At 37.5% G+C, this 144,179-nt stretch overlaps 2 protein-coding genes, 1 long non-coding RNA gene and 1 pseudogene across 3 annotated transcripts; 3 read left to right on the top strand and 1 right to left on the bottom strand.

Moving 5' to 3' along the window:
• The first annotated feature begins 11,478 nt into the window (after positions 1-11,478).
• Positions 11,479-12,378, top strand: LOC110217926 (gap junction beta-6 protein-like; annotated as a pseudogene).
• A 26,036-nt stretch (positions 12,379-38,414) lies between these two features.
• On the bottom strand, positions 38,415-76,434 carry LOC110217907 (uncharacterized). The gene is made up of 4 exons (XR_002327171.2): positions 76,277-76,434; positions 73,364-73,623; positions 52,124-52,305; positions 38,415-38,584 (listed from the first exon to the last, which is right to left on the bottom strand). It is a non-coding gene; the product is annotated as an uncharacterized LOC110217907 (long non-coding RNA).
• A 12,419-nt stretch (positions 76,435-88,853) lies between these two features.
• On the top strand, positions 88,854-95,048 carry LOC110217937 (uncharacterized). Its single transcript, XM_078155301.1, has 2 exons — positions 88,854-89,187; positions 94,621-95,048. The coding sequence occupies exons 1-2, from the start codon at positions 89,149-89,151 to the stop codon at positions 94,714-94,716; spliced, it is 135 nt and encodes a 44-aa protein (XP_078011427.1). The 5' UTR covers positions 88,854-89,148; the 3' UTR covers positions 94,717-95,048.
• Positions 95,049-95,063: 15 nt separating this feature from the next.
• On the top strand, positions 95,064-103,447 carry PTP4A1 (protein tyrosine phosphatase 4A1). Its single transcript, XM_021000497.2, is given in 6 exon segments — positions 95,064-95,168; positions 97,269-97,338; positions 97,341-97,360; positions 97,884-98,014; positions 100,370-100,444; positions 101,961-103,447. Coding segments are annotated over 6 exon segments (519 nt in total). The 3' UTR covers positions 102,079-103,447.
• The last annotated feature ends 40,732 nt before the right edge of the window (positions 103,448-144,179 follow it).

Genomic DNA, 144,179 nt, shown 5'->3' with positions numbered 1-144,179 from the left:
CTAAGCCTGTACACTATCATATATCATTCCCTTAAATGCTCTTCTTCACTAATTGTTGTCAGAAGGTGATTTGGGGTAAGGGGTACAACCATCATAAAGTAAAGAGGACATAAGCACAATTTTATATTACTAGGGTTGGGAAACTTTGCTATAATTACAGCTAACCTTGTTAAGAGGTTTATGTGCTCGTGTGTGTAATTGGAGAGAGATTCAGTTAAATTCAACAACCATTCACAGAGTGCCAATTAAGGGCTAGGTACATTGGGAATACAAAGACCAAAAAATAATATAAAATAGTTCATCATCTTGATGGAGCTTGAATTCTACATTGGGGACATGCCATAGAGAGTAGAAAGCATCTCCTTTTCCAAAATATTTTACCCACCACTTACACAACCATCTGAAATTCTACTATTATGGACTCACACCTTTGTGTATTGAAGTCTTAAATCAAAATGCTTCAGGTGAAAATGAATTTTTGGAGAAGGCTGACCATCAAAAACTAGTCAACTTTCTCATCATTCACCTCTGTTGAATTGCTAATAGGGTTGTGACTCACAATGTCCTTTGCATATGTTCCTCCAAAATTAGGTAAAGAATGTGGATTCTGCAGGACTCCCTGACTGAATTTACTCTTCATTTATTTTTTTTTTAATTTAGACCACAATCCAGTCCATCTCAGAAGTGCTTTGGAACTAATCTAAGATGGGTTCATGCCACTATCATTAAATTCAGAGTCTGTCACAGAAAGTCCAGAGGATATATGGACTACTATAGCATTGCCATGTTGGTCAAATATGAAAACCTTCATATTTGGTATAGAACACAAACTAAATGGACCATATCCTCTGTCACCAAAGCCGCAAAAAAAATGATAATCTATCTATTGAGCTACTAGATAGTAGAAACCTGGCGTTCTATACTCAATACCATAAAAGAATAGCCTCACAAAAGGCTACAACCTTTCTGGTTAAGAAACTACACAGGAGGGGCAGCTAGGTGGCGCAATGGATAGAGCACCGGCCCTGAAGTCAGGAGTACCTGAGTTCAAATATGGCCTCAGACCAAACACTTGACACTTACTAGCTGTGTGACCCTGGGCAAGTCACTTAACCCCAACTGCCTAAAAATAAAAAACTACATAGGAGAAAAATTTATGACCAAACAAGAGATAGAGAACATTATGAAATGCAAAATGGACAATTTTGATTACATTAAATTTAAAAGATTTTGCACAAACAAAGCCAATACAACCAAGATTAGAAGGGAAGCAGAAAGCTGGGAAACAATTTTTACAGCCAGTGTCTCTGATAAAGGCGTCATTTTTAAAACATATAGAGAACTGAGTCAAATTTATAAGAATATCAATCATTCCCCAATTGATAAATGGTCAAAGGATATGAACAGGCAGTTTTCAGAAGAAGAAATCAAAGCTATCTATAGCCATATGAAGAAATGCTCTAAATCACTATTGATTAGAGAATTGCAAATTAAAACAGCTCTGAGGAACCACATCACACCTATCAGTTTGGCTAACATGACAAAACAGGAAAATGATAAATGTTGGAGAAGATGTAGGAAAATTGGAAAACTAATGCATTATTGGCGGAGTTCCAACCATTCTGAAGAGCAATTCTGCACTATGTCCAAAGGACTATAAAACTGTGCATACCCTTTGACCCAGCAATACCACTTCTAGATCTGAATTCCAAAGAGATCATAAAAAAGGGAAAAGGACCCATGTGTACAAAAATATTTATAGCAGTTCTTTTTGTGGTGGCCAAGAATTGGAAATTGAGGGAATGCTCATCAACTGGGGAATGGCTGAACAAGTTGTGGTATATGAATATAACAGAATACTATTGTTTAGAAGAAATGATGAGCAGGTGGACTTTAGAAAAACCTGGAAAGATTTGCATGAACCGATGCTGAGTGAAGTGAGCAGAATTAGGAGAACATTGTACACGTTAACAGCAACATTGTGCGATGACCGACTTTGATAGACTTAACTCTTCTCCTTAATACATGGATGTAAAACAATTCCAAAAGACTCCTGATGGAAAATGCTATCCACATCCAGAGAAAGAACTATGGAGTCTACATGCAGATCGAGGCATACTGCTGTCTCTCTCTCTTTTTTTTTTCTTCTTCTTTCTCATGGGTTTTTCCCTTTGGTTCTAATTCTTTTTTATAACATGACTAATGTAGAAATGTGTGTAATATGATTGTACATGTATAGTCTATATCATATTGCATGCTGTCTTGGGGAAGGGGGAACAGAGGGAGGGGGAGAAAATTTAGAACTCAAAATCTTATAGCAGTGAATGTTGAAAACTAAAAACAAATAAATAAATTTTTTTTAAAAGAAACTACATAGCAAAAACACAAATCTTCAACCTTGTGTCAGAATTGCCCTCCTTACTTAACTTGTAACAGGCACCCACTCAGGGAGCAACTACTAGCTATGCCCCACCTTCACAATATCTCCAGTGCCTTTTTGAGGTTGAAAACAGCACCAATAGGAGCAGCTAGGTGGCGCAGTACATAGAGCATCGGCCCTGGATTCAGGAGGACCTGAGTTCAAATCTGGCCTCAAACACATAACACTTACTAGCTGTGTGATCCTGGGCAAGTCACTTAACCCCGTTGCCTAGCCAAAAAAAAAAAAGAAAAGAGCACCAATGTCATTCTCGTGGTCTAACAGCTGCTGCAGAGAAAAACATGGAACGGGAAGACAAGTAGGGGAAGAAAGTGAAAAGAATTCTTCAAAACCCCTAAGATTTAGTGGAAGATGCTGAGAGAGCTGGAGTATCTCCCTGATCCCCAACACATACACACACAGAAATGGAGAGTAATGGGGTACGTGAGAAAACTCATCCTTAAAGAGATAAGAGTGAAAAATGGGAACTTTCAGGAAAGTAGGCACAGAAAACCTCATTTGGTAGTGGCCCATGAGTGAATTCAGGTTTAATAAATGCTGCACACCCCTGTTACTTATTTCAGCCTTTCCCTCCAGTGAGGTATATCCAGTAGAGACCTGGAGCACACTAGGAGAGGAGCATATTGCTAGTGTGATAGCAACACTTTTGCTTCTTTCGATTTTTAAAAATAATTTCTTACCAAAATTGATGGTATCCATCAACTAAATGCCGTTGCTGAATCTCTAAAACTATAAGGGGAAAAGTAAAAGTGAACACAGAATAAATCTATAATTAATATGTTACAATCTGTCAATAGTTCTATCAAGAATTATTTATTAAGTGCCAGCTATGTTCCATACAGGCAGCCAGATGAGGCAACGGATTGAGTCCTAGGCCTGGAGTTAGAAAGACCTGAGTTCAAATTCAGTCTCAGACAGTAGCTGTGACACTCTTGGCAAGTCACTTCTGTTTGCCTGTAAAATGGAGGTAATAATAGCACCTACCTCTCAGGTTGTTATGAAGAATAAATGATATAATAATTGTAAAGTGCCTTAGCACAGTCCCTAAAACACAGTAGATGCTTAATAAATATTTGTTCCCTTCTTTCTCTCTGCCCTCATGTAGATTTCATTTAAGCTGAGTGTTTAAAGGAAAGAGATTCTAAGAGGAGAAGAGGGAGAGAGTTGAATCACAAATGTACTTAAATGAGCTTTAAGAAATCAGTCACGAGGTCTGTGCTCTACAGATATCCAAGAGCAGTCATTTAACAGCTTTCCTAAGCATTGCGGCTACTTAATAATCAATAAGAACATTTATTTTTGGCATAGGTCATTACTCTGTGCTGTTTTCTTGGTGTCTGATATCCAGGGTCACATCTCTTAAAAGACACCTCAATAACTTTGGCAAGATTTGATGTGGTATAAAAGTCAATTCTCAAACAATGAGATAAGAAACCTAAGCCTAGGTCTTTGGTCACCACAATAAATGTAATCTATGCACTTATTCCATATGCAACCTAAACCTTGAAGATGATCTAGGGATATTTTAAGATGTTTCTATGTTATGGAACAAAATTACATGGTTTCACCCTTAGGAAGCACACATTTCACCCTACGTTTTTGCTCTATAGAAAAGAGGTACAAATATGCGACATTTGAAGAAAATCCAATATTTAAAAATGCTCATTTACAAGGGTATACATTAAGACTGAATTAACAATAGTCAACAAAATCCTGTAAATAGCAATACCTCTAGTATGTTTAACAGTATATTTGCTGATCATTAAATATTTGACAAAAGATTTTTTGTAGGTATTTTTTTTTAGGAAAAAGAAAGAAAGAAGAAAAAAATGTCAAAGCTAGAGTATTAAAAGCCACTAATACAGGATCAGAGCAAGAAGCTGCCTTCAGTGTTAGACTCATTCATTAAAGACTTACTGGGCATCACTAGATTTAAGAAATAGTATTTGCTGCCTAATGAAGTTTCTGGAATTTCATGATCACTTTATATCAGTTAAACTTCTTTGCTCTGAGAGATTGTGTGGCATAGTAGATGGTAGGCCCACCTTAGAGTTAGCAAAAAGTAAGTTCAAGAACTTCTTCTGTACCTGTGAGATGATGGGAAAGTCATTTAATCTCAATGGTGTCCCACAGAACTGTCTAGGACTATAAATTGCAGATGAATTGAAATCTGTATTGTTGGGCACAGCCGTTATGACTGTGTGAAATGTTTTCATTTCATCATTATCCTTTCTTGTGATTAATTGTTAATCTTGACCTTTGTGTTAATTATCTGATATTCTAATATTAAAGAACCTTATCAATGAGATCCACAGATCCCTCCACTGATGAAATCATAAGTCTAAGAATGCAAAAGCTAATGAAATCACAGGTCAGTATCAATGTCCTCACTTAAATCCATTTCCCATTTTTCAAAGTAGGCAGTGTGTTTAAATAGGTTGGGCTGGAATTATAAAATTTTAGCATTGTAAGGGACATCAGAGGCATCCAATCCTACTCATTCCTGAAAAAGAAATCATACTGCTACATGCCTAACAAGTACATTCAGCTTTGCTTGAAGACCTCCACTATCTCATAAAATATCCCACTCTAATTTTGGATAGCTATAATTATTAAAATGAAGGTTTGGGCTTTTGTTCCACAGCAAGTCTAAATTTGGTTCTTCTACTCATTGCTATTTGTTTTGCCTTCTAAGGCCAAACTGAACAAGTCTAATCCTATTCAAATACTTGAAGGCAGTAATCATATCAACCCTGAGTCTTCTCTTCTCCTAGCTAAGTAGCCTTTCTTCAACCAATCTAGACTCAAGGCCTTTCACCATCTTGGTTGTCCACTTTTGAATGCTTTCTAGCTTATCAGTGTGTGTCTTAAACTGTGGTACCCAGAAATGAACTACAATACTTCAGATGTTATCTAACCACAGCAGAATACAGAGAGATTGTCACGTCCTACAGCTTTCTCTTTAAAACACATATATACATACATATACATATATATGTGTATGTGTGTGTGTGTATATGTATATATATGGATATATGTATGTATATGTATATGTATATGTATATAAAATTTACTTCATTAAATATCTCCTAATTACAATGGGAAAGTTTTTAACATTCATTTTTTTTAATTTCAAGGTCCAGATTTTCTCCCTCTCTCCCTCCCTCCCTCCCTTGAGAGGGCAAGCAATATGGTACAGATTATACATGTGAAGTCATGCAAATCATATTTCCATATTAGCCATGTTTCAAAAGAAAGCACACACACACACAAATAAAAAAAAAAGTGAAGAAAGTATATTTGAATCTGCACCCAGAGTTCATCGGTTCTTTCTCTGGAGGTGGATAGCATTTTTCATTATGAATCCTTTGGAATTGTATTGGATCAAAGTAAAAGCTATATCTTTCTTAATGCAACTAAAGATTGTAATAGCTTTTTTGGTGGCCATATCACATTATACTTGCAGTCCACCAAACCCCCAGATCTTTTCAGATAAACTGCTATCTAATCATGCCTTCCTCATTTTTGTAATTTTAGAATTGATTTCTTGAACCCAAGTATGATTTTACATTTATCCATACTGAATTACATTTTTATTATATTCAACCCAATGCTGCAGATCTTTCTGGATCATGATTTTGTCATCCAATGTATGAGTTCTACTTCCTAGATTCATGTCATCTGTAAATTTTATAAGTATTCCATTTATTATTTAATATTAAGTCATTAATATATGTTAAATAGCTCAAGGTCAAGCACAAATCCCTGGGGCACTCCATTAGAGACTTCTTACCAACTTGACATCAAACCATTAAAGACTACTCTTTCAGTTCAGCCATTCAACTAGTTCTGAATCCATTTAATTCAAGTTCTTAGATTTTGGGGGTCATGGGCCATTTTGGCAGTAGGAAGATCCTATGGACCCTTTCTCTTAATAATGTTTTTAAATGAAAAAAATAATACCTGGGATTTATATAGGCCTTTAAGAAATGCTTTACAAACATTATCTTATTTTATCCTCACAACAACCCTAGAAAGTAGATGCTATTATTATCCCTTTTCACACATGAGGAAACTGAGGCTGAGGAAAGTTTAAGTGGCTTGTCCAGGGTCACACAGCTGAGGCTGGATTTGAACTCAGGTCTTAATGCCTCCAAACCCAATACTATATGATATGCCACCCAGTTGCCTCAATACCTAAGGTAACAAAAGAAGCCAGTTACACTGACATGAAGACACATTTTTTTTCACATACACATTCATGAGCCACCTGAAATCTGTTGCAATAGCCTGTTGGTTTGTCATACTGCCACAAGTCTCTCCTAACTTCAATGTATTCTCCACTCAGGTGTCAAATTGATCTTCTTAAAGCATAGATATGAGCATGTTACTTCCCATTCAACAAAGTAGGGGTTTCCTATCATCTCTAGGATCAAATATTAAATATTGTATTTGGCATTCAAAACTCTTCATAATCTGGCTCTTACATCTAACTCACCCCTTCCACATACTCTTTAATCCAGTGATGCTAGCCTCCTTTGCTGTTCCTCATACAAGACACTCCATTTCCAGATTCTGTACATTTTCACTGGCTGTCCCCTAATGCCTATAATTCTCACCCTCCTGATCTCCATCACCTGGCTTCCCTGACTTCCTTCAGGTCTCAGCTAAAATCTCATCTTCCACAAGAAGCCTTTCCCTGTGACTCCCTATATTGATGATCTCCAATTTATCTTGTATATAATTTGTTTGTATATAGTTGCTTGCATTTTGTTCCCCTTGCTAGACTCCTTGATAGCAAGGACGTCTTTTGCATTTCTGTGTCCCCATAGCTTAGGACAATCCTGGCACATAAGAGGTGCTTAATAAGTGCTTATCAACTATCCATAAATTCCTTGGGAATTGGGGCAGCTAGGTGGCGCATGGATAGAGCACCAGCCCTGGATTCAGGAGGACCTGAATTCAAATCCGGCCTCAGACCAAACACTTAACACTTAATAGCTGTGTGACCTTGGGCAAGTCACTTAACCCCAATTGCCTAAAAAAGAAAAAAAATTCCTTGGGAATCCATGGAGCCCAGGCTAAAAATACCTGATCTAAATGTACTTTAGTTGAACTTATATCTCTCTTCCATAAGAAGAAAATGAGATGCTTTATAAAGTTGTTGCTTAAAATGAGGCAAACTATATCTGTAGTATTCTCCTTTTCTACCTATCTAGCAGTCTTGTAAAAAATAAATTGAAATAAGGTTAGTCTGGCACGGCCTGTTCTTGATGAATCTATGCTAGTTCTGTACTAACCATCTCAAAATAATCTGTTCTAGAATTTTCCCAAAAATCAAAGGCAAGATCATTGGCCTAGAGTTTGCAGACCCTTATTTTTTCCCTTTTTGAAAATCAAGATATTTGCCTTTCTTCGGTTTTGTAGTATCACTCCTATTCTGTTTTTTTCAAATATTACTAACCCCAGTTTAACAATCTAATCTATTAATTATTGTTGCTGTTGTTGTTTTAAGTAACCAGTGATATAGTTCATCTGAACCAGGTGACCAGAATTCATTAAGGGCATCTAAGTTCTTTCCTATAAACATCTTATTTATATTTATCAACTCCTCATCAAACATTCCTATTTTGTCCTTTCTAGTCCAAAAATCATTCTCTTGGGCAAAGGCAACAGAAGCATAATAAGAATTAAGTACCTCTTCTTTCTCTCTATTGTCAATTATTATCATCCCTTCCACCTTAAGCATTAAGCCTACCCTTTTATAAAAATTCTTTCCCCAAATATAACCAGCTTAACAAATATTTCTGTTGCCCTAAGCTTTCCTTGCTAGTCTCATCTTATTCTGTGCTTTTGCACCCCTGACATATTATTACAGGGCAGAGTCAACATGAAGGCTTTTGTGATCAGCCTCAGTTATTTGTCTTTGCTTTAATTTTCTATACATATCTTTTTTTTAATTTAAATTTGTTTTAGTTTAAAATTAAAATGAAACTTTACACACTTAAACATTTTTTGTTTGAATATTTTAAAAATATTTGGTTTTACATTTCCTAAATTTCCCCTTCTATCATTCTTCTCCCTACCCCAAGAACCACCCTATATAAGAACAACAAAAAAAAATTGTAAAAGAAAAAGAGGAAGAAGAGTAAAAATCAGCCAAATATATCAATGCATACATAAAATCTGGCAATACATGAAATGTTCCATACCTTTCTAAAGCAGTGGAGAGAGATACTTTCTCATATCTCTTCTTTGAAGAGATTCATAGTAATTCTTAGTAATCTTGCAACATTCAATTTCAGTTGTTACCTGGCAGTACTACTTTGAGACTTCTCTGACTGACTTCTCCACCATGCTCCAAAAAGCTCATTATTGAATAACCTCATTGTTCTGCAAGATCTCATCAGCCTTGGTACCCCACCTCATCACTACAATCTGCCTCTTTGATTGGAAGGTGGGACCATGAACTCTGTTGTTGTTTGTTGTCAATGACATCAGAAGGGTGATGTCTTGACTTGCCAGTGAATTGGAGTTAAGTGAGGCAGGGCTGTGCAAAGTCATCAGCTTCACTCTTTCCTCTGAAGCCATCTGGGTGCAATGGCCAGATATAGAACAACTGGAGATAGCCCTGGATGCATCTCCTCATTCTCATCTGACTGCAGTGTGTATCTATGAATCACAGACCATCATGATATCAGAAGAATCAAAAAATTGTAGGGGACTTGAAAAACAATATAAAGACATATGATGAGTATGAAAAGACTGGAAAAGACATTGCCAACAAGGCAAGAAGTAGGATAAAAGATGTCATCAAATGATACTTAATACTGTAAAAAAGGAGGTGGACAAGTCATGTTTAAAGAGTGAGAGATAACTCAATAACCTAAGTGTTGTACTAATAACCACAGAATATTAAATTTTTAAAATTAATGTGAACAATTATTAAATATTAATGTTGTTGATTATTAAAATTCCTGGGCTAGTCAATAGTTTGTGTGGGAAAATAAATAAGTGATTTACTGGAATAAGAACTCTATATGATTATGAAAAAACAACAACAAAAATTGTGGCCTCACTTTCCTCCTTGTCATTTGTCCTTCGTTCTCAAAACAGACCATGACATGAGGAAGGAAATGTCGTAACTTGCAAATGAATTGGATTTAAGGGAGGGAGGGCTGTGCAAAGACACCAATCTCATTCTCTCCTCTGGAGCCCTCTGGGTCCAGTGGCCAGATATAGATTAGGACAACTGGAGATAGCCCTGGATGTAGTGGGAGACCATGGTCTTTTTAACTTAAGGTCTTTCCCAGGTCTCAATTTGACTGAGGCAACACCCATTCAGCGATTAAGGCTAGGTAAGAAATGAGGCATAGAATGGTCTTTTTTTACCTAGTTTAAAAAAAATCAGTCTGTGAGGGAAAGACCTCAGGGTTTCTGGCCAAAACAGAAACAATTGCTATTTATACTCGCTCTGAGCCATCAGGGCCCAATGACCAAGTAAGGCTTGGGCTGGGACCCAATGTTGGCCAATCAATGACAGCCAAAGTGGTTTGGGTTTAAGACATGGTCCTTTAGAAAGAAATTTAGCCAGTAAATCCCAAGATATTCATAGAAAGAAGTTAGACTAGGTGTCCTGTCAGGTTCCTATCAGCTTTAAATCTATGATCCTTGGCCCTAAATTCTCAACGAAGCTTTCTTTTATGAGCCAGCAAAAAGAGCTGATTTCTCTAACAAGAATCTCTTCTTTCAACACTCTGGACCAGCAAATTCATCTTGGTGCAGCCTCCATTAGGAAAATTCATTTTCCAAGACACACTAAAGGGTATGCCTATATTCTCAATAGGGATATTCAGTCCAAACTCCTGACAAAAGCTTCTCTCCCAATAAACTCCAGTCCCAAAAACTCACCTTACTATAAACTTAATTTGATGGAGGAGCTCCTTTGATTAACCCTATACAAACTGCACCATAAACGATCATGCATATAAGGAATTAAGAGAAACTTGGGAAAATTTGTATGAACTTTTGCAGACAATATTGGTACAAAATTGTTTGTTTGGGTTTTTTGTTTGTTTGTTTTTATATTTTTAAAGGTAGGGACAGGGTCTATGACTTCTAAGATCCCTCCCAGCTCCATTTCTGTGATCTTTGTTGTTGTTCAGTCATACCCAACTCTGTGACCCCATTTGGGGTTTCCTTGGCAAAGATACTGGAGTAGTTTGTCTTTTCCTTCTTCACCTCATTTTACAGATGAGAAACTGAGACAAAATAACTTGTCCAGGGTCACACAGCTAGTAAGTGTCTGAGGCTGGATTTGAACTCATGAAGATGAGTCTTCCTGTTCCAAGCCTAGCACTAGGCTTGGAGTTAAACTGCCACCTAGCTTTCTGGTACAAAATTATTGAAGTTAAAGTGCAAACTTTCCTTTCTCTATCAAAGAGTAAACTATGCAGTTGGAAAATGACATACTCGACCAATTGCAATCGCTCTAATAAGTGACAATGTTAAACAGTCGTCAAGGAATTACTTTGTGAGACAGCTATGTGTGCTATGTTGAGACAAAATGTAGCAATAAAAACAAAATAAAAAATTACATAATCCTGGAAAAGAGGTAAGTGATTCATTTAAATATATCTAATCAGGGACAAAAAGGAGCAGACGGAGTTTACAAAAAGACTTCTGGGGGCCCCTTAGTTTGAGGTGGCCGCTGGGTATCAGTCCCCAGGAGTAAAAGCAAACTCAGTATGGGAAGGTTCAGGTCCCTCACCCCATCACATGTTGCTTAACTGACACCCTTTCTGTCCCCCAGTGTTCCTCTCCCCTTATCATCCCTTCCTGGTCCACTTCCTCCATCACTCATGAATCACCCACATTTCTGCCACACACCACTGACATAGATGCAATAGCCTTGAATTCCTGAAAACAGAGTAAAGAGTTACATTATGATGTAGCTTGGAACTTCTGGGCAATTCTCTGGCATAGAAGATTGAGACTCCCACTTGATCTAATTATCTTCTCTTCACCTCACCAATAAGATGAATTGACATATACTGCATATCTTAATTGAAGTTGTCAATAAACTCTCCACCAGCATAAGGAAGGTCTGGATCACTGTCCTCTTCATTTGGGGGAAGGGTCATGATCTCCATTGTAGCTACTGAAGAAGTGTGGAGAGATGAGCAAAAAGATCTTGTCTGTAATATGCTGCAGTTAAGATGCAAACACATGTGTTACAACCACTTCTTGCCTATTTCTCATATCAGACTTTGGACAGTCAGCTGATCTTTGCCTTTACTCTGGCACTCCTAGAAGCAAGGCATGTTACTTACAATAGTCATGAGAATACAAACCAGTTTAGAAAAGAAAAGAAAGTGAATGAATATAAAGACCTAGAGGACATGAAAGCACAGAGGGTTTGAATAGAGGGATCCTGGTAGTGGACTTAAACTAAAAATATTTTCTTTAGAATTATCTTCAAAGAATCCTTTATATATGTGTTTTACTTTCTTTTTGAAATGGCTATAACCTTCCCTGTGTGGTAGAATTTAGTATTAATCCTCATCCCAATATTATGGACTGCTTTATTTTGAGAACCACTGAAAAGTGTTTTTATCATTTTCATAACTGCTATAGCACCCACCTCCTAGGGTTGTTGTGAGGATCAAATGAGATCACAATTGTAAAGTACTTAGCACAGTGCCTGGCACATGGTAAGAACTATATAAATGTTTGTTATTATTATAGTATCTCTGATTTGCGTTCTGTTAAATGTGGCTTTTATATTAGTTGCTAATGAAACTGTATTTGAGAAGGTCCAAAAGAGGACAGGCTTCAAGAAATCACCCTATTCATCCATAAAAGAAAGTAAGCAAAATGAAATGAATGAGTTAATTTCAGGCAGTGGAGGAAATGCAATCACAGGTTTTCTGAGTTAAAGATTTTAAATTAGTCTAACTACCAATGACAGACCCTTGTTTTTCAATGAAAGATGGATGTCAATGCTAGTCAAAACTAGTCTTTAGGCTGATTTTTTGGGATGGAGGAGACAGGGGTGCCAATGAAATTCATAACAAAAAGAGACTCAAATGAAATCTCTTGGAGAATTTATAATCTAAATTATCAGTCAACCAATAACCATTTATTATGCACCCATTATGTCCCAGGCACTGTCCCAAACACCAGAAACACAAAAAGAGGCAAAAGAAAGTTCCTGCCCTCAAGGAACTCACAAACTAACGCAGTGAACAATTCTGTTTAAAAAAAATGGAAAGAATAAGTTGTCATTTGTGTACTAAAACATCTTTAAATTTACTTTGAGTAGATATTCAGGTCAGTCTCATCCTCTCAAGGATTATGTTTCCTTAAAATTATTAAATATTCAATGGCAAGGAGAGAGAAAAATATTTTGTTTAGATATTAATATTATTATTATAAATTCTTTTTAATAATGTTTCTTCTTTTAGTTCTGAGGTCTAATTCGCAAGTCATGGCATCATCTTCCTGATATCATGGTCCTCTTCAAGAACAAAGGACAAACAACAATAACAATAACAATAACTATTTTCATAATGCCAGGTATTCCATGCTATTTAAGTATGACATGGAACACAACTGAATCTTGAAATTTGCTGCAGTTATTCTTATCTGGGACGGGGGAGGCAGGGTATAACACATGGGAGTTTTAATAACGATGCTGTAGGTTGGTTGGTTGGTGTTGTCCTTAGTGTTCAAAGAGGATCAAAATGACATCACTATGTTAGAGTCAAGGTGATGTGGGCACGCCACGCTGGGCAGTCTTTTGCCAGAGTCTCCCATGTCATACAATTGATTCCAAAGTTCTTCAGAGAGACATTGAGAGTGTCCTTCTATCACTTCTTCTGACCTCCATGGGAGTACTTGTCTTCTCTGAGATCTCTGTAAAATATTGTTGTTGTTGCTGTTGTTTGTCTTTCATTCTCGAAAAGGACCATGACATCATGGAAGTGATACCATTACATGCAAGTGAATGGGATTTAAGTGAGGAAGGCTGTGTAATAGTCTTTTAGGCAAATGTATGTTTGACACCCTAACAATGTAGCCAGACCAAGAGAGTTATACTCTGCAGTACAGTTTGAATGTTTGGCAGTTTAACTCTAGAAAGAACCTCAGCATCTGTACCTTATCTTACCAGGTGATCTTCAGAGTCTTCTTAAGACAATTCAAATGGAAACGTACAACACAGGCATAAAATACAACATACACAGACATACAATAATGACGTCAGCGCAATGATTCTGTAGACTTTCAGTTTGGTAGGCAGACTAATACCTCTTCTCTTCCACACATTCCTTCAGAGCCTCCCAAACACTGAGCTAGCTCTGGCATTAACCTCATTACCTGTATGGACATCCCTGGAAAGTATGCTGCCAAATAAGTAAACTTATCCTTAACATTCAATATTTCTCAATTTGCTGTAACTGATGGTTCCATGTGCGGTGTGGTACTGGCTGATGGAGAACCTGTATTTTCTTGCTGTTAATTGTTAGGCCAAAATTAACACGAGCAGCAGAGCAACCCATACTTCATTGCATGTCAGTCTTAGAGGCTCCATTGAGTGCACAATCATCTATGAACAAAACCATGCACCAACTCTTCCTCCATTTTAGTCTTGGCTTGTAGCCTTTTCAAGTTAAATAATTTACTGTCAGTGCAGTAAATGACCTTGATGCCTTTTTCATCCTCATTGACAGCATCTGACAACATTGCTGAAAACATCATAAGGCAAGCACACATCCCTGCTTCACTCCATTGGTGACTGGGAAAGTGTGAGAACATCATTCATAATCCAGAACCCATGCAAACATGCCATCATGAAACTGACCTGCAATACTGATGAACTTCTCCAAGCACCCAATTTTTGCCAAAATTTTCCACAAGCTCTCAAGACTGATTATCTAAGACCTTGGTCAGATTAATGAACTTTGTGTACAGACCCCTGTGTTCTGCCCCTGGCATTTCTCTCAGAATTGTTAGGTAGCAACCACCATGTCAACCTATCTTTTGCCCTTTCTAAAACCACACTGGCTCTCAGGTAGATGACCAACTTCTAGTAAAGGATTAGCCTATTAAGAAGGACTTTGGCAAGAATCTTGCCAGCAATGACTAAGAAAGATATTCCCCTATGATTGTCACAGGATAATCTATTTCCTTTACCTTTACAGAGATTGACAATGTAGGCATCCTTGAACTCTTGGGGACAACTTTTTCTTGCCATATGACCTGGAAAATGTCAGTCTGCTTTTGTATGAGCAAAGTAAATCTGCATTGTAAGTCTCAGGTGGAATTCAGAACCAGGCACTTTGCCACATGAGAGGACTATAATGGCATTCAAAGCCTCTTCTTCAGTTGGAAGTTTGGCTAAAAGAGGATTAACTTCAACCTGTATATGGTCAATGGCTTTAACATTTATTGATGACGGCCTGTTGAAAACATTATGGAAGTGTTCAGTCCATCTCTTTAGGACTATATCCTTATCACTAATCAATGTGGCTCTATCAGCACTGAGAAGTTGAGATGTACCATACGTCTTTGGCTTGTAAATAGCCTTCAGGGCATCATAAAAGTGCTTTGGATTGTTACTATCACGTAAAACTGAATTTCATCTGCCTTCATACTGATCCAAGAATCCTGCATCTCTTTAAGCTTCCCTTGTACTTTACTTTTGATGGAGTTAAAAGCTGCCTTCTTAGAGAAGGATGACTTGTAAGACTGGTAAACTTTACGGAGTTCTCATTTTTTGTTCAGCAGCTTCTGAATTTTCCCATAATTTTTGTCAAACCAATCTTGACATTCAGAAACATACTCACAAGTATTGTGGCCTAGATGAGTAAATGCAGTGCTGTACACCAAATCTCTGAAAGCTGCCCACTCCTTTTCTGCTCTGCAGTTGCCAGCTGTATGTTGACTCAGCTCTCCCTCCAAGTTAGCAACAAATGTTCCCACTAGAAGTGCTCTAATCTGTTGATATTAAGTCTTCTGGTAATCATCTTGCCTTGGGGCCACTGCTTTTGTTGAATGCCAATATTTAGCTTGGAGAGGATGTCTATGATCAATCCAACACTCTGCACCACACATCTCCCTCATCACTCTCACATCCTGTCTTTCGCTTCTCCTTACAATGACATAGTCTATTAAATGACAATGTCTGCTGCAAGGGTGCATCCATAAAGTTTTGATGCATTTAGGTGAAGGGAAGACAGTGTTATGATGAGAAGGTCATGAGATGCACAAGACTTTTAGTAAGTGACTATTGCTGTTGCTGTTTCCAGCTCCATTCTTCCCAAGTACTCCCTGCCATATCTAGTAGTTGGTACCTACTCCTGGATTAAAGTCACTCCAAATTATAATCTTGTCCTCTTTCAGCACATTGATGATGAGGTTCACTGAGTCTTCATAAAATTATTCTTTGATCTCATCAGGGTTCATCATGGCGGGAACATAGGCACTGATGATGGTGGCATGGTGCTTTCTTACAAGTGGTGATCACATCGTCATGAGCCTGTCATTCACTCTTTTTGATAAGCATACAAACTTGTTAACTAGATTTGTTTTGATTGCAAAACCTACACCAGCTTCATAGTGCTCTCTTTCACTGTGGTCACTCCAGAAAAACATGTATCAAGCTCTGATTTCAGTAAGCTTCGTTTGCAACCTTGTTTTACTCAGGGCTGCTATTTGGATGCAAAACCTGCTTAGTTCTCTTGCAACAAGAGTTGTTCATCTTTCAGATCTACTGGATTTTGTGTTGTCCATAAGCGTGCACACATTCCATGTCCCCAGTGGTGAGTAGAATCATCCTTGCAAAAGTTTGTGTACATTTTTTTGTGTTTCAACCACAGGCCAGATTGGGTGAAGCAGACAATTTTAGCCCCTTTCTCATTCCAGGAGATGAGCAGTGTGGTACTTCAAAAAGGTTGCTCAGACACCCAGGGAGCCAGTGAATTCCACTGCTGTTTCAGTTCAGTGAGAAGACAATGGCCTGGGTCATCTGTGCAGGGTTGTAACTATGGCTCCCAGTGTATCCACACCTGCTGCTTTGTCACTTGTCTATTGTCACAGGACTTTGAGGTAGGTTAAAATGATAAAATGGTATGAGTGATGTCTTTTGATTTACACATAAATTGGATTTAAGTAAGGCCAAGTTACATGAAGTCATGGACTTCACTCTGTCTTCCAGAGTCACTGAAGTCCATGGCAAGACAAAAATCAAGACAACTGGTGATAGCTCAGGATGCAATGAATGACCTTGGCATCTTTGATGTCTGACCAAGCTCTAAGCACTACACAGCACCTGCTTCAGCTGCCTTCATGACTTTTGGAACAAATTGTTCTCATCCCCCCATTCCACCAGGAGAAATCTTCACATGTTTGGGGTAGACCCCACCTAACTCACTGAAGGGTTTAAGACCCCTCAGTTACCTTCAACCTTGTTTAGCCTGTCTGCTAAAATTGTTTACTTGGGTGTGGCTGCTGTGTATGCTACAATTTCTTGGAGCCACACATAAGAGTTGGGTCATTCAGGTGTATATCAAAGGTGGAAAGCAAATCTGAAAAGATCTCAGTAGACTTCATACCAGAGGTACCAGTCTTCCCTGAACACAACCTACACCCCACACTGTAGGTATCTAAACTTTTAAATTAAAGAATATTTGTTTTGTAAATGCAATATATTACATGTGATGACCATATAAACAACAGCTATACTATCAAATGGGGCGTGGGGGGGGTGGAGAATGTGATGGCCAGTGTATGTGTTCTCCAACACATTTGAAATGCTTTGCTTGTTATATAATGTGTATTCATTGCCAAGGTGTACCTTTCAGAAGGTGGATGTCTTATATGAACTTGGGTACTTTTTAAAAATTGGCTTGGAAACTGGATTTAAACCATTGTGAAGAATTGAAACATGAATGTGGTCACCTGAGCAAAAGAAAAACTCTATTGCTTAAAAAAAAGACTGCTACTTCTTCATGGGATCTTTTACCCAGGCATAAACTTCATAGGACTGGGACACACTGTCAGTTATCATGTTGTATATGTGATCAACAAAAATCCTAGGAAAACATATAGGAAGTCATGAAAAGGCTCATGAAATTGACCACTAGACTTTTAGGGTAGACAAAAAAAATTCCTAACAAGTCTTATTTAGACTATTATCTGCTCCAAAAATGTAAAATTCTCCTTTTTCTATTGCTATTTCTCCATATTAGCAAACAGCAGTGTTGGCATGGGTACCAGCAGATAGAATAGACTCATCTGGTATGCTGAGCAATGTCCTGGGATTAGATAAGTATATTTTCAAAATAAATCACTGCTCTTGGGGTCAGCAGATCCTGAAATACTAAGTTCATGAATCACAAAAAAAACTGCAGATGTGTTATATCAATTAAAGAGCATAATCTGATATATAGACTTGGTAGTCATTTGCACAGATTTTTTTTTAATACTGGGTCCCCCTATCTCTCCCAGGCTAAAAGTGAAGGTGATAGATTTTTCAAGGGCCTGAACCCATTACTGACTGACACAGCATCTTTTACCGGCTCTATTTCTGTCCCAGGACAGTTTGCCCATCCTCAAGCAATTTGGTTCTCCTCTAACCTTCACTTCCAGGGGCTCACTATATTTACTGATGCTGAACTTAACTGGGCACCCAATCAGCATAGCTGCCTGCAGCTTGACACTACTAAACATGAGATCCACCAGACTCAGTCTTCCCAGTAGTTGAGATTAAAGGCACGCACCACCACACTGGGCTGGAGCTATCTACATAGAGTTATTTGAATCCATGAGAGCTAATGAGAGCTTCAAGAGGAAACATTTGAAGGCAGACACCTGGGAAACATTCATATTAAGGGACCAGGAAATGGATGATGATCCATCAATATAAATTTCTTAAGTTCCTGGGCTATTTTTCAGGTTTTTCCTTTAGACACTCAATCTCAAGCACAAGACCTTGCATATAGTATGTGTTCAACAAATCCATTTTCAGTTAAATTGAAGGATCATTCAGACAAGTTGGATGAACAGTATTAAGGAAGTCAGCTAAGAAGAGAATGACCAGGATGGGTTGTGAAAAGCTGCAGAGGGGTCAAGGATGAGATACATGGGCTTTCCTCACTGAACACTGTACTAGTAGCTTAACAGTAAAATGCCATGGTTTCAGCCACAACCAAAGATGGTTGATCACATTACTAAATTAATATAGAAAAGTTAGCACCTATTTGACCATAAATATTTTTAACTAGGTTTTATTTTATTTTTCTGGGGTGGGGGGAATGGAGAGATGGAAGAGAGAAAATAAATGCTTGTAAACTTAAAAAGGCAAAATCTAATTAAAAGAAAAAGAGAAATTAGTGGCTACCTCCACTAGGCTAGGAGAAATAGAATTAGACTAAACATCTCAATTATATTTTACTTTAACTATGACTATAGTAGAAAAATCACTTCATTTCTCTAGGCCTTAGTGTTCTCATCCATAAAATTAGAGTATTCAGCTAAAAATCCAAGATTCCTTCTAGCTTTGATGTCTGATGATTCTATAACACACTGTAAATAGGCATGGCTAAACCCTTCAATAATTGATTATTCAAGTATTCTACAACAATTCCTAGCTTAGGGTCCAAAAGGACCTGGCATAGTCTATCTTACTCCCTTGCTACTGTCTCAGCCAGTGAATTCAATTCAAGGATGGGCCATTCAACTCTAAGAAAGATATCCACTCTGCTTGAATTCTCAAAGATACACCTCCACAATATTCAACAGGAAGCTGTTTCCCTTAAGTTATAAGTAGCCCAGCAAGCAGCTTCTTGCACTAGGATACAAAGACTACCTTTGCCTTGGCTGTTTATGGAAACAGATCCATAAACAATTTGCACTGTTGCAAGACCCAAGAAGGTCCCCTACCACTTGGTGAAAGAATCTGGATAATTATCTCTGTTTCTGGAAAGCAGGATAGCCCCCTTCACCTACTCTGGAAACCAATAATTTGCTTCCTACAATGTCTCAAAAGCTTACCAGAGTAAATCCAGTTCTTTGGAGGTCTGCTCCTCGTGGCCGTCTGTATATTTAGCTCCCAAGTCTTTAACTAGAAGGCCTCAAAGGCAGAAAGCAGCTCTGCCATGATATGATTATCATGTGACAATAGGGGTTGTTTTAATTTGGAGTATAAGATAAGAATATTGGGATTTCTGTCTCCTAAGAGAATAGAACCTGTGGATACTGGGAAATAACTACAGTTGGGAGATGGGGAAGGGAGAGGAATATACTTAGGGGAAAGGGACATGATCCAACCCATGAATAATCCAAGAGAATAACCAAAATTCTGTACAGGAGTCAAGCCAAAGATGTCACTGTTATCAACAAATCCAGGTCCCTAGTCAAGAGATAAGAACGGAGTTCAGTCAAAGTTGGGGAGAGGAAGAGGTTCAGCACAGAAATGAACATTTTTCAGTAAGGAAAAATAGCACAGAGTGATAGCAAATACCAATTTGTCTTATGCAACATCTCCGCCCAATACAAGTGGGTACTCTCCTCAGTTGCATTGCCACTCCAGTATACTTAGACGTATAGCATCTACATCAACTTGCTTTTTGGGACCTGAAAGAACCTATCATATATTGCAATAAAAGCTGTCTTTTCAATCAAGTAGCACATGCCATAGCACTACCTCTACTAGTTACTCCTTATTCTAACAGGTACAGGAGCCTGGAGAAAAGAAAGAGGCCAGAATGCTGTCCCCTTGAAATGCATCTCCAAACAGCAAGAATATAACAAGGTGTTGCATGTTTTATCATTGACTTGTTTGCTTTTTAAGTAGTCAGGAATCCAACACATGTTTGCAAAATTCTGACACTATTATACCTTTCTGTAACAAAGAGTTTACTAGTAGGCCCAATAAAAATAAACAAATCCAATATGGAATAACTCTTTTTAAAAAAAAGTTCTTATAGACATTTTTATCCTCTCTCCAGGACCTAGGACTAGATTTGGTAAGGTCAGAGGAAAAGGATAAAAATCACTGAATGATTTATCATAGAAGGCATGAAATTTGTTAGTTTCCTATGAAGTTTTTTTATAGAAAGCAATCTTAGTAGGAAGCAAAGCTAGAGAAATTTTATTAAACATTTAGAAAGAGCAATTAGAAGGATTTTTTTCATATAAAGACAAATTATGTCTGAAAAGCTTTGAGTGTTTTCATTTTTTAGAAAAGACTGAATTGCTAAAAGGTCTGTGTTTCTTTTGTTGAGAAAAACAGTTAGAAATTTAATGGAAGGAAGCCAAGTGTTAAATCTTTCCACTGCAGATTTTTCAGTGACTGATTGCATGTCCCCAGTTTCATCTTTAGGCTATAGCAGGTGCAAAGAATAATGATGTTTTGAAATTTTGGCCTGACTGTTTAGCAGGTTACAAATATACAGAATGTGGAAATACAGGGAAATAAACAGTGAAAGACCCAACAGGCTGATCTCTTAAAGATGGATTGAAAAAAATAATTTGCCTTTTTATTAGAATTGAGTCTTGGATAAATTCTAGAATATGAAATGCAAGGTCTATTTTTAGATAGCCTATTGTTAAACTTTAAAAGGCAATACAGCATAGTGGATAGAGGGGCAACCTTGAAGTCAAGAAAATCTAGATTCAATTCCTGACTGACACAAAATTGTATAAGCACTGGCAAGTCAATTTACACTTCAGTGCCCCAGATGACTCTAAGACTATAAGCTGAAGGTGGGTTACTGATTTGCATCAGCAGAGATGATTACCAAGAATTCTCTATAATGGTAAAATCACAAGCTAGACCACCATAAAAATTGTTAGGTATATTATTTAAGTTCAAAAAGTTCCCATTTTTATTACTTCAACCAAGTACTATCTTTGTCCAAATAGCTCCTAAACTGAGAGGGAGAATTATTGATTTTTATATATATATAAAACTAAACACTTCCATGACATGGTAAGTCAAGCTAATCCTAACTTTCAAAGGACACATTTACAACCTCGTCATTTTGCTATTGACCAAACATCCAATTATAAATAAAGGCTATGTCCTCATGAGCTCAAAACTGTCTCCCTCAATAATTACTATGTTGAGTCAATAAATCTTAATTTTATCTTCTAACATTCAAATGATAGTTTTAAAATTTTACAAGAAAAGTTAAGTTCTAAAACTTAATGAACATTTTAATACTATAGCAACTTTTGCAATTAATTCAGTCTTGATGTAATTTATTTTAAAATCTTGTGCCTGTTTCCCTTTCATAGAACCTTCTCCACATAAACTCTCATTTTTGTTTTTATTTTTGTTTTCAAGTTTGAATCTTCTTAAACTACCTGAAGGTGGGAAATGAGTAGAACATACTAATTAGTTACTGTTCTACCAGATCCTCTACTACTAGGATGGGGAGCACAATGAACATAGGATCACAGACAGAGATCTGGAAGGAACCTCAGAAATCAACCAATAAAATTCCCTCATTATACAAATGAGGAAACCAAGCCTAAAAAAGTTAAGTGATTTTTCCAAGTTCACATAGATAGTAAGGGGTATGGTCAGAATATGAACCCAGGGCCTTTGACTCTAACTCCAGCACTCTTTCCACTGTATCATACCATACCATTGAACTTATAACTTGCTTATAAGCGAGACAGATCAAGGTTTGGGACAGTGGGTCAAAGCCAAGAAGTCATATCAGAAGACTAGGGGATAGAAACACAGGAACATCAAGATACAAGGAAGCTAAACCCTACTTGCACCCCCATTCCCAATCCCCAAAAACTCAGTTTGGACCATGGAGAGTACCAATTAGACTAAGAAGAACTATCTGAGAATTATTAAAAAAAAAAAGTTTGGACTTAGCTCTGAACAAAACAAGACTTCTTTATAATCTGGTTCATCTTCATTTGCTGATGAGGCCTACAGTTACTTACTATAGGTTGACATTCTTCTTTTTAAGCAAAGACTCCAGGTCTGAAGTAGAGAGGTTTGTTGTGCAATCTGTAACACAAATACTTAAAGATTTGAGCAGGGAACTTATTAGTATACCATAGTGTTGCTGCAGAGTCTTAATTTGTCATCTGTGAGGCTCAGAAGCTGAGATCGTCATGGTATCTCATGGCAAGTACTGATAGACCTTAAGGATCATTTTCTGTTTTGAGGGTACCTCAAGAAGGATTTTTGAGAACAGCACTACTCCTACTCATGGAGAAGTCGTGATCTGTACTAAACTATTCCCTGAAGTACATTTTCCACTTGCTCTACATTTTCTTGATAAGAGATAGAAGGCAAGATATCAAGTACTAAAGAATAAAGTACTCAGAACTAATGATTATATGCAAAAATTATGTTATGGGATTTCATTCTAAACTCACCTAACTGGGTCCTCAACTATTCCACCTTTTCAAAGAAGGCTATCTGAATTATTTAGACAACCATTCCAACCATCATTATGGGCTTGGGACAGAATGGGCTACTTAATTTTACCCTATTAAAATTCTATGTCTGTCTGTCTGTCTCTCTCTCTCTCTTCCTTTCTTTCTTTTCCTCGGTTCATCTAGGTCTTCCTATCTCACCCAGGTTAGAAGTACAACAGCCACTCACATTCCTGATCCCCCTACTGATGAACACAGAAGCTTTGATTTGCTCCATTTCTAACATGTATAAGTTCACACCTCCCCAGTCAGCCTGGTGGGCTCCCTGCTACTCTTGGGGATTCATTATATTGGTGCCAGAATTAGTGTAGATATCTGATCTTCTTAGCCTATTGCAGCTCAGCTAGTTCAAATGATCAATAAGCATCAGCTTCCCAATATTGGGGATCACAGTGGTGGGTTGCCATGCTCAACACTGATAAATTTCCATACACTCTTCAGGAGAGAGGAACCTTGCAGCCTGGAGGCCACATGTGGCCCTCTAGGTCCTCAAATTTGGCCCTTTGACTGAATCCAAACTTCACAGAACAAATCTCCTTAATAAAAGAATTTGTTCTGTAAAACTTGGACTCATCAAAGAGCCATTCTTGAGGCCACATGTGGCCTCCAGGCTGCAGGTTCCCCACCCCAGAAACCCCTTCTCAACTTTGCAAACATGTTTGAGCTCACAGTAGCACTGCTTTCAGCTGGCAAGGAGTGGGACATGACCTGCTGACTACCTCCTTAAAGAAACACAGCCACAGACAAATTTTTCATGTGAAATAAATCATCTGTAGCCAATTCCCCATCTTTCTCTTTCAATGTGTTTGCCTAACCTTGATCCGTGCAGACCCATCCCTGACCTCCCACCCCCACCAAAGTTTTGGACCTGTTACTCCAAGATTCTGACCACATTCTCCTACCTAGCCATTTGGACTTGTTTGCCTTTCTAGATTTTTACCACAGGACTGATTATTATTGACTACTCAATTGGAGATCACTTTGAACTCTGTTCCTTTCCCTCAGGCTTATTGATTATCTCAGACTGTTAATCACCCACTAATCCTAGGTACCTGCTGATTTCCCCTCATTTTCCCCCTGAAAATCTCCCCATCCATCCCCAGTGAGGCACCTAAATCTCATCTGATCCCACAAATAAAACACTCACCAATATTCCAGATACTCTAGGAGAAAGCTGTAGAACTACAGACCCAGAAAAATATGTTATTCTAGTGATAAATGAGGAATACTACAGAAGATCTTGTAAAGCTTTCAATCAACAAATATTTACTAAGTAGAAAGGCAGCTAGATGACTCAGTGGATATAGTGCTGGACCTGGAGTCAGGAAGACCTGAATTCAAATCCAGCCTCAGATACTTACTAGCTGTATGACCCTGGGCAAGTCACTTAACTTCTATTTGCCTTAATCGACTGGAAAAGGAAATGGCAAACCACTCTAATATGTTTGCCAAGAAAACCTCATGGATAGTACCGGTCTACAATGGTCCATGAGGTCACAGAGAAACTGAACAAAATTAATACTTGGACACTGTACTAGATGCTGGTGATTCCAAGCCAAAAGAAAAAGTTTCTACCCTTAGAGAGCTTACAACTGATCTGATAAAAGCAAAATATACAAATATAAGTATGATGGAGATCTGGCACATGTCCAGATCACTGAAGATAGAGGTGGGAGACCATTGGTTACATAGCAGAGACTGCCCAGATCTTTAAAATGACCTGATTTGATAGACTTGCCCTCTCTTTCCAGCACGTCCAGGGATAAAGGACTCATTCACTCTCAGCAGGTGACACCATGCAGTAAGGGGGAGGGGGAGAAGAGGTCTGAGGCCATGTGGCCACAAGAAATAGGCTCAGGCTTATTCTGTTTCCTTTGTCCCTTTCACTTTCAAAGAGTGAAGTCTTCAATCCAAGAGCTCAAACCTTGGGGATTTTAGGCCCTAGGATTCCAAATATATTACATACAGTTCAACTGATAAGTCAGGGTCCCAAGGTGCTAGGCCAGTGGAACTTTGGACTTGTACTCAGTAAAACTAATATTATGTATTGAGTTGAGCTAGGAGCCTAATTCTCTGCCTCTCCCCAGAGACTGAGGTATAGGGGATTTATAATTATACTCCCAAGGTGTTGGGGAAAATGTTGTTTTTACTATATGTTTGAAGTAAATATTCCACTGTGAAAGCTAATCCGCTGTTAAGTGGTTTGATGGAACTCAGGGGCATGGACCCCCAAAACTGGGAAACACAATCAGTGGGAGCTCTAGTCAATGGCAGACAACTAAGACTTCATTCCTCAAGGTACTGAAAAGCTTTGGGGAATGGATGGAAGGTAACCCACCCCGCCCTCTGAGAGTAGGATCACAACAAAGCCTATCATAACAGGTTTATGCAAAATAGATGCAAAACAGAAACAAGGTAATTTTAGAGTAAGACACTAGTAGTTGGAAAGAACATGAAAAGTTTCATATAGAAACTGGTGCCTGAAATGAGCTTTAAGAAACTAGGAATTCTAAAACATGGTGGTGAGGAAGGAGTGCATTGTAGGCATAGAAGACAACCAGTTCAAAGGCACAGAGACAGAAAATTAAGATTATAGTGTACTTGAAGGGGAATAAGCCTTGTGAAAAGCAAACCAATTTCTCCAAAACAAGATGGAGTCTTCAACCCTACCCATAAGCAGCACAGCAAGTATCCCAGATTTCTTCACCAACACAGGATTGCTCATAGTAATCAAATAATGTATGTGTTTGAGTTGCCCCTCGAATTTAGACTTGTCTGAATCTTTTCAAGATGAATTACCCCCAGCAGAGGCAGAAATGAGCATACCAGCATTTATCTGATGGCTTTCTCTGGAGTCCCACTTCTGGTCACACTCCATGCTGCTATGCTCTCTCCAGCATTCTCCATAACTTCCAGGCAGAAGTAAAGCCTCAACATGGAGAAGCCTATTCAGCTTGAAGTAGAGGATACTACTGCTAGTTTTCTTATTTGTAGAGGGTGGGAAACAAATGGATCTTACTAACCCTATCACCACCATTATATGGGCCACAAGTTCAAACAAGAGAAACTGACAAATCATGGATTGAATAATTCCAAAGAATATGGAGAACAGAAGACCAGATGACTCAGCCCATCTAGCTCTTTAAACAAAAAGGCCCTTCCATACTACTAGGTCTCATACCAAATGAATCCTACACTCTACCCCACACTCCATAGAAGGCTACACAGTTCTGGCTTTTGAGTTTGAGGTTCCTAATCATTGGGTGTTTGGGATTCCACCTTTCTTACACTTGGAGACCTATGGGAAATTTATGGGTTCAATCTTCACTCAGAAGACTAAATTTCCCTTTAACTTCATATAGCAAGATCAATCAATAATCACTTTTTACCCAATCATTATTGCTATTCCACATTCCAAATCAGTCCTCCAATGATCATGTGCAGGAGAAGCTTTGCCACTCAGCTCTGAACTCTAGCCCTGGGGTGATGCTTCCTTTTTAAAATTTAAAAAAAACCAACTTTTTTTCAATGAATACGTATTCGTTTTCCTTTCCCTCCCACCCCACCCCACAATGGAAATGAAAAAGGAAATCTTTGTAACAAGTAAGCATTGTAAGCAAAACAAATTCCTGCCTTGGCCATGTCCAAAAAACGTAAGTCTATCACCTAACTAAGGTGGGTAGGTTGGGTAGCATGATTTTTCACCCCTGCCATCTTTCACTTTGCCCGAGTTGATACTCCATTCTCCAAACTGGACCTCCTAAGAGCATGAGGCTAGGGATGCTAGGCAACCAAGTGATGCCATGGATAGAGTTCCCAGATTGAAGTCAGGAAGATCTGAGTTCAATTCTAGCCTCAGACACTTACTAGCTGTGCGACCCTGTTTGCCTTAGTTCCTCATCTGTAAAATGAGCTGAAGAAAGAAATCGCAAACCACTCCAGTATCTTTATCGAGAAAACCCCAAATGAGGTCACAAAGAGTTAGACAGGACTGAAATAACTAAATAAAAGACCATGCATGGGAGGTACTGAGCCATTCAGCTCTGAGCTCCCTGGGACCATGGCTTATTCACCCTAACCATTTTCTGAACTCTCCAGTGCTTGCCCCACCCTCCCTGCTTTGTAACTCTTGTTCTAAAAACTATAATCAAATCAATGATACCATTGTCTATAGAATGTTGGTTTGTCCTTTGTTTTCCAAGAGGACCAAAATGACATCGCTATGTTAGAGTCAGGTTACAATGATCTGACTATGGTTGAGCAGACCAATGCAAACTCAGAATGCTCCACCACAGGTTGGACATAATTTACATGAACATTTGGGGTGAATTCTCTAAATTTGTGCATCTTGCATTTCTTCTAAGCTACTTCAATTCTGCCTTGTTCATAGAGCACTGCACTATCTCTGATGAGGGTACACCATGCTGGGTGGTCCTGTGCCAGTGTCTCCCATGTCACACAATCAATTCCAAAGTTTTTAAGACAGACCTTGAGTATGTCCTTGTATCACTTCTTCTTTTTTCCCCACTTAATAGTATTTTATTTTTTTCCAATTACATGTAAAGATAGCTTTCAACATTCACTTTTATAAGATCTTGAGTTCCATATTTTTTTCTCCTCCTTTCCCTCCTCCCCAAGATGGCATGCAATCTGATATAGACTATATATGCAAAATTCTATTAGCCATATTTCCACTTTAGTAATATTGTGAAGGGATATCAGAACAAAAGGGAAAAACCACGAGGGAGAAAAAAAAGAGAGAAAATGGTATGCTTCAATCTGCATTCAGACTCTATAGCTCTTTCTGTGGATGTGGATAGCATTTTCCATCACAGCATTGCTGAGAAGAGCTAAGCCTATCAAAGTTGGTCATCACACAATATTGCTGTTACTGTGTACAATATTTTCCTGCTTCTGCTCACTTCACTCAGCAACAGTTCATGTAAGTCTTTCCAGGTTTTTCTGAAATCTACCTGCTCATCATTTCTTATGGAACAATAATATTCCATTATATTCATATACCACAACTTGTTCAGCCATTCTTCAACTGATGGGCATCCCCTCAATTTCCAGTTCTTGGCCACCATAAAAACAGCTGCTATATATATTTTTGTATATGTGTCTCCTTTTCTCCTTTTTGTGATCTCTTTGAGATACAGGCCTACTAGTGGTATTGCTGGATCAAATGGGTATGCACAGTTTTATAGCTTTTTGGACATAGTTCCAAATTGCTTTCCAGAATGGTTGGATTAGTTCACAGTTCTACCAACAATGCATTAGTGTTTCAATCTCCAACATTTATCATTTTCTGTTTTGTTATATTAGCCAATCTGATAGGTGTGATGTAGTACCTCAGAGCTGTTTTAATTTGCATTTCTCTAATCAACAGTCATCTAGAGCATTTTTTAAAATATAACTATAGATAACTTTACTTTCTTCATCTGAGAATTGTCTGTTCACATCCTTTGACAATTTATCAAATGTGGAATTACTTGTATTCTCATAAATCTGATGAAGTTCTTGATATACTTTAGAAATGAGACCTTTATCACAGACACTGGCTATAAAAATTATTTCCCAGTTTTCTGCTTCCTTTCTAAGCTTGGTTGCATTGGCTTTGTGCAAAATTTTTTTAATTTAATATAATCAAAATTATCCATTTTGCATTTCATAATATTCTCTATCTCTTGTTTGGTCATACATTCTTCCATTATCCATAGATCTGACAGATAAACTATTCCTTGCTCTCTTAATTTGCTTATGGTATTACCTTTATGTCTAGATCATGTACTTATTTTGACCTTATCTTGGTATACAGTGTAAGATGTTAGTCTGTGCCTAGTTTCTGCCATACCATTTTCCAATTTTCCCAGCAGTTTTTTCAAATAGTGAGATCTTATCCCAGAAGCTGGAGTCTTTGGGTTTATCAAATAGTAGATTAATATAGTCATTGACTACTGTGTCTTGTATACCTAACCTATTCCACTGATCTACTATTCTATTTCTTAGCCAGTACCAAATAGTTTGATGATAGCTGCTTTATAATACAGTTTTAGATCTGGTTTAGATCAAACTTTCCTTGAATTTCTTTTCATTAATTCTCTTGATATTCTGGACTTTTTGTTCTTCTCTAGATTAATTTTGTTATCATTTTTCCTAGCTCTATAAAATAATTTTGGTAGTTTGATTGATATGGCACTGAATAAGTAAATTAATTTAGGCAGAATTATCATTTTTATTATATTAGCTTGGCCTACCCATGAACAACTGACATTTTTCCAGTTATTTAGATCTGACTTTATTTGTCTGCAAAGTGTTTTGTAATTGTGTTCATATAGTTCCTAGGTTTGTTTTGGAAGGTAGACTCCCAAATATTTTATATTGTCTATAGTCATTTTAAATGGAATTTCTCTTTCCATCTCTCACTGTTGGGCTTTGTTAGTAATACATAGAAATGCCAATGCTTTTTGTGGGCTTATTTTATATACTGAAACTTTGCTAAAGTTGTCAATTATTTCAAGTAGTTTTAATTGATTCTCTAGCATTCTTTAAGTATGCCATCATATCATCTGCAAAGAGTGATAGCTTTGTTTCTTTTTTGCCTATTCTAATTCCTTCAATTTCTTTTTCTTTTCTTACTGCTAAAGACAACACGTCTAGTACACTATTGAATAACAGCGGTGATAATGGGCACCCTTGTTTCACCACTGATCTTATTAGAATGCTTCTAGTTTATCTCTGTGTTTGCTGATGATTTCAGATACATGATACTTATTTTAAGGAAAAATTCCATTTATTCTTCTGCTCTCTAGTGTTTTTAAGAGGAATGCATGCTGTATTTTGTCAAAAGCTTTTTCTGTATCTATTGAGATAATTATATTATTTCTGTTAATTTTGTTATTGATGTAAATTATGCTGATAGTTTTCCTAATATTGAACCAGTTCTGCATTCCTGATATAAATCCCACCTGGTTGTAGTGTATTATCCTCATGACAAGTTGCTGTAATCTCTTTGCTAATATGTTATTTAAAAATTTTGCATCAATATTCATTAGGGAAATTGATCTATAATTTTCTTTCTCTTTTTTGACTCTTCCCGGTTTCAGGCATCAGCACCACATTTGTATCATAAAAAGAATTTGGTAGGACTCCTTCTTTGCCAATTTTTCCAAATAGTTTATATAGTATTAGAATTAATTGTTCTTTAAATACTTGGTGGAATTCACTTGTAAATCCATCTGACCCTGGTGATTTTTTCTTAGAGAGTTCATTGATGGTTTGTTCAATTTCTTTTTTCCGAAATGGAGTTAATTTAAGTATTTTCCTTCCTCTTCTGTTAATCTGGTCAATTTATATTTTTTTAAATATTCATCCATTTCACCTAGATTTTCAGATTTATTGGCATACAATTGGGCAAAATAACTCCTAATTATTGTTATAATTTCCTCTTCATGGGTGGTAAAATCACCCTTCCCATTTTTATACTGGTAATTTAGTTTTCTTCTTTCTTCTTTCTAATCAGATTAACCAAAGGTTTTATCTATTTTACTGTTTTTTTTTCATCAAACCTGTTCTTTGTTTTATTTATTAATCTAATAGTTTCCTTAATTTCAATTTTATTAATCTCTCCTTTGATTTTTCAGAATTTCTAATTTGGTATTTATTCAGAATTTTAATTTGTTCTTTTTCTAGCTTTTTTAATTGCATGCCCAATTCTTTGATCTCCCCTTTCCCTATTTTATTCATGTAAGCATTTAGAGATATAAAATTTCCCCTAAGAACTGTTTTGGCTGTGTCCCATAAGTTTTGGTATGTTGTCTCATTATTGCCATTCTCTTTGATGCTGTTATTGATTGTTTCTATGATTTGTTGTTTGATCTATTCATCCTTTAGGATTAGATTATTTAGTTTCCAATTAATTATTAATCTATCTTTCCATAGCCCTTTATTGCATGTAATTTTTATTTTATCTTGATATGAAAAAGATGCCTTTTAATTTATTTAATATTTCTGCCTTTCTGCATTGGAGTGTGAGGTTTTTATGCCCTAGGACATTGTCAATTTTTGTGTAGGTGCTATGTACCACTGAGAAAAAGTTATATTCCTTTCTCTCCCCATTCAATTTCTCCAGAGGTCTACCATATCTAACTTTTCTAAAATTCTGTTCACCTCAATGTCTTTCTTATTTATTTTATGTTTAGATTTATCTAGTTGTGAAAGAGAAAGGTTAAGGTCCCCTACTAGTATGGTTTTGCTGTCTATTTCTTCCTGTAACTCACTTAACTTCTCCTCTAAGAATCTGGATACTATACCACTTGGTGCATATATGTTTAGTACTGATATTACTTCATTGCCTATGGTACCTTTTAGCAAGATGCAGTTTACTTATCTCTTTTAATTAGATCTATTTCTGCTTTTTTTTTTGTCAGAGATCAGGATTGCTACCCCCCACTTTTTTCACTTCAGCTGAAGCATAACATATTCTGCTCCAGCATTTTACCCTTAATTTACATATATAAAATTTCAAATGTGTTTCTTGTAAACAATGTATTATAGGATTATGATTTTTAATCCACTGTGCTATCTACTTCTGTTTTATGGGAGAGTTCATCCCATTCACATTTACAGTTATGATTACTAACATTTTTCTCTCCATCCTATTCCCCTGGCTCTGTTTATGCTTTTCTCTCTCCTTTCACCTTTTCCCTCCTCAGCAGTGTTTTGCTTCTGACCACTACCTCCCTCAATCTGCTTTCCCTTCTATCAGGCCCCCCCTCCCTTTTCTTTCCCCTTTCTCCTCTTACTTCCCTATAGAGTAAGATAGATTTCTATAACCAACTGAATGTTTATGTCAATTCCCCTTGAACCAGATCTGATGACAGTAAGGTTCAAACAATGCTTACCCCCTATCTTCTTTCTCTCTACTGTAATAGGTCCTTGTGCCATTTCATGTGATGTAATTTACCCTATTCTGTCTCCCCCTTTCCTTTTCTCCCAGTACAATCTTTTTTTTATCCCTTAATTATTTTTATCATCACCTTAAAGTCAACTTATACCTACACCCTCTGTCTATGCATACCCCTTCTAAATGCCATAATAAAGATACAGTTCTTATTATAAGCACCATCTTCTTGTGTAGGGATGTAAAGTTTAACTGCATTGAATAAAATGGTTTTTTTTTTCTGTTTATCTTTTTATGTTTCTCTTGAGTCTGGCATTTTAACACAGAATTTTCAATTCAGCTCTGGTTTTTTCATCAGGAATGATTGAAAGTCCCCTATTTCAATTGAAAGTCCATCTTTTCCCCTGAAATATCATGCTTAATTTTGCTGGGTAGTTGATTCTTGGTTGTAATCCAAGAGCCTTTGCCTTCCAGAATATCGTATTTCAAGCCCTCTGATCCTTTAATATAGAAGCTGCTATATTCACCACACTGAAGCATGTGGTGATTCTCCAAGCTGGAGTCTGCCAGTTCCCCTGGCTGTGCACATGGGGGATCCTAGTGTTGTCATTTGCCTGCTCACCACCCTGGGGCTCAGGATCTCCAGCTGATTTGCTGAGGCGGGGCTTGCTGCTGCCTTACTGGGGTGCTTTCTGTCCTGGACTGTGCTCTCCTTTTACCCAAGTGACACAGACCTTTTTTTGCCAATCCTCCAAGTCTCCCAGGCTAAAAGACTGCTTCATCCCATCTTTCTGCTCACACCACTGTTCCAGAATTTGTTCTAGGGTGCTATTTTATGGTTGTTTGATTATTTGGAGGTGAATGTGGGAGAGGGACCACAAGTTAGTGCTTGATCTGCCATCTTGGCTCCCTGAAGTCCTCCTATATGGCTTCTTCTGACCACCATGTTTACATTCTATAGAACATAAATACCAGATAACTTTCCTATTTTCAGCATTTGGGTTTCATGGACCAAAATCTCATTCCCTGGACAATACTCTCCTATACATGTTGTCTCCCTCTATTATAATATAAACTCCTTGAGATCAGGGACTGTCTCAGTGTTGTATTCTATCCCCAAGGCTTAGTTTAGTACTTTTTACCTAGTATGTACTTAATTTCTTTTTTCATTTATTAAACACTTGCTCTGTACCAGACACTATGTTAGACACTATGTATGATACAAATACAAAAGACAACCCTGCTCTCAAGGAGCTTACATTCTTTTAGATAAATAAGGGCACCACTTTGTTAGAACCAGTAAATCAAGAGACTAATACCCAATAGACTCAGGTTGGAAAGGAGAGGATTATAAATTTCTTAGCTGAATATCACCCACATACTCTTTTCTCAATTGTAAATTAATACATTGACTAACACTGTTAATCCAGACCTGGCTTTGGAATTCAAGAAAGGCTACATTCTACTCCCTGAACTTCTATAAATATTGCTTCAAAAAGTATATATTTTGGTCAAACACAGCCCCCTTGACAGATCCCAAGGCTGTATTCAGCATCATTAAGGCAAGTTCTTGCAACTACTTCTACATCAATTAGAAGTGCCAATTACAGCCAGGGGAATATACTCATCAATTAGTCACAAGACCATGCTTTTCATGAATTTCTGAAGAAGAATCATCAGAAAGAGTTGATCTTACTCTCTTCCTCTTCTTTGAGGGCCATGGTACTCGTTGTTAAGAAAAGTATAGGCCCTCTATGTAGAGCTCTTACCAGCCATTAGACTAGGATGGAGACTGGCAGCATCCCCATATCTTAACTATGATAGGAACAATATCCTTAGGCCCTGCCCCATGTACAGTAAGGTAGGTTTTCTCCTTAAGAGGTATCAAAAGCATCCTTGGTACTTAATTGGCTCGGGGACTAAAGGCTAGGGTCCACGATATAACTTACTGCTGCCTAAGTACAAAAGTCAGAGCGTGAGTGGCTCCTCCCTCAAGCTTCTGACTGTCAGATAGCAGCAGCACCAATACCAGCATAAGGAAGTTTCTATCAGCTGAATCAATGCTATAGTTTTAATGAATATCATTCCCCTTCTTTGGTTAATTAAACTTCCTTTTGTTAATTATCAGCTGTTCTATGAGCACATTATTTCATTCAACTTCAAGCCTCAAGTACCAGACCAACCTGTACCAGGCCTGGCCTGCTACATGGAGTAAAGGGGTAAGGGGGGTGGAACATTTGGGCAGAGGTTTGAGAGATGGAATAGAATTATTTGCTTGGGAACAAAAGATTAGAACCAACTACATTGTCACAGTGATCTTTATGGAGGAATTATCCAGAGAAAATATATCCAGTTATTATATATCCTCAAGGTCCCAGATTCTGACTTCAAAAACACAACAAAAGATGGGCTCATTTTATAGTCTCTAACAATATTTACCAAAGTCTAGCTGTGGAATACCAGATCTGTGACCATATGACTTAGAAGATAAGTAAGACTGATCTTTTTTCTAGGAAAATTCCTTCACTATTTTAACTGGCAAGCATCAGAATCCCTAGCAGGAATGTAACCCAAATCTGATGAGTGAAAAAAGGTATACAACAGACTCAGAGAAGTGGTGAAGAAATGGTAGTATACCATGATGTGGATAATAGCCACTTAACTTTCTTTACAACTAAAACAAAGTATAGTAGGTTGGAAAATTTTAAATTGGTTGTTAACATTCTGAATGCTATCCAACCACAGCTGGATATGAAAGATATTAAAGGATTTAACCTCCTATTAGATGAGAAGTTGAAAAATCTCAGTAATAGTTTCTAACATTTGATGGACTTCTACATGATGGACCCTGATACTTTACTATATAGTACAGAGTATTTTTGTTTTCTTTTCTGAAGTATGTTCTTCCATGGGACTAACAGGAATGCTACTTCTAGTATATCTCCCTTGGTTTAAAAAAAAAAAAGGTATTTTGGAAAATGAATACTTCAACTTGTGAGATATTGATGGATTCTATTGTTTCAGAGTATAGCACTTATCAACAAATTGAAACTGGCATCAACCTAATAAGCCCAATAGATGAAATATTGTCTCTTTAGATAAAGAGCAAAGCCAAAGAACTACAAGTCTAGAAGTGGATGTATGGTACAAACAGCCAAATTGCTGTAAATGCCTCTCCAAATATATTTAATGAACAACCACATTCTAAATTAAAGTTTATATACAAATTAAAACATAGAAAATTTAAAATCTACATATTGATGCTCCTGACATTCAAAATACCTGACAAACTAGGCATGGTTTCTATTGGCAATAAATTTTGCCAGAACAAAACCACAATGTTATTAAATGCATTACTTAGAGCAGCGGTGTCAAACATAAGGTCCATAGGCTTCATGACATGTAGCCCACAACACTCTGTGAACCAGATTAAAATGTATTTGGGAAATATTTATAAAATAAAATACAATAAAACACAGATAATGAACATGTGGTTTTCTAAGTCAATATGAACCACAGGGCCCACAAGGATCTATATTTTCAGTTTATTGCTCTTATTTCTTATTTGAATTTAACATCACTGGCTTAGAACAGTTCCAAAAGACCATGGAATCTCCCATGTGAAAAGTCAAAATAATGTTTTGGTTAAATTTTTTTTTAATTATAAATGTTTAAAAAAATAAAGGAGTAGGAAATATAGACTCTGTCACAATTTTGGGTCCCTAAACAACATTACCAGTTGAGACCAAGTAGTGTCTGCCCCTATTTCCTAACCTCTTCTACAAGGTAAGTGTAAATATTCACTGAAATAGAATTCAGGCAGGTCATGGGATCATAGAACTTTAAGAGAGCTCAGTGGCCACGTAGTTCATCTCCCTCATTTGCAGATGAGGAAGCGGAGGTTCAAAGAAGTTAAATTTGCCCAATATCTGAATCAGAGGTGGGATTTGGGCCTAGAAGTCTTCTATCTGCGTAAGCTAGTGTTCTTTCCACTATACCACACTCTCTCCTTGTTATATAATCTGATCTGGAAATGGGAAAGTGAGAATAACTTATATTGATGTAATTTTATATACAAGTGTCATTTTCATATTTATTTTAAAGATGAAGGGGCAGCTACATGGTGCAGTGAATAGAGGACCGCCCTGAAGTCAGGAGGACCTCAGTTCAAATCCAGCCTCAGACCAAACACCTGACATTTACTAGCTGTGTGACCCTGGGCAAGTCACTTAACCCCAACTGCCTAAAAAAAAAATAAAATAAAGATGAAGAAACTGATACTCAAAGAAGCAAACGGATTGATTGGCCCATGGTTAAAAAGCTAGTAAATAGCAGGGGCACAATTCAAATTCAGATCTCCTGACTCCAAGTCAGAAAATATTCCAGTTATACCATGCTGCCTTTCAATGGAAAGTAGAAAACAGCTTTACAGACCTGGTATGGCCTATGTGGTAAGAAGGAGGAGGAAGAGGAGAAAGGTGATAACTAGCATTTAGAGAGCACTTTAATATTTACAAAGAACTTTACAAATATTAGTGTCTCAGGTTTGACTTGAACTCAGGTCTTCCTGACTCCACATCAGAACTGCAGGTCAAGCACTTTATCCACTAGTATCATGTTATGCTGTTTGCTTTGTGCAATGCACATGTGGTCTATCAGGTTCATGAATTCTATATCCTCAGAACTGCTGGGCCAAGGGCTGATGATTTGTTTCATTAATATTCTTTTCTATTCCCAAAAGACCGCTGAAAGATTTGTTCAAATTGTGCCAAATTGATGTGGCCAGTTTGCCAGTCTCTTTACTATCAATAACTATTTGCAAAGCCAGAGAAGTACCAGTTCAAGAGAAAGGAGATGAAATGCCTGAGGCACATAGTAGGCCAGCAGGGATTATTAATGGATCTGCTTAAAGTGAAGACAACATTTGAGAAATGAAGGTATCAGGAATAGCACTAGTCAGCTATACAATTAATCAGCCCTGAAGCCCCAGCCTAACAAATGGGCAATGGCAATTTGGGTGGGTGAAGTCTAGCAGACAAGATTGTTTCCCCAACCGGCAGTGCTGTACTGAGAGTCATGGGCATAGGAGGAGAGACACAGCTTTGAGAAGGAAGAGAAAGTGGAGAAGGAAGGCCTGGAGGTGAGTAATAGAGCAACCAGAAGTTGCAGGGTGAGTACTACATAGGGACAAAGAAGTTGCTATCCCAAAGTGTTGGCTTTTCTTTTACCAATGGTGAAAATAGATTATTATTAAAATAACTGACAAAGCTGTTCCATTTTCCATCAATTTGTTTACCTCCTTCAGCTTCAATTTTACATGCTCTTGAGATGTGGCTTAGTTGGGATTCAAACCAAGCTTTCTATAGACTCTGTATGTGTTTGTACTTTTTTTTTTTACCTCTATTGGATTTCACTGTTTTATGAGATAACACTGCTTAAGATATTCCACTTTACTTCTCTATAGTGTTCCTAATCAGTGTGTATGGTATATTAAAGAGAGTGTTGGAATTGAAGTCAAATGACGTTGGTTCAAATCTCAGTTCTTCTACTTACCAGCTGTTTGACTTTAAGTTCACATGAGGTCTCAGTTTCTTCATCTAAAAAATGAAGACTGTTCTTCTTAGACTACCTGACCTTTCTTATCTCCAGTTTCATCAGCTGTAAAATCAGGAGTTTAGGCTAAATTCCTTCTAAGGTCCCATTCAGCTCTCAGTCTATGATTTTCTATGATTTTTTTTTAATCATACAATCCCTTGGCAGCTAGGTGGTACAGTGGTTAGAGCTCTAATCCTGAATTCAGGAGGATCTGATTTCAAATTGAGCCTCAGAACTTGCTGTGTGACTGTAGCAAGGCATTTAACCTCTTTCTGCCTCAGTGTCCTCAACTGTTGTTTGTGAGGATCAAATAGAATATTTGTAAAGCATATAGCATAATGTCTGACTCATAGTAGGCACTTAATAAATGCTTATTTGCCTTCCCTGTCTGACATTTCACTTCACTTGACCAGAAGATCAAATGTTTGCTGCTGAGAGCATTTCTTGGATTACTTTGCATCAGTAAAAGTTTTGCAGGAAATGGTAATTGCTTTCCATTTTCCATTTGTTTAAATAGATCAGGTTCAATTTACTTCAACACTTATTAAGCAACTATTAAGTCTATTATGTGCAATGAATGCACTGTGTTCAGTGCTAGAGATACAGAGACAAAACTATACATAGTCCCTGCCCTCAAGGAATTCACATTACAATGGGAGGAGTTTTTGGTTGTGTTGCTTTTTTTGCATCAGTGTCTTTTTCTCAGCATTCTCCTTTCTTAAAATTCAATGTTGATTTTGATCTTTGCTATGATTAGTGGGCTATTTACATAGACATAGGATTCTCATATGACTCCCACATCAGTAACCAATTCTTTACTGGCTTCTAATTTCAGTGTGTGTGTATGTGTGTGTGATAAATAATTCAGAGTTCATCATATAAGTACCTTCTAACTCTCTTCTTGAAGAAAGTATTTGCAATAAATAAACATGACATCTGAATAAGTTACAAGCCATTGGCTTCTCTCATTTCTTAAATTTAATCAGATTTTTCAGTCTCCTCCCCTGGACCCACTTTCACATTGAAGTCACCAAGTATTGTGTATATATGTATGTATGTATATATGGTCACTTGCCTTAGAGGACCTTGTAAACTTCTTCACAGTTTTCTTTACCTCTTTGTTCTCTAAAGTAGATACTGATTCATTGTGCTCTTTTGGCTCCTGCTTGTCATCAGCACTACAAGAGGAGAAGAACAGTATCTCATGAAATGATATTTTTACTACCCTTGGACAAATCAACTCCACCAATTTCTTGGTTTACTTCTATGAGAAAAATCTAAGAACCACCTGTGTGTTTGCATATGACTTTTTTTTTGTTGCCAAGTTTTACTGTCATGAGAATTTCAGCATTGATGTGGTTCACTTTTTTCTAAGAATATATCAAATCACTGATCTTTGAACAAAGAGCTCATATTTAAAGTAGAAAATCTGAGTTACAGTTTATAGAATATTCAGAATGGTGACTCTTAGTACTATCTGTCCCCATTTCCACTACTTCATCACTGTTACTGGGGAAGCAAAAGGCCTAGCCAAGACGGAGGACAACTTTTTAAATTTCCTTTCGTTTCATTAGGTTCCCATCATCTGACACCTAACCTACTGGTAATGAGCTTCCCCATCCTTAGGAGGATTGGTCTTCAGAGAGAAGTCAAATTTTGTCTTCTCAATGTTATCCTTCCAGCATGGAAGAACCAGACAAAGCTTATGTGTCATTGACATAACCTTTAAGAAACAAGAATCACCTCCATGGACAACTGGAGTAAGACTTTGGGATGACATATTTTTTACATTTAAAAATATTCAAATGATTTTGTGTTACCAGTAGGGGGTGATTCTTCTAACAATATAGATTGCCATTCATTCCTCTTTGTTCAGTTGTTCAGTCATTTCAAACTCTTCAGGACCCAATTTGGAGATTTCTTGGCAAAGATACTGGAGTGGTTTGCCATTTCCTTCTCCAGCACATTTTACAGATGAAGAAACTGAGGCAAACAGGGTTAAGTGACTTGCCCAGGATAGCAGAGCTAGTAAGTATCTGAGGCCAGATTTGAACTCACCAAGAAGAATATTCTACACTCCAGGTCAGGCACTCTGTCCACTGCGCCACCTAGCTGCCCTCTTAGTGTTTTTAGTGAGTACTTTCTAAATCTCCTGCACCAGGCCAAGAAAGAAAAGTTTCTTTTATGGTGTGGAAAACAGCTTATCAAATATTAAAGATTCAAACAGCTGTTGGCCTTCCCAGAATAATTTTTATAACATTAGAAAAACTGTTTAAAGTTCAAAAATAAAATTTATGTTCTTTTTTAAACTATAAGTATCACCACCAAAGTATTTTTCAAAGGTTCATTTGTTTTTTGCTACACGTAAATACACAGTAAAAATCCCTTCCAGCTGAAATAGACATTTCTTTTTTTCAAAAAAAGTCACATTGGGCAGCTAGATGGTGCAGTGGATAGAGCACCAGCCCTGAAGTCAGGAAGACCTGAGTTCAAATTCGGCCTCAGATCAAACACTTGGCACTCACTAGCTGTGTGACCCTGGGCAAGTGACTTAACCCCAATTGCCTAAAAAAATTTTTTTTTTAATTTTAAAAGTCATATTTATTTATTCGCTTCCATATCAACTAAACTACCAAGAAGAAAACAGGTTTCCAATTTCTCCTCTACTCCGATATCTTCAAAATTAGCACACCAGCATCCTTTAGTTTCCAAAGGTGTTTGTGCCTCATATACCCAGGGAAATAAAAAAGATTTTAACCCGAGGAGGAAAAGTTTAAAAGTTACTATAGATCAGTTAGGCCTGGGTCTATATGCCAATGCCTCTCATTACAGAGAATTAGATTTTGAACTTTCTTTGTTCCTTGCATTTGCCAATTGATCCTTAGTCTTTAGTATTCCTTAGTCAGGCAATGCCAGTCTTCTCTGGAATGATACCATTCCTATATCTTCCAGTGCTTCAAATCAGGGCCTCCTCATAGGCAGAGACCCATCTCTAACTTACAGCATTAAACTCAAAAGATGCACCTTTCTGTCAGGTATGACCCTAGCAGTCCTTAATCTTCCCAGTCCCCAAACAGTTATTTTATTTATACCTTCCAAATTATAAACTTTAACACTCTGAAGACAATTAAATGAAAGTGAGCTGGTGGTTCATAACGCTCTACAGGCACCATAATACTAAGTAACTGCTCTGCCTTTAAACACTTTTTAGTGCATCTTGATGATGGGGTGGTTCACTGGCCATATAGGAAAAACTACTATATCCCTAACTCTCACCTCCCATTCCCTCATCTCCATCCTCTTCAACTCCACCCCATCCAGGTCTTACTCCAACCCTGACCAACCCTGCCCAGAAGCCCTGTTCCATAGTGAAGAACCTTCCCATCATCCCAGACTTCCTTTTCTCACACTCTTTCCATCTACTTGCCCTCACTGAGAACTGGCTTTTCTCTGACAACACTGAATCCCTGGCTATTTTCTCCAATACCTTCTCTCAAACTCCCCAACATACTGGTCCTGGAAGGGTAGTTGAATACTCTTTGCTTCCAGATTCTCTTGTTCCCTCTATCACTCAGTAACCTTGCTTCATTTCAAGTACACTTAATCAAAATTTTCCACCCGATCCAAACTATGGAGGCTGTAGCATAACAACTCTCATATGTTGTCAAATCTTGTCATTTCCACCTTTACAACATCTCACATATGCATCTCTTTTTCTCCACTTGAATAATCACCACAGTAGTATGGGCCCTCAGCACCTTTATTTGGACTATTACAATAACTTTTTTTTCCCCAATCCTTTCATTTTTATTTTTTATGTCTTTTTTATCATTAATTTAGTTTTAGTTTTCAACATTCACCTCCACAATATTTTGAGTTCCAAATTTTCTCCCTATCTCTCCCCTTCTCCCACCCTAAGACGGCATGCATTCTGAATACCCCTTCCTCTAACCTGCCCTCCCTTCTATCACCCCCCTTCTCTTATCCCCTTCCCCTTCTATTATTCTGTAGGACAGGATAGATTTTCATACCCCTTTGCCTGTATATCTTATTTCCCAGTTGCATGTAAAAACAATTTTTAACATTCATTTTTAAAACTTTGAGTTCCAAATTCTCTCCCTTCCTCCCTCCCCACCCACCCTCATTGAGAAGGCAAGCAATTTGATATAGGTTATACATATGTAGTCATGCAAAACACTTCCATAATACTCATGTTGCGAAAGACTATATTTCCCTCCATCCTATCTTGCCCCCCATTTTTTTCTGTTCTCTCCCTTGACCCTATTCTTCCCCAAAAGTGTTTGCTTCTGATTGCTCCCTCCCTCAATCTGCCCTCCTTCTATCATTCCCCCCCCTTTCTTATTCCCTTCCCTCCTATTATCCTGTAGGGTAAGATAGATTTCCACACCCAATTGAGCGTGAATGTTATTCCCTCCAAAAGCCAAATCCAATGAGAGCAAAATTCACTCATTCCCTCTCACCTCCTCCCTCTTCCCCTCCACTGTAAAAGCTTTTTCTTGTCTCTTTTATGTGAGATAATTTACCTCATTCTACCTCTCCCTTTCTCCTTCTCCCAGTATAATCCTCTCTCACCCCTTATTTTACTTTTTAGATATCATCCCTTCATATTCAACTCACCCTGCACCCTCAACTACCTTAATACTAAGAAAGGTCTCATGAGTTACAAATATCATCTTTCCATGTAGGAATGTAAACAGTTCAACTTTAATAAGTCCCTTATGATTATTCTTTCCTGTTTACCTTTTCATGTTTCTCTTGAGTCTTACATTTGAAAGTCAAATTTTCTGTTCAGTTCTGGTCTTTTCATCAAGAATGATTGAAAGTCCTCTATTTCATTAAATATCCATTTTTCCCCTTAGAGATTATACTCAGTTTTTCTTGGTAGGTGAATCTTGGTTTTAATCCTAGCTCTTTTGACCTCCCAAATATCATATTCCAAGCCCTCCAATCCCTTAATGTAGAAGCTGCTGAATCTTGTGTTATCCTCATTGTGTTTCCATAGTACTCGAATTGTTTCCTTCTGGCAGCTTGTGATATTTTCTCCTTGACCTGGGAACTCTGAAATTTGGCTATAATATTCCTAGGAGATTTCCTTTTGGGATCTGTTCCAGAAGGTGATTGGTGGATTCTTTCCATTTCTATTTTACTCTCTGGTTCTAGAATATCAGGGCAGTTTTCCTTGATAATTTCTTGAAAGATGATGTCTAGGCTTTTTTTTTTATCATGGTTTTCAGGCAGTCCAATAATTTTTAAATTAACTCTCCTGGATCTATTTTCTAGGTCAATTGTTTTTCCAATGAGATATTTCACATTGTCTTCTATTTTTTCATTCTTTTGGTTTTGTTTTATAATTTCTTGATTTGTCATAGAGTCATTAGCTTTTATTTGCTCCGTCCTAATTTTTAAGGAATTATTTTCTTCAGTGAGCTTTTGAACCTCCTTTTCCATTTGCCAGTTCTGCTTTATAAAGCATTCTTTTCTTCATTGACTTTTTGGACCTCTTTTGCCATTTGGGTTAGGGTATTTTTTAAGGTGTTATTTTCTTCAGTATTTTTGGGGGTCTCCGTTAGCAAGCTGTTGACTCGCTTTTCATGATTTTCTTGCATCACTCTCATTTCTCTTCCCAATTTTTCATCTACTTCTCTTACTTGCTTTTCAAAATCCTTTCGAGCTCTTTTATGGCTTGAGACCAATTCATTTTTTTGGGGGGGTAAGGCAATTGGGGTTAAGTGACTTGCCCAGAGTCACACAGTTAGTGAGTGTTTTGCATCTGAGGCCGGATTTGAACTCAGGTCCTCCTAACTCCAGGACCAGTGTGCTATCCACTGTGCTACCCAGCTGCCCCAACCATTTCATATTTTTCTTGGAGGCTTTAGATGTAGAAGTTTTGGCTTTGTTTTCTTCTGGTTTGTATGTTTTGATTTTCTTTGTCACCAAAGTAAGATTTTATAGTCTGAGTTTTTTTCCACTGTTTGTTCATGCTCCCAGCCAATTACTTGACTTTTTAACTCTTTGTTAAGGTAGAGCTCTGCTTCCAGTGTGAAGGGCACACTGTCCCAAGCTTCAGGGGTTTTGTGCAGCTGTTTTCAGAGATACTTCTAGGGACCTATAAATTTTCAGTTCTTCCAAGGTGTTATAATCAAAGGAGAGGTGTTTACTGCTTTCCTGGCCTCTGCTCTGGTCTATGAGTGACCACAAGAACTTTTCTGCCTTAGAACTGTGAGGAGGATTCCTTCTCTACTGCCTCCACAAGCTCCACCATACCAGCACTCCTCCTTGCCCCAGAAACACCACCCAGGACTGAGACCTAAATCCAAGCACAGGCAAAGCAAGAGAATCTTGCCTCAGTGCCAGCAAAGAAATCCCTGCAATCCCCCACTGATCAGCCACTCAATCCCCACACAGTCTGTGGGCCAAGAGCTCTGCAAGCAACTGCTGCCACTGTGACCACAGCCCCAAGGCTGTGGTAGGGACCACGCTCCTCTCTCACTCAGGTTCAACAGACCTTTCCCACTGACCTTCTAAGTTGTCTTTGGTGTTTGTGGGTTGAAAAGTCTGGAAACCACTACAGCTTCCCTGTGATTCAGTCACCTGAGGCTTGCTCCAAGTTTGCTCTGGCCCTTCTTTGCCTACATGGCCCACACTGAACTGCACTCCTCTCCCACCCCAGTGCAACAGACCCTTCCTATCAATCATCCAGCCTGTCTTGGGCTGGAAATTTGTTTCACTCTGTCTTCTTGTGGATTCTGCTGCTCTGAAATTTGTTTAGAGTCATTTTTACAAGTATTTGGAGGGGTGGGGGGGAAGCTCAAGAAAGTCACTTCTTTTACTCCACCATCTTGCCTCCGCCCCTTTACAATAGTTTACTAACTGGTCTCCTTGACTCAAGTTTCTCCCCATTTTAATCCATCTTCCAATCAGCTTCTAAAGTAATTTTTCCTAGGCATACTAATGTGCTGCTGGAGTTGTGAACTGGTCCTACCATCTGGAGAACAATTTGGAATTATGTCTAAAAGGCTATTGTTCATACCCTTTGTCCCAGCAATGCCACTGTTAGGTCTGTATCTCAAAGAGATCAAATCAAAAGGAAAATATTTATAGCAACTTTTTGTGTTGGCAAAGAATTGGAAATTGAGGAGATATCTATCAATTGGGGAATGGCTAAACAACTTGTGGGCTATGATTATGATGGAATACTGCTGTATTATAGGAAATGATGAGGGAAATTGTTTCAGAAAAACCTGGGAAGATTTAAATGAACTGACATAAAGTGAAGTGAGCAGACCCAGGGGCACACTGTGTATTGTAATAGCAATATTGTAACAATGATTAACTATGAAAGATTTAGCTACACTGATCAACACAATGATCCACAACAATTGCAAAGGACGTAAGATGAAAAATGCTATATCCCTATAGAGAGATAACTGATAAGTGCAGATTGAAGCATATTTTTTCCATTTTATTTTTCTCCCTTTTTTTTCTTTTGTAACTTGGCTATGCAAATATAGAAGAAGGAAAAAAAAAGTAATTTTTCCTAAAGTGCAGGTCTGATCATGACATCTTCCTACTCAATAAACTCCAATGGCTCCCTATTATCTTCAGAATCTAATACAAAATCATTAGTTTAGCATTTAAAATTCTTTCCAACCTGGCCCTTCCTATCTTACCAGTCTTCTTACATTATATTCTCCCCCACAGTCTACAGTTACACTGTCTTATTTGCTATTCCACCCACCCACTCCTCTGTCCCTTTTCTCTCAAATACCTTCCAGTTACACTACATATATCATATATGTTCATAGTTATTTGCATATTGTCTCCTCCATTTGAATGTGAGCTCCTTGAGATCAGGGGTCAGATTTTTACCATTCTTTGTATCCCTGGCACTTAGCACAATTCCTGGCATTTTGTAAGCACTTAATAAGTGCTTCTTGACTAACTCCCTTTTTTTTCTCAAGGAATTCATCACTTGACTCATCATTTTACTCTCTTCCTCAATTCTTACCAGGGAACTTTAATATTCACACATATATTCCCTCAAGCTCCTAACCACCCAATTCTGCAGCCTCCTTAGATGCTGGTTCTTCACTCTATCACAACCATAAATAGAGATAGTCCCATTTAAAAAATAAAATAAACAACTTATCATTATACTCAATCTTCCACTTAACTAATTAGAAACTTTTACATTCTCCTGACCATAACCTCCTATCATTGTGCCTTTCCCATCTTCACTTCCCACCCCCAACATCTTCTTACTCATGAAGTCTTCTGTGAATGGTTGAAAACTGGTTTAACTGTAGAGCCCCCAAACCCTAGAATGCATGTATTCGAGGGTTAATAAATGCAGAGAATAGGTATTACCCCATACCACCCCCAGCCTCCTGCTAGATAACACAGAGTTATATTCACTATGTCCCTACCCCTCATTCCTCACTCCTTATTAGGCAATTTAGAAAATACTCCCATTTCACTAGTCCTGATTACACTGCTCTCTTCCCTATGGATAACAGAGCAGTCTCCTATTGGCACCATGCTGGCTGGCTGTCTAAAACTCTATATGTTTGAGCCCTGAGGGACTCTAGGCTTTTGACTAAAATGCAAAAACAGTTGTATCATTCCATGTCTGGAAGCCACCCCACTGTGTGCTGCCCTTAGACAAGAGCAAATGGAGGCCTCATACTGAAACTATTCCCTGTCGGCATTTATTCTTCTCCTCTCATTTTGAGTAGTAATAAAAAAAATTTTTAACTGCCATCCCTGTGTGATTCTGCTTCTCTTCATTGAAACTTTCCTGCACTGTATCTTCCAATCCCTCTACATCTCATTACTTTCTCAGACTATTACTCCTTCTCTTACTTCATTTTCCTATCTCTCCAATCTCAACCCAATAGTTAGCCATTTCAACTCTTTACTATTGTCAGCTCTCAAATCTCTTGCCCCCTTATCCTATCACTGCCTATTTCTTGCCAAACCTCAGCCCTGAATTATTTCCACCATCTGCCTCCTCTTCCTACTCACAAGCTGCTGATTACAGCTGGAGGAAATCTGAGAACTATGCTAATGGATACATTCCAAATTTCATGTTATCCAACTTCATCTGAGACCTCACATATGCAAGGCAGTCTTTTCATTCCTTTCTAATTGATTCTCTATCTCACTTTCCACAGAAACTATGTCAAACTTTCCCTTCTCTTCCCAAGATTCCCACACCTCCCCCTTCTTTTCCTTTCTCAGCTAAGGACCTTATATATTACTTTACTTAGAAAAGTGAGGCATTTGATATGAGCTCTCCTCCCATTCTCTTCATATCAAAATCTCATGACATCATCGCTCACCCTCTCTTACTTTCCCCCAGTCTATAACAAAGAGATAGCCTCTTCTCCTTGCCAAAGTCAACTCTTCTACATATGTACTTATTCCTTTCCCCTTTATCTTCTCCTGCATATTTTATCCTCAATCACCCTCCGCTTTCAACTTCTCCCTATCTACTGCTTCCTCTCCTACTGCCTTCCCCTACTCCCCCACATCTTCCCCATCTTTAAAAAAACTTCACTAGACCCTATCATCTCCTCAATATATTATTCAATATTATCTCCTCCCTTTCTCAGCCAAACTCTTGAAAAAGCTGTCTACACTTGCTGTCTCCTCTTGCTTTCCTCTAATTCCTCAGCCCTTTGCAATCTGGCTTCCAACCTGATCACTCTATTGATACTACTCTCTTCAAAATTATCAATGATCTCTTAATTGCCAAAGCCAATGGCATTTTATTACTCTTCATCACTCTCGAGCTCTTTGTTGTATCTGACACTATTGAACTTGTTGCTCCTGGATACTCTTCTCTCTGAGCTTTTATGACATTCTTCTCATTTTCTTGCAACCTGTCTGACTACTCCTTCTCTGTCTCCTTTGCTGGCTCATTAATATTATAATGCCTTTAACTAGGGATGTTCTCCAAAATTCATTTGTAGACCCTCTTCTTTTCTTCCTCTATACTCTTGGCAACTTCATCACCTTCTATGGTTTTAACCAGCATTTCTTTGCTGATGACTCACAGATATATATGAGTGTTTATGTCAGTGTGTGTGTGCATCTCATCTTAGTATCTCTCTAAAGCTTCAGTTCCACATCATCAATTGCCTATTGGACATTTCAAACTAGATGTCTTGGAGACATCTCAAACTCAACACGTCCATAATGAACTCATTATTTTTCCTCCAAAATTTTTTCCTCCTCCAGACTTCCTTATATCTGTTTGAGGTACCACCATCCTAACCAGTCTCCTGGTTTCATAATCTTGGCATTATCCTTGATTCTTCATTTTCCTTCATCCAATATACTCAATCTGTTGACAAACTTTGCATCTTCTATCTTTTGCATCTGACCCCTTTTCTTCACTTACATACCTACCATCTTAGTTCATGCCCCTTTCACCTCTCAACTAGATTGCTGTAAAGGTCCTAATTGGCCTCCCTGCCTCAAGTCTCTCCCTACTCTAATCCATCCCATATAGCACTACAAAGTGATTTTCCTAAAGCATTGACCGTGTGACTACCTTACTCAATAAACTCCAGTAGCTTTCTACTGCCTCCAGGAAAAAATATAAATACCTTTGTTTAGCTTTTAAAACTAAACACAATATGGCTAGAAAAATTCTACTCTCATTGTACATTACTTCCTCTCCACTACTACCCCACTTCACTCTACCCTTCAATCCATCCGCCACACTCCAATATACAGCCAAACTGTCCTCTCTATTTCTCAAACACACCCTTCCATCTCCCATCTCAATGTCTTTGCATTGACTATTCCTCACACCTGGATTTCACTTGTTCTTTAACTCTGCCTCACAGAGTTATTCTTTTCCTTTAGGACACAGGTCAAGTACCATCTCCTACATAAAGCATTTCCTGATGCTCCTCAGTGCTAGTGTCCTCCCTCCCAAAACATCTTCTATTTAAGTACTTAGTTTATGTTTGTATTTATTAACAAATAGATAGATAGACAGATAGATAGATAGATAGATAGATAGATAGATAGATAGATAGACAGACAGATAGATAGATACAGATACAGATACTTGTCTCCTTCATTAGAATGTTAACTCCTTGTGAGAAGTGATTCTTTTATTCTTTGTCCTTGCATCTCCAAGCACTTAGAACAGTGCCTGGTACATAGTAGGTTGTTGAATGACTGGTTGATTGCTTCAGGTCCTCAAAACAGTCTGTATTTCTGCCCAAAATTTTATCTGAGAAGCTGTTTTTCTTCTCATTTTGATTTGATCAGTTTTCCTTAACACAAAGGATGTTTTTGTGCCTCTTTCAAATCAAAATGTCCACTAATAAAAGGGACAGTATTCATCATACATGATAATAACAGACCAATCCTCCAAAAAGTAAGAGAAGGACCATTTCTCTATGTCTCCTTCCTTATAACTTTTTCATTTCAATGTGCTTTTTTTTTAAATGCAGCAGAATTTCTTTCATTCTTCTTTGTTCTGTGAATTCACTAACAGGCTTGAAAAAAAATTAAACATGTCAAAACTGCCTAAAGACACCTGGTTTTCTTGTTAACAGTGTTGGTCTTTTGTGTTTTCTATGTCACAGTGACCAAAATGTTCACCACCTCCTTTTTCAAAAGTGTTAACTTTTTTCTTTTTACAAAAGCTGCTTAGAAGATCAGAATTTTGAATTTTTGTATTTTTAGCTCAAAGTCATTCTGCTTTAAGCAAAACAGTTTCACTTATAACTACTAACAAAAAAATTACTATTTCCCCCCAAAAGAATAAATTGAGCTCTTAAAAATCTAATCTCATTGGGTCTATAAGCAAACACAATCATGGGGTCCTCACATTGGAGGGTTAGAGATAGAAGGGAACTTTAGACCCTCTAGATTAACCTACCCCAGATTTAGGAAATCAGGCCAAGGGTAAGCAGTTATTAAATACTATGTATCTAGCACTCTGCTAGGTGCTGGGAATACAAAGATAATAGTTAAAGAGTCCCTGTCCTCAAAGAGCTTACAATCTATCCAGAGAAGACAACATGTAAGTATACATATTTGCACATATGCGTGTCTACATGTGTACATATATGTATGTATATCTACACATAGATCTATGTATGTATGTATATCTATTATATACATGCAAATATATGTATGTATACAAAATAGATACAAGATAATGGAGGGTGGAGGGTTGGGAGATATTAGCAACTGGTGGGACAGAAAAGGCTTCATTTAAAACAGTGGTTCTCAAAGTGTGGTCTGGCTCCTCTAGGGATACCTGAGAAGTCCACAGGGCCAAACTAATTTTATAATAATAGTCAGGCTTTTTTTTAATATGGTAAATACTATTAGATATGAACCATAAAAACAAGAGGTCTTTGGGTATCTACCCTCAACAGTTTTTAAGAATGTAAAGGGACCAGATTCCTGAGACCAAAAGTTTGAAAAACTGATTCAGGTATCTTTTGAGCTAAGCCTTGAAGGGAACTTGGGATTCTAAGAGGTAAAGGTCAAGAGGATGAACATTTCAGAAACCATGGAGAGCAAATCAAAGCATAGAGATAAGCAATTCAGTGACATGTATAAGGAACAGTAAGAAGGCCAGTTTGGCTGGATCTACAGGTACCTGCAGGTAAGTAATGAATAATAAGGTTGGAAAGTTAAGTTGGAGTCAGGTCATGAAGGACTTAAAATGCCAAAAAGAGATGTTTACATCTGATCCTTTAAAGCAGCATGTATAATGGATAGTGCACTGGATGTGAAGCCAGAAGACTTGGGTTCAAATCCTGGTTCTGACATAAAGCAAGTCACAACCTTCATGAGCCTCATTCTCCTCATCTGTAAAATGAAGAGATTTTACTAGAAGGCCTCTGAGGTCCCTTTCTGGCTCTAAATCTATGGTCTATAGTCTAATAGGGAGCTAATGAAGATTACTGAGCAGGGAAGTGGCATGGTCTGACTGTCACTTTAGGAAAATGACTTTGGCAGTTGTGTGGTGAATGGATTGGAGAAGGGAGAGGCTTGAGGAATGGAGACCTGAACTAGGCTGTTTGAATAGAGAGAAGGGGATGAATCAAAGAGATATTATTGAAAAACAAATGACAAAATTTGGCAACTAATTGAATATATATTAGATAAGTAAGAATGAGGAATTAAGAATGGCATTGAGGTTACATCTAGGGTACCCTCAATAAATATAGGGAAGTTTGAAAGACAGGGGGGCTAATTGACTTCTAATCCTAACATCACAAAGCTGCCTGCCATGAAATTCAGAGGATCAAAGCTGGAAGGGACCTCAGAATCCAAGCCCCAGATTTTACATTTGAGGAAATTCAAATTTGTGTAGGTTGACTTTCCAAGGAGCACACAAAAATTAAGTAGCAGAACCAAGACTTGAACCCAGTTCCTTTAATTCTAGAACAGGAGTGGGGAAACTGTGACCTTCAGGCCACATTTGGCCTTCTAGGTCCTTGAGTATGGCCTTTTAACTGAGTCCAAGTTTTACAGAACAAATCCTTTTATTAAGGGGATTTGTTATGTGAAATTTGGATTCAGTCAAAGGACTGCACTTGAGGACCTGGAGGGCCACATGTTTCTCAAGCTGAAAGATTCCCCAAGGGTGTTCTCGCACCCTTGCTCTTTCTACTATACCACAGTGTATTCTTTATTCAGTTTTACTCTGAAGGCAAATGGAGATTTGTTGGGAGAGATTCCAGAGGAGGTTAGAGTTGATCAATGTTCATTGTGGGTTAAGAATACACTCTGTCCTCAGTGTCTGCTCCTCAACCTACTTCCAGACTGAGAGCTTTTAGTTACCCAGCTGAGAGACCGCTAGGCTATCCCTCCAACCCCCCAGGCTCGTGCCTCACACTGCCTCCTCGTGTTTTCCTTTACAATTCCAGGGACATAGTATGATCATTAGGTGTTCAGTTTCCCAACAACTTTCTAGGGAAAATCAAGGGAAGTGGGCCATGGTTGCCATGAGTAGGTCTTTCCCAGTCTCTCCAACTACTATGCTTTCCCCTCTGAGATCATCTTCAATCTACTCTGTATACATAAATACCAAATTATTTACATGTTTCCCCCATTAGAATGTAAGCTTCTTGAGATCAGAGATTGTTTTTGCCTCTTTTTTTGTATCCCCAGGAACGTCCAGCCTATAGTAAGTGCTTAATAAATGTTTGTCAGTCTATCAAGTACCATTTATTAATGTACCAGGCACTGTGCTAAGTACGAGGGATGCAAAGCAAGGCAAAAATCAGTCTCTGCTCTCAAGTTGCTCACAGTTTAATGGTGGAAACAACATGCAAACAATTATGTACAAAAAGGATAAACTGGAGGTGGGGTTAGTCTCAGTGAGAAGGCACTAAAATTAAACAGGACTGGGAAAGGCTTCTTGCTAAGGCAGAACTTTAGCTGAGACTTGAAGATAGCCAGGAGGCAGAGATGAGGAGGGAGAGAATTACAAGCGTGAGGAATAGCCAGTGAAAATATTTTTGAGTCAGGAGATGGAATGTCAGAGTATCTAGGGGTCAAAGTGGATAGAATTCCAGGCCTGGAGTCAGGAATACCTAAGCTCAAATCCAGCCTCAGACACTTATCAGATGAGTTAACCCTAGGCAAGTCACTTACCATATTTGCCTTAATTTTCCCAACTGTAAAATGGGGATAACAATAGCACCTACCTCCCAAGGTTGTTGAGAGGATCAAATAAGATATTTGTAAAGCACTTCAGCATGATGGCAGGATCATAGCAGTTTGTTTCCCTTCTTCTCATTTGAGGAATAGCCAGGAGGTCAATGTCACTGGATTGTAAGAGTACAAGGAGGGTAGACTTAGAAGACTGTTGACTGCATTTGATCAGGACCTAAAATATCAAGGACACCAATTAATCTCACATAAATTTCTTAAGGATCAAGCACATTATTGAATTTCTACTAAGTCAATTATACTCAGATTTATTTTTTTATCATATGTATCAAAAATTGCCTTCTCATCAAATTCACTTCAATTCTGTTCAATTTTTTTGTCCATTCAAAAAGCTCCCTAAAAGAATTTATTCCAAATACTCTCCACTTGTAAGATACTGGAAAGAGCACTGACTGTGCAAACACAGAACCTGGTTCCAAACCCTGACTCTGCCACTTAAGTAGTTCTATAGCCAGATGTGTGGGTTTAAATTCTACCATTTACTACTTGTGTGGCCTTGGGAAAATCTCTTAATCTCCCTGAGCCTCAGTTTCCTCATCTGAAAGACGAGAGGTTGAACTAGAAGATATCTGAGATCCCTTTAGATCTATATCTATGACCTATAGACAATGATCCTGTTATATAATGAAGGAGTTTGCTTAGATGCCCTCTCATTTCCCTTTCAGTTCCAGATGTGTGATCACATGATAATTTCCTCATCTGAAAAATTAAGGGAAGAAACTAAATGATTATCCAAGGTATGTGTGAATCTATGATCCTATGAACTCTTAATTCAAGAGTCTCAGAGTCTGTTAACAATTACAGGTATAATCAGTACCTCTCTCAATGAATCTAGGAGTTTTAGAGAGCAAAGTGATCCCTTCATATAAATCCAGTGCCTTTGCTAAAAAGAGTAAAATGTTTTATTTTGAAAACTAAAATTTATTTCAAATAAAATTTCATTTCCATGCCTTTGTATTTGAGACTGTTTTAATATTTTAGAAATTCATGTTAGAATACAAAAAGCATTTGTTCATGGTGGTGGTCTATAGCTTATCTATATTCTAGTTCTCCCTCTTTATCTGGATTATCCTCTTTACATATGCAATTTATTTCCAAGGGACTCCTGCAGTTTTTGGTTCCAGGCTGCAGACCACATCCTAGGTGGGAGAATATGAGAAACAACAGGAGGGAGACCTAGTGGGCCAAGCTGCTTTTATCCTCAGTGAATCAGAATTTCCCCTCATTTTCCCCTGCTGAGATAACAATACTGACACTCTGACAAAGCTTGAAAGCAGAGGTCAAAAACATTGCATTTTATAGATGACTGAATTTTTCTTCCAATATTCTAGCCCCCTTAACCCTGAATGGCAGAATGTTGTCCTTCATTGACAGTTTACTATTGAATAATTTAAATATAACACGAATCACAGACAAAATGGCAGGTTTCCTAGTAACTGAAGGTGACTAAACTTTGGCTTTGCCTAGGAAAAGTTTGCACGCATCATTTCCTATAACAATAAAATGGTCCATGTGCATGCAAGGTTATATTATAGTCTCCCTGAGGTCTGAACTGCGGTCTGTCTTCCCATTCCTAGAAGTCAAAAGTCAGTGACGTATGTAGATTTTATGTATAAGGTGATGTATAAAGACTCCTGAGACTTGACCCATTTCTCCAAGGTTCCTCAATAAACATTTATTAAACACTTACTACATACTAGGCACTATGCTAAGCACTTGGGGATACAAAGAAAGGTAAAAGACAATCTATACCCTTGAGAAGCTCACAATCTAATGCAGGAAATAACATGAAAATAACTGTAAAACAGGCTACGTACAGGATAAATTGGAAAGGACATGTGATCTCAAAACAGAATTCTTGATATCTTTGATAAGAACAGGCACTGGGCCTGTGATTTCATTAGTTGAGGGAACTCGCAGGTGAGGAAGCTCCTTTTCCCTTTACCATTTCAGGTCAGCACCTTTTTCTGATATTTTTCTCTAGAACATTTAGAAGTTAAATGACTTACCCAGGGTCAAACTGCCAGTGTATGTCAGAAGCGAGACTTAAACTCAGATCTTTCTGGTTTCAAAGTTATCTATCCACTAAGGTATGCCAAGATAGGACAATAAAATACCAGTTGGTGGTCCATCATGCCTGTTATTCTTTTGACCATAGCATAGATGGTTTTGGTTGAACCTCCTTCGCCACTAATAACTATTTTAGTTCTAAAACCCCTGCTGATAAATGAGTGATTTATAAGGGTGGAAGGATTAAACTGTTCTTTGCACATCACTGCCACTGACAAGGTGGATGGGTAAATATAGGGTCACTGTATTTGTGTGTACCTAACTTTGTGTGGGAATGGGGAGGGACTTGTAGAAATTATGGGTAAATAAAAGGTTATTTGGACAACTGAATTTTTTTTTTACCAAAACTATTTCTAAGCCTGGTACAGCAATTATATGTGCCTTTGGATCCTACTAACTTATCTCACTGATGACGCTCTCATGCCATCTTCAAATGAGTTCAGTGCCTGGCTCATAGTCTTTCCTCCCCAGTTTCTGCCCTCACAGAAGGAGGCTTTAATATGCACATGAATACTCTCTCAAATACTCAGACCTCCTCATTCTTCTACTTACTCATGTCTCATGACCTACTCCTCCATCCCACTCCCATACACTTTCCTAAGCAATTCATTATCCCACTCACCAAAACAGCTTTTTCACTTTTCAGATGACCACACAGTTCCTCCTGCTCCCATCCACTCAGCTAAGAACCTTAACCCATATTTCAATGAAACAACATTGAGGCCATTCATTGATGTTTTCTCCCCTATTCCTCATTTCACATCACTCCACTGCCTTCTGCCACCTGTTTACGAAAAGGTTTTTCCTTTACATGCATAAACGATCCATCCATTGGGATGTATGGGGTGTTCAAGGAGAACTAGCACCTCTGGTGTGAGAACTGCTCATCCACCTTTGGTGTCTCCCTGGTGATCAATTCTCACCTGTGGCCCCAAGAAGCTATAGTATGCACACTATGCTGTATACTGTGTACCCCAGTAAACCATTTCACCATATGGGCTACACCAAGTTGAGGGTAACCAACAGGCCTCAAATCTGTTAGTAAGTTAGGGGAGCATCTACCCCAAGCATGTAAAGACTTTTCCTGGCAGAACAGGCAGATGAGAACAATTTGTTCCAATGGCCACGAAAGTGGTTGAAGCAGGCACTGTGGAGCACTTAGAGTTTAGTCAGATATTGAAGATGCCAAGGTCATCCACAGCATCCTGGGCCACTGCCAGCCATCTTGACCTTTGTCTTGCCACTGCATTTCCATAACTCTAGAAGACAGTGAGGCTGACAACTTCGTGCAACTCTGCCTTACTTAAATCCAATGTGATGTCATTGGCCCTCTTTAAAAACAAAGGACAAACAACAATCCATCCATCTCATCTTCTCCAGAAGATTGCCCTTCTACCATCCCCCACTTTCTTACTAATCTTCAATTGCTCCCTGCCTACTGGCTGCTTTCTTACCAACTACAAATATGACTGTCTCCCACACAGCAACACAAAAACTTCAATTGATCTGTCCGTCTATCATTCTATAATATACTTCATTTCTTTTATGGCTAAACTTGACAGGATCATCCACAGTAGGTTCCTCTACTTCCTTTCTTCTCACTCTCTTTTTAATTCTCTGCAGTCTGGCTTCTGACCCCCTCATTCAACTGAAACTGCTTTCTCCAAAATTACTAATGGCATCTTAATTGCCATTTAAATGGTAATGGCCTTTAAAAAAAAACAACTCATCTTTCTTGACTTATCTGAAGCCTTTGATACTGCCAATTTCTCTCTTTTCCTTGATACTCTCTTCTCTAGGTTTTTGTGACACTGACTCAGTTCTCCTTCTGCCTAACTAATCATTCTCTGTCTCCTTTGCTGGATCTTCATCTATTTCATTACCGCTAATAGTTAGGGGTCCCCAAGGCTCTATTCTGGGCCCTTGTTTCTTCTCCCTTTATTTCATTCAGTGATCTCATCAGTTCCCATCTCTAGGCAGATGACTCTCAGATCTGCTTATTTGGCCCTAACCTCTCTCCTGACCTTCAGTCTTACATCTCTAACTACCTAAGGCATCTTGAATTGAATGAACAAAGACATCTTAAACTCAACATGTCCCAAACTTGGATCATTATATTTCATTGTAGAGGCTACCACCATCTTCCTAGTCATTCAGACTCACAATTTGTCTCATTGTCTATTTCTCACTCTCTCTCACTCCCCATATCCAGTCAGTGGTCAAGTACTGTCATTTTAATCTTCATAACGTCTCTCCTATATGCCCCTTTGACTCTTCTCTGACACTGCCAACACTGACAAGAGGATTGGCTTTGGTCTAGCTGTTCTATGAGCAGATATTTACCAGGAATGGTTTGAATAATGAACTGCTGAGTTAAAATGTAAACATATCTTATTAGCAGTCCTCAAAAGTTCCTTTCGTTCTGATAAAGCTTAACAACCAATATCCCAGTAAATTAAAATAGTAATTATAGTAAAATTTCTGAATCTTGTTTAAAATTCTTTTTTTTACAAATGTGCCCTTGTACGTATCTTGCATTTAAGTATCCCTTTGTGTACAGGAATAAATTGCCTATCCCATACCTGATTCATATTAAGTACTTTTTTATTCCCCTTTTTTGAGAAAGGTTTTAAACATCAGACAAAATCAGACCTCATGAACCAAAGCATTTGAGAAAAGGGAGCTTCTTCTCCTTTCTCCCCTAGAGGTAGACTCCCTCAGGCCGGAACCTAGTCTCTTTCACATACCTGGTACAAAACAGAGAGGGGCAAATGCCCTAGGCAGTTGGGTCCATAACCACTTCCTTTAAGTCCAATTCTCATTTATTCACGTTTCCTGGATCTTTGTAAATAACAGTCTCTGTGTATAGTCTCTCTCTTTTCTCTGTATCTTAAGCACTTGGCACAGTGCCTGGCACACAGTAGTTAATAAGTGTTGTTTGATTAATCTCAGCCTTGTTTCTACCTACCTCTAAATTTTAAAGGTCTAGTCCAAGAGTATAGCCTAGGTGCTCTGAAATTGGCCCTGACATCCTTATTGTGGTATCAATGGGCCGACAGTACCCAGAAGGATTACTACAAGGCCCCATCAAACCCAGATAAAAGGCTTAGATGCAGTGTGTCAGTAGGGATGATGAGAAGACATTTTAGGGCTAGAACAGAGGCCTCAAACTTCAAACTTGCTAACAGAGATTTAGCCGGAACCAAGCTCCTCCTAGACCTGTTATCTTCAATGACATTTTCCCATAAGTTGTAGCAAACTGTTTCTTTCCCAGAAACAGTTACGGCAACGGTGTAGTAGGAGTACATTGGCTACCTCTATAGATTTAATTGCCAAACACTAGAACCTAGAACATTTGCTTTTATCAAACCCAATGTCTCTTTTCCTTAGGACAAGAATGAGAAACCTCTCTCTGACCAAGTTTTTGATTGTTAAAACAAAGGCTCTATGAGCTTTGACCATATCATTGAATTGCTTAGGAACTTTAATGTCTTTTTTGGAATTTCTTTTTACTCTGAATTTAACAAACACCAAATAAAAAGAGCATTTCCTTATACAAAGTAGGACAAAAAAAGATGATTTTAAATAAAACCATGAAAGTTTATTACCCTTGTTTTTCCTTTTAAGTATATAATAAATTCAACATGTAACTTTCAAATCTGTTCTGCTTATCTGTTTCCTTCTGACTTCCTTCTGTTTTCTTCTGTACACTTTTAAAAAAATGCTTCAGTGACTATCTTTTTTTTTCTTTTCCTTTCCTTTTTTTTTTTTCACAGTTTTTCTTTTCTTCTTTTGACAACTCTGTCACTGGTCATTTCTTTTGACCACCACCTCCCTCAATCTGCCCTTCCTTCTATCAGCCCCTTCCCTTTTCTTTCCCTTTTCCCTCCTACTGCCTCTACGGCAACTTAGATTTCTAAGTTATTCCCTTCTTGAGTGAAATCCCATGAGAGTAAAGTTCAAACAATGCTCATCTCCCTCCCTTCTTTCCCTCTACTGTAATATGTCTTTTTGCCTCTTCATGTGATATAATTTACCCTTTTCTGCCTCCTCCTTTCCTCTTCTCTCATTACAATCTCTTTTTACCACTTAATTAGGGTTTTTATCATCACATCAAAGTCAGCTTAAACCCACCCCCTATGTCTACGTATATCCCTTCTAAATGTCATAATAAAGATACGGTTCTCAAGAGTTATAAGTATCATCTTCCCATGTAGGGATGTAAACAGTGTGCCCTTATTGAATAATATGTTTTGTTTTGTGTTGTTTTGTTTTTCCCTTTCTTGTTTACCTTTTAGTGCCCCTCTTGAGTCTTGTATTTGAAGATCAAATTTTCCATTGAACTCTGGTCTTTTCATCAGGAAAGTCTGGAAGTACCCTATTTCATTGAATGTCCATCCCCTCCCCTGAAAAATTATGCTCAATTTCCCTGGGTAATTGATCCTTGGTTATAATCCAAGCTCCTTTGCCTTACAGAATATAATATTCCAAGACCTCCAGTCTTTTAATGTAGAAGCTGCAAGGTCCTGTGTAATCCTGACTGTGGTTCCATGATATTTGAATTGTTTCTTTCTGGTTGCTTGCAGTATTTTCTCCTTGACCTGACAATTCTGGAATTTGGCTACAATATTCCTTGGCATTTTCAATTTGGGATCTCTTTCAGGGAGTGATCAATGGATTCTTTAGATGACTATTTTACCTTCTGGTTCTAAGACCTCAGGGCAGTTTTCTTTGATACTTCCTTGCAAGATGCTATCTAGGCTCTTTTTTTGATCATGGGTTTAAGGTATACCAATAATTCTTAAATTATCTCTCCTGGATCTATTTTCCAGGTCAGTTGTTTTTCCAATGAGGTATTTTACATTTTCTTCTATTTTTTCATTCTTTTGATTTTGTTTTACTTATTCTGGATGTGTCATAGAGTCATTAGCTTCCACTTGTCCAATTCCAATTTTTAACACATTGTTTTCTTCAGTTAGCTTTTGCACCTCCTTTTCCATTTGGCCAATTCTACTTTTTAAGGAGTTATTTTCTCCAGTGTATTTTCCCCCCCCATTTTGTCAATTGTATTTTTAAAGGAATTGTTTGATTTTTTTCTTCTACCTCTCTTATTTCACTTTTAAAATCCTTCTTGAGCTCTTCCAAGAAGGCTTTTTGGGCTTAAGATTAGTTCATATTTGAGGTTTCCAATGGCAGCATATTGACAATGTTGTCCTCTCCTGAATTTGTGTTTTGATCCTCCCTGTCACCAAGATACTTCTCTATGGTCATTGTTTTTCTTTGTTGCTTCTTGCTCCTGTTATATGCCTTTATTCTGGCTTTTAAATTTGATCTCTGCTTCTGGGGCACAGGGGGCACTGTCACAGGCTTCTTGTGCTGGGGGGTAGGGGCCTGGTTATGGGTTTTGTGTGTTGGGGCCTCAGGTGTTGGCAGCTGGAGGCTGGAGGCATCTGTGCTAGAGCTGCTGGTGGTGACTAGTGTGTGCCTGGTGTTGGTGCTTGCCTGTTTCATCACCCTGGGGCTCAGGATCTCCCACTGGTTTGCTGAGGTGTGGCTTGCAGCTGGCTTACTAGGATGCCTCCTGTTCTGTACTGGTCCCCTTCAGCCACAGCAAGAGAGACCTCTCCCATTAATCCCCCTAGCCTCCCAAACTAAAAGTCTGCTGTACCTTGTCTTTCTGTTGGCTCTACTATTCCAGGATTTTTCCTGGGGCAATATTCTTTGGGTTTTTCAAGGTCAATAAGAGAGAGTGAGAGCAACTTACTGCTTACTCTGCCATCTTGGCTCCTGAAAGTCAAAATAGGTGACTTTCAAACATTCTGGCTGTGGTCTGATAGCTCCAGGAGCAGCCACTGCTACTGCCAATTCAGTCACTCCTACAGCCTACTCCTGATTTGCTGGGGCCAGGGCTGTTTTGGCTTCTCTCTCACCCAGTTCTGACAGACCCCCTCCTGCTGACCTTCTAAGTTGTCTCTGGCATCTATGGGCTGAGAAATCTGGAAACAACCACTGCTGCCAGTGATTCAGTCCCCCAAGGCCTGCCCTGGGTTCACTGGGGCCAGGTCTGTGCTCACAGAAATGTGCTCCTCTCTCAGCCCTGTGCAACAGACCCTTCCTGTCAATCTTTCAGGTTGTCTTGGGCTGGAAATCTGCCCCACTCTGTCTCTTTGTGGGTTCTGCCACCCTAGAATTTGTTCAGTGTCACTTTTTAAAAGTATTTGAAGGGGTTTGAGGGAGCACTCAGGTGAGTCCCTGCTTTCACTCTGTCATCTTGGCTCTGCCTTCTATACTGGCCAATTCTTATAGCAAAATAATATTCTTAATTTATGGGCAACACCATAGTTTCCAGTTCTTTGCTATGCCAAAAAGACCTACTCCAAATATTTTTGTACAAATGGATCTTTTTTTTAATTGTCTGGGGTATAGGCCTAATAGTGGTATTTCCAGATCAATGGATATTGAACAGTTTAGTAATTTGTTTGGCATAGTTCCAAATTCCTTTACAGAATGTCAATGATTTCACGGGTCTATCAACAGCCTGGTTTTCCCAAAGCCCCTCCAACAACTGTCATTTTCTACTTTTGTCATCTTTGACAAACTAATGAGTATGAAATAGAGCTTAAGCTTTGCTTTAATTTGCATTTTTCTAATTATTACTTATTGGGAGCATTTTTTAATATGGCTATTGATAGCTTGGATTTCTTCTTTTTAGAATGATCTGTTCATATCCATTTATCTAGTGGGAAATCACTTTTGCACAACCTTAAATATTTCCACATTGCACACACAATTAAATCCAAACTCCTTAACCTATCATTCAAAATATTTCTATACCTCCTTTTCCAACTTTATCTCTCACTCTGCTCTTACACAAATCCTCTATTCTAGCCAATCAAATCTATCATTTACCAGAATAAATCATTTGCATTCTCAGATATGAATCTTTGCTCATACCTTTCCCCCTACCTAGAATACCTTCCTCCCTCTATGCATATTTTAATCCTACTCATCCTTCAAAGCACAATTTGAATCTCAAAAAATAATGAGGACTTCCATTTTTAATGGACTTGTGATTTCATTAGTATGAGACACTCCTATTAAGGAAATTTGCTTTACCAAATAGATTAGCTCCTACTATTCAATTTACAGACTTAGAGAGTACCCTGGGACATTAAGAGGTTCAGTGTCATGCTCAAGGTCACAGATCTAATATATGGCAGAATTAAGACTTGGCCCTGAGACCAGCTCTTTATACACTAGGCTAGGCTATTTTGCCAACAATGATTTGGTAAACTAGAAACGTTTTCAACTGGGAGCTATTGTAACTGAAGAAAGGTTTGATCAGAGCAGCTAAAGTAATACATTCTAGCTATTTGCTGGCTTCCTGTAAACGACATTCCATCTTCTGTCTCTGTGCCTTTGCAAAGGTACCTTCATGTAACTTCATTCTCACTTCTGCCTCACAGAATCCCTAACACTCACCTCCACTGTTCACCTTCAAGAGGATTTTCATGATTCCTTAAATGATGAATGCCTCTAATAACAAAACAAAACAAAATATCTCTGTGTACTTATCTTGTTTATATCCTCATCTTTACTATCATCTCTGTATATATGCCATACTATCATCTATCTCATCACTTTTTTTTTTGCAATTGGGGTTAAGTGACTTGCTCAGGGTCACACAGCTAGTAAGTGTCAAGTGTTTGGTCTGAGGCCAGATTTAAAATCAGGTCCTCCTGACTTCAGGGCCAGTGCTCTATCCACTGTGCCATCTAGCTGCCTCCTTTCTCATCACTTTTGAACACATTATATCTCCCCAGTAGAATATAAAATTCTTAAAAGGCTATGTCATAAGCAGGATGATTTCAGAAAAACCTGGAAAGACTTACATGAACAGATGCATAGTGAAGTAAACAGAACCAGGAGAACATTGTACACAGTAACAGCAATATTGTTCAATGAAGAACTGTGAATGACTTAGCTACTCTAGCAATATAATGATCCAAGGCAATCCCAAAGGACTAATGATGAAGTGTATTATCTGCCTCCAAATGAAAAAAAAAACCTGATATTGCTTGAATATAGACTGAAGTCTTTTACTTTCTTTCTTTAATTTTTTTTCTTTTATTCAAGTCTTCTTGTACAAAATATACAAATTGCACATACATAACCTATATCTGATTGCTTACTGGCAGAAGGGAGGGAGAGGAAGAGAGGGGGAGGAAGGGAGGAATAGAATTTGGAACTCAAAACTTTAAATAAAAATGTCTAAAACTTGGGGGAAAAAAGGCTATGTCATATTTGTATTTGTATCCCCAGCGCCTCTCACATACTAGGCTAGTGCTTAAATGCTAGTGATTTGGGTTTAAAGGCATAGTCAACTGGCTTTCACTGAATGGCCAATAATAGGTCCCAGCCCAAGCCTCACTCACTCATTGTTTGGGTTTTGATGGCTCAGAGTGAGTGCAAATTGAAATTGTTTCTGTTCTGGCCAGAAACTCTAAGGGTTTTCCCCTCTAAGACTTATTCTTTTGTGAAGGCAAATTAAGCCATGTTTTGCTTCAATCTTTACCCAGCCTTAAATTATTAAATGGGTGTTACCTCAAATAAACTTGAGACCTGGGAAAGACCTTAGCTTAAAAAGGCCAAAGTCTCCCACTGCATCCTGGGCTATCAACAGTCATCTTGACTATAACTTGCCACTGCACTCTGATAACTCTGGAGGAGAGAGTGAGGCTGATGACTTTTGCACAGCTCTGCCTCACTTAAATCCTATTCACTTGCATCACCCTCCTGATGTCATTAGTCCTCTTCGAGAACGAAGGATGAAAAACAGCACCAACAAATATTAGTTGTTTTATTGATCAGGAAATTTAGATTTAGTGTTATAACAATCAAATTAGTAAGGAGATACTTTATAGAATTAGATGAAAATAATAATAAAATTCATTTGGAAGAGCAAAAGACTTAGAATTTCAATGGAAATAATGAGGAAAAAGCATGAATGAAGAGGCCATAGCAAATGCATTATAAAGCAGTACTCATAACAACTATTTGGTACTGGTTTAAAAACTGAAACATAGACTGTGATAACAGCAGTATTTCTAAAGGCTCTGCTTTGTAAGCTGAGCTAGTTTTTCCTAAGGCCTCACCCCACATACACTGAGCTAGTTTCTTTTTCTTTAAGAGGTACTGAAACGCTTCTTGAAACTTGCTTGGACCTATAGAGGTCTCATTTTGTTCCAATATAGGACTTAAACTACCAATGCACCAAGTTGAGTCAGGTGCAGATCACCAAAAAAGACCAGATAAGCAAGAACCAGAAGCAACTAAAAACAGTAGCCCAGCTTTTTACAAACACAGGAACATAAAGTACTAAAGGAAGATTTTTTTTCTAATTAAAGAACTGATGGGAACACTGGAAAGCAGTTTAGGAAAAATTAGGTTTAGACCAACACCTTATGCCATAAATGAGAATAAATTCAGAATGGATACACAACTGGATATAAAAGGTCATATCCTAAATAAAATTAGAAGAGAATAACATTAGGTACCTTTTACAACTTTGGCTTTGGGGGTGAGGTGGCATTCTTAATTCAACAAGGGATAAAGGAGATGAAAAAAGATAAAACTGATCATTTTGATTACATAAGATTAAAAAGATTTTGCAAATAAAATAAATATTTACATTTTAAAATTTAAATAAATGAAAAAATAAAACATAATTTATGCAAATAAAATCAATCAAGACAGAATTAGAAGAGAACATTCATTACATGTCAGACACTGTACTATGCACTGGGGATAAAAAAAAAAAAAGGCCAAAACAGCCCCTTACACTCAAAGAGCTTACATTCTAATGGGAGATACAACATGTAAATAACTAGGGATGTTCAAGATGTATACAGAAAACAAGGAAGATAATCTGAGAGGTGAAGACACTAACATCAAGAATTAGAAAGGCTTCCTGAAAAAGGAACGATTTGAGTTAAGTTATGAAGGAAACCACGTCCTGGTGTGGGAGACAATCAGTGCAAAATCATGGAGATGAGAGACGAAATGTCATGTTTGAGGAACAGCAAGGAAGCCAACACAATGTGTATGGAGGGGAGTAAAGTGCAAAAAGTCTGGAAAGGTAGAAAGGAGGCAGGTTATGAAGAGCTTTAAATGCCAAACAAACGAATTTATATTTGGAGCTCACTGAGCACAGCAGGTAACATGGTCAGATCTCTTTTTCAGAAAATCACTTTGGCAACTGATTAGAGGGTTAAAGTGTGAGGAGAGATGAGTCAGGGAAGCTAGGCTATTTCAATAGCCCAGATAAGAGGCAATGACGACTGAACTAGGGCGGTGGCTCTGTAAGTGGCAGTCTGAAAGCAGAGACAAAAAGATTTAGCAACTGATTAGGGATGAGAATGAGTCAAGAGTGAGGCCTTGGGTGACTCTCCAGCTCTTTCCAAACCATATCATGCCTTTTACTTTCTGGCTATCATGCTCATCTCCCTCACACCAGGACCTAGGACTCTACCCCTGGATCCTGGCTCTGATAAATGAGGGTTTGGAGAATGGGAAAGAATTATCTCTTGTGCTTGAAAAAGGAAAAAACCCAATCTTCCTGGATCATAGAGTATATGGAAATAAGGTGTAAGAAAACAGGAAAGGTAGGAAAGACCCAGCTTATGAAGGGTTTTAAAAAACAAACTCAAGACTTGGACCAATTCATGAGGGGTGAGAGAGAATGATGAGTCTATGAGCTAAACTGCAAGCCAGGGTGACTGGAAAGATAGTGATACCGTGGGATGGGAAACTGCAGCCTGGAGGAACATATGGCCCTCTAGGTCCTCAAGTGCGACCCTTTAAATGAATCCAAACTTCACAATACAAACCCCCTTATTAAATGGATTTGTTCTGTAAATTTGTAAGTCAAAAGTCTGCACCCAAGGCCCCAGGAGGACATATGGGGCCTCAAGACCACAGGTTCCCCACTCCTGCCCTGGATGGTAATAGGGAAGTTAGGAAGAAAGTAGAATTGAAGGATTTGAAATCAAAGAGATGAATTTGTATTTTATCCTAGAGTCACTAAAACTTTTTGAGCAGAGGCAAGTGTGGGAGAAAAATTCCATACTCCACATTTTAGCCAAAATCTGTCAGAAACAATTGAGTGATATACAAGCATTTCTGTCTGGAGAGATCAAGGTCCCCTCCAATAATCAGAATAGCCTCTCTCTCTCTCTCTCTTCCTCTCTCCCCTCTCTTTCTTCTTTCTCTCTCAGCAATGTCTAATTTACATCTTATAATAACCCTGAAACAAAAGATAAAATTCCACAACAAAGTAAAACAAAGACATAGCTTAAGTTAAGAGTTTTTGATCTGCCAAACAGAACAATAGAAATGTTAAAGCCAGCACATCTAAGGATATGAACAGGCAGTTCTCAAAAGAAGACATACAAGATATCAATAAGTATATGGGGGAAAAAAACTCTCCAAGTCACTAATAATTAGGGAAATGTTAATTAAAGCAATTCTGAAGTTCCTTCAGATTGGCAAAGATATCAAAGGGGAACATGGTGGAGAGGCTTTGGGAAGACAGGAACATTAGTTATATTATTGGTGTAGCTGTCAATAAATCTAACCATTCTGGAAAGCAATTAAGAATTATACGCTAAAAGTTACTAAACAGTGCATGGTCTTCGACACAGCTATACTATTGCTAGGCTTATATCCCAAAGAGATCAAAGAAAGAGGAAAAGGTCCTCCGTATATAAAAATAAAATACCTATAGCAGCTTTGTGTAGTGGCCCAACACTAAAAACTGAGGAGATATCCATCAATTGGAGAATGGCAGAACAAAATGTGGTGTTTGAATGTAGTAGAATACTAGTGTGCTATAAAAATAAGGGGAAAGACTGTTTCAAAGACATCAAAAGACTTATATGGACTGAAACAGAAAGAAGTGAGAAGAACCAGAAGAACTATTTATACTATAATGTCTCTTTCTGCATTTTAAGTTCTTCACCCAAAAAGTCCTGCATGACGTTTCATCTTTATCCTTTTGGAGTCCCAGTTTACTATTGTGTTGATTGGAGTTCTAAACAAATAATATATTCCTCTCTGATTAGAAGATGGGGCCACGTACAAGAATGTCCACTTAATGAGATAGCCCAGATCAGACATCTCTTCATTTCTCACTTGGCTGTACTACTCTGGGACTTCTCTGACTGACTTCACTAAGCCTCAGAAAGCACATTATTAGAATGACTTCATCATCCTGAAAGATCTCATCAGCCATGGTATTCTACCTCATCAATACCTTCTGCCTTTCTGATTGGAGAGTGGGGCCATGAACTCCAAACCTCCATTTAAGGGGAGAGCTCAGTTCAGAACATCCTTCTCACCTGGCTGCTAATGAGATTTTTGTAACTTCTGACTTTTCCACCATGCCATGTAGGTAGCTTCTCTTATCCTACCACCTCTCCCCTACCCACTTTTCATCTTCTTTTTGTGTGTTGTCTTCCTCCATTAGACTGTAAGCTCCTTAAGGGTTCTTTTTTATTATTATTATTTATATCCCCAATGTTTGGCACAATGCCTGACCTAACACAGATGCTCAGTAAATATTTATTGACTATCGTATAAATTGTTCTAGTTCTGCTCACTTCACTCTGCATCAGTTCATAAAGGCCTTCCCAGTTTCATCTATAATTGCCCATTTCACCATTTCTTATGGCACATTAATATTCCATTACCTTTCTATTATCATAACATGTTTAGTCATTTCCCAACAGGGGACACCTCCTTAATTTCCAACTTAGAGCGAATGAAAAAAGCTGCTACAGATATTTTTGTGCATACTTTCCCTCTTTCTTTGATCTCTGAAGTGTAGGCTGAGTAGTGCTATAGCTGGGCCAAAAGGTTTACACAGTTTGGTAACTTTCTATACTAGTCATGAATTGCTTGCAAAAATGCCTTGGGCCAATTCACAGCTCCACTAACAGTACACCAGTGTAGTTTTCCCACAGCCCCTCCTACGTTTGGCATTTTCCTCTTTTGCCATCTTTGCCAATTTGATAGGGGTAAGAAGGAATCTCCAAGAGTTGCTTTAATTTAAATTTCTCTAATTGTTAGTGATTTAGAGCATCTTCCATATGACTATAGACCACTTTGATCTCTTCCTTTGAAAAGTGCCTGTTCATTCTTTGACCATTATGAACTGGAGAATGGCTCCTAGTCTCATAAATTTTGAATCAGTTCTTTATATGTATTGGAAATGAAACATTTATCAAGGAAACTTGTCACAAATATTTCTTCCTACTCATTTGTTTTTCTAATTGTTATTACATAAGAATGAATGAATACAGCATTTGTTAAGCTCTTACCATGTGCAAAGCACTGGAGATATAAACAGAAAAGACAGACAGCCCCTGCTCTCAAGGAGTTCACATTCTAATGGGAGAGAAAATACCTAGAGAAGATTTCAACTAAAGTCAATGAAAAGGGTCTTATGGTCTTTAGGGTATAAAGGCAACTTACTTAATGCCATTTCCACTGAAAAAAAATCATATCAGTTTCTGATATTGAACCATTAACCAGTGCCAAGGACATCGGTAGCAATGTCTTCCACAGATGTGGCTACAGCACCTGTATGAGCAGTTGCAAGGCTGATGATTTTAAGCTCCCAAATGTCTCTCCCTCAGGGTGCCTTGCTGCTTGAGTGAGGCTGACTTGTGTGCCCTGTGAATGGCAATTGATTGGCAGTTAACAAGGATGGCTGGCCCCTTCTCCACAGGAATTACTTCCCCAGTTGAGGGCTTTGAAGGTTGGGCTGGAAGAAGGACCAGTGAGTAGGAGGTATGCCTCTCCTAGAGTTCCTATGATTGTTAAATTGGTGCAAAAAAAAAAAAGTGATCCTCTTTTACCAATTGTTTAATTAGGAACTCTTCACTTATCCATAGATCTGAAAGGTAGCTTCTCCTTCACTCTTTTGATTTTTTTTTTAATGTAACCTTTTCTATCCAGGTTATATATCTATTTGGATCTTATCTTGGTGTATAACATGTGGTATTATTTTACACCTAACATTCTGCCACATTGCTATCTAGTCTTCCAAACAGTTTTTTTTCAAATAGTGAGTCTTTACCCAGTAACTGAGGTCTTCGAAGTCACTAAGCTACTGTGTTTGTTTGCTTCTGTATGTTGTGTACATAATCTGTTCCACTGATTGACCTTTTGTTGTTGTTGTTGTTGCTGTTGTTATACAATTGTTTCAGTCATGTCCAACTCGTCATGACCTCTTTTGGGGTTTTCTTGGCAAAGATACTAGAGCAATTTGCCATTTCCTTCTCCAATTCATTTTTACAGATGAGGAACTAAGGCAAACAGGATTAAGTGACTTGCCCAGGGTCACACAGCTAGGAAGGGTCTGAGGCCAGATTTCAAATCAGGAAGATGAGTCTTCCTGACTTCAAGCTGGGAACTCTATCCAGTTGGCCACCTAGGTGTTGCTTTCTTTTTTTTTTTTTAACAAATACTAAATCATTTTAATGAGTATTGCTTTGTAGTACAGTTTGAAATTTGTTGCTGGTATACATCCTTTCCACTTTCCATTATCACCTTTGAGATTCTTGTCCTTTTGCTCCCTCCATATGAATTTATTATTTTTCCTATATCCACAAAATATTTTTTTGTGAGATTTATAGGTACAGAACTAGAAAACTAAATTAATTTAAGTAAGAAGTATTCTAATTCCTCCACCATAACTAGTGAGGTCAGGGGGTATGAGTAAAAGTGCAAACAGTGCCAGAAAGCCGTGGCCAGGGCAGTTGTATCATCAGAGAGTCAGGTCTCAGTGAATACAAAAAGATATATGGAGAAGGGAGAAGGTTATCAACATTGCTAAGGGTGTGTCTGTCCTCCCTTCCCCTGGCCAACCCTTATCCTTTTCCCCAAGGTTTCGGCAGGAAATTGAGGTCAGTTACCAATATTTCTAGTAACATGTCAAAATGTCAAGAGACAGCCAAGCCGGTAAAGTAGAAGGAGTAAAGCCCAGCTTCACTCACACTCACTATTTCCCCACTACCACCACAGACATAGAAAAGCAACAGACCAAGGTATGATTGGGAAATCAGATCTCCTATGGTTCCTAGTTGAAATGTCTTTGATTCAACAGAGCATAGCTCAGAACATCTGAGCTACACTACTTTGGGATTTCTTTAACAGACTTCCCCACCATATCCCAGGAAGCTGGGAAAACTTCATTATCTTACAAGATTTCATCAGTCGTATGACTCTACCTTATCACCACCTTCTGTTCCTCTGATTAGAAGGTTGAGCCATGAACCCCAAAATCTCGATTTAAGGCACAAGCACAATTCAGAACAACTCATTTCTCTCACTAGCTATACTACTTTGTGACTTCTTTAATAGACTTCTCCACCATGTCTCAGGAAGCCCTTTGTTGGGAAAATTCATCTTGTAAGATCTCATCTGCCTTGGGACTCCACCTCATCAATATCCTCTGTCCCTCTGATTGAAGGTTGAACAATGAAACCAAAAATCTCCATTTAAGGAGGAAACACAGCTCAGAACATCTCATTTCTTACATGACTGCACTGCTTTGGTAATTCTCCACCATGCCTTACCCCCATCAGAAACCTTCCCTTTTTTCAGATCCTTCTGTGTGTTGTCTTCCCCCATTAGGGCATAGAGGTGGTACAGCGGATAGAATGCCTCAAGTCAGGAAGATTCATGAATTCAAATCTGGCCTCAGACACTTACTAGCTGGGTAACCCTGGGCAAGTCGTTTAATCCTGTTTACCTCAGTTCTTCATCTGTTTAAAAAAAAAACACACAACTAGAGAAGGAAATGACTAAGTACTCCAGTATCTTTGCCATGAAAATACCATATAGAGTCACAAAGAGTCAGACATGACTGAACAACAACTACCCCCTTAGATTATAAACTCCTTGGGGGCAGGGACTTGTCTTTTTTTTTTTCCCCCTCTAATCCCTAGTACTTAGCACTTTGTCTTAGTACTTAACAAAATGTTTATTGACTGACTGGAGATGTTCTCACTTATAAAGGTATCAGGGCTCTTTGAGGTCCCAGGAGATTGATTTAGGAGGGGAGACTGATTAACTTAGTTGAGCCACACCCTCGCACTATGTTACCACTATGTGTTTACCATGAATGTTAATTTTACATGTAAGGAAAATGTAATTCAGAAAGGGTTAAGTAATTTGTCCAAGGTTATACAGGTTAAAAGCATCTGAGGTAGGATCTGAACATCTATCTTCAATCAAGTCCCCTGGCTTTAAATCTACAATTCTTTCCATTATACCAAGCTGATTCACAACTGAACACAAATCAAGCTTAAAGGGGTTGCTGGTTCAGGAAGCAAAGATTCAGTACTAGATAAACCAGAAGGTCACATGTAGAAAGATACAATTTGTCCTGTTCACCTGCCTTGAGGGAAATAGAGAGTTTTCACCCCCAGCAGCCTGGTAAGGTGCCCATAACCTCCTGCCTTGCCTGCATTCCTTACAGCTGAATATTTTTTTCATTGCCATCACTGCCCATATTATAAACTTCTAATATAATCACAAAATCCATACAGAATCACAGATACTCCTCATAGCGGCAAATAAAGGAGATGGCAGACTTGGTTTTCTCATTCATCAAAAGACAACATGAAACATTTCATGGGACATTTGGCCATCTCAACCTACAGTGCTAAGCAAACAGACTGAAATGAAGATAACTATAATTTGTATAATAATATTATCCATTATGGAGCATGAAGGAGTAAAAATGTGGAGAAATGAGGCTTATACTTTCACTCATGGGAGTAGGTGAAAAGATCTCTCTCGATAGAAAATGATAGGATCGGGACACCTAGGTGGTGCAGTGGATAGAGCACCTGCCCTGGAGTGAGGAGGACCTAAGTTTGAATTTGGTCTCAGACCAGACACTTGACACTTACTAGCTGTGTGACCCTGGGCAAGTCACTTAACCCCAACTGCCTCGCAAAAAAAGAAAAAAAGAAGAAAAGAAAATGATAGGGTACCAGAATTAGTAGGGGAGGAAATCAGTCCATAATACAAATCATAATCTCCAATCCCTGCATTCCTCCCTCTTATCTAAATCCACAAGCCTTGCTTTGGCCTTACTTTCTTCTCATTACCACTTTGACCCTATAGTTAATTAATTCAACCATACAGGATCCTCCCTCTTTGACCTCTATCATTCAAATCTTGGCAATCCTCAACTCAGATCACTCCTACCATATCTTTTCTCCTCATAATTCTATACTAAATACCACTGGGGAAAGTCATGAAACTTGGCTAAATAAGTCTATTATAATTGTATATTCTCCAATCTCAGCTGGGCCTTAGTTGCTACCCAGCAATCCTTTCATTCTTCCTTGACTGTATATCACTCTCCTAAACCAACTGTTCCATATCTTACTCCTCAAGCCCCAATCCATCCCTCCCATAGCAGATAATCTCATATCTTATTCTGCTGAGAAAAATCAAAACTATTTAGGTAAATTCCCTTATCTACCCTATCTCACATCTCAAAATTCTCTATCTCTCCATCTGTTCTTTTCTCTTTTACTAAAGTCTTGAAGAAGAAAAGACCTTTGTCTTTTACCAAAGTCAAGCCCTACTAATAGATCACTCAATCTAATCCCTGCCCTCCATTTCTTTCTTCAATATATTTTTATTTCATTAAAAAAAAAATTTAACACAAAGAGTTCCAAATTCCATCCCTCCCAGTAGCCCCTTCCCAACCGCTTGAGAAAGCAAGTAATATATTGATTATACATGTGAAGTCATGCAAAATATATTTCCATATTAGCTATGTTGCTAAAAATAAATAAATAAAAAGCAATTAGCAAAGTGAAAAAAGAATGTTTCAATGTGAACTCAAGTGCTTATCAATTCTCACTTTGGATGTGGATACATTTTTCATCATCGGTCCTTTGGAATTGTCTTGGATTATTATATTAATCAGGGTAACTAAGTCTTTCACAATTTATCATCCTTACAATGACGTTATTACTGTGCACAGTGTTTTCCTGATTCTATTCATCTTATTTTGTATCAGTTCATATAAGTCTTCCCAGGTTTTTCTGGAATTATCCTGCTTGTCATTTCTTATAACATAATAGTACTCCATCACAATCATATACCACAATCTCAGCTGGGCCTTAGTTGCTACCCAATTCTTTGCCACTACAAAAAGAGCTGCTACAAACAGCTATACTTACAGACCCTTTCCCCTTTTCTTTGAGCTCTTTGGCATATAGACCTAGTAATAATATTATTGTGTATGCATATTTTTATAGCCCTTTGGGCATAGTTTTAAATTATTCTCAGGAATGATCAGACTAGTTCACAATTCTACCAACAATTCCTTAGTGTCTCTATTTTTTTTTTTTGGCTAGGCAATGGGGTTAAGTGACTTACCCAGTCACACAGTCAATGTTATGTGTCTGAGGTCACATTTGAACTCAGGTCCTCCTGACTCCAGGGCCGGTGCTCTATCCACTGCGCCACCTAGCTGCCCTTGTTTCTATTTTCTATATTCCCGGCATTTGTCCTTTTCTGTCATGTCAGCCAATCTGATAGATGTAAGGTGGTATCTGAGTTGTTTTAATTTGCATTTCTCTAATCAATAGTGATTTACAGCATTTTTATATTATAATTAATAGCTTTGATTTCTTCTGAAAACTGCTTGTTCAGAACCTTTGACTATTTATCAAATGGGGAATGGCTTGTATTTTTATAAATTTGGCTCAGTTTCCTATATATTTGAGAAATGAGGCTCTTATCTGATAAACTTACAGTAATTTTCCCCCCAGTTTCCTGTTTTCCTACTAATTTGACTGCATTTGGCACAAAAACTTTTTAATTTCATTCAATCAAAATTATCCATTTTACTTCCCATGATCCTCTCTATCTCTTATTTGATCATAAACTTTTCCCTTATCTATAAATCTGACAGGTACATTTTTCCATGCTCCCCTAATTCACTTATAATGATATCCTTTATGTCTATGCCCAGTCTATGCCCAGTTTCTCTGCCAAACAAACTGCTTTCCAGTTTTCTCAGCAGTTTTTATCAAATGGTGAGTTCTTACCCCAAAGGTTGGAACTTTGTTGCCCCCCTTTTCTTCCAGGATCTTGCCCTATACTCCTCCTCCTCCTCCTCCTCCTCATCATCATCGTATCACCATCATCCTCTCTTGTCTCTGTCTTCATCCTCTTGTTACTTCTCTGAAGCTCTAAACATTATTGACATCCAACTCTTTTGGTTAGTCTCTTCTTCCTTGGTATCAGTTCTCTCTCTCTCTCTTTTCTGTGTGACTGCCCCTTCTCTGTCTCCCTGGTCTCCACATACCTGCAAAAACAATCCTATTTAGAGAAGGCTATTTAGGGGACAGCATGACAGGGACAATATTATTGAGAAATTATTGTAGTAAAAAAAATTAAAATGCATTAATAAAACAAAAATAAAATAAAAATAATCTTCCTAAGGTAATCTGTCAATAAATATTTATTAAATTTCTATTATGTGCCAAGTACTGTGTTAAGTACTGGGGAAACAAAGAAAGGAAAAGGACAGTCCCTACCCTGAAGAAGTTTATAGGCTTATACGGAAGACAACACATTAAAAGAAACTGAAAAGGGGAGGCAGTGTAGGGAGGAGGGGGGAGGACAATGGAGGCCAGAGGAATACAGCCAGGTGGGAGGTTGGCCACCTTCTTAAATGGAGGATTTGGGAAGGGCTCTCTACTCTCCACATTTACCCTCTCCAGTCAGAAGGAGGGAGGAGCCTCAGGGGTAAGGATTACTGAGGAGGTGTCAGTTTCAGAGTTGATGTGATATACAGGTTTCAACATGTCAATCCTCCACTCAAAGACTTTCAATAGCTCCTTGCTAACTCAAGAATAAAATACAAACCCTTCAGTCTGTTATTTAAGGCCCTCTACAAATCTGACTTGACTCTACATATCCAGCCTCATTCTATATATTCTTTCCCTTCATAAATTCTACATTTCAGACAAAAAAGGCTACTAACTCTTCCCAGAAGTTGATGTTCCACATCTACTCTATGCATCTGTATAGGCCATCCCTCTTACCTAAAAGGCTCTTTCTGCTCTTCTGCGCCTTCAGTATACTTACCTTCAATTGAAGTTCAGCTCAGATCCCTTGAAGCATTCCCTAATCTCCACCCCAACCCTAGTTATGTGTTATTTTCCTCCAGAAATTATCTGCTTGTCTATGAACATATATACTGTCTCCCTCCAATGCTATATAAATTCCTCATGGGCTTTTGTGTTGTTAAAAGTCATTGAAGAAGTTTTAGAAAAGCTTTTAGTGATCCAAACAACTTTCTCCCTCAAAAACTGATATTTTTTAAACCAGCGTTATTCTAGTAATGCTATGTGGCTTTAAACCAGGGAACGCTATTATTGCAAGTAAATCAAAGGTCACAGAAAAGGAACATAGTATGGAGAAATATTAATTGCTCATGGAAAGGTAGAGCCAGTGTAATAAAAAAAATGACAGTACTATTTGCACTGATTCAGAGTCCTACCAATCAAATTTCCAAAGAATTACTTTAAAGAGCTAGAAAAAATAATAATGAAGTTCACCTAGAGAAACAAAATGTCAAAAATATATCAAGGAAATATTTTTTAAGAGGAAAGGAAAGGGGTCTAACAGCATCAGATTCCAAACTATACTTCACAGCAATACACCAACGATTCAGTACCAGTTAAAAAACAGAGAAGTCAATCACTGGAATGGATTAGGTATACAATATACAGAAACAAACAAATATAGTAGCTTAGTGTTCAATGGCAGTATTTGACAAAAACTGCTGGGAAATCTCGAAAAGTAGTTGGGCAAAAATTAGGTAACAAACAACATTTAATATCATTTAAGATAAACTCCAAATAGACATATGACTAAGACATAAAAGGTGACACCATAAGCCAATCAGAAGGGCAAGGAAGAAATTACCTTTTAGATAACTGGACAGAAAAAGAGGTTATGACTAAACAAAAGACAGGAAAATTAAAGAAGATAAAAATGAAGAATTGAGATTATTTAAAATTTTTTAAGTTTTTAGAGAAATACATCTAATATAGTTAAAATTAGAAGAGCAACAGAAGGGAAAAAAATCTTTGCAACAAGTTTCTTTGATCCAAGAGACTTAATGAACCAATTCGTTTGGGGGGGGGGATACAATTAGGGTTAAGTGACTTGCCCAGGGTGACACCGCTAATAAGTTTCTGAGGCCTAATTTGAATTCAGGTCCTTCTGACTCGAGAGCCAGTGCTCTATCTACTGTGCCACCTAGCTGCCCCAAACTAATTCAAATTTATAAACATAAAAGCCATTCCCCAAGCGATAAAGTCAAAGAATCTGAACAGTTTTCAAAAAAAGAAATGCGAACTATCAATAGTCATATGAAAAAACGCTCTAAATCACTAATAATGAAAGAAATGCACATTAAAGCACTCTGAAGTTCTGCCTCACCCCTATTAGACTGACAATGATGATAAAAGAAAATAACAGAAGTTGGAGGAGTTATGGGTCAACAGACATACTAGTGCACTAGTTTACTAGCTGTGACTTACTGGTCCAGCTTTTCTGGAAAGCACACTGGAACTACACCCAAAAGTTCCTAAACTAAGTATACCCAGCTATATTACCATTAGGCCTACACACCAAACAGATTAAAGATGGAAAGGACCTATCTATACAAAAATATTCAGTGCAACTTTTTTCATAATAGCCCAAACCCTCTTATTAGAGAATGTAAAGGAATATTATTGTGTTATCAGAAATGACAAAAAGGATAGTTTCAGAGAAAACTAGGAAGACCTCTATGAGCAGATGCATAGTAAACCAAGCAGAACTAGAACAACTTATACAATGACAACATTATAAGAGAAAAAAGAATTGTGAAAAACTTTAGAATTCTGATCAATGCCATGATAAACCAAGAATCCAGAGGACTAAAGATGGAACATGCCACCTACTTCCTGCTAGACAACTGATGAATTTAAAATGAAGACTAAAACATATATTTTTAGATACAGCCAATGTAATTTGCTTTGCTGGATTATGCATATACGTTATGAGAGTCTTCTTTTTCTTCCTTCTTTTTCTTCTTCCTTTCTTCCTTCTTTTCTCTTGGTATCTGAGTAGAAAAGAGATTTTAAAAATATTTATAAAAATAATAAAATATTTTTAAAATCATGGTGGATATAAATGGACAATAACATATTACTAATCACATATTGTGACTATTATTAAACATACAATAGCACATTATTATTACTTTCCAGCAAGTAGTTGTAGAAAGGATATTATCAAGAGCATGTACAACAAGAAGTGGTACACTGGCCTTATAACAAGAATGAAGAGCACAGATAGATAGCTTGCAAGCTCCACTATTATCTCTGAGATTTTAAAAGGACCAGTGTGAATGGCTAGCATGCCACAAATACTCAATGGAGGACATAGATAATCCATGACAATTTGTTTTGCCATTCCTTAATGGATTGGCTTCTACTTTGTTTCTAATTCTCTACTACCACAAAAAGTACTGCTTTGAATATGTTGATATCTATGAGGCCTTTCTTTCTGTGACTGACTTCCTTGGAGGACATATGAGCAATGAAATCTCTGTGTCAAAGCCAAGGTATGGAGACCTTATCAGTTTAATATGATTCCCAACTGTATTCTAGAAAGGATGGAACAATTTGCAGTTTCACCAGCAGTGTATTCCTGTACCTCTCTTTTCACAACATTAACAATTAATTCACAACTTTTGTCATCTTTTCTAATTTGTTGGAAAGTAAAGTGAAATCTGAGTTCTTTAATGCACATGTCTGTTATTAATTATTTGGACACAGGAAGGACAGAAGAGCAAACAGCCTCCTTCAGCGAATCTGCCTTTCATGTGGTTGTTAATAGTTTACAATTCTTTTGAGAACTGTTATTTGACCATTTATCCATTGCAAAAAGGACTTTTGTTATTACCTATTTACATTTTTCCCTCTATATTTTGGGGCATCAGACTTTTAACAAAGATACTAAATGCAAGTTTGTTTCTTGCACATATTGGTCAATATTATAATAGCATTTATGTAGTATACTTTAACATTCACAAAGTGCTTTACATGTATTATTTTATTCACACAACCCTGTGAAGCAAGTGCTATCATTATCCCCTGGATTCAGGAAGACCTTAAATCAAATTCAGCCTTAGACATTTCCTAGCTGTGACCTTGGTCAAGTCATTTAACCCTTCTCAGCCTCAATTTCCTCATCTGTAAAATGGTGAATACTAATAGTACTTACCTTACAGGTCTATATGAGGATCAAATGTGATAATATATGTAAAGCACAGACCCAACAAATGGTTTTCATGAGGCTTTTATGACAAGCTAAAAAGCCTTCTGGTAAGGTGGTAAACTAGCTGTAGGGAGTAAACAAGAGAATTTAGCAGGTGGCAGGAGGGAACAGCAGATTTCTGAAAACTGTCAACGATTTTCATCTCACTTGGAGATTTAAAGACAATTGCTTCTTCTCCTCACAGCAGAGGCTGAGTTTTATGCTGCAAGACAAAGGATTAAATTTTAGATACATTAGACAGAAAAAGATCTGGCTTTGGGCTCAGAAGCACTGGATTCAAATTTAGACTCTTGATTTATTACCTATGTGACACTGCATAAGTAACTTACCTTCTCTGTACTATCTTTTCTCCATTTGTAAAATGAGGGGGTTGAACTAGGTTATCTGTAAGGACTCTTCTAGCTCTAAATTTATGGTGTTATATGATCCTCAGATTTCTGAAAAGTTTAATTATGCTGGTTGTGTGTACAGCCCATATAAGCACCAAGGTAACCTCATCCTAAGGTATGACTCATCTCACTGATAAGTCAGGTCCCCAGAGCTTAGCTAGCTACATCTCAAAGTTCTAGGGGTAATCCAGTGGGGTCAAGGATTCTGTAATGCCATTGGCTTAAGCCCTTATCCATGTGCTTCCCCCTCAAGTTTATCAGTTGAGAATCATTATTGTCAGTCAGGAAGACATATTTACCAAGGTGGTACAATAAGAACAGTTGATACAATTCCCTCCCTTCCCCGAAAATGTCTGTGACACACTCTCCCCACAAATATATTTAGAGTGCAGGGAACAGAGGGCTCAGATTTAAAAGAATACATGTGGCAAAGGGTAATTCATAGCTTCTTCTTCCTTAAAGTCCCTTTCTCCCATTCATAGGATACTTAAGTTATTTAAGAAATTTTCCTTAGAGATGTCTCTTTGGTGGGTTCCTTGCAGAAACATGTCCAGTCTGTCCTTTGCTTTTAATGATACACAGCCCTTAGAGCACTGGCCTTGGAGTCAGGAGGACCTGAGTTCAAATCTGGTCTCAAACACTTGACACTTACTAGCTGTGTGACCCTGGGCAAGTCACTTAACCCTGATTGCCTCAAAAAAAAAAATGATCCACAGCCCATGGATCGCCATGTAGGACACTGAGGAGAAGATGAAAAGTCCAACATCCTCTGGACTCTTTAAAGCTGGAAGGTTCTTTTCTGGTCAACAAGAGACATAGTCAAAGTGAAGACTGTCTTCCTCTTCCTTCTCCTCCTCCTCCTTCTCCTTCTCCATCCGTCCCTACCTCAGGCATTTCCTTCTCAACAATGTGCTAAAAAACAACAACAACAACAACAACAAAAACTGCTGGCTTCAATTTCTGGAAAGCTTCCAAACTAAACTAACATGATGCTTTCTTTATATAGGACTCAGAGGATGTAACACAATTCTGCAGCCAGCTAGAACAGACCTTGTCTACACTATGTCATTTCATTAAATGACTTTCAAAGACCTCAGAATCAGGATTTCCTCCTTGATTTGAAGATCAAATAAGATGTTAAAAATATTTTGTAAACCTTAAAGGCTTTGATTGAAATGTGTTCTTAGTATCAGGCTAAAATGCAATGAGTAGTTTTAAGTGCACTATTACAAATGGCCAGTCACAGATGTGAACAAGGCCTGGATATGTATTTCAAATAAGTATCTTAAGATGTCTCTTTGGATTGGTCATACCCTTTGTGGCTGGAATATACCAACGAGCTAGTTTAGAATCAAAGATTAGATGATTTAACAACGTAGTGGTGGAAGCCTCCAACTAAACCCTAAGAAGGAATTTCTTGGGGGGCTAGGAGAGGGAGACAAGGATTGTACAAAACACTGACTGGTCTTAGCCTTTATCTGTGTTCTCCCTCTCCCATCCCCCCACCAGAGGACAATCTTGTGAACTTTGAAGTGTTTAGATTTTTTCATCAAGAGTCCTTGTAGTATCCCTAGGACAGCAGCAGGCAGCAGCAATTGCATTGGGAGGTAAAGACAAACTGAACTCAATGAAGAAAGGCAGATTCAAGGCTCTACAAAGTTTCTGCACAGAAAAGGTATACCATACATAAGGAGGACATCTTGAGCACACAAACAGAAGTACTTGTAGGAGCTGTGAGTTAGCCCTTTACCATATGTTACTCTAAGCTTGAAATCTCTTACCTCTATATTCTGTAATTACAGATGGAAAAGTGTGTCACAATCTTGGAGCATGGTGGTGGTTGAGGGGAAAGTTATACCAACTATTCCACTGTATTAATACCTTTCTCTAAAAGCTAATTAAATCTTGCTGACTAATTGATGATCCTAGTGGGGAGGAGGGGCAGTGCACTATACAATATTCTCCTTTAGAAGGATATGTATATGATGGGGATTAAATTGTCATTTTGCTATTATTGTCATGTACTAAACTACTGTTCAAGGTCCTATGAAAACATATTGACTAGAGCAGCTCTAAATATTGAATTCAAATCAAAACTCTGATATGTGAATATTTGATGTCATTTTTGCCCAAATGGTTGAAACAGGGTCTGTAAGTTAAACATATAAAAATTAAATAGCACTGTTTCTCCAAAGCTGCAGTGAGGGACAAAGCAGAAAGCTGAACAACAAAGGACTTGTGTTCTTCCTAGCCATTAGCACTCTTACTTGTGATTTAGGCCAGGTCCATCCTGGGAAGTTTCACTGGAACAAGTACGTGAGTCAAACTGTAAGGCATATATCCGAAGGCAGGATCAGGAAGAATACAGGGTCAGCTGTAGCATCTTTCCTCAGGAGCTAAAGACATTCCAAGATTATAAATGTATCTATATGGTTTATATTTTTTTCATTTTTTAAGAAAAATGTCTTTGAAAATATTCATGAGATAAAGTCCAGCTTCTAATGACTACACAAACTCATGAAGACTGTATTTTCAAAACATCTTAAGTCATTGTGCAGTGTTTCTTTTAGCCCATCTCTGTTGTCTGAGGAAGTTCTAGAACTAGCACTTCTAGTTCAAATTAGATGTTGCAACAAAGTGAGTCACTGGACAATCAACAAAAGGTCTACTTTGCCCTAACACAGCAAAGATATGCAACAAGGATACAATGAACTTAGATTCTCTCTGGACTTGGTTCCCCTCATCTCCATGTGGAAACCCACCATCTGATCATCAGGGCAGGATATGGTAAAGAGCACAGTGATTTACAGGCTGGGACTTTTATACCTGTTGGTCACCAGAAAGCTGTTTTAGGGAAGCCAGGAGGGCCAAGCAAGTCCCAAGAACAGCTTTCTTTCCTTTTATGGAAAGCTGATCTCTTTCAAAGGAAGAAGAGGCCTAGGCATACCTTATATTGTGGGGAAGAGGAGGAAAACATTTTGATAGTCAAAATAAATTATTTTCTGAGCATTTAGGATTATTGGATAATTTTAAATCTATAATTTGACATTTTAATAAAATTAAAATTTATGTATTCCCAATATGAATAACTATCATTATGACCTACTAAATGCTGGATGCAACTTTTCCAGAAATTTTCCAAACTGCTGTATAAAATACACACCATAGAAATAAAGCATTTTAAATCTCAATAAGAGAAACAGTACTTGTGTACAAAGTACAGAGTGTGTCCATGCAGATATAAAGCTACTATAAATGAAGATAAAATTAAACAGCATTAAGAAAGCTGAAGAATAATGATGTCAACAAGGATTCTTAAGTCACTTTGGTGGGGAGGTCAGACAGGTCAGAATATAAATCAGATGGTGGGACTGTTTAACAAAGTGCAAATGAACTTTGATGAGCAGCAGACAACAAGTAATCATCTGTAAAGGGTAGGACAGGCTATTAAGTTGACATAAGTTAGAGTATCTATGAAATAGTTGTCCACATGGAGTTTATGGTCCACTAGAAGAATATGACATATGTACAGATAATCATAATAAAAAAGTACATTAAAGAGGCACAAGTGCCATACTGGCATGGTAGGTACTATTAACAGAATTTAGGGAAAGTGAAATGTCTTATTATTAATAGAAAGTTTCATGGCTGAAGTGAAATCTGAGTTTTGATCTTAAAAGCAAGGTATAAATTAAACAGGTAAAAGAAGGAGCAGAGGGAACAACATACACAAAATCATAAAAGTGGGAAAGCCTAGGTGCAGAGGACAAAAGTATTATAGTTTGGCTTGACATAACTTTAAGCATATTTGTGAGGGGAACAGTACATGAAGGGAAATGTAGAGTGGCATCAAATTGTAGCATTAAATTACAAGTCAAAGGAGTTGGAATTGTGCTCAATCTTATACTGTAGGGAGCCACTAAAGATTGATTTTTTTTAATAGAGAAGTGTTATGCCCACATTTATGGTTAATAGGGGTATGGTGGCTTATGTGAAGATCCCATTGGCTTGCCTGGTTAATGTAACCTCTCCAAGTGGAAGACACTAAGAAGCCTGCTTCTAAGAAAGTTATGAGAGAAATAAGTGTAAAAGACTGTCTTGGAGAAGCTGTGGACCATGTTTTTGACATTCCATAACTGCTTCTAATCGGCTAACTACAAGGTGAAGGGAGACTCATTGATTTCAGAAGCACTCAGAAAGGCCTATCAGCATCTGCCATGGCCTGTTTTGCCTCATTCTCCCTTGGGGTATTCCAGTAACTCTTATTCCCTCTGAAGCTATGTGGCCCTAACAAACCAGTCTTTTTTTTTTGTACCTTATCTTTTTTTTGTTCTTTTCCTTTCCAGGTGAAAAGAATGGAATCTCCAACTTTGGGAATTTCAAAAGTTTGGGAAAACAAACCATAGGAATCCAGGAATGGGAGTTCAGGACAGGTATCACAGCAAACTCAGTGCTCATGCATAAAGGAGCAAAGAAAGACCCGTCAGTAGGACTTTCTGGCCAGTGAAAGCTGAAACAAGGACTCTTCTGGAAGAGATAACACATGTAGACATAAACTTGGTGGAAATGATGGTATGTAGGGATAAGCTAAATGGAGCCCACTCCCTCAAAGACCAAGGTGGTGTTAATCAGCTCAGAGAGGGGTTTGATCCTTGACTCGTTCAAGGCCTCTTGCATACCCCTGATCCCGTGTTTCGGGAAAATATGGGAACTCAAAATGACAGATTAAGTTGGCTTCAGGGAAACAGTAGTGTAGTGGAGAAAATGTATGCCCCTGAGCTGTTAAAAATACAGGGACAGGTGCTATGGGTGATATGGAGGGGTGATACAAGAATGTCTGTACTTTGTTCTTATTGGTGTTGGGCGTTGGGAGGGTGGGAAGAGGAGAAACACAAAGTGGTGAATAGAACATGGCCAAAAGAGGCTTGAGGCAATGGGACCAATGGCCTTATTCTTCAGCTAAAGAGCCACTTCAACCCCTCAAAATTATTCCCTGGAGCCCAAAGGGACAAATATAACAGTTTGGCTCTAGGAGAGACTTATGTACTACATTTGCATAAGAAGAAATATTCTGACAGCAATATAAAGAATGGATTGAAGGGGAAAGAAAATAAAAGTGAGAAGACCTTCAAGATCTCAAGTCACTTTCAGGGAGGTGCCAGTTTGCAAGGTTGCATGGAAGATAAGAGGATTTCAGACGTAAAGAGATTTTTAAAAAGGGAGTACATGGAGGATAAGGTGGGGTCATTTGCTTAAAGACAGAGAGGCAGGTAAGATTAGGGTTTTGAGGAGAGAAGAAAAGTTTTGGAAAGAGGTACTGTGGGGCATTCAAAAGGGAACTAATAAGAGATGAATAAAAGGAACACCAGGCCACAATAAGACCCTTAGTGAGGCTATGTAGTATGCATAAACTGATCAATCAACAAGCATTTATTTAGCACTTACTGGGTACTTGGCACTGCCCTAGATACTGGTGATTCAAATGAAACAATAAAGCAATCCCTATTCTCAGGGAATTTATGGAATGTGTAGTGAAGTTGCAATTTTCACAAAATTAACAGGTCTCTTTGTGGTGGCAAAGAACTGGAAATTCCAGGGAAGTCCATCAATTGGGGAATGACAGAACAAGTTGTGGTATATTGTGATGGAATATTATTATGCTATAAGAAACGATGAGTTCGATAATCTTAGAAAAACATGGATAGATTTGCACAAAATAATGAAGAGCAAAACGAGCAGAACCAAGAGAATGTTGCATACATTAACAGCAATATTGTTTTAAGAACAACTTTGAGTGACTAGTCATTTTGACTATTATAAATATCCAAATTAGCTACAAAGAACTTATGAAGGAAGATGCTATACGTATCCAGAGAAATAACTGATAAATAGAAGTATGTATAGGAGGATTTTGCATATATATATACATATATATCATATATACACATACACATATTTATGTTTATCTCTGGGGAGACATAGGGAAAAAATGAAAAAAGAAATTTACATAACTATTATATATTTAAAAGGAATAACAAGCTGTACATAATAAGAACTTCAGTTTCATGTGCTACTCTACTATGTTACAGAACTGCTTATTTTATTTCTCAACTTCAGGATAAAATAAATAAGCAAGTAAAATTGTGTACATCTGTCACAGTTTGACAATAATTTAGATGAAAAATATGACTACATTATAGAAAAAATAATTTTACTTTTGTTCAAGGTATATGATAGGGTCCTGGTATGAATAATGCACACACAATAGATTTGATTACTCTAACTTAGGATTCAGGATTGGAAAAGCAGGTATGGTGTCCAGTTAACCGAGTGAAAAAGTCTAGGTAATCAGTGATAGTGTTGTTCCATAGGAAGTACAAGACTACAACAGGAAGCAAATGAAGACAGAAGAGGACTAGGAAAATAGGAAGGGGTCAAGGGATTGAAGTTCTTTAGTATCACTTTCATTAATGCAATAAGGATAACAAATGATCTATTAAACCAGACATTTCATAGAGCAAATACATTTTGAATAATCTATTAAGTGTTCCACTAAGTTCATTTAGGAAATATAACCCAATTTGACTGACATTTCTAGGTGTCATTGATTGATGCAGTAGAGACAACTACCTGGAGTTCTCTGGTTTTAGTAGGGGCTAAAATTTAAACCCTGAACACTCTGGAACTATGTCACTGGCTCTAAATGTGATATTGGGAAATTTTTAAAGGAGAGATGAATAACAAAATAAATCATTTTTAATACTTAAAAGCAAGAGTACAAACTAATCTTTCAATTAAAGTAATAAATTCTGGTTAAGAGACAAGAGGAGAAAGCATACAATTCCATCTATTAATGAGGGTTGTTTTGTAGTAATTAAACCGGGTAAGGTTAAAATTGGTCTTAGTATTCACATTCTAAGTGATATGGAACACCAATCTCATGTAGTGCATGCTTTTAAAGTGCTTTCACATATATTAATTCTTAAGACCGTATCTTAAATAAGAAACTACTGCTTCAGCTCTAACCAAAAAGGGAAAAAAAATGGAGGGAGGAAGAAAGAATACATTGAAACACAAAGCTACACTACACAAAATAAATAAATGTTTGCCACACACCTTCATTTATAAAACAACTATGTAAAGGACAAAACCAAAAACAAAACAAAACAAAAAACCTGTGCATGATGGGTAAATTTTTTTTTTGAGGAATAAATATGTTTCTCCAGAGGAAATTGCTCAAGAGCATTCCTCCTTACATAACAATTGCCCCAGTAATACTGCTCAGGTCAGTGTGTGTTTGGATTTATCTATTGCCTAAATGCCAGCCACGTAAAGGTATGCTGTCAAGTGTAGCATTTCTATGTTCTTTGTTTTAGCATTTAAAAGTGACTTTTGAAAAGTACTTTGCAGAATTCAGTTTGTTAGTTTTGGGTCTTCTGGTCAGACTAAATCTCTTTTGTTTCTTTTCAGATACTAGTGCTAATGATATGGTTTCAACAAAAATATCATTATATGGAATGTACACTCCTCCCCATTCTCTTCTCCCCAGTGTATTTTGCACAGCAAAAGAAAGTTTAACTGATTTTTTTCTGGTTAATCTAACTGAAAAATCTGAATTTCATTCATAGCTTCTCCAGGGACCAGATCACAAGAAAAGTGTTAAGAAAGATAGCTTTCAAAGAGAAAGACCCCAGATAACAAAGCCTGATTCTTTACAGTTTTGTTGAGGTTCCTTTGTTCTTGTTTCCCAAAAAAATTATTTTCAATTTAAAAACTTTAATTTCTACTTTAGGCATGCTAATAGAGAGTAATCAAATCTATTGTGTGTGCATTATTCATACCAGGACCCTATCATATACCCTGAACAAAAGTAAAATTATTTTTCTATAATGCAGGCATATTTTTCATCTAAATTATTGTCAAACTGTGACAGATGCTACACAATTTTGAGGTTTGTAGAGCTCACCATTTACTACCTATGTGACTTCGAGAAATTTATTTCCCTTCTCCAGTCATGATTTCCTCATTTGTAAAATGAAGGGTAGAGATTAGATAACCTTTCCAACTATAAAACACCGGACCCAAAGTTCTCTAGCACTTGCTATGCAATATCTGCCTCTGCTTCCTCATCTGTAAAATGGAATAATAATACCACATATCTCCTGGAATGTTAGGAGGATCAAATGAAATGTAATTTATAAAGCTTTTTTCACAGTGTATTTTGCACAGAGTAGGTGTTTAATGGCAGCTAGGTGGCAAAGTGGATAAAGCTCTGGGCCTGGAATCAAGATGACCTGAGTTCAAATAAGGCTTCACGGACACTAGCTGTGTGACCCTGAGTGAGTCCCTTAACCCTATTTACCTCAGTTTCCTCATCTATAAAATGAGCTGGAGAAGGAAATGGCAAACCACAACAGTATCTTTGCCATGAAAACCTCAAAAAGGGGTCAAGAAGAGTCAAACAGGACTGAAAAATGACTAAACAACATATTTAAAAATGCTTTCCAACCCTTTTCCTTCCCTTCCTCTAAGATCTAATAAATTCATTGGCCCAAAAGGCTGAGTATTGATTAAGCAGAATTACCTTCCCTCCCCCACCTTAATTTGATTTTTTTAACCCTGGCTTTAAAAAAGGGGGGGGGCAATTTCTGATTCTTAGCATGATCCTTAGATTTGGCTGTTTAAGAAAGTAAGAGTTCAGTTCTGGTCCTGTATGAGTTTTACTCCTACTTCAGTCACTGTCCTAACTGGTGGTTGTGAACATTTATTGCCATGTCTCTTCAAGACCAGTGGAAAACACAATAGCCAGCAGGCAGGTAGTGTGGTATGTGGACTTTGTTCCAGCTTGGTTCCTGGAGAGGCTATACATTCCTGCCTTAAGTAAGGTCTTAAGCTTGGGGGTGGGGAGGGAGGGTTGGAGGGAAGAAAAGAAAGGACAGGTTAAGGTCCCACAGAAAATTTTAAGAATACCAAAATCCAACACCATCTGTGGGTTTTTTACCATCTTTTTTTTTCCTTCTTTCAATTCACGAAACCACTACTATAGTGATTCAAAAGGGGAAGAAGTCCAAATTACTTCTTACATAGAGCATGTCTTATTTTGATCTTATATCAAACATCCATAAGAGGCATATGGTTTTAATGAACAGAGCCCAAGCCTTGAAGTTCAGGAAGACCTGGGTTCTAGTTCTGCCTCTGGTACACACTTAGCCTTGAAACCCTGTCACTTAACATCGAAGTGCCCAAAACAATTCTAAAATTATAAATCGCAGAAAAAGTACTAATCTGCATTAGTAAAAGAAGTTGCTTACCCCCGAGCTGATAAAATCACAGGTCCCTAAAAAAAAATTCTAACACCTATATTGTTCTACTGTCAAAGGCTTTAAGGTACCCAGACTTCAATTCTTTACACACTATTCTCTTTTCAAAAGTGATCTTTGTGTTACTTGAATTCAAGTGTCTAGAGTGAATAATTTTTCCAAAATGAGAAACGTCTACCTTTTTTATAGTTTTAAAATGGTAAATTCTTTTCCCAAACTTATTTCTTTAGTACTTCATCCCCATTTATAAGCAAGCAAAAATGCCCTTCAAGAAGAGCTTCTAATGAAAATACTGATAACCCATACCAAGCTTCTAGAATATTAGAAAGAAGTCATGGCCCACTGACAGATAAAAATGCATACCAAAGACTGTAGTTGGTGGCTTTCTCAAAACTAGTAAAAATTCTATTTAATCCTTTCAGAAGGCTGAAAGAATAGGTTTCCCAGATTATACAGGTGAAACTGAGCTGCCCTTTTCATAGCACAGAACAATCAAGATAATACTAGGTACTTCTTACAGACTTAAGGTCTGAAGACAGTGAAACTGGTAAATGAGCTTTGTTTTTAAAGATATGGCGCGACCTAAACCGCTAACAAAACACCAGAAATTATTTTTAAAATTGCTCCCTTTTTAGAGATCCCATCCTTCATTATTCTTCAATAAGCTGAGGGGCAGCAGTAGCTGACAGGTGAGGCGTCTGGAAGTACTACTGAAGCAATTTACAGATAGTAGTTAAGCTAAGTGTTAAGTACTAAGTGCTTAGAATCAGTATTTACTAAGTATTTAAGTATTAAGGCTACTTAGTAGGGCTTCACGTTCTGGGACCAGGCCTCCTCCTGCTGCTTTACATAAGGCGAGGCTAGGCAGTGGTGGCCTGGGCTGCCCAGGGCCGGTTTCTCTGGCTGGATCCACGCGTCCTAGCAGGGAATCACCCGGATTCTTTGACGCTGGAGACTCTACATCTGAGCCTGCATCAACACAAACAGCTGGCAAATGAGGATCGTGACTGAAGTAAGGAGAAGAGAGGTAAGAGGAGAGGGGAGAGGGAATACCCATTTCATATTTAAGTTTCCAGCAAACTTTAAACTACCCTCTTGACTACTAGGAAGCAAAAGGCTTTTGGGCGCTGTTTTAACTAAAATGTAGAGTTTTAAATGAAACACACTGGGGCCCGTTTGTCCCCATGCAGAGTGTCTATCGCCAGCCCTTTCTCGGGCTTTCCCTCCGCGGGCCTCTTCATGGCACTATCTCTCTCCTGGCTTCCTCCCCCGCACGGGGGGGGGGGGCGGGATGCTCTGGCTCAGCCACTTGCTATTCATCAACCGGTTCACACCGGCCGCCGCCGCCGCGTCGTGACGTCCCGGAGGTGGTAGGGGCGCGGGGCGGACCTCTCTCCCCCGCAACCCCAACCTTAACTCCCCCCGCCCTTTCCCCGCAACCTCGTCTTCTCTGATCCCTTGTCCTGGGGCTGCGATTGGTGGCCCGGGGTTCGCACGTCGCGCGGTGTACATAAGGGCGGGCTTGTGACGCAAGGGCGACTCAGCACGCGTATTGGTTGCCGCGGGTGCGGGTCTTGCTCGGCGACGCGCTCTCTCCGGAGCTGCTCACTGTATGGTAGAGTCCCAGTGCCCCCGCTGCCGCCGCCACTGCTGCCGCCACCGCTGCCGTCGCCTCCATCGCCGCCGCCGCCGCCCCCGCCCCGCGACGACCACCGCCGCTCCCTGCGCTGCAGCCGCCGCCACCACCGCCTGCTGCGCCGCCTCCGCCTCGGGACCGGCTGTATGATTAGGCCACAATCTTCAATGAGTAAACATATTCCTGTGAGTGTCCGCTGCGCGTCCCGGGGCCAAGCCAAGGCGCTCGGTGTCGCCGCCGCCGCCGCCACCTTTGTTTCGTTTCTCCCGCCGCGGGCTGACCGGCTCCGAGAGCCCTGCGGGTCCGGGCGGCCGCCATGTGGCCGAACGGGCGGGCGAGATGGGGATGTGGGAGAGAGGCGTAGCTGGCCGGTCATGCCGGGCTTCGGCCCGCCACGTCTGCTCTGCCCCGGGCGCTTCCGCTACCGACAGGCGGCGGTTGGCAGCGGGGGAGACCGGTTTACGCTCCCCACTCCCCCTCGCCGACCACCCGGGGCCCGAAGTGGTTGGGGGCCGAGGGGAGGGTCGTGTGCCTGGGTCCGGTCGGGGGGTGATGGCCGGCGGTGGCGGGTGGGTCGGGCCGCTCGGCACAAAAGCCACTTTGTGACCGCCGCCTCCGCCCTTGTCCCCGGGGGCCGGCGCGCCCCGGCCGTCGGGGAGCCCCCTGCGGACCGTAGAGCTGTTTCCCGGGTCCCTCTTTGTTCCGGAGAGAAAGAAAGCGGCCCGACCGGCCCCACCGCCCCCGGCCGTGTGAATGATCCTCGGACGCCCGAGGCTTCTGGAGGCGGTGGGTGTCAGGCCCACGGGAGGGTGGTGTTCCCTCCTCTCTGGAGACCTGCGGGGTGGGGAGGGGTGAGGCGCACATGTCACCCCCGGCCCCGAATTAAAGAGGGCATTGAGAGGGAGGGAGGGCTGGCGGCCGGGCGCCGGGGACACCCGTTGAGCTGGCGGGAGGCGGGTAACGGTTTCCCCTGGGCCCGCCGCCTTCCCTCCCCTCCCCCCGAGCTCCAGGGGCTGGCGCTCCAGGCGCCGGCCCGGCCAGGGAATGGAGCCCGGCCAGGTAGCCGCCCGGGCTGGGCCGGACCCGGCCGCCTGAGACAAAATGGCTTCAGCTCCTCTTGGAAAGGGCGATTCAAACCCGTGATTGCAGCGGACAGTCTCAGCTTGATGGCTGGAGCTTTCTGAGATCTGGGGGTGATCCTGGAGTGCCGGGAACCCGCCGAGAGATCCCCTCTACCCCTCCTCCCCGACCCTGCAGCGGGGGCCGGAATCCCTGGTCCTGCCTCCCGGGTGGACCTCAGCGAGCGATCGAGGAGGCCCCAGTCGCCCCCTCCTGCTCTGCTCCCTTGCCTGTCTCCACCTTGTAATTTGAGTTGTTCCGGATTTAACACCACTCCTCGGCTGCTGGATAATGGGAACAAGTCGAGTCTTGTCTTTTCTCTGTGGGAGTTGGTCAGGAGAAGTCCACAATTTGAGAACCCTGGAAAAGTGCCACCACGGACCTCTGTGACACGTGAAGCCAGGAACCCCCATAGGCTTGAGTCATTCCGTGATCTCCCATGTTTTATTGCCCTTTGGAAGAGGCCTAGATTTAAGGGCATTTTTAATCGGGAATTATTTTAAATTGTTCCCTAAAGCCCTTGTGGCTGTTGTCATTTGTAATTCAACCCTTTAACAGTGTTTCTGGTCAAAACTTTGTGTCTTTTGGTGGTAATGACTACCATTCTAAAATTACCTTTAGACTGTAACTGTAAATGAAAATATCATTTGGATTCAGTGGTCTAAACTTTCAGAATTGGTGCCTGTCCTCCTCTCCTCAGTACTGTATACATATGGTTGGGGCAGTGGTGTTCACATGGTTTTTCCCCCTTTGCCCAGCTATAGTTAACTATTGGATAGCTGGAGTTACCCAAAAGTTATTTTGGAGAAGGAAATGGTGACATCAAAAATAGGGTAAAATCGGAATGTAAAGGCTAGTAAGGACATTTTGAGGCTCAGACTGCCATTCCCGCTGCTAGCACAGATGATTTTTGAGTTCTAGTAAAAAAAAATGATTTGTATAATGGAATAGTACAGTAAGTGTTTTCTCTCTAGATGTTGGTTGAGAGACAGTTGTGTCCTGCATATACTAATATAACACAGGTACCAATGAATCTCTATAAAATGCCCCCCCCATTTTGTTTGGCCACTTCTATAGTAGCTAGGAAAAACAAATGGCTAGCTTGACCAGTTGGACCAGTCTTATCATGACCAGTGCTGACATTCCTGTTTACACAAAACCATTGTGGGACCAGGAGCATTCCCTGTTTATCTGGAAAACGTGTAGATTTGGAATAGATTGTCTCATAGGATAAGCTGGTGACTTTACTCCCACAGTTGCCAAGATTCGACTTGCATCTGAATTGTGTAGAGGGAATTGACAGTTTTCTCAGCTTGTTTTGTGTTTTCTCATTCTTATAAAGATGTATGCAGCATTTTCACTACTCACATTAAGATACTGCTAGAATTAATTGTTCCCCTTTTTACAAAGGAGGAAGCAGGCTTAAGGAAGTGACTTGAGGTGAATGTCGGGACTCGGTCCAGTTCTTTTCCTAGGACACTCCACTGTCTCCTTCCCTGTCCTTTAGCCATTACTTCTGTATCAGTCCTTAAGGCTCTTTCTTCATGTCTATCCCTTCCTTCATCCCCTACCCCCCAACCACAAGATGGCTCCACTGAGAAGAGTTAAGTAGGTGGTTATTCCTATATTTCTGAATCTTTCCTTGCCTGAGCAAAATCCCTCTGGCAAAAAAAGTAATAATTCAATATGTAGTTTATTGTAACAGTGTTATTAATGAAGTAACAGCTCCATCTTATTCCGTATGTTAAGTCCTGATCATAAACTTTCAGGGAGCAAAGCTAGTTTTTAAAATATTAAGAAGAAATCAGTGGTAATTTCAGACTGGTAGTCATTCAAGACTTCATTTTCATCCTTTTTTGTTAAGACTTTTTTTTCTAGTATAAGTATTGTTCTCACACCTACAAGTCTTGGGATGAAGATAAATTAGTTTGGTGTGTTTTTTAAAAATATACATATTGACAGCACTTTACAGGGCCCTCTGACATAGATTGTGTCACTGACAGGTTGTGGCCATGTCTAGGCTAGTAATAAATTCTGTTCAGACATTACTTATCTGAACTTTGACTTCCCTGGTCTTGTCAGGCCATATTTTTTAAATGACCTGCCGGTACTTGTAACAACCTCTCAACTCTTAACTTTATCAAATTTTAAAATTGCAAACCATTACAATTATCATCTTTATGAGTCTTCAGCAAATTAAATTGTGCTTTTTTTTCCTATATATTTTTCTCAAAATTCCCTGGAATATTTGCCTTTGCAGTTAATTTGCAGGATTTGGATATGGTTTACTCTCAAGTTTTAGTTTGTTTCAAAAATGTAGTTTGCACTATGGTATCTCATCTAAAGTTAAAATATCTCATGCAAGAAGCTTGTCTTGATTAACCTAGAATTACCCCCATATAATCCTAATCTATTAAATTTGTACACATTTCAGTGTGAAATTTTTTTTCTTGAAGTAGCTATCCAGTTGTTTTGACCTTGTCCTTTTAAAGTATTAGGGGGGAAAAGAGTATAGAGAAAACTTCTCATACTCTCACAATACAGAAGATCTATTTACAATAAGGTTTTTTCTAGATTTTTAGTATTTTGTGTGTCATATGGTGTGAAGTTTTTCTACTTCACGTACTCAGTCAATTTTTGATGAAAGAAGACCAAAACTTGATTTAAATTTAGCTCTCTTTGAAAAGAGACCAGTTTAATAAAAATGAACTAGCCTTTTCCAAGTTGGTAGCATATTTTTATTCCTTGTGTGTGTGTGTGTATATGTATATATTTGTACATATATATGTTTTCTGAAATTGCCATGATCCTCACAGTATTCTACATTTAAATCTACAAACAGCATTTCAAGTTTACCTAGTTTTTGTAAATTCTACATTTTATGCTTTAATTCAGAGGTCTTGGTATTAAGCTTGCAGCAAATTTCATACTATTATGTATTTCCATTTGAATTTCAATATGATTTTTTGTGATTTCTACTTAAATTTTTCTTTTATTCCAATTTTGTTATAGAATTAGCAGTCTAGACAGATTTGCAGAGGCCAAGCTAGTCTTATATCCAGTTCTCCACCCCCCTCTTTAAAACATGTCAGTTAAGTGACTTGCCAAAAATCACAGTGCTCAGAGGCAGAATTTAAAATGTTTAAAATTTCTTTTGCCGGAGCTTGAGATGAAGAACAAGATTGGACAGGAAACAATTCTCTCTTTTTAACAATGATTCTTTATCCCTATGTTATCCTACTTTACCTCAAACACAGGCTCTTAACATTTTACTGAATTTTATTTGGTGTCACCACAAATCTGGTTAGGGCATCAGTAAAGTCCGGTTAGAAGGCTGTGTTTCAGTCTGTGCTACTGAGTTACTTGGCATGCATTATTAATTTTTAGTACAGTAAGTACATTGAGGCAGCCTGGTGTAATAGGACACCTCAGCTGGCAGCAGGCAGACCTGAATTCTGGTCTTGACTCTTCTCCTGTGCTCCTTTTTGGCCTTTAGTAAGCCTCAAACTCCCTGAACCTCTATTTCTTTATCTCTAAAATGGGGATACTTGAAGAAAAGTGGATATTTTTTTATAAGCTTTAAAAAGCCAGTTTTTAACCTGGTATCTATGCCCTTTAAAAAAATATGTTTTGATTACTTTAAATATAATTTATTTTCTTTGACTTTATGTGTTTTATACATTTAAAAATATTCTTAAGTCTATAGGCTTTTATCAGACTGTCAAAACAGTCTAACACAAAATCCCTGCTTTAACATGAAGAGGCCAAAAGTTAATATCTCTGAAGGATGAAGTTGTGTCACTTGATGCAGCACATTTCTTTTTAATTCAAAAGGCAAAGAAAAGAGATTTTGTTTCAAAGCAAAATTATAATACTTTGTGTCAGTTGACATACCAGATTCTTCTAGCTAGTGTTATATCAGTCATTGCTATCCTGTAAACATTGAAAGGGAGAAATATGTCTTTAAATTTTCACCTCACAAAAGCTTAGAATTTGCTTGGTTTTATAGTTTGGTCACTAGAAGTTGGCATACATTGCATTTTTTTTCCACTTAAGCAAAAGTGATGCTTTTACTTCTAATGATATTGTTAAAACTTAGGAATTGTTCTTTTTGATAAAATATTAGAAATTATTCCTTCAGGCTAGGGACCTTTTCAAAGTTACGTTTGGCATGTTACTATTCCTAACTAAGGAAGATTCTTTTAGTTAGTAGCTTAAGCAACTTTCACCAATGGATGTAGAAATACTACATATTATTATCAAACTTTTTCTTAACTGTTTCTATGAGGAATGTCATGGAGGCAGGGGTGCTTGGGGTGGGATACATTGAAAAAGTAGCCAATACAAAAGCAAAAATAAATTAAATGTATTTTGTAGTAAAAGTGAAAAAGATTGATTTAATAGTCCTTTATGCTGTAAAGTTTGATTTTTTTTCCCCTATACTACTCTGTTCTTTTTCCAACTGTAGTAACTAAAGTTTTCTCTTTTCCCTCCTACAGCAGTTCTGTGGTGTTCTTGGTCACACATTTATGGAGTTTCTGAAGGGCAGTGGAGACTATTGCCAGGCACAGCACGACCTCTATGCAGACAAGTGAACTGTAGAAATTCATTACTACTCCACCAAGAAGCCCCCTTAAGAGCGGTTAACCTGGACACAAAGTGTTGAATTGAAATTGGCAGAGCATTTTACAAGAGTTCTGACCTGGATGGGGTAAATCTCAGTGCACTGCCTTTCTTTTGCCTCAGTATTACTGGATTGAAGAATTGCTGCTTCTTGTTAGGAGGTTCATTTCATTTCCCATTGCTCTCAACTTCATACTTAAAGCACTGAGAATTTCAAGTGGAGTATAGTGAAGGAGACTTCAGTTTCTTTACATCACTTCTGTATTCAAATTTTTAAACCCTTTCATAACCTTATTGAGTGTTTTTTAACTAAATTGACATGGCTCGAATGAACCGCCCAGCTCCTGTGGAAATCACCTACAAGAACATGAGGTTCCTTATTACACACAACCCAACCAATGCAACCTTAAACAAATTTATAGAGGTAAGTATGGGAATAAATATTACTTGATTAATTGCTTTGCTGTTTAACAGCAACAGCAATTTGGTTTAAGAACTGTAAATTTGCTTTTGGAAAAAGCATGTACATGGTGATTGCCCTTACCTAATACTTTAGGAATTTTAGCTGCAATACATTGGGGGTGGGGTGGGGGGAAGGTTCCAGTCATTAGTCCCAGAAATAAATAAATCGGAATGAAGTAGCTTCTAAATTAACCTCAAAAATAGAAAAAGATGTCTTTATTCCATGAAGAAGCAGACATGAGTTAATTTTGGATCTAGAAATTCTTCATTTAGGTTCTTGGTCATTAATGTTCAAAAAAACTGTATTTTATAATTCTGATCTGATTTAATTAGTAATTCATTGGCACCTTAGTGAGGCAAAGACATAGTATAATTTTAGTAAGTCAGAAACGCTGACGTCCAAATGGACTTCCTGTTTCCCCTGCTTGGCTAAGGACAAGCTGCTAAGCTCCACCTCATAACAATAGTCCAGTCTCATTTAGTCAGCTTGTTACTATCAGTTTTAGCCCTCTTTGGAGGAGGAAATAAACACCCTTGAATTTTCCATTTCATTGTGGTATACTGACAGAAGACTCTAATGACATATTATATGTAAGCCACCTTTTAAAAGTAAGTAATACAGAAGCCCCCACAATCCTGGAAATTGGTTTAATTAGTCTACCAACTAAATATCCTGCTGAAATTTTCTTTTATAAGCTGGTTTAGTGAAGAGGGACATATACCTGGGTATAGCCCAATGTTACACTTATACCTTAGTTTTTAGCATAAATTCATTAAGACAATTATGAATATTTGAGGGCTTGCATTTTTTAAAAATAGTTTTGAGTTTTTAAATATAGGGCTGTTGTAAAGGAATTACTAGTTAAAGATTTCATGAAAAGGCCTGCAGATTAGATTGCAGATAGTCTTGAATGATCTGTGTTGGTCCTTCTGGGCTTTTTCATGTTGCCATCACCTTTTGCTTTCCTAAAGGCCTATTTTTTAAAAATTCATAATTAACTAAGAAGAAAAAGGAAGAAACCAAGTAAATTGTTCCCACTTAGAAGACTATAAGGACTTTGTTTGAAAGTTACATATACTACAGTCCCTAAGCTTTCTGTCCTTTCTTTCCTAACATATTGCAAAATTTATGTAAAGAAATAGATTATAATTTTAACTACATTTCACTATGAATGTAAATCCTTTGACATTGTGTTTTAGTTCTGAAATCTCAGAGGTCATGATGTAGTTTGTAATTTGCCTCAGTAGTTAATTTACTAAGATTTAAGTTTGCTTAAGTTCTGTGGTGAATTTTTTAATGGCAAGTTTTCTCAAAAGGAAAGTTATCTTTTCTTGACAGAAAAAGATTCCTTTTTATATTTGAGTAGAAAAGAGACAAAATAGTGTGCTTCCAGAAGAACAAACATTTTAAGCAACAACCCCAGGTTATAAAAAATTATTATTAAAAGGACAGGATGTTAAATCTAAAGTCTTTTTTTTTTGGCTGTTATTTTAGGCAATGGAGTTAAGTGACTTGCCCAGGGTCATACAGCTAGTAACTGTTATATGTCTGAGGCCGGATTTGAACTCAGGCCCTCCTGAATCCAGGGCCAGTGCTCTATCCACTGTGCCAGCTAGCTGCCCCTATCTAAAGTCTTAAAAGGCAACTTAAGTGTGTAGTGAAAATTCTTCAGTTCTCCATGCAGATTCCTCAAAATAGACTTTTGTTACTAGAACTAGTCTCTGAAATGAGCACCTTTATAAAATCTTTCAAAGAGGTTTCATTATATTATCGTTTAACTTTTTAAAAGAAATAACTGGTCATTTTTTATTCTGTGTGGTTCCTTGTAAAAATGAGTAAATTATTGAGAATAAAAAAGTTGGACTGGAATACTTCCAAGGTCTCTTCCAGTTCTGTGATCCTATGAAATAATTTTTCTCATTTCAACTCTCTGAATTATGGCCATTAATTATAATGAATCATTTATTAATGTGTATGATATTGCATGTTTTATTGGTTTGAAATAGTAAAATATTACAAAATAAGGTGCTTTTTTTCCCCCATTTATTTGTTTATTTTAAGGAACTAAAGAAGTATGGAGTTACCACAGTCGTAAGAGTATGTGAAGCTACTTATGACACAACCCTTGTGGAGAAGAAGGCATCCAGGTTCTGGTAAGTGATTTTAAATTTTTATTTTCATGCTGTTTCCTACCAAATTTCATCCAAAAATATTTACCCAGTTTTAACTACATTTCTAAAGGTAGCAAGAGCATTGACTTATAATAAAATAATTCTTTATGAATATTTATAAAATTAATGTGGGGAAAATATATTAATGAAAAACTTGTACAGCTTGAATTGTGGATTTAAGTAAGAGAGGGTACATGCTCACCGGAACTTTACCTAGTTTGTAATTTATTGATAATAAAACGAAGAATCCAGTGAGGATATGTGCCAGCCTGTAATATAACTACCCAGGTCCCTTTTACTCTGATTCAGGATATGCTTCAGTACGTGTGAGGTCTGACAAAGATGATTATAGTGGCTCCTGAACATTGTGGTTTACCTACCCTGTTTTATACTCATTCTAACCTTAAAATGGCTAAGCTAGTAGTCTATAAAACTAGAATTCCCCTTCACAGGTACTCTGTAAATGCCAGTACCTAGAATGTTCGTGATACTATTTGTGTTTCAGGATTGGCCTTTTGATGACGGAGCACCACCATCCAACCAGATTGTTGATGACTGGCTAAACCTAGTGAAAAGTAAATATCGTGAAGAACCTGGTTGTTGCATTGCTGTTCACTGCGTTGCAGGTCTTGGGAGGTAACTAGAATTTTTAAATCTGTTATGATTTCCTGGTAGACTAAGGTAAATTTGCCTAATTTATTTGTGTATTATATTTGTATTACAGTTAGGTTTAGTAAAATGATAAAACATTCCAAAGCCTAACATAAATGTGGGGGTTTTTTTACCCATCACATTTCTCCCTTTCATGAGCCCATGGTTTCATTTGTTGATTAGTCCACAGGTAAACATTTTTCAGATTTAGCAGTACACAGTGAGTTTTACAACATACATGCAATTTTAATCTTATCCCTTATTTCACCCTAACATAGATTGGTTTCTTTGAAATTTAAGTAAACCTTAATCAGATTCAGCAAGCATCTGCTAATAAATACCTACCTTGTGCAGTGCTAGACACCAGGGTCCTTCCCTAAAGGAGTTAAAAAAAAATAGTAGAAAATCTTTCTGGAAGTCTGGTACTTATGAAATTCAAGGTAATATTTGTGTATTTTTGTTTAATAGAAATAATAAGATGAGTAATATTTTGAGCTCTTTGATTGAAATGTTGCACTTTAAGTACCATTTCTTTCTTAGTAAATATTTGGAGAATCAGACCACAATGAAATGCTTATGAAAATTGTGAAAATAGAAGTTTACTATTTTTCCCCTTTGGTCTCCACACCATTAGTATAGTATACACTCCACTAGTATAAAACAGAATTGGAAGGGAGGTTTCTGTGATAGTGCTATTTTGAGACCCCTTCCCCTCTAGAAAACAATAGGATACATAGTGTTGGAGAAAATATTGTTTGTTTTTATTATCTTTGCCAGTTTTAAGCTTAATTTAGCTGTAAAGGAAAATATTGTCAACAAAGAGGCAAAGTTAGCAACATATATTTCAGTCTACCTAGGACTAACATTTTGGGGATTTTTTATTTCTCTGTTTTGTATGCCCTACTTTTAAATTTAAAAACAAATATGTTTGCTAGGGGTTTACCTAAGGAAAGAAAATCTAGTAGAGTCCAGGTTGTATTGTTGGGTTTTGTTTTTTAAATATGACCAAAATTTCCCTTGGTATCTTTCTGCTATCCCATCTTTCTTAAAGGCAAAAGAAGATAGAAGAAATCAGCAAAGCTGCTAAGTAGTACAGACATATAAGCAGAATGTGCAGTGTACCATATCTATGGACCTCCCAAAGGGAGAATGCGGTGTTTATCTCTTTGGAGCCATGCTTGGTCTATGTAGTTTTTGCAACATCCACTTTTGTTTTGTAGTTCTTTCCATTTACATTTTTGTAGTCATTTGTGTATATTATTTTATTGGCCCTGCTTGCGTCCCTTTGCATTAGTTCATTTAAATCTTTCTGTGTTCTGTATTATGTCATAATCATCATTTTTCATAGCGCGGTAATATTCCATTACATTTGCATACCACATTTGTTCCACATTGAATGGCTATCCACTTGTTCTATTCTTTGTTCAAAGTTCTGCTATAAATATTATGATGTATATAATAGGGACTTTATTATCAGTGCAGGTCAAGTTCTTTAAATAAACACCATTATTTAAAAAAAGATTGTGACAGTAAGATTTCCTCAGTCTGACTCAGTCTTTGATACAATAGAACTATAGCAAGTTTGTTGCGGGATGTGATACAATTATAACAGCCATTATCATGTCCTATTAGTGTCCTATAGGAATACTGCTTGATCTTTTAGTAGCACTTTTATACAATGATGAATAATCCTCCACCACAAATATGTTCCCTGATTTCTTCCTGCTATGTATAATGGCTCTAAGGAAAGTGTCTATTATTTATTTACATTCAGTGGGGAGAAGGACGTTAAATGAGGTCTGATTATGTCATCAAATGAAGAGTTATTCTTCATCCACTTAACTCCCTGTCCTTTACTTGAGATATCTCAGCCACATTTATTCTTGAAGCATTTGCTCAAGTAAGTGAAAAATCTCTAATGGAAGAAAATAATCAAGGAAATGAGTCCAATGCCCTCTTCTTTCTCTTATGTTCAAAACAGTTATTTTCATTTATTCCTTTGTTGGCAAAAGGTCACTCAGTTGTGAAATACAGAATTCATTCTTCTTTCCTAATGGTGACTTGAAGTAAAGAATGGGCTTACATTTCAGTTATTCCCTACAAAAGTCATCCAAGAATATACATTAAAAATAAATGCTCTTGCTAGCTTGTCCCTTAGCCCACTCCTAATCTTTTCTTTTCCCACCCAGGTTTTTAATAAATTTTTAACTTGTTACGCTTTCCCATCAGAACAAACATGAATTAGAATAGTAATTTTGGCAAATAAACAGATGATCTTTGGGTTGGACTAGCAAGTTTTGTTACTTTTGGTCAATTCATTTACTAAAATTCTCCTACCAGAGCTCCTGTGCTCGTAGCCCTTGCACTAATCGAAGGAGGAATGAAGTATGAAGATGCAGTGCAATTCATAAGACAGTAAGTATCAATTTTTTTAAAGTTAAAGGCTAAACTCACTTATGCCCACTCCTCACAGAATCTTTTGTCTAGTAATAACAAGGAGCTAGTGTTAAATAAATTATAATAGTCAGGTGTAGGGTACAACATGAGTAAAGGCAGGGACAGGGAGCCAAGTCAAGGAGCATTTATTAAGCACCTGCTATTGCTCAGTCACCATTCTAAATGCTGGGGATACAAAGAAAGGCAAAAAACCAGCTTCTGTTCTCAAGCAGCTCAGTCTAAGGGGGAAGACAACCTACAAACAAGTTACATAGGGTATACATTGGAGACAATTTCAGAGGGAAGGGACTAAGATTAAGGAGGACTGGGAAAGGCGTCTTGCTGAAGGTGGTACTTGGTATTTCAGTTGAGACATCATATTTGCACACATTAATCTGGCATGAATGTGAAGGATAAACTGGAGGAAGCATACATTGGCGTTATAGTCGAGTGGTAATGGGGGGAGGGGCTATCTAAGGTGTTAGTGGGAGTAGGATAGTATGAATGTGAATAGAATAAACGGCCACAAATAGGATATGGATTGCGTTTAAAGACATCAAATGGTAGTAAAGTTGTTCTGGACCTTGGTTTTTTTTATATGTTAAATTTTTGATACCAAAAAGAAACACAAGTAGATTTAGTAGGAAGTTTAGTTTCTTGGTGCAAATCATAGTGCATAGTGTTATGCAATTACATATGATCATGTTTTTATACATCAAGAAATTCTGATGTGGGGTTCTAGAATTTTTTTTCTCATTCCTTCCTTAAAGTGAGAATAGAGACTTCCTTTATAAAACCCCTACCTGTTGAGCAGTAGGAGTTGAACTTTCAGCTGCAAGCCACTAATGATGACTCCTCTACCTGGAGGGGAAAGCTAGTCTCTTATTAGAAACCCTTAATAGCCCTCCCATTTCTTGGTGCCAGCTGGCTCCTTCTTAGTCATCATCTGTTTTCTTTGCATCTGTGAACTACTCTCTCTGAATCGATCTACTTGCTGCACTGCTATCACATATTTATTTGGCTTTTTCCTTCTCTGGTCCATTGTGAAGTAGGATTAAATCTTTCATTTAGTCCCTCTGAGATTTAGTAAAGGTTTTTGTTGCTGTTTTTTACTGCTCCTTAACAAGAGAGAAGAAATTGTCTAATAAGAATTTGCATTTTGGTGTTCCTGTTCCATTCCACCTCCCATATATTCATCTTTTTCCATTTAAAACAAGCTTTAGGGAGGGAAATCCACTTTTTTCCACTCTTAGTATTGTTAACATTTAGTAGGGAAATTATATTGATATTATGCCTGTACTTCAAGGAAACATGGGCTTATTTTAGATATTTCACAAAAAAAAATACTCTTAAGTGGTCTGTGGCAAGGAAAACCAGTAAGTTCGGCAAGGATTGTCAATAATTCCTCATCTTTGACGAGGGCACTATAATGAATGGAATAATAATATGCAAGCAAATGTTAGAAATTTGTTGGTTTTGTTTTTGTTTTTAATAGAAAACGTCGTGGAGCCTTTAACAGCAAGCAACTTCTTTACTTGGAGAAGTATCGTCCTAAAATGCGGCTGCGCTTCAAAGACTCAAATGGTCACAGAAACACCTGTTGCATTCAGTAAAGCTGAGCTGCCTGTATTATTGCCTTGGAAGCAGAATTGGAGATAGGACCTGGGGCAAATTACATACATAACTAGCCAACATATAGGCTTGATGAATAAATCTAACGAAGCTTCCATAGGAATATTTTAAGACAATTTTGTAGGTTACAGGCTTGGCAGAAATGCAGCTTCTGTCTTTGGATTACTAACAACCTGTTCGGACACTTAGTAAAAGATTCTTACTATTCAGCCTTTGGAACTTATTGTTTATCATTTGTATCAATTGAACTTTCCTGAAATCATGCAGTATTGAGTTACAAATCTTACTCAAATCTATTTCCTAATACCAGAGTCTTATCAGCAAATATGAAATTTTAGAGAGATTAGGTGCCAAAATACCCAGCACAATGCTTACATATTTTCAATATCATACAGAACATCCTGGGAACTACAGACAGTAACATGAACCCTATGTGGTTCTTATTCCTTCAGTCATTTCAATATTGAAGATAGGGCCTATATGGTAATTGCCTGCTCACTGTATGTTTACATCTCCCACAGTCGCACTAGAATATCAGGATTTGCACAACCATTCATTTTGTTGGATTTTACTAAGTCTTATGGTGATAGTTTAATGTCTTTCTGTAAACCTTTGTCTCATTTTGTGCTGTTATCAAGACCTGCATTTTGAAAAAAGATCATAATTCTCTGGTTGAAAATCCATGTAAAGATCTACACGTTGTACAGAAGCACACAAAGTCTTTAATGTCTCCAGACAATAAGCCTTACAGTTAATTTAATGTTCGCACTAATGGGGTGCAACTTGACAGGGAGGGCCTGAAAAGGATGGGAGGGGGCTATTAAATATTTCTAGTAAAATGTTGCCTTTGTCTTGTGCAGGAAGTATTAGAATATGCCCTTTACTTTAGTAAATATTTTTTAAAAGGTAGAGATGCTTTGTTATTGTAGCTAAAGCAATTCTTAATCATAAAATTCTGAAAATCTTGTAATTTCTTTTACTGTACCTATTGAAAGTTGTTTACCAACTATTGCTTTTGTTGAAAGTGATTTTTTTCCCCGTCTTTCCCCATTCTCCTCCCCCACCCCCCCCAGGAAAAAAATTGGGTTCCTGCTATGAATTGAGCAGACCTCTAATATTTTGTATGCCTTTTGAGCTTGTGTAACTTAATATTTGGATACTTGATAATTTGTTTTATTATGTAATTGATAAAATGGTGATGTGTATTAATGTTAGTTCAACCATATATTTATACTGTCTTGGGAATGTGTGGTTATAGTTCTGTGGGAGAAATGATTTTTCCAGTGTTCACCAGCTTGTAAAATCTAGTGCGAGAGCTTAAACATCTAAATAAATAAGTACTGAAATGCACTTAACACTATTGAGGTTTTGTTTAAATTTAACAGCAACTTTCATTCGTGACTTTTATAGTCTCTTTACTTGACATATTAAATGTTATCCTATCACCCTTTATAAATGGAAAATAAATATTAGTGATGTTCTTGCCTATAGGTACAGCTAAAGGGAGAGTGAGAGCTGCTGTTGGATTTATTCTGAAAACATTTGCCAAGATAACATTCATGTTTTAAAATCTATAATAAATGTCGCGAATTAACTAAGCACATGTAGCAGTGGACTACAGTGTAATAGCCTGGAAGATTTAAAAAATTTTAAAGCCAATCCTTGGGTTATCTCACTGTGTACACTGCAGCATGCTTGGTGCTTAAAAAAGCTAATCAAAGATAAAGCCATCTATTGCTTTTACATAGAGAATTGTTTAATCTAAAACACTTAAGGAAAAAAAAATAATCCAATTTCCATATCTTCACTTTAAAATTTTAATAAAAGTTATTTCACAGCACTGCATTCTCTAGTTAGCAGCAACTATTAAAGTAAATATTAGGTTACTATGATTAAATGAGTTTCATGTTTTTCCTGGATAAAACAAAACTTGATTCTCTCCTGAGTTCTTACTGAGACCATTATAGAATTGAGTTGTCTCAGTGTAATGCCCAAATATGTGTTGAGAAATGAAAAAAGAAAATTTTGTCGCACTGTATCAAGCATCTGGATTTTGAAAAGATTGACCTAAGTTTTTCACATCTTGTAGACAAAGTATACCATTAATTATAACTTTTAGTAAAATGTTTGTTGGGTTGGAGTTAGACTTGAAATGCAGGTTTGAGTTTTTTTGTCTGATGTTTTTGAGAAGAAACAGAGGTAGAATTAGAACACTATAGGTACTCTCCAACTAAAGAAAATTATTACTAGAAATTTGCTAATTTGAATTTCCTTTTACTTTGTTTGGAATCCACACCAAAAAAAACGACTATCATAGAAATATAAATGCTGGTTTTCACATTAGCCTGAAACATTTATTTTGGATTTTAGCTCAAGTCGCCCTGGGTTCTTTTAAGGCTATGCCAGAACCCAAGTTCAAGCAAAAGGCACCAAAGATAAGGAAATTCCCTTATCTGTTTCAGCACCTTCTGAAGTGGATCCCAACTTCACTTCCAAGCCTTATGTTAAATCCTTTCATGAACTATATGTTCCCAAAACATCCCTTATTTTTATTGTGCATTTGTTTTTAAGCTCCTCTACATCATCCTCTACTCCTATCTACAGTTAATTTTTGTGATGGTTTCTCTTCTGCCTTCATTTACCTGGTTGTATCTATAATCAACTAAGCTCCATGGAGAGGAGAAACTGGAATACATTAATTTTTCTTCACAATTTTGCAGTATAATTTATTGAATGTTTTTAGTCCTGGAAGTCCTTATAGAAAGGACATTTCCACCAGATTTGGGGAGCCAACAGCAAGCAAAATTTTGAAATTGATGATTTGCTTTCTTGTGTCCTTCCATTTTACCTTTTTGTGATTCTGCTTCCTAATTCCTAATACAACTCTTACCAAGCATCCATTTCCTCATGATAATATCTCCTTAGGCAGCAGTAGACCAGAACTGTCGTTAACCCTGAAATGTCAAGAGTAAAAACTACCTGCCTCCCTCTAATCAATACTCACTATTCTCTTAGTATGGTATCTTAGCTAAGAACTAAGAGAAAAACAAATTCTTATACTATGGTGAATGACTAGTTCTATAACCCAAGATATTTAATTTTTCAAAGTATTTGTTAATTTGAATAAATTAATTGGCATGTCCTAGGATAGTGTAGTCAAAAAATGCTGTTTGTATGGAGAAGGAAGATATGGAAGAGACAATTAAATGGGCTAACCCATTTTCTCTGGCAGGCTACCCCTGGGCTCAGCTCCCTTCAGGCATTCTGTGTTTCACAGCATTTCCATTTTATTCTACTTCCAAACCAAGAGATTTTTCAAAAACTCCAAATTTGTATCTGACTCCCCTTCCCCCAGGAGTTGGGAAAGCAGTGTGTACAGTCTTATCTAATTATTTTTTATACTTACATAAATCTTAAATTTTATCCTTAAGATAACCCTTTGAAGCATATAGGGGAAGTATTGGATTCTTCAATTTTATAGATAACAGATGCAGTTCTTGTTTTAAGACCACACAGTATGTGACAGGTCTCCCTACTTCCTCCTGTGGAAGAAATTTTTCCAGGGCTGAAAACTCCAGGACAGCTGCTATATTCTGATTCCCAATCAATACTCTTACTCCTTTTTAAATTTGGAAACTGCCTATATTTCAATTGATTTATACTAGAGTAATATGGATTGTGCTCACTAAGACATGGTCATGAGTATTAAATTTAGTTGGCTCATTTGTTTTTACAAGCATTTATTATCCATATCTTCCCCCAATATTGAGCATTTTTTTAGTTTAGGAAAAAGCCTTCATAACATGTATATTTGTATATATGTTTGTATTAGTCTAGCAAAACATTCTCACACTGATCGTATCTAAAACTAATGCAATAAAAATTACATTTAATAAGTGGCCTTTGAAGAAAGATTTGAAAAGTAATTGGCAACTAAACTTAGTTCTAAAGAAGTGTTAGCTCAAAGAATGAATTATGGAAATAATAACTTTAACCAAAAAAGATAGCAATGAGACAACAGAACTTGACAACAAAATGCGTGAGTTGCAATGAAAGCAGTCCTTGGGAGAGATTTTTTAACAATAAGAGAGCAAATAAATGAAATTTGAACAAGTCCATTCTCTCAACTAAATGATGGAGAAATTTTACAAATCAAAGGAGAGATGAATTGGAAACAAAAAGATAATTGAATTAATAGAAACTAGGAGCTTTTAAAAACTAATAGTAATATATAGTTGACTCATCTGATTTTTTTAATGGGAAAATCAAGTATCAAAGATGAAAAGAATGACAATTGGAAATTAAATCATTTTGATACATCCTAACAAAAGTGATAAAGGAAATGAATGAATACTTAGTAAAAAATATAATACTAGATTAACAAAAGAAAACTTACTTAACTTAGTCCAATAAAAAAAAAAGACATTAAGCTGTAAATGAGCTCTCAAAAACCTCCAGGACCAGATGGATACTGGTAAAAAGTGAATTCTAACACATTTAAAAAACATTTCCAAAATTGCATAAACTTTTCAAAAATATGTAAAATAACATGTTTCTATGATACAAATATGATCTTGATAACCTAAACCAGAAAGAGACAAAGATGAGAAATCTATTGACCAATGTTCATAATGAACAATTATTTTTCAAAATTTAAATATCAACAAATACGCTACAGCAACATAATGCAAATGTTATAAAGTATGATCAGGTTGGATTTATGTCAGGAATGAAAAACAACGTGATTATATACTCATACTGAAAAGACTATTGACAAAATCCAAAACCTTTTTCTGTTAGAAAAAAAAAACAAAAATGGACTTTTGCTTAAATATAGTAAGCAGTATCTGTCTAAAACCAAGAGAAAACATATAATGGGAAAAGAGACTTTTCCAATAACATCAGGGGCAATTCAAGAATGTCTATTGTCACCATAACTAACAGTACTTGAAATGTTAGCTGTAGCAATAAGACAAAATAAATTGAGAGAATAGCAATTGGAAAATACAGTTATCACTGTTTGTAGATGATACAATGATTTATTTGGAGAAAACTAAAGAGTCAATTAAAAATTAGTTGAAACAAATTCAAAATTTGCAGGGTATGAAATAAATTCACATAAACTATCAACATTCCTGCATATTATCAGCAAAATCCAGCAGAAAGGGATAGAGATGCCACTGAACAACAATGTATAAAATCTTTTGGCTCTTATTTATCAAGACACGGCCAGCCACTATATGAATCCAACTACAAATCAGTTTGGCAAAAATAAAGACAAAAATAGAGAAATATTAATTGCTCATGGGTATTCAATATAATAAAAATTCATGACATAAATTAACTTTCTTATTCACTGTTGTGCCAAACTAGCGCATTTGATAGGGCTACCAAAAATAATAATGAAATTCACATGGAGGAACAAAAAGTCAAGAATCTCAAGAAAGTGATGAAAAAAACCATGGAAAAGAAGGGAGCCCAGTTATACCAGATCTCAAATTATACACTACAAGGAAGTAATCATTAATATGATTTGATATTAGTCAAAAAAAGATTATTGTATCTCAATATAACTCAATCTTTTTAAAGGCCAGGAAATAAGCAAACACCATGAGTAAAAAGAAACGGGGTAGCTAGGTGGCACATTGGATAGAGCACTGGCCCTGAAGTCAGGAGTACCTGAGTTCAAATCTGGCCTCAGACCAAACACTTGACACTTATTAGCTGTGTGGCCCTGGGCAAGTCACTTAACCCCAATTGCCTAAAGAAAAATATACCATAGATTCATATTATGAGAACAGTGAAGATCAAGGCAGAACATTTTCAACAAACCCTCATCTGGAATGTCAAAAGGGAATATGAGCTGGTCTGAAGTCAAAAAGCCTTAGAAGATCTCAAGAAGGATTTTAAAAGTCAAATGAGAGAGGTAGAAGAATCCTTAAAAAATACAATTGGCCAACTGTAAAAAAAAAAAGTACACTGAAGAAAACAAGTCCCTAAAAAAATACAATTGACCAACTGGGGAAGAGTACAAAACTAACAGAAGAAAACAATCTGTTAAAAATTAGAATTGGCAAATGGAAACTAATGACTCTATGAGAGAGCAAGAATCAGTCAAACAGAAACAAATGAAAAAATAGATGAAAATGTAAAATACCTCATGGTAAAACAACCTGACCTGGAAAATCGATCAGGAGAGACAATTTAAAAATTATTGGACTACCTGAAAATCATGATGAAAAAAAGAGCCTGGACAGTATCTTTCAGGAAATCATAAAGGAAAACTGCCCTGAAGTCCTAGAACCAGAAGGGAAAATAACCATAGAAAGAATCCAAATCACCACCTGAAAGAGATCCCAAATTGAAATGCCAAGGAATATAATAGCAAAATTCCAAAATTACCAGTAAAGAGAGAATGCTGCAAGCAGCCAGAAAGAAACAATTTAAATATCATGGAACCACAGTCAGGATTACACAAGAACTTGCAGCTTCTACATTAAAAGACATGGAACATGATATTCCATAAGGCAAAGTAGCTTGGAATGCAACCAAGGATCAATTACCCAGCAAAAATGAGCATCATTTTCAAGGGAGGAGATGGATATTCAATGAAATAGGAGACTTCCAAACTTTCCTGATAAAAAGACCAGAGCTCAACAAAAAATTTGATCTTCAAGTACAGACTCAAGAAGACATAAAAAGGTAAATGGGACAGAAAGATACAATATGTTGTTAATAAGGGACTGTTTACACCCTACAAGGGAAGATGACACTTGCAACCCTTGAGAACTGTATTGTTATTACACCATGTTAAAGGAGTATACATAAAGGGGTGGATATTAGTTGACTTTGATGTAATGATAAAAAAAAATCTAATCAAGTGGGTTAAATGGATCCAAATATGTGGATCAATCTGATCTTAGAAAATGTACTGAGAAAGGAGGAGGTAGACAAGGGTAAATTACATTACAGGAAAAGACACAAAATCCTATTACAGCAGAGGAAAAAGGGAGGGGAGCATTGTTTGAACCTTACTCTCATCAGATTTGGCTCAAGAAGGGCATAATAATCAGTTAGGTATAGAAATCTAACTTGCCCTATAGGCAGTAGGAGGGAAAAGGGGAAAGAAAAGGGAGGGGGAAAGAAGGGAGGGAAGAAGCAGTAAATAAAGGGGAAGAAAAGGGAAAGGGATAATAAAAGGGAGGAGGGACTGAAGGAGGCGTGGTGTCAAAAGCAAAACACTAGTGGGGGGAAAGGAAAAGGAAAAGAAAAGCATAAAGGGGGGAAAGGATGGAGAAAAAGACACAGATAGTAATCATAACTGTGAATGTGAATGGGATGAACTCTCCCATAAAATGGAAATGGATTGCAGAATGGATTAAAAACCATAATCCTACAATATGTTGTTTACAGGAAACACATTTGAAAAAGAGTGACACATACAGGGTAAAGGTAAAAGGCTGGAGCAGAATATATTATGCTTCAGCTGAAGTAAAAAAAGCAGGGTAGCAATCCTGATCTCAGACAAAGCAAAAACAAAAATAGATCTAATCAAAAGAGATAAGGAAGGAAACTACATCCTGCTAAAAGGCACCATAGACAATGAAGTAATATCATTACTAAACATATATGCACCAAATGGTATAGCATCCAAATTCTTAGAGAAGTTCAGGGAGTTACAGGAAGAAATAGACAGCAAAACTATACTAGTGGGGACCTGAACCTCCCCTCTCTACTAGATAATCTAACCACAAAATAAACAAGAAAAAGTTAAGGAGGTGAATAGAACATTAAAAGTTAGGTATGATAGACCTCTGGAGAAAACTGAATGGGGATAGAAAGGAATATACTTTTTTCTCAGCAGTACATGGCACATACACAAAAACTGACCACGTACTAGGGCATAAAAACCTCACAATCCAATGCAGAAAGGCAGAAATATTAAATGCATCCTTTTCAGATCATGATGCAATAAAAATTATATGTAATAAAGGGCCATGGAAAGATAGACTAAAAAATAATTGGAAACTAAATAATCCTAAAAAATGATTGGGTCAAACAACAAATCATACAAACAATAATTTTCATTCAAGAGAATGACAATAATGAGACAACATACCAAAACTTATGGGATGCAGGAAAGCAGTTCTTAGGGGAAGTTTTGTATCTCTAAATGCTTACATAAATAAAATAGAAAAAGAGGAGATTAATGAATTGGGCATACAACTAAAAAAACTAGAAAAAGAACAAATTAAAAATCCTCAACTAAACACCAAATTAGAAATATTGAAAACCAAAGGAAAAATTAATAAAATTGAAATTAAGAAAACTATTGAACTAATAAATAAAACTAAGAGCTGGTTTTATGAAAAAACAATAAAATAGATAAACCTTTGGTTAATTTAATTAAAAAAAGAAAGAAGAAAACCAAATTACTAGTATCAAGAATGAAAAGGGTGAAGCTACCACCAAGGAAGAGGAAATTAAAACAATAATTAGGAATTATTTTGCCCAACTATATGCCAACAAATTTGACAATCTTAGTGAAATGGATACATATTTACAAAAATATAAATTGCCCAGATTAACCGAAGAGGAAGTAAAATACTTAAATAACCCCATCTCAGAAAAAGAAATTGAACAAGCCATTGATGAACTCCCTAGGAAAAAATCTCCAGGGCCAGATGGATTTACAAGTGATTTCTATCAGACATTTAAAGAACAATTAATTCCAATACTATATAGACTATTTAGGAAAATAGGTGAAGAAGGAGTCTTACCAAATTCTTTTTATGATACAAATATGGTGTTGATACCTAAACCAAGAAGAGTCAAAACAGAGAAAGAAAATTATAGACCAATTTCTCTAATGAATATAGATGCAAAAATTTTAAATAAAATACAAGGAAATAGATTACAGCAACTTATCACAAGAATAATACACTATGACCAGGTAGGATTTATACCAGGAATGCAGGGCTGGTTCAATATTAGGAAAGCCATCAACATAATTGATCATATCAATACCAAAACTAACAGAAACCACATGATCATCTCAACAGATGCAGAAAAAGCTTTTGACAAAATACAATACCCATTCCTATTAAAAACACTAGAGAGCATAGGGGTAAATGGAATCTTCCTTAAAATAATAAATAGCATCTACATAAAACCTTCAGCAAGCATAATATGTAATGGGGACAAGCTAGAAGCATTTCCAATAAGATCAGAGGTGAAACAAGAATGTCCATACTAGAAACATTAGCTTTAGCAGCAAGAGAAGAGAAAGAAATTTAAGGTATTAGAATAGGCAAAGAAACAAAGCTATCACTCTTTGTAGATGACATGATAATATACTTAGAGAATCCTGGAGAATCAAGTAAAAAAGTACTTGAAATAATAAACAACTTTAGCAAAGTTGCAGGCTATAAAATAAACCCATATAAATCATTGGCATTTCTAAACATTACCAACAAAGCCCAACAGCAAGAGATAGAAACGGAAATTCCACTTAAACTTACTGTAGACATTATAAAATAATTAGGAGTCTACTTCCCCAAACAAACCCAGGAACTATATGAACACAACTACAAAACACTTTTCACACAAATAAAATCAGATCTAAATAATTGGAAAAATACCAATTTCCCATGGGTAGGCTGAGCTAATATAATAAAAATGACAATTCTACCTAAGCTAATTTACTTATTCAGTGCCATACCAATCAAACTACCAAAAGATTATTTTATAGAGTTAGAAAAATAATAACAAGAATTGTTTGGAAGAACAAAAGGTCCAGAATATCAAAGGAATTAATGAAAAGAAATGCAGGGGAAGGTAGGCTAGCCATTCCAGATCTTAAATTGTATTATAAAGCAGCAATCATCAAAACTGCTTGGTATTGGCTAAGAAATAGAGTGGTGGATTAGTGGAATAGGTTAAGTATGCAAGACACAGTAGTCAATGACTATAGTAATCTACTATTTGATAAACCCAAAGACCCTTGTTTCTGTGATAAGAACGCACTCTTTGACAAAACCTGCTGGGAAAACTGGAAAAGAGCATAGCAGAAACTGGGCATAGACCTAAATCTCATACCATATACCAAAATAAAGTCAAAATGGGTTCATGATTTAGATGTAAAGGCTGATACTGTAAACAAACTGGGAGAGCAAGGAATAGTTTACCTATCAGATTTATGGAGAACAGAAGAATTCAAAACCAAACAGGAGACAGAGAACATTACAAAAAGCAAAATAGATAACTTTGATTACATTAAATTGAAAAGTTTTTGCACAAAGCCAGTGCAACCAAGATTAGAAGGAAAGCAGAAAATTGGGAAAGAATTTTTACAATCAGTCTTTCTGACAAGGGCCTCATTTCTAAAATATATAGAGAATTAAGTCAAATTTATAAGAATATGAGTCATTCTCCAATTGATAAATGGTCAAAGGATATGAACAGGCAGTTCTTAGATGAAGAAATTAAAGCCATCTATTGTCATATGAAAAAAATGCTGTAAATCACTATTGATTAAAGAAATGCAAATCAAAACAACTGTGAGGTACCACATCACACCTATCAGATTGGCCAAGATGACAAAACAAGAAAATGATAAATGTTGGAGAAGATGTGGGAAAATTGGAACACTAATGCATCGTTGGTGGAGTTGTGAAATGATCCAACCATTTTGGAGAGCAATTTGGAACTATACCCAAAGGGCTATAAAAATGTGCATACCCTTTGACCCAGCAATAGCACTTGTAGGGCTATATCCCCAAGAAACAAACAAATGGGAAAAGGAACCACCTGTACAAAAATATTCGTAGCAGCTGTTTTTGTGGTGGCAAAGAATTGGAAATTGAGAGGATGCCTATCAGTTGGGGAATGGCTGAACAAGTTGTGGTACATGAATATAATGGAATACTATTGTGCTATAAGAAATGATAAACATGGGGGTGGAGCCGAGATGGTGGAGTGAAAGCAGTGACTTGCTTGAGCTCTCCTCCAAACCCCTCCAAATACTCATAAAAAAAAAATGGCTCTAAACAAATTTTGAAGCAGCAGAACCCACAAAAAGAGTGAAACAAACTTCCAGCCCAAGCAACCTGGATGATTGATCAGAAAGGTGTATCGCTCCGGGGTGGGAGCACAGCATGGGCGCTCACAGCCGCAGCGAACCTGGAGCAGGCCTCAGAGGATTGAATCTCGGGCAGCTGGGGAGGTTTCCAGACTCCTCTATCCACCAATGCCAAAGAAAACTTAGGTCAGTAGGAAAAGTCTCTTTCTGTCGGTGCTGAGAAAGGAAGGCAGGGTCTCAGCTCCATTCCCCAAGAGCGTGGCCGGGGGGGGGGGGGGGGCAGCTACTTCCCGAGCTTCCAGCCCACAGACTGAGGGGGAATCCAGTGGCTGATCAGAGAGGGACTGCAGGGATCTCTTTGCCAGTGCTGAGGCAGGAATCTCTTACTTTGCCTGTGTTTGGGTCTGGGTCACAGTTCTGAGCAGTGGCACTGGGGTGAGGAGGAGCACTGGCTTGGTGGAGCTTGTAGTGGCTGTGAGAGAAACCCCTCCTCACAGTTACAGGACAGAAAGGAGTACTTGTAGTGGCAGGCCAGGAAAGGAGTGAACACCTCGCCCCTTATCATACCACCTTGGAAGAACTGAAAATTTACAGGTCCCTACAAGTATCTCTGAAAACAGCTGTACAAACCCCCGAAGCTTGGGACAGTACACTCTCCACATTGGAAGCAGACTCTTACCTTAACAAAGAGTTTAAAACACAGATAATTGGCCGGGATCATGAGCAAGCAGCGCAAAAAGAGTCAGACTATATTATCTTACTTTGGTGAAAAAGAAGATCAAAATATGCAACCAGAAGAAGACAACAAAGTCAAAGCTCCTACATCCAAAGCCTCCAAGAAAAATATGAATCAGTCCCAGGCCTTGGAAGAGCTCAAAAGGGATCTTGAGAAGCAAGTAAGGGAAGTAAAGGAAAAACTGAAAGTGATGCAAGAAAATCACGAAAAACAGTCAACAGCTTGCTAAAGGAGACCCAAAAAAATACTGAAGAAAATAACGCCTTAAAAAACAGCCTAACCAAATGGCAAAAGAGGTCCAAAAAGCCAATGAGGAGAAAATGCCCTAAAAAGAAAAATTGGCCAAATGGAAAAGGAAGTCCAAAAGATTACTGAAGAAAATACTTCCTTAAAAATTAGAATAGAGCAATTGGAAGATAGTGACTTTATGAGAAATCAAACACAGTAAACAAATCCAAAAGAATGAAAAATTAGAAAACAATGTGAAATATCTCATTGGAAAAACAACTGACCTGGAAAATAGATCCAGGAGAGAGAATTTAAAAATTATTGGACTATCTGAAAGCCATGATCAAAAAAAGAGCCTAGACATCATCTTTCAAGAAATTATCAAGGAAAACTGCCCTGATATATAGAACCAGAGGGCAAAATAGAAATTGAAAGAATCCACAGATCTCCTCCTGAAAGAGATCCCCAAAGGAAAACTCCTAGGAATATTAGCCAAATTCCAGAGTTCCCAGGTCAAGGAGAAAATATTACAAGCTGCCAGAAGGAAACAATTCAAGTACTGTGGAAACACAATCAGGATAACACAAGATTTAGCAGCTTCTACATTAAAGGACTGCAGGGCATGGAATATAATATTCCGGAGGGCAAAGGAGATAGGATTACAACCAAGAATCACCTACCCAGCAAAACTGAGTATAATCCTTCAGGGGAAAAATGGTCATTCAGTGAAATAGAGGACTTTCAAGCATTCTGATGAAAAGACCAGAGCTGAATAGAAAATTTGACTTTCAAATACAGGACTCAAGTGGAACATGAAGAGGTAAACAGGAAAGAGAAATCATAAGAGACTTATTAAGATTGAACTGTTTACATTCCTGCATGGAAAGATGATATTTATAACTCATGAGACCTTTGTCAGTATTAGGGTAGTTGGAGGAAAAAAATTATATGTATGTATATGTAGATAGATAGAGGGCACAGGGTGAGTTGAAGATTAAGGGGTCATATCTGGAGAATAAAATTAAGGGATGAGAGAGGATGATACTCGGAGAAGAAGAAAGGGAGAGGTAGAATGGGGTAAATTATCTCACAAAAAAAAAACCAGAAAAGTCTCTTACAGTGGAGGGGAAATGGGGGAAGGTGAGAGGGAATGAGTGAATCTTATTCTCATAGGATTTGGCTTAAGGAGGGAATAACATACACATTCAATTGGGTATGGAAATCTGTCTTACCCTACAGGAAAATAGGGGGAGAAGGGACAAGAGAGCAGGGGGATGATAGAGAGGAGGGCAGATTGGGAAAGGGGGTAATCAGAAGCAAATATTTCTGAGGAGGGACAGGGTCAAAAGAAAGAATAGAATAAATGGGGGGAGGGCAAGATAGGATTAAGGGATATAGAGTAGTTTTTCACATGTCTACTGTGGACGTGTTTTGCATAACTGCACATGTACAACCTATATTGAGTTGCTTGCCTTTTCAATGAGGGTGGGTGGGAAGGGAGGAAGAGAAAAAATTTGAAACCTAAAGTTTTAAAAATGTATGTTTAAAAAAAATGTTTTCACATGCTACTGGGAAATAAGAAATACAGGAAATGGGGTACAGAAGTCTATCCTGCCCTACAGGAAAATAGAAGGGGAAGGGGATAAGAGAAGGGGAGAGAGAAGAGTAGGGGAAGGGATATTCAGAATGCATGCCATCTTGGGGTGGGGGAAGGGGGGAGATGGGTGAAAATTTGGAACTCAAAAACTTGTGGAAGTGAATGTTGAAAACTAAAAATAAATAAACTTATATTTAAAAAAATGTTAAACATGCTGACTTCAGAAAAACCAGGAAAAGCTTATATGGTCTGATGCTAAGTGAAGTGAGCAGAACCTAGAGAATATTGTGCATGATAACAGTCACGTGAGATGACTAATATTGATAAACTTAACCTTTCCCAGCAACATAAGGATCTAAGACATCTCCAAAGGCCTTGTGATGGAAAAATGCTATCCACATCCAAAGAAAGAACTATGGAGTTTGAATGCAGATCAAAACATACTGTTTGCTGTTTTTTTTCCTTACTATTTGCTATTTTTTTTCTTCTGTTGAGTTTTGTTTCCTCTTTCTGGTGGTTCCTTCTATTGGTTCCAATTCTTTACTAATGTGAAAATATGTTTAATAAGAATATATATGTTTATCCTATATCAGATTGTGTGTCGTTTTGGGGAGGGTGGTGGGGAGGGAAGGGGAGAAAGCATATGGAAGTGATTGTTGATAAATCAAAATAAATTAATTTTTTTAAAAAGAAGAGGTAAGCAAGGAAGTGATATGATACTGAAAAGTATCATAGATAATGAAAATATCAATATTTAGTATATAGACTAAATAGCTTAGCACTTAAGTACTTAAAAGAAAAGTTAATATAATTACCAGGAAAAATAAATAGCAAAATAATAATAATTAGGGACTTCAATTAGTCTTTTTCATACCTGGCCAAAAATAACAAAAATATAAAAGAAGGAAAAAAATAAGATCTGAATTTGAATTTTGAGAAAGTTAAATATGAGAGATCTCTAGTAATTTTTCAATGAAAATAGGAATACACCTGTCTCCAGGCTATGGAAGCTACTCTGGCCATAACATAAAAATAAACAAATAATCAACAGGAAAATCATCAGCAGTAAAAAGAAATATAGAATCCAGATCTAGTAAACAAGTTAGGGCATCTATGAATAAATACTGCAAAGCAAAGGTAAACAATGCAATAAGTGATATGAGAGAAGAACCTGTGGAATTTAAGAACATGAAACTACAACACACAGTTCTAAGCGGTTCAAAAGAGTTTATTTTCAAGGTCTTTGAAGGTTTTTTCTTCCTGAGATCTTTGGTAATTTTAATCTTTTTTATTCCTTATTTTCTCCTTTCACTCGCTCTAAGTCTCTGCCTCATTCCCCTCAGTGTCAGATCTGAGTGTCGCAGGCTCTTCCCATGCTAGGCAATCTATGGCTCACCAGCCTCAAATGACATTTCAGTGGTCAAAACTGACCCCATCCAGATGCTGTGCTCTTTCTTTTCAGGCTTAATAGAGTACTACACAGCCCCCCCCTACACCCACCCACCACACCACACACACACACACACACACACACACACACACACTGTTGTCCATTCATTCCCTCTGTTCCTGAGTTCTCTGACAGTTTGGAGATTTGCAGCACTGGTGCTATAGGACTGTCCCTCCCCACTGTTGCAGCCAGGGTAAATTCTGCAGCCTGGAACTGGTATCTCTACAGCATTTAAAAAAGGGAGAGGGAACTGGGGTAAGGAGTGGGTTTTGTGGTAAGCGTATGTCATATCCTTGGGTCTGCTAGTGCAGCCTCTTTGCTGATTGGGGAGAGGTGTTGAGTGAGCTCAGCATCAATAAGCATCAATTCGTGAGCATCAGTTTAACCTTTTGGTCCAAGACCATGGAGTTGCTTTATCTTTAGTGCATAATTTCTGTTTTGGGGAGGTTTGAGAGGTTGTAGGGATCAGAGAAAATGTCTAGACCTCCATCTTATTGCTCACATGACCTGGTACACAAAGGATCAAGTTTTATTCTGTGACTTTAACACTTACTCTTCTGTGTTTGATGCTTGTCCTGGTATTACCCTTAATGACCATTTGGCATTTCTTGATATGACAATAAGTAGGGTTCTAGCAACCTAAAATAGACCTTATGGTCTACAAGGCTTCAAGGAATAAGTAGAAAGCAAAGCTCTACAACTAGGGAGACCACATCTCAAATCTATTTTTTCTTTATTGAAGATCTCATATCCAACATACATTCCCTGCTCCAAAGCACCCTGCAGTAGGTTAGAGAAGCATAGAATCCTATGATCTATACCATCGATAAAGTCTGCATCCTATTCAGTGAAGAGAAAAAAGGCAAGGGGACTATCATTTTTCAGCTATTCAGCAAGGTTAAATGACTGAGTTTATCAACTCAGACAGTAGAGTTCAACTAGTGAGTGATAAAGGTGTGATTTTAATATGTGTCTTCTGACTCCAGATCCAATATTCAGAGGTTTCTTGGGAGGAAAATACTTTGTAAACTGTAAAGTCTCCTATTCTGAACATGCAGCAGAACAGATAAGAGAAAGTCACTAAACTGAGCCAACTGGGTCTGGTATAAATTTATGCTACCTAAACTCAATTGGCCCTCAAGGGACAAAACAATCAAATCCTACCTTAGTTCTGTGGCCCTAGGCAAGTCACTCACTCAACCTCTATCAAGCCTCAGTTTTCCCATCTCTAAAATAGGGATGATAATAATAATAATAGCACTAACAACACAGGGTTATTGTGAGGATCAAATAAGAAAATACTATGTAAAGTGTTTTTCAAACCTTAACATGCTGTATAAATATTAGCTATTATTGCTGCTGCTGTTGTTCTTTCCTAAATGATTCTTGTTTAGTCCACTGCAACTCAGAACTCTTGAGCTCAAGAGAACAATCAGCCTCAGCCTTCTGGTTATACCACCACAGTTCCCCATAACTGATTGTTTATCCTACTCCACAGAACTATTCCAAACCTCTTCAAATCTCTTAAAGCATCTCACAGAATTCTCACCACTTTATTGAGAAAATAGACAACTCTTATCTTTTCTCATTATCTACATCTCAAAACCCACTTGGCACCACGTTTAATCCTGTCTTCCTTTAGTCTCTGATGAATAGGTGATACTTCTTGACATAGCCAGCCCTTCTACATGTTCCTTTGATCCTATCTCTTCCCATCTTTTCCAGCAGATTTCCCCCATAATAATCCTTCCCTTCCCCACTTAATCTTCAACTTTTCCCTACCTACTATCTTCCCTACTGCCTACAAAAATGTTCCTCTCCCTCATCCTGGAAAAGAAAACAACAACTCACTAGATTCTATTATCTCTTCAAGTTATCATCCTAAATGTCTCCTTCTTTTTCTCTATCTGTACACATTGCCTCCATTTTATTTCCTCTGATTCACTTCTCAACCCTTTGAGACTTCAGCCTCTTCACTCAACTCTGAAATTATCAGTGATCACTTAACTGTCAGATCTGATGGTCTTAATCCTCATCTCTCTGGAAGCTCTGCAGCACTTGACTCTATTGACCACTTTCTCCTAGATACTATTCCACAGGTCATCTCAAACTCAGCATGTGTCAAACTGAATTCATTGTCTTTCCTTTCAAATCTATCTTTCCTCTGAATTTAAATCTTTCAAGGGTATCATGGTCCTCTAAATTACGCAAGTTCTCAACCTTGGAGTCAGCAAGACTTGAGCTTAAATCTGGCCAGAGCGTTTACTAGCTGTGTGACCTTGGTCAAGTCACTTGACCTGTTTGCTTCAGTTTCCTCTTCCATAAAATGGACATAATCATAGCATCTACCACCCAGAATTGTTATGAGGATCAAATGAGATAGTAATTGTAAAGCGCTTAGAACAGTGCCTGGCACATTGTAGGGGCTTCCTAAATATTTGCTAAATCTAAAATCTAAATCTTCACTCTCTAACTTGCAAAGTCTTGTTTCCAACTCCACAGCATCTCTCATATCCATTCCCTTTTCTCTTCTCCTAAAGCCATTATGCTTTTTGAAGTATGTATCACCTCTTGCCTGGGCTGTTGACATAGTTTACTCGATCTCTCTAACTCGTCACTCCCCTCTCCAAACAATCCTATATGCAGCTGCCAAGATTATTTTCTGAATGTGTAGATCTCACAGTGTTATTCCCCTACTTCAGTAAACTCCAACTGATTATTTTTGTCCTTAGGATCAAATATGAACTTTTCTGTTTGGCTTTTAAAGTCTTTCATGATCTGGACTCAACCTGCTTTTCCAAATTTATTACAAATTTTGCAGACTTTTTCTCAACTCTCTGATTCACCAAATTGTTCTTGTTGCTTTTCCTCACGCATAGTGCTCCACCTCCCATCTGCTCAACTCTGCACTGGTTGTATCCCTCAACACTGGGCAGCTGGGTGGTGCAATGGATAGAGTGCCAGGCCTGGAGTCAAGAAGACTCATCTTCCTGAGTTCAAGTCTGCCCCCAGACACTTACAAGCTGTGTGACCCTGGGCAAGTCATTTAACCCTATTTACCTCAGTTTCCTCATCTGTAAAATGAGCCAGAGAAGGAAATGGCAAACCACTCCGTATCTTTGCCAAGAAAACTCCACAGGGGGTCATGAAGACTTAGACACAACTGAGAAAACAATTGAACAACAATATCCCCGAAACCTGGAATGCACTCCTATCTCACCCCTACCTTATTAGAATTTCTTGTTTCCCTCCAAAACCTACTCAAGTACCACTTTTTACATGAAGTCTTTCTTGATCTCCATACGCTGGTAAGTACTTGCTCCCTAAAAATTATTTTTGTATTTATTTCATATGAATGAATGAAAAACCCATTAAGCACTTGTTAGATACAAAGCACTGTGCTAAACACGGAGGATATAAAGAGAAAAGCAAGACAACTCACGCTCTCAAAGAGCTCACATTCTAATGGGGAAGAAAACAACACAGACAGGAGATTTCAGAAGAAAGTCAGATGGAAAGGTCCTTATGGTATAGTAACAGAGCAATGAATCTTTTTGACTCTCATTTCCATTGATAAAACCATGCCCATTTCTGATATTGAACTATTTGACAGTGCCCAGGGCTTGATGAAGGAGAACTTTCTATTTCAGGTTTTCAGTAGCTGTGGCTGCTGAGGAAAAAGGGACTGCAATAGTTGTAGAAGCAGTTTAAGGTCACATTTCCACAGGGGTTTTTGTGTATATGTGTGTGTGTGTTTCCATGTATGTATGTATGTATGTATGTATATGTGTATGTATATATTGTGCCCCCTGCTAGAATGTAAGCTCCTTGAAAGCAGAGAGAGTTTCATTTTTGTCTTCTGTATCACTAGTACCAAGCATAATACTTGACCCATTGTAGACAATAAATGCTTATTGATTGATTGATAGAAATATGAGGCATTAACATAATTATTTCCCTGAAATAGTAATTCTCTTAACATGAGATTGGCCACCAGGTGCTGAATTGTTTAGGTTGCAGCAATGCACAAAACTAACTCCTTAAGCAGGAGGGTTTATGACCAGACTCGGTCAAGAAAATACCCACATTGATGAAATCACTCATCTTTTGAAAAAGTAATTCTTTAATTATATACCTAGAATTACAAAAGGTCTTTGAAGATAATGTTTAGGTAGGTGGTTATGTTTGAACTGATTTTATATGAGAGACTGACACCTATTCTGAAAGAATAAGTTTCAGAGAAGAGTCAAATAAGGTGAAACTGAAGTGTATATCTGATACATCACAGTTTGTTCATACTAATTGTGTGTATATTGTGGTAGAGGCCTGGAAATAATTGGTCCCACTAGAAACATGATGGAAAGGTGATCTCATATAATTTAGACCAATCAAATGTCTTTCAATAGAATTAGCTAAGGGTGCAGCCTTAGGGGGGGAAAAAGTGAGATATATTTTTTTTCACAGAAAATTAGGTTAATAATTCCCTGTTTTTACTCCCAGCCCAGATGGTTACCTGAGCAGGAAGGAGATTGTACAATTCATATTACCTGAACCAGACAAACTGAAGTTTTTACCAGATCAAATAATGATTAAGAATTTCAATACAAAACAACAGTAAGAAACATCTTCCACCCAAGAACTGCACAGAAGGTTAGTCAAAAGCTTATGGGAAATAGGAAAGGGGACCTATTACTGCCAGCACAGGGCAGCTTCCCAACATGACAAGAGATTGCCTAGAATATATGTAGTATGCAAAAATTTGTGGCTAGAGGCACCAAAAGAGGAAGGTTCCCTGATATCTCCAAGGTGTCCAGAAAGCCCATGGTAGAGATCTTGGAAGTGCTGGGGAATAGCAACAATTAGAAGCAGTGACTAGAACATAGCAGAATAATGCTCAGTACCATAAACCACAGGTCTGAGTGCTCCAATGTTGCTAGCAGCTGTCTTGGGTTGCTAGTGATGACCCTGAAGATCAGCACTCAAAACCTCTGAGATTCAGAGGGGCTTAACAAAAAGAGGTAGAGGTCAGTGCAGAAATGCAGATGACCAAGGGCAAGACCAAACAGGGCTGACCACCTCATCCACAAATGCACTCAGGAGTGGAGCATAGCCATGGCACAAAATCCCAATTCAGGAATTAAAGCTGTAAAGATAAGTAAATCAAAGGAAATGCTGAATGGGATCAAAAAGTGTTGCAAATCCAAAAATCTGCCCAAAAAAGAAAGAGTAATTCTGTAACAAGTACAAGCCAAAATTTAAAGAAAAAAAAATGGACTTTCCGTAAAGACTACAAAAGAAATGAAGCATAGCATTAAAAAAATTAAATAAAAAACCCCAGAGGAAAGAATTGGAAGGATAATATATGGTTGGTTGGTTGGTTGTTGTCCATTATTGAAGAGGACCAAAATGACATCACTATGTTGGGGTCAAGGTACAGAGTATCTGACCAATACAAACTCGGAAAGCTCTGTCAGGTACAAATCATCCACATGAACATTTGAAGTGGAGATGTCTCTAAATTTTCACATCTCACATTTCTTTTGAGTTACTGCAATTCTGCTTTGCTTATATAGAGCACAATGCCTTTTTGATGTGGGCACACCATGCAGGGCAGTCCTGTGCCAGTGTCTTCCATGTCTCACACTCAATTTCAAAGTTCTTCAGAGAGACCTTGAGAGTGTCCTTGTATTGCCTCTTCTGACCTCCATGTGAGCATTTGCCCTGTGTGAGTTCTCCATAAAAAAAAATAAGTATTTTAGGCAAATGGGCATTTGGCATTTGAACAGTGTGGCCAGACCATCAGAGTTGTATACTTTGCAGTAGAGTTTGAATGCTTGGCAGTTTATCTGGAGAAAGGACCTCATTGTCTGGTACCTTATCTTGCCAGGTGATCTTCATAACCTTCCTAAGACAATTCAAATGGAAGCAATTCAGTTTCCTGGAATGGCACTGGTATACTGTCCTAATTTCACAGACATATAACAATGAGGTCAGCACACTGGCTCTGTTGACTTTCAGTTTGGTAGGCAGCCTAATATTTCTTCTCTCCCACACTTTCCTTCAGCGCCTCCCAAACATTGAGGTAGTTCTAGCAATGTGTGTGTCAACCTCATCATCTATGTGGACATTCCTGGAAAGTATATTGCCCAAGGTAGGTGAACTTATCCATAGCATTCAAAGTTTCTCTATTTACTATAATGGATGGTTTCATGTACGGATGGTGTGGTACTGGCTAGTGGAGAAACTTTGTTTTCTTAGTATTCATTGTTAAGCCAAAATTCATACCAGCAGCAGGGAATCCATACTTTGTTGCATTTCAGCCTCAGAGGCTGTACTGAGTGTACAAATGATAATGTATAATTTAGAAAAAAAAAACCTGATAAACCTTACCAAAATAGTGGACACTTCAAAAATTAGAATAGCTGAAAGAAAAAATAATTCCATGAGACACCAACAATTATTAGAACAAAATCAAAAAATCTTAAAAAGAAACAATAAGTGAAAACTGTACATGTCTATTAGAAACAGAGGTTAAAGCAAAACTACAAAGAGTACCAAACAACTCCTGAAACTCCAAAAGGGAAAGCTCCTCAAGATGTGGTAATATATAGTATAAGTAGAGGAGACCTTGTAATACAAAATTCCAATAGGCAAAAGAGATAAATTTATAACCGAAAATAACTAACTCTGAAAAGCAGAGTATAATACTAGATGGCGGAGGAAGGGATGGGCAGGAATAGGCCTTTAATTCAAATGAGGATTTTAAAACTTTTCTGATGAAAAGATCAAAACTGAGTAGGAACTCTAACTAACATGAGAATAAAATGAAATTCAGAAAAGTAAAAGAAAAAGTACAGTCAAACATAGATAATGTTAATGTGGTTTTCTAAGTCAATATGTGGCATGCAGGGATTCTTATGTATGATCTAGTGGCTCCAGTTTCTATTTGAATTTGATGCAACTGCCCTAGACAATAGGAATATCAGAGATTTAAACAAATGCAACAACAAGTATGAGGCAAGTAATGAAAAAAATTAGCTTAATAATGAGAAAAAAAAGGGAAAAAACCTGAAAGAGAAAGACACATTTGGGATTAAAACGCATACATAACAACAACAACAATAAATAACATAATAAAAAAGGAACCATTAAGGGATTTCATTCTTTTTTTTTCCTCGCCTTTTTCAAATTTAATTTTTTATTCTAAATTTAAATACTAAAATAAATACATAATAAGAAAAGAAAAAGAAACATCATAAACTCAAATATTAAAACTTAAATACAATACATATCTATGTAAAACCATATTATACTTATTCGTCCTTTTTCTCTGAGGGTGGATAACCTCTTCCTTCATAAGTCGTAGCCTTTCTATATTTTTCTAAATCTACCAATTGATCATTTCCTACCTCCCTGGAAATATTCTGCCCCAACTCTTGTTTGTTTTTTACGACTCAATGTTCCCCCTGAGAAGCTATTTTATCTTGTTTGTGAGGGAGATCTGAAGAGCTTGGAATTTTCTGACCTACTCTGCCATCTTTATAGAATTCTCTTCAAGGGATTTCATTTTTAAAGGAGATAAGGGTAAAAGGAAAAACTTAAATGGAAGGGATGGTAGAGGAATAGACCTAAACATCATGGACTAAATCTTACAACACTCTGCCTACAGATGCATCAGTTTTTTCTGTGGGACTTAACTACAGAATGGGAAGGTCCATAAAATTGAAAGTGGGGAGGAAGAAGATAAAAAGAAATATGTGATGTACCCTAATCAAGTCAATGGCAAACAATGAAGGGAAAATAATTCCTGTACTCTCTCAAGATGAGAGACAATAAGTTAAGTGAAGTGACAAATAGAAGGATTGAAATGGAGGAGGAACAGGGAGATCTTGGTTCAGTGATAGAGGGGGTTCCCACTGAAAAACATTCCCCTTGTAGGGAGAAAGAGACTCTATAATAGAATATAGTAACTTTATAATGGGAATAATATGTAGGAATGTGGAACTTAGAATACTACCTCTGAGAGAATGTTGTGCTTCCAAGGACAGACAGAATCCTAACTCAAGAGAAGGGAAATCAGAGCTGACATCCAGAGGGGTGGGAGGGCATGGATCTAGAGAGGAGATTTAATGGCAAATGGGAAAAAATTATCATGGGGTGAGTAGGGAGTAGTAAAGAACTGAATGATCAGGAACATAGGTAAATTTCTACCATGGGGCAATATTTCTGTTATCTTTACTGTAGGAACTAATAAAGCTAGGTCTTAATTAGTGCAAACAATGAATCACTTGAAATTACAGTTTTATTAAAATTCACAGTACATATTTCCATTGAATGAGAACCAATTACCATATTTTATATGTTTATAACTTTAAATTGTACAAATTCAGATATATGTTACCACTTCACAGGATTTGTTATTTGCACTAATCAGGACATAGTTGTACTTCTAAAAGTGAAGAAAAAAGGGAAGGGACAAGATGAACAAGGCAATATTAGAAACTATTTGGAAAAGGGTAATTAAAATAGGTTTCATGAAGAATAAAGAGATTAAAGAAGGAATAAATAAAAATAAGGAACATGCATCAAAGAATAAAATTTCTATAATAGAAAGAAAAGAGGGTTAATGAAGAGAAAAAGGAAAAGTCTTATATACAATGAGTCACAGAATTTTTTTTAAACCAGCAAATAAATGAAATTGAAGGGGAGGAAAAGAAGAGGAATTTTATTTAATGGCTTGACCGAGAGAAAAAAGAGGAGGAAAATTTAATAGTTAAGAGAAGAAAGAAAAAAGAACTAATAAGTTACTTAAAACTCCAAAATGGGGCAGCTAGGTGATGCAGTGGATAGAGCACCCGCCCTGGAGTCAGAAGGACCTGAGTTGAAATTCGGCCTCAGACACATAATACTTCCTAGCTGTGTGACTCTGGGCAAGTCACTTAACCCAACTGCCTCACTTAAAAAAAAAACAACTAACTCCAAAACTAGCATAAATGAGTATCAAATTGGGGAGGGGAGGAGGCTAGAAGGTAAAGGGAAGACACTCTGAGGGGATAAAGTTACCTTAAAGTAGATTAAGCAAAAGTAGCTAAAAAACAAAATACTCTCTTCTTGATAAGGCAAGGCAAACAAAACCCTACAATATTGCTTAACAGGAAACACACAGAAGAAACAGAGAATGAAAACGCACTTGAAGAAAGTGCTGAATGAAAATGAGGGGCTAAAAATATTTTTACTAAGCATCAGGTAAATCCAAAAAAGCAGGAATTGTAATCATGCTATCAAAGTAAAAACAAAAACAAAAATTCACAACATAAAAATAGATAAACAAAGAAACTACTATCAAAGAAAAATACTGATACTAATAATGTACTCTGCATTTTTGGTTCAAGTGTTCTAGAAACTATTTTATTTAATACACATACAAGCCATTTTTAATTTGGAGAGATGTGCAAACTGGTTTAGTCTTCTATGTCCTCTGGCATGACTCTCTGTCCCAAAAAGACCTCTGGTAACATCTACATGAATCACAAACAACAAAAAGACCACTACATACCAAAACAGAATTTTGGGTTAATACCCCAAAACATTCATCACCCAGCTCTATCCTGGACCACCCTTCCTTCCTTCTTACCAGTATCTCCCCCTAGTGATCTTGAACCTCACAAAGAGATGGCACAATCCCTAGATGGGTTCTAGTGTCAATCCCTCCATTTAGGCATGAAGGCAACAATACCATCCAGCAAAACCCACATCTGGCCATCACCCCTACTCCATCTCAGAGGAAGGCACAAAACCCTATTCCTCCTACTTCCCAGGAGGGAAAGGTCTGTAAAGTGTCCCAGACTAGAGAAATAGTATTTCTTAATATTTCTAGAGAAATTACAGAGGAGGTTTAAAAAATATGCTTCTGCAATTTCCTATTTTGTGCTTTTGCACAATTAATTTGTAATTCATCAATACACTAAAAAAAATTGAATGAAAGTGAGGGGTTGAAACAAAGTTTACACAGCATGAAGTAAATCATATATTCATTAATACTAGGATCTTAATTTTGTACCTGCAAATCAGTAGCAAGATGCTAATTACTTGGTCCAAAATTTGGAGTTCTCTGCTTTACTTTATTACAGCAAAAGTGAAAAACAGTAAGATAACATGGTCTATTCTTAATGATATGCCAGTATGGCAAGTGACATATTAGAGTTGAAGCATTGTACCTTGAAGTACAGAAAGCAATTCAATGGGTGGGAACAAAACCTATTGCTCAAACACACTTGAGTCTTCAGCCTTTACTCTCCCACATAGCCAGAAGGCTATGCAGATAAGCAGTTATCTGGAAACAAAATGACCCAATTTAAAGGCAATTTGAACTTTATTCTGTTGGTCAGCTAGCAAGTGAGCATTCTGATTCCTTCAGCCATAGCTGAAGTAAAAGAGATATTCTGAATTCATAAACTAATTCTTCCAATATAGCTATCACTCTCATCTGGAGAGTGTACTTATTACTTTTGAATCCAGCCAATCTTGTCAAATATTGCAACTATATTCTCATCTCAAAAAATTTTACACATTGTAACTGGATGCTTACAAAGGTAAATAAAATTCATGAATTACTTATTCTATATCACCTATTTGATGTTATTCTAGCAGCACTTATTAAGAACTAAGTAGGCTCCCTTAAGAGTTTGAAAATCCACATATTCTGGTGGACTATTCAGTCCCACATGTATCCTTCCTAAGGTCCCTAAGTCAAGGTTCAGATTCCTTTCACAGGGCCATTGGCAAGGAAAGTACATTGTGAATGTACATTCATTGCATTCCTAACTTGAGAACTTCTAAGCATAACTCCATGGCCATTAAATCAGAAAAAATTCTTGGTCCTTTAAACTGTTCAGTTAACATAGATAAGTGAGGTTACTACACTTGGCCTTGCAGCTAGTCATTCAAAAACTTCTGGACCTCAGAGCATTGTTCTATAACTCTGAAGTATCTCAGTCTGTTAAACAATCTCACTCATCAGTAAAGAGTTGAGAGTTCTCATATGTTTTCCTTCTGCAGAAATTAGGTGGAGCACTCCCTAAACCACCTGTAGTTGATTCTGCTCATAAAGATGATGGCTTTTCTAATTTTACCAAAGTCATCTTTCAAGGCCTTTATGTATATTCCACACTGAAACTTCAGTGATGGTGTCATCCAATTAAAACATTTATCTCTCTTAGATATTAAGGACACAAGTTCTAATCAGTTGTGCTAATCAAACAGCTGAAGACTGAAAGCAATAAGATTATTGGCTAACAGGAGATTGTTAAAGAGTCGTTTAAAAATCCCAAGCATAGCATCTACCTTCTACCTTCTTTTCCAGTTTTAGATCCTATAATAAGATAGCATCATGGTCTCATTCTTAGAGACCATGGTTAAATCCTGTTATCTTATTGTAACAGAGTACATGCCTATATAACTGATTTACTGTTACCTATGCTAACTAGTGGGATGGAAACACTAATTAGACTTACACTTCTCAATACATAAAAACTTTATTAATCGAAACATGAAAATAATACTCTCTAAGAACCAATCACCAACCTGCCATCTTAGAGGTTCTGATAAGCTTCTTTAATATCATTCTGGACAAGATTCCCTCTCTGCATAACTGGAGACCATGTGTGTTTCCTTTAGAGATGGTCATCTGTCAAGTCTCCATCAATCAGTACTGCTCTCAAGTGAACACAGCCTGCTTGAGTCTCAAGTGTAGGGAATTCAGGAGCCATTGCTAGGGACACACTGATGGTTGGGGTCTCAGATGGATTTTTCTACTTATGGCTATGAGGGTTCCTAAGTTGTTTACCATATAATTTGATTGGTAATTTGCTTTAAAAATTGGTAATTTTTTTCATTGGTGGTCTTAGTTGTTTAAGAACACACACATGTTGTTTACTATATCATACCACACAGGTTCTTATCTTTTTATTGAAAAACAACTTATAGAAAAATAGCTCAATCACAAAATGGAGGCTTAAAACAGAATGGAATCAGTTATGCAAAGCTAACAAGCTATTCCTATTATCTTATTAAGGTATTAAAACACGTGCTCACTTCACTTACAAAATGTAATGTTATAAATGTTATGTTATAAAGGACAATATGGTCAACAATGACACAATTTATACACAAAATAGTATACACATTTCATGTGCCAGGATGCTCATTTAACTAAAAACCTTCCTAAAGAACATATTTCCAGCCACAGAAATAGGAAATGGCAAGTAAAGGTGAATAATAGTAAATGCAATTGGCTATTCCATTGTAGTGATACATCTCACATTCCTACTTAAACCTTTTGCAGTTTTTTCCAGAAAGACATTTATCGGGAATTAATGTAGTCTTTTGTCTTAGAGATCATAGACATACTATCACAAGATACGGGGTTTTTGCTCTTGTATGGCACATTCTCTTCTCTGGCTAGGGGAGAAGTTACTAGCACAATCACCCCATCATTTTGCCTCACAACTCCATAGAAGCAAAAGCTAATTTGTGGTGGAATATGTAAGCTTAATATTGGAGATCCTGACTTTTGGTCATTAACAGTGCTCAAGGTTCTAAAGTCTTTCAGCAATTTCCCTTATAGTCATAAGGGAATAGTTTGCTTATGTAGCCTCCACTTTAGATACTACCTTAGCAGGCTAAACTTCACTTTATCCTAAAAAACATATCTATTATAAGAAGAAATGTTTTTCATTATAGCATTTGGTCATTTGGATAGAATCAGCAAATATGATAACAAAAAGAAAAAGATCCGTCATGTATTCTGCTCTTAGTGACTTGTAATTATATAGTGCTTTTAAGATTTGTAAAGCACTTGATCCTCACAATAATTCTGTGAAGTAAGTGCTATTAATATCACTTCACAGATAAGGAAACTGAGGATGAGAGTAGTTAAGCAATTCGATCAGGCTCGCACAGCAAGTAACTGTGGCAGAATTTGAACTCATGGCTCTCCAAAGTGCATTGCTCTATCTACTGACCACCTAGTCACCTCTTCATATCTGTCTGGTTTCCCAATGTTATGTGTCTGACAGATGAGGTTAGTATGATAATATTACAGGTACAATGATAATGTTGGGCTGCATAAGACAAATTTTGAACCAATCTTTTTTTGTTGTTGTTGTTACATTTTGACTCTGAGTTGTCCCTCTCCCTTCCTTTATCTCTCCCTCCTAACCTGGCATTAGAGACAACATTTGATATAGATATATATGTGGAACAATGCAATACATACTTCCATATATCAGTTTTTTCTTTGGAGGTAGATAGCATTTTCCTTCATAAGTTCTTCATACTTGATTTAAATGTTCAAATTACTCAGAATAGCTTTGTCACTCATAGTAGTCAATACATAGTAGTAATGCTTTGAACAATATTGCTGTTACATTTACGATGTTCTCTTGGTTCTGCTTATTTCATCTGCATTATTTCATGTAAGTTCTTCTATGTTTTTCTAAAATAAACCTGCTCATCATTTCTTATAGCACACTGTATCAATGTATCTATAATGGTGCTATAAGGGAATGTACAATCATGTACCACAACGTATTCAGTCATTCTCCAGTTGATGGGCATCCCTTCAATTTCCAGTTCTTTGCCATCATAAAGAGAGCTTAGAACATCTTAGAACATATAGGTTATTTTCCTAGTTCCCTAATCACCTTGGGAAACAGACTCAATAGTGGCATTGCTGGGTCAAACAGTATATACAGTTTTATAGCTCTTTGGGCACAATTCCAATTTGCTCTCCAAAAAGGTTGGATCAGTTCACAATTCCTCCAAGTTTATTAGTGTACCAATTTTTCCACATCTTCTGCAACATTTGTCATTTTCTCCTTCTATCATTTTAGCCAATCTGATTGGTGTGAGATGGTAACTCAAAGTTGTTTTAATTTGCATTTTTCTAATCAATAATGATTTAGAGCATTTTTTCATATGACTACATATAGCTTTGATTTCTTCATTGGAAAATGCTTGTTCATATCCTTTGATCATTTATCAATTGGGGAATGATATATATTCTTATAAATTTGATTCTGTTCTCTGTATATTTGAGATACAAGGCCTTTACCAGAGAAATTATCTATAAAAATTTCCCCCCAATTATCTGCTTTCCTTATGCCAATCTGAATTAAAGAGAAGACCACCAAAATTGCAAAAAATATGATCTTTAGCTGAGGCAAGGGAGTTGAAACTGCTGCATGCAGCAGCAAAATGCTCGGGTGCTTGAGGAGGGGGTTAAGCACAGGGTTCTTACGGAGTGCCATGGAAGAGGGAAGGGGCTACAATTCTTGGAATTAAAAGGGAAAATCATAGAAAAAGGGAAACCAGCTACAGATGCAGGGTGTTGATACATTCCACGGTTTTATAAGATAAGTTGTTTTGCATAACAACTGAAAGTCCATAGAGAAAGCTTGGGAATCTCTGGAGAGGAGAGTTGAGTATTTACAAAACAGCTAGAGGTTACAGGGGGAGGAAGGGCAACAGCACCTGGTCAACTTCAGGCAATTCATGGGTCTGGGAACTCAGACAAAGTCAGCTTCAATCAGCTCATAGTTAAGTCAGCAGCAGTTAATTCATAATTAGCTGGGTTCCATATTTCCTTATTTTGGTCAAGATGAATTCTGGAATTTCATTGCTGACCAAAAGAAATATCAAGGAGTCCTAATGAGCTACTGGACCATGTCGGGTTGGACACCTTGATCCTGAAGGCAGAGGATAACCTAAGGAACACTTAAACAGGAGGCTTGAGTGACAGCAAGAGCCAGTGGTAGTGTATAAAATGTCAATGGCCACAAAAATTAATTTCTCCAAAAGATAATCATTTTAACAAAAGGTAGTAATGGGGTATGTAAAACTAGATATCACACTCATATAGACCACTGCTCTCAAATCCTCTTTAAACCCTTATGTGATTTGTTTGCATTTCAGAACATGTTCTATATATATATGTTAAACCAATAGTAAACAATGAATCTAAGTAAAATTGGACGTCTCTTTGAGGTAATACAAAATAAACCATAAATTACTCTTTGCAAAGATAACAAATTGTGCTGGAATTCTTTTAACACAAAACCAAAAATATTTCTGATTTAACCTCACTAAATAATGGATTTATACCTTGGTCTCACAAACCACTTCAGTGTTGTCCAATTATTTCTACAACACCCTGTGATATTTCAAGGACTTACCCAAGGTTACACAGCTAATGAGTATCATGTGTTTGAGGTAGGATTTGAACTCAGGTCCTCCTGACTCCCTGGCTAGTGCTCTATCTACTGCATCATCTTGCTGCCCCCAGGCCTTTAAATTTTGTTAAGGGGAGGAGACCATATGCAAAGATGAACAGAGTCAAGCTCTATAGTTGGCATGGAGACACGTGCTCCAGGAGATCCAATGGACAATGGAACAAGGAACAAAGAATACAGGATGCTCAGTCCTCATCTGGTATCTTGGGGGAGTGATCTATTGATGATGTCTACTTCTTTTTTCCATGTCAGATAGAGTTTGAAATCACCAGTAGTGGGCTGAGGCCCTCTTTGATGAGATAGATGTATCCAGCTGACAACTCTCCAGCTTTGCTGAGGACTTGGTAGGGTCTTTTACATCTGAGCTGCAGGGTGTCCTTGTATGGGTATCTTTCCCAATTGACCTAGTTTCCAAGTTCCAGCTGCAAAGTAGACTAGTCCAGGGCTAGATCCCTAGAAAATGACTAAGAAACAAGATGGTTAAGATCTTAAAAGTTTTGAATGAGTTCATTGCAGTAGGACAAAAGGGAAATCTTAGTGGTGAGGGAGTTCCCATGGGGCAGAAGGAGGGGCATCAGGCATCCAGTGACAATCTTAAAGGGTAAAAAGAAAAAACTTTCAAAAGGGAGTTTTCCTAATGTTCAGAAGGAGTAAGGAAAAGGCTCTGACTCTGGCTCTGAAAATGTCCTGATAATATCTGGGAAATCTGTCCTTTAGGGAATTAGAAAAATTCTGCTACATATTAAGTAGGCTCTGGTCTGGCACATTTTTTTCCCCTCAGCTCTTTACATTTTCCTTGAAAATATTGATCAACATGGAATAATTTGGCAACACTGTTGCTATTATTAATATGAACTTAAAATATCATGTGCCATCTAAGTGACAATGAAAATCTCTCAGGGTGGCAAATCTACAACCAAAATCTCAAAAAGGAACAGTGTAATATTTGTGGGGCTCTTCAGGTTTAAATAAGTTTTCATGTGACATCCTCATCTCAGTCCTTTTGGTAGTGTATAAAATGTCAATGGCCACAAAAATTAATTTCTCCAAAAGATAATCATTTTAACAAAAGGTAGTAATGGGGTATGTAAAACTAGATATCACATTCATATAGACCACTGCTCTCAAATCCTCTTTAAACCCTTATGTGATTTGTTTGCATTTCAGAATAACTACAAGGGCATGATCTTTAAATAATTTGGCATTGGTGCATAGAGTAATGGCGAAAATCAATCTCGTTAGCTATTTTGATTCAATTAAATGTATAATATGCTTTTAGCAGCATCTCTTTTCATTTTCATTAGAAATTAAATGTAAAAGTAATCATACCTCCTAGAGAGGAAAGAAAAAAATAAAGATAGAAGGTACCTCATTAAGGTTGGATCTGACGTAAGTCACACTTGATATGAAAATGCAGTTTGCCTAAAAATACAATAATAGTGACATAGTTAAGATAACACTTAAAAACTAGATAGGTACTAAGCTACAAAAGATACAAAAGCTAAAAACAGAACACAAGTTACCGAAGTCTGTAAACCTGGCAATGGAACAAATTAATATTAATGAAGGAAAAGGGTTAAAATACTATAAGTGTGTTTCAAAACAAAAACACCAGATAGTAATAAAACAAATTCTAGTTGAATATCCCATTATGAAACAAAACAATCTTTCTGTACACACTTTTCTATCATTCTAAGAACCCAAGATACTTAATTTGTAATACTTTTCTAGCCTATTACTTCAGAAATTTGCTTTTAATAAGGGATATTACGTTTTACCAAAGTACTTGCTCAAGCACATATCAATGAAAAAGTATCAAATAAATAGACAAAGCCATCATAACATTTGAATGCTAAAAGCATGAAAACTCGAAATGTCTGTGCCGCTTACAATAAAAGACAAGAGTAAACTTTGTTTTTAACTACCTCACCATTTTTAGTGCATGTAATACTTCAATAGCATGCTAATAATTTAATTGGAAGGGTATACTGATTTTGTTAGAAAGTCACTTGATTCATTTCAATAAAATTCGAAATATGCTTTTTTTTTTTTGGTGAGGCAATTGGGATTAAGTGACTTGCCCAGGGTCACACAGCTAGTAATTGTCAAATGTCTGAGGCAGAATTTGAATTCAGGTACTCCTGATTCCAAGGCTGGAGCTCTATCCACTATGCCACCTAGCTATCCCTCAAAATATGCTTTAAAAAATGTTTCCAATCCTTGACTGGAAACAGCTCAAACAACGTTATTATTAGAAATCTGTTTACCCTCAACACAATGAGCACCAGTGGAAAAAGCCAAACAAAAAGAAAAAAGATCATTTATATAAAATACTTTCAATAATACCAACAGTCATGTAAACTTCTGGAATGCTTATTAGCCTCAAAGCATTAAACTACAGGTAAAATTCATTTATCAAGAACCCTTGTTTGTTGACTTCCTTGGGAGATTCTTTGCATATATCTGATAAGCCTCTCTCATTCAATTAAATTCAGATTATTCCTAGTATAACTTCACAATTTTCACACAAACACAAATTGTCTTAGAAAGTACTACTATACTATAAACGTTGTCAAGGAATGATCTCTTTTCCTCAGCAACCATATTCTAGATTTTCACCAGATATGGGAAAGCCTTACAGAAGCAAAGCAGTAAGTTGAGGGATGGGTGGAGGGCAAAATGCTTGGGGCCACCCTTCTCCTCTGTTCATAAAATGAGAAGTTTACTAAAGCCAATATGGCCAAGTGTTGGTACCACAAGACACTTTTTTTTTTAAAGTTCATGTGATGTACTCCAAATCTCCAGAAGAACATGTGAGTTCTATAGGCTTAGAGACTTTGCTACTAAGTTAAGATGTGACTCTAATACCATAAGTAAATGTAGGCATTTTTTGCTATTGACTCTTACACCCTTCCCCTCAGTCTTGCTCAGGGAAGAAAAGAAAAAAAGCAGCTTATTATTTATTCATGGATGCACACATACACATAGCACATTTTAATACAAATAGCACTCCACGAAGACAAACAAAGATTTTAGTGGGCACAAATGTAAGTTCCCTTTTTATGCCAAATTTCAGGAGCCTTTAGTTTTTTATAAAACTTTATAAAAAAAAGTTTTATAAAACTTTGGCATTTATATACCAAAGAACCTCACTTTGTCTAGGTATGATTTGATTTTATTGTGATCAAAAGAACCTCACAGTGGCCAACAGTGCCAAGCATCCAAGTACTTGCAAGCATTTGATCTATAATTTGAAAATATGTAACCAGCAACTGTCCTGCTGGAGGGGGAACTGCTGAATTGGACTCAAAATTACCTATGAATCTTTACCAAACCCTCAACTAAAGTGCTCTAGAAACTCAAGTGAAAAGAGACAAGTTCAGAATTCAAGAGACTCACTCACCTGGAAGAGTCAATGAGTCAAATCTGGACTGGAACACAAGGGGTCCCCACCAGTACCAAGGAGATGGGGGAAAACAAAGGCTAGGCAGCCAGGAAGGAATCTTCAAATCCCACTTCTGACACCATTAATGTCAACCTGAATTAAAGAGAAGACTGGCAATATAGCAAAAATTATGATCTTTAGTTAAGACAAGGAGGATGCAGCTCAGGGTGCCATGTAGCAGCAAGTGCTGGGGTGCCCAAGAAGGGAGCTGGGCATAGGGTTCCTATAGAGTCCCATGGCAGAAGGAATGGGGTACAATTCTTGGAATTGTTCAGTTGCAGGTGCAAGGGGATTGGTACATTCCACAGTTTCACCTGGTAAGTTGTTTTGCATAACAAAATTTACAAAATAGCCAAAGGTTGGGGGGGAGGGGAGGAGGTCCTGGTCAGCCTCAAGCAATTCATGGTTCTGGGACTGGGACAAGGTCAGCTTCAGTCAACTCATAGTAAGATCAGAAGCAGTCAGCTCATAATCAGTTGCATTCAACACTTCTAATTTTGGCTACATTGGTTTTATTTGTAAAAAAAAAATTAATTTACTGTAATCAAAATTATCCATTTTACATCCCACAATGCTTTCTATCTTTTATTTATTCCCAAATTCTTCTCTTTTCAACAAATCTGATAGGTAATATGTTCCATGGTCTTCTAATTTACTTATATCTCCCTTTATGTCTAAGTCATGTATACGTTTTGACTCTATCTTGGTAAATGGTATAAGATATTAGTCTATACCTAGTTTCTGCCAGACTGCTTTCCAGTTTTCCCAGCAAGACATTCTTTTTTAAAAGCAAAATAATGTACTGCAGTTACAATACCAAGCAGCAACAATGACAATTAAACACAACTCTACTGTGCTCAACTGTATTATGCCAAGCACTGGAGCAAAGCAGAGAAGAATTACCTTAGCTGTAAAGATGTGTCTTGTAAATCAAGATCTTCTTTTCCAGATTGGCTAATAGAAGCTGAGAAAAAATAAAATGAAGTTATAATTGTTCTAACAAAGGGATGAAAAAGGCTCTAGATATTGGCTAAGTGATGAAGCTAGATGTCCCTCTTAAAGATTCTGAGCAGTATAGATGCCAAAGTTTGTTACTGGCCCAAAACTGTCCTTATACCTTCCCCCCAACCCCCATCCTAAACCCAGACTCCTACGAATAGTTTCACCAAGGAGGCACCTTCTCAGTATCTCAAGTACTGGAAAGTTGTTTCAATACAGGAGAAGGGACCTGCCACACAATTGCCTGGAGCCATTTTTAGGGCTCAATCACAAACATCCATCCACAAGCATTTCCAACTTCCTAAAGTTTGTAGAACTGTTTGCATACTTAGTAATCAGAAGGAGGACTCTGTCTTTCCAGAATAGGCCTTGCTATGTAATGGTCCTAATTCATAAAATCAGTCATAGCATTCTGATCAAAGTGAATCTAACCTCCTTCTCTTTCACATGAATCACACTGTAGGTATCTTTCCAAAGCCAAAGCACTTCTACATTAGTATGTAAGAAACTATTAATACTACCCAAAAATGATCTTGTAGACTTGAAACATAAAAACAAAGCCTACTGTCAGTCAAATAATATTAATTCAGTTGACAGCATCGCCAAATCATCTACATGGAAAAACCATGCTATCCATCTGCTACTTTTGGTATTCTATACTGGATGCATTCAGAAGCCAGTATAAAGAAGTTATGACTTTTGTTCTCACAACTACGAAGGTGTACAACCAGCTGTCACTATTCAGAGCACAGATCAATCATGCATAGAATAATAATTGTTCCCAACTCAATATAAATTCAAACTTTAAATTGCTCATTTTAAAAACTTGCTGCCTGATCCTAGTTACTTTTCCACATCAACAAGAATATCAGAATCTCTTAAATTAACTTGGAAATCATTAGCAAAAACTAACTCCAACTCCCTGAAGAGGAAATAAGCATTTCTCCAAGTGGAGCTTCACAGCTTTTCTTGCCATTCACTTATCTCCATGAAATATAAACTTCCTTAAACTTTGTAATGTCGCTTTCTAAAATACAGGTTGCTTAACAAAGCCAATGCAACTAAGATTAGAAGGAAGGTAGAAAATTGGGAAAGAATTTTTACGAACAGTCTCTCTGATAAAGGCCTCATTTCTAAAATATATAGAGAATTAAGACAAATTTATAAGAACACAAACCATTCCCTAATTGATAAATGGTCAAAGGATATGAACAGACAGTTCTCAGATGAAGAAATTAAAGCCATCTATAGTCATATGAAAAAATGCTCTAAATCATTATTGATTAGAGAAATGCAAATCAAAACAACTCTGAGGTACCACATCACACCTATCAGATTGGCCAACATGACAAAACAGGAAAATGATAAATGTTGGAGAAGATGTGGGAAAATTGGAACACTAATACATTGTTGGTGGAGTTGTGAAATGATCCAACCATTTTGGAGAACAATTTGGAGCTATGTCCAAAGGGCTACCAAAATGTGCATACCCTTTGATCCAGCAATAGCACTTCTAGGGCTATATCCCAAAGAGATCAAACAAATGGGAAAAGGACCCACCTGTACAAAAATATTCATAGCAGCTCTTTTTGTGGTGGCAAAGAATTGGAAATTGAGAGGATGCCCATCAATTGGGGAATGCTGAGTAAGTTGTGGTATATGAATGTAATGGGATGCTATTGTGCTATAAAGAAATGATGAACAGGCTGACTTCAGAAAAGCCTGGAAAGACTTATATGGTCTGATGCTGAGTGAAGTGAGCAAAACCAAGAGGACTTTGTACACCAATAGCCACATTATTCAATGACTAAGATTGTTAAACTGAACCTTTCTCAGCATTATGAGGATCTAAGACATCTCCAGAGGCCTTGGGATGGAAAATGCTGTCCACTTCCAAAGAAAGAACTATGGAAGTCGAATCGCTATAACTTATTTTTACCTTCTGTTGAATTGTGTTTCATCTTTCTGATGGTTCTTCCTATTGGTTTTAATTTTTACTTACAACTTTGCTAATGTGAAAATATGTTTAATGGGTATGTAAATGTAAAGCCTATATCAGATTGTGCGCCGTCTTGGGGGAAGGTGAGGGGGGAGGAAGGGGGAGAAAAATTTTCAATTCAAAAGCATATGGAAGTGATTGTTAATAAATCAAAATAAATTAATAAAATTTTTTTAAAAAGTAAAATACAGGTTGCTTTATTTTTCTCTGCCATTTTTCTAATTTGGCCTTTGCTAGAGATTCTGAAAGCTGGCAAAAAACAAAAAAGGATTTTGTATGGTCCCTGTTTAAATGAAAAATCATACACTCTAATAGAAATAGAAATCACTCGTTTGACTTCTAGATGAGATATAACACATCACTCAGAGAGGCAATTTCAGATTTTTCTCCTTTTAGGAGCACTTTTATTCATTTCTTATTATATTCCAATTGAATTTGTCTATACTGTGTCAGTTTAAAATACCTTTACTTTCCTTTTTAATTGTCTTTTTAAAAAAATCCTGATTAACCCAGACTGACCCTTACAAATCATGGAATTGTGTTTTTTCACTTTCTTTCTAATGCTGTTAATTTCTTAACTTGACATTTCTTTGCTTTAAATTTTTTTTTCAAAATGTTTTCAGGGGCAGCTAGGTGGTACAGTGGATAGAGCACTGGCCCTGAATTCAGGAGGACCTGAGTTTAAATCCAGCCTCAGACACATAACACTTACTAGCTGTGTGACCCTAAGCAAGTCATTTAACCCCATTGTCCAGCCAAAAATAAAATTAATTAAAAAAATGTTTTCAGATTTAGGTTCCTTTTACTCCATTGAATCTCTTTCGCAGTTTTCCTAGGAATGTCAAATTTGTTAAAAATCCTTACTTTCAGGTGATCAGAGCTGAAACTTCAGAGTTTACAGTTTCTCATTTTGCCATGAAAAAACATTTACAATTTGATTTATTACTTAGGAATTAGGCTATCCTAATTCTTCTTAGATATTTTTGCTTCTAATTTACTTAGTTAATTAAATTCTGCCAAATGATTCAGAAGCTCACTGTGGTCAAGCAAACCTTATTCACAAGGTGAAATTTTGCCTTTTTCCAAATTAATTCACTTGCCTTTTATAGATAGTGGGGAATCTACTCTTTTGCTCCAGAACATTTAAACAAGAGAAAATTTAAGAGAACAATTACCTGCTAGATAGTTCTTAAGCATCAGAGAAGGCTTATCTTCAAACTACAAACTGCAAAATGACTTCTTTTTCTTCCCTACTTTGGGAGTCACTGCAGGAAACATTTTTAAACTGGTTCAGTTCTGTTTATAGACTGAGAACATTTTTTTATTAAACAGATACCAACACAAACTCAAAGAAACCACAAGAAACATTTCTGCTGCTAGCAGCATCCATTCGCTTATTTGTTACCAAAATCAAAATTCCAAAGAGTACACTGCTCTTAGATTAAACAAGGAATAAAAAAGACAAAAACAAAAACAAAAACTCTTGGCCAAATCATTTTGATTAAGAATTAGAAGGTTTGGGGGCAGCTAGGCAGCACAGTGGATAGAGCACCAGCCCTGAATACAGGAGGACCTGAGTTCAAATATGGCCTCAGACACATAACACTTACTAGCTGTGTGACCCTGGGCAAGTCACTTAACCCCAACTGCCTTGCAAAAACAAAGAACTATATGGCTTCATTTCTTTAGTGGATGAGATAGAAATGCCAGCTTTTCCAGGGACAGAGATATTTTTATATACTTTTTTTCCCAGTCTGAGGTTCCTTCAATTTTTCCCATTACTGACCTCACCTCCAAAGCAGAGGACCTGTTCTCACAGCTCATTGACGGATAGTAACTTGAGTCCAGCTTTACCCCTATATCAGGAAACATGACTTTTTTCCTAGGCACACAGACATTATTATACCTGTTTTCTATTGCTGAGGACCTACTAATCTTGAGGCCAACCACTTAGACAGGAGGTCTATTAACTAATCTTGGTTAAGTATTTCTTAATGACAAGAAAGATGTCTTGACTAAACAGTCAAGCTTTTCTGGGGAAGTATCTTTGTATCTCATTGTAACATCCTCCTTTATTGTGGAGGATCTAGCAAGTTTAAGATCAGTCACTTAGGCCTTTATATCTCTAAACAGAGAACAGATTAATAGACACTAAAACAAACTGCAAAACAGTGGAAAAAATACCACATTTATTCCTTTTAGCCAGTTGGGAACCTCTGCACAGAGAGCCACAGTGTCTGTGGAATTCACAGAGTGAGTCCTCTTACTCAAGAACTGATCTACTAGTCCCTAACCATCTGCTACCCAATGCTAACAAGTAAGAAAAGTTAACCTATCACCCCTACACTCCTCATGGGGTTAACCGTAATTTCTCTTGCTATCAGAGACGCTAGCAAAATTGTCAGTATTCTGGAACTAGTTGAAAATGGTTTGGTCCCATAGGAGTATGCAATCAGTCAGTCAACTAACAGATTCTGATCTCCAGGAGCTCAAAGTCTAATGGGGTGTGTGTGTGTGTGTGTGTGTGTGTGTGTGTGTGTACATGTACATATACATATATACACATATATACATATACATATATACACATATATACATATGCATATATACACATATATACATATATACATATACATATACATATACATACACATGTATACATATATATATATATATATATATATATATTCCTCAGAATGCCATAAAATAGGCCATGTATTAGGGCACAGAGATATTGCAAATAAATGTAAAAAGTCAGAAATAGTACATACATTCTTTATAGACTATTCCACAATAAAAATAGTAACAAGTTCAGGAAGTACAAACAAAAATTTCAGGCCCAAATGGAGATTTAACAATGAAATCCTATGTAATAAGTGTGTGAAAGAACAAATCACAAAAATAATTAGTAACTATGTGAAAGAGAATGAGTCATTCCCCAATTAGTAGATGGTCAAAGGATATGGAATAACTATTTCCAGAGGAAGAAATTCAAGCTGTCAATAGCCATATATATTAAAAAAAAAGACAAAAAAATTTCCAAATTCACTAAAAGAGACATTCAAAGAAACTCTGAGGTACCACCTTACACCCATCAGATTAACAAAGTTGACAAGAAGGAAAATGACAAATATTGGAGAGGCTGTGGGAAAACACGTATTATTAATATACTGTTGGTAGAGCTGTAAACATCCAGACATTCTGGAAAGCAATTTGGAACTATGTTCCCAAATTACTAAATTATGCATACGCTTTGATCCAGTGATACCACTACTAGGTCTATACTCCAAAGAGATCAAATAAAGAAGAAAAGGATCCATATGTACAAAACTATATATAGGAACGCTTTTTGTATTGGCAAAAAACTGTAAACTAATGGGAGTGGCCATCAACTGGGAGAGCAGGTGAACAAATTATCATATATGAACATAATAGAATACTACTATGCTGTAAGATGCAGAGTGAAGGGAGCAGAACTAAGAAAAACATTTTATACAATAGCAATAACATTATGAACACAAACAATTTTTTTCTCTTTTAAAAAATTTTATTAATTTATTTTGATTTATTAACAATCACTTCCATATACTTTTGAATTGAAAATTTTTCTCCCCTTCCTCCCCCCCACCCTACCCAAGATGACGCACAATCTGATATAGGCTTTACATTTACATACCCATTAAACATATTTTCACATTAGCAAAGTTGTAAGTAAAAATTAAAACCAATAGGAGGAACCATCAGAGAGATGAAACAAAACTCAACAGAAGGTAAAAATAAGTTATAGCGATTCGACTTCCATAGTTCTTTCTTTGGATGTGGACAGCATTTTCCATCCGAGGCCTCTGGAGATGTCTTAGATCCTTAATGCTGAGAAGGGTTCAGTTTAACAATCTTAGTCATTGCATAATGTGGCTGTTATTGTGTACAAAGTCCTCTTGGTTCTGCTCACTTCACTCAGCATCAGACCATATAAGTCTTTCCAGGCTTTTCTGAAGTCAGCCTGTTCATCATTTCTTATAGCACAATAGTATTCCATTACATTCATATACCACAACTTGCTCAGCCATTCCCCAATTGATGGGCATCCTCTCAATTTCCAATTCTTTGCCACCACAAAAAGAGCTGCTATGAATATTTTTGTACATGTGGGTCCTTTTCCCATTTGTTTGATCTCTTTGGGATATAGCCCTAGAAGTGCTATTGCTGGATCAAAGGGTATGCACATTTTTGTAGCCCTTTGGGCATAGTTCCAAATTGTTCTCCAAAATGGTTGGATCATTTCACAACTCCACCAACAATGTATTAGTGTTCCAATTTTCCCACATCTTCTCCAACATTTATCATTTTCCTGTTTTGTCATGTTGGCCAATCTGATAGGTGTGATGTGGTACCTCAGAGTTGTTTTGATTTGCATTTCTCTAATCAATAATGATTTAGAGCATTTTTTCATATGACTATAGATGGCTTTAATTTCTTCATCTGAGAACTGTCTGTTCATATCCTTTGACCATTTATCAATTGGGGAATGGCTTGTGTTCTTATAAATTTGTCTTAATTCTCTATATATTTTAGAAATGAGGCCTTTATCAGAGAGACTGGTTGTAAAAATTCTTTCCCAATTTTCTACCTTCCTTCTAATCTTAGTTGCATTGGCTTTGTTTGTGCAAAAACTTTTCAATTTAATGTAATCAAAATTATCCATTTTGCTTTTCATAATGTTCTCTATCTCCTGTTTGGTCATGAATTCTTCTGTTCTCCATAGATCTGATAGGTAAACTATTCCTTGTTCTCCCAGTTTACTTATGGTATCAGCCTTTATATCTAAGTCATGAACCCATTTTGACTTTATTTTGGTATATGGTGTGAGATTTGGGTCTATGCCTAGTTTCTGCCATACTCTTTTCCAGTTTTCCCAGCAGTTTTTTTCAAAGAGTGGGTTCTTATCCCAGAAGCTGGGGTCTTTGGGTTTATCAAATAATAGATTACTATAGTCATTGACTACTGTGTCTTGCATATTTAACCTATTCCACTGATCCACCTCCCTATTTCTTAGCCAGTACCAAGCAGTTTTGATGATTGCTGCTTTATAATACAATTTAAGATCTGGAATTGCTAGGCCACCTTCCCCTGCATTTCTTTTCATTAGTTCCTTTGATATTCTGGACCTTTTGTTTTTCCAAATGAATCTTGTTATTATTTTTTCTAACTCTATAAAATAATTTTTGGTAGTTTGATTGGTATGGCACTGAATAAGT

Source organism: Phascolarctos cinereus, unplaced genomic scaffold, assembly GCF_003287225.1.
Source record: "Phascolarctos cinereus isolate Bilbo 61053 unplaced genomic scaffold, phaCin_HiC Scaffold_5;HRSCAF=322, whole genome shotgun sequence".
Taxonomy (NCBI): Eukaryota; Metazoa; Chordata; class Mammalia; order Diprotodontia; family Phascolarctidae; genus Phascolarctos; species Phascolarctos cinereus.
Note: the sequence above shows the minus strand (reverse complement) of the source record. Positions and strands in the feature narration are given on the sequence as shown.

Coding starts and splice junctions, on each gene's coding strand:
- LOC110217937 (XM_078155301.1), top strand. CDS start 89,149: ATGATTAGGCCACAATCTTCAATGAGTAAACATATTCCT. Junction 89,188..94,620: donor CAATGAGTAAACATATTCCT/GTGAGTGTCCGC, acceptor TCCCTCCTACAG/CAGTTCTGTGGTGTTCTTGG.